The sequence below is a fragment of the Panthera uncia genome, chromosome B1, assembly GCF_023721935.1.
Source record: "Panthera uncia isolate 11264 chromosome B1, Puncia_PCG_1.0, whole genome shotgun sequence".
Classification (NCBI taxonomy): Eukaryota; Metazoa; Chordata; class Mammalia; order Carnivora; family Felidae; genus Panthera; species Panthera uncia.
In genome coordinates, this window is record NC_064811.1 from 119,515,457 (window position 1) to 119,659,635 (window position 144,179).

The 144,179-nt window shown below is 39.6% G+C and overlaps 1 protein-coding gene, 2 non-coding genes and 1 pseudogene across 3 annotated transcripts; 3 read left to right on the forward strand and 1 right to left on the reverse strand.

Moving 5' to 3' along the window:
• Positions 1-6,060: 6,060 nt before the first annotated feature.
• FREM3 (FRAS1 related extracellular matrix 3) lies at positions 6,061-97,253 on the reverse strand. Its single transcript, XM_049632216.1, has 8 exons — positions 92,072-97,253; positions 89,907-89,996; positions 39,457-39,603; positions 35,819-36,049; positions 32,732-32,857; positions 21,079-21,330; positions 9,727-9,876; positions 6,061-6,564 (listed from the first exon to the last, which is right to left on the reverse strand). The coding sequence occupies exons 1-8, from the start codon at positions 97,251-97,253 to the stop codon at positions 6,323-6,325; spliced, it is 6,420 nt and encodes a 2,139-aa protein (XP_049488173.1). The 3' UTR covers positions 6,061-6,322.
• On the forward strand, positions 47,744-47,849 carry LOC125924111 (U6 spliceosomal RNA). The gene has a single exon (XR_007458293.1). It is a non-coding gene; the product is annotated as a U6 spliceosomal RNA (small nuclear RNA).
• On the forward strand, positions 57,192-57,311 carry LOC125924163 (small nucleolar RNA SNORA15). Its single transcript, XR_007458329.1, has one exon. It is a non-coding gene; the product is annotated as a small nucleolar RNA SNORA15 (small nucleolar RNA).
• Positions 66,935-71,138, forward strand: LOC125923530 (60S ribosomal protein L37a-like; annotated as a pseudogene).
• Positions 97,254-144,179: the final 46,926 nt, after the last annotated feature.

Below are 144,179 nucleotides of genomic sequence, written 5' to 3' on the forward strand. Positions count from 1 at the left end.
TCCATGTATATTTTAATTTCTTCTCTAATTGCCTGGTTGACCCACTCATTCGTTAGTAGGGTGTTCTTTAACCTCCATGCTTTTGGAGGTTTTCCAGACTTTTTCCTGTGGTTGATTTCAAGCTTCATAGCATTGTGGTCTGAAAGTATGCATGGTATAATTTCAATTCTTGTAAACTTATGAAGGGCTGTTTTGTGACCCAGTATATGATCTATCTTGGAGAATGTTCCATGTGCACTCGAGAAGAAAGTATATTCTGTTGCTTTGGGATGCAGAGTTCTAAATATATCTGTCAAGTCCATCTGATCCAATGTATCATTCAGGGCCCTTGTTTCTTTATTGACTGTGTGTCTAGATGATCTATCCATTTCTGTAAGTGGGGTGTTAAAGTCCCCTGCAATGACCACATTCTTATCAATAAGGTTGCTTATGTTTATGAGTAATTGTTTTATATATCTGGGGGCTCGGGTATTTGGCGCATAGACATTTATAATAGTTAGCTCTTCCTGGTGGATAGACCCTGTGATTATTATATAATGCCCTTCTTCATCTCTTGTTACAGCCTTTAATTTAAAGTCTAGTTTGTCTGATATAAGTATGGCTACTCCAGCTTTCTTTTGGCTTCCAGGAGCATGATAAATAGTTCTCCATCCCCTCACTCTCAATCTAAAGGTGTCCTCAGATCTAAAATGAGTCTCTTGTAGACAGCAAATAGATGGGTCTTGTTTTTTTATCCATTCTGATACCCTATGTCTTTTAGTTGGCGCATTTAATCCATTTACATTCAGTGTTATTATAGAAAGATATGGGTTTAGAGTCATTGTGATGTCTGTATGTTTTATGCTTGTAGTGATGTCTCTGGTACTTTGTCTCACAGGATCCCCCTTAGGATCTCTTGTAGGGCTGGTTTCTTGGTGACAAATTCCTTCAGTTTTTGTTTGTTTGGGAAGACCTTTATCTCTCCTTCTATTCTAAATGACAGACTTGCTGGATAAAGGATTCTCGGCTGCATATTTTTTCTGTTTAGCACACTGTAGATATCGTGCCAAGCCTTTCTGGCCTGCCAAGTTTCAAAGGAGAGATCAGTCACGAGTCTTATAGGTCTCCCTTTATAAGTGAGGGCACGTTTATCCCTTGCTGCTTTCAGAATTTTCTCTTTATCCTTGTATTTTGCCAGTTTCACTATGATATGTCGTGCAGAAGATCGATTCAAGTTACGTCTGAAGGGAGTTCTCTGTGCCTCTTGGATTTCAATGCCTTTTTCCTTCCCCAGTTCAGGGAAGTTCTCAGCTATAATTTGTTCAAGTACCCCTTCAGCACCTTTCCCTCTCTCTTCCTCCTCTGGAATACCAATTATGCGTATATTATTTTTTTTTAGTGTATCACTTAGTTCTCTAATTTTCCCCTCATACTCCTGGATTTTTTTATCTCTCTTTCTTTCAGCTTCCTCTTTCTCCATAACTTTATCTTCTAGTTCACCTATTCTCTCCTCTGCCTCTTCAAGCCGAGCCATCGTGGATTCCATTTTGTTTTGCATTTCGTTTAAAGCGTTTTTCAACTCCTCGTGACTGTTCCTTAGTCCCTCGATCTTTGTGGCAAGAGATTCTCTGCTGTCCTGTATACTGTTTTCAAGCCCAGCGATTAATTTTATGACTATTATTCTAAATTCACTTTCTGTTATATTATTTAAATCCTTTTTGATCAGTTCATTAGCTGTTGTTATTTCCTGGAGATTCTTCTGAGGGGAATTATTCCGTTTGGTCATTTTGGAGAGTCCCTTGCGTGGTGAGGACCTGCAGTGCACTTCCCCTGTGCTGTGGTGTATAACTGGAGTTAGTGGGCGGGGCCGCAGTCCGACCCGATGTCTGCCCCCAGCCCACTGCTGGGGCCACAGTCAGACTGGTGTGTGCCTTCTCTTCCCCTCTCCTAGGGGCGGGATTCACTGTGGGGTGGCGTGTCCCGTCTGGGCTACTTGCACACTGCCAGGCTTGTGTTGCTGGGGATCTGGCGTATTAGCTGGGGTGGGTAGGCAAGGTGCACGGGGGGTGGAGGGGCAGGCTTAGCTCGCTTCTCCTTAGGTGATCCACTCCAGGAGGAGCCCTGTGGCAGCGGGAGGGAGTCAGATCCGCTGCCGGAGGTTTGGCTCCGCAGAAGCACAGAGTTGGGTGTTTGTGCGGAGCGAGCAAGTTCCCTGGCAGGAACTGGTTCCCTTTGGGATTTTGGCTGGGGGATGGGCGGGGGAGATGGCGCTGGCGCCTTTGTTCCCCGCCAAGCTGAGCTCTGCCGTCCGGGGGCTCAGCAGCTCTCCCTCCCTTTGTCCTCCAGCCTTCCCGCTTTCCGAGCAGAGCTGTTAACTTATGACCTCCCAGACGCTAAGTCGCGCTTGCTGTCGGAACACAGTCTGTCCGGCCCCTCCGCTTTTGCCAGCCAGACTTGGGGGCTCTGCTTGGCCGGCGAGCCGCCCCTCCGCCCCGGCTCCCTCCCGCCAGTCCGTGGAGCGCGCACCGCCTCGCCGCCCTTCCTACCCTCTTCCGTGGGCCTCTAGTCTGCGCTTGACTCCGGAGACTCCCTTCTGCTAATCCTCTGGCGGTTTTCTGGGTTCTTTAGGCAGGTGTAGGTGGAATCTAAGTGATCGGCAGGACGCGTTGTGAGCCCCGCGTCCTCCTACGCCGCCATCTTCCGGAACCTCCTATACTTTTGTCTTGATTATAATTTTGAATCCAAATTCCTCGTTTAACATTATAAATGTGGGGGGTGGGTGGAAAAGGCAAGCATTTGGGATGATTCCTGACTGCCTATCATGTTTTTAAAATTGATGTTCCACTGTAGAGTCAAAAGAACAAGGCTTCATAAAAAGTCCAACATATTTGTGTTTGCTCTCACCTGAATTCAGTTGACATATCATAGTGTCAAGATTCGCCTCAATACTAAGAATGGAGGAGTCTGAGGCACTGGTCCTTCAAACGACAACATGAACCTCAGGTCAAGAGAGGCTGGTAAATGAGTAAAGAGAAAGGAAGACTGCTGCATATATGCCCCCTGCTCTGAAAATATTCTTTAAAGGATATGAAAGATCACATCATTACTTGCCCTTCATCTGAGCATTATAAATTTGACTTACAGAGGTATACAAATATAAAAGTCTGAAATCAGGATCACTGGGACAAAATCTAGGCGAGGGCAGGTGGCTCTGCTCCCAGAAGCTCTAGAGGAGAAGCCACTTCTTGTCTCTCCCAGCTTTGGTGGCTGCCGGCCTCCCTTGGCTTGTGGCCCCATCACCTAATCTCTTCTCTTCTATGTGTGATCTCCAGCATCTCTCTCTTACAAGGGCATTTGTGATCACAGTTTGGGCCCATCCAGGAGTCTTCCCATCTCAAGACCCTTAATTTAATTTCATGTGCAGGGATCCTTTTTCCATGTAAGGCAAAATTCATGCACTCCAGGGAGGAAGGACCTGAATTCCTTGGAGGCCATTTTCAGCCTATTACATCTGTAAGATTCTGTTTTGTTTCCTTGTCTCTGTCTCATCATATTTAGAGACACCTTTGGTGAAACCCAGTTTTGCAACTCTGTTTACCTTTTTCTTTTATTTTCACTTCTATCATATTTAGTTCTGGGGATACCTCTTTGTATCCAGCTCATTTTTCTAAAGTCAGGGCTAATATTCCCAAGGGACCCCATTTGCTTCTGTCATAAATTGTGATAATGTAACAGAGTGAGGTCATTATAACCTGCTTAATTTTCTTAATGTCATAAGTAGCAACAATGTGCTCTTGAACACATATATTTACCAATGTAACTATTCAGTAGGTTTGGGGGAAAAAATGCTGATAATCTCATTACCCTAAAACAAAGTTATTATCTTTTCCAGACATGTCCTTTTTACTCTCTTTCATATGTTTAAAGATTACAATAGCAACGTGATCACTGATAATCTAGAATTCATATTATTCAATCAAGTAGATATCCCACAATTCATTTAACAATTTCCCTAGCAGGGAACATTTAGGTTGTTTATAATTATTCATTATTATAATAAGGTTAGGAGGTACAACATTGTGGTGCCTCATGGCAAAAAATTTGCAGAATGCTTACCTGGTAGAAAATGGATTGTGGAGTCATCAGTGTTGGGCTGCTCCTCATGGTCCATCATCAACTGGGCTGAAACCTGGTGGGTACAGCAGTGTATGGACTGACAGCTGGTGTCTCCTCTCCTCTGCTCCAGTAAAATGACTGCGCTTGGCTGCTTGTCTTTTTCAGGCAGGGCTCCTGTAAATTGGGCTCCTTAAGCTGGACTCTGGATACTAGAATAAAATATACAACACTTTTCCACGTATAGTTTATGCAATAGCAGCAACATCCTGGATGTGTCTGGTATATCTCCATTAAGTATTAATGAGAAAAATATGTACATACTTTTTATTCCCTAAAAATGTTAGCATGAGGAAAGAATATGTGAGGAATGAAAATGAGTCCAATTTTCCATAGTGTGTCAGTCCATTCTTGGTAGGAAATTGGGCATTTTTCACTCTTTTAGACTGTTAGAGCACCTTCATTCAGCATGTACATTCATTTAGTACAACTAAAGTTGTATAGAATACACCACGTTAAATCCTAGAAGCCTAAAAAAAGTCATTTTGCTTCCAGGCATGTCTTCCTGGGAGGAAATTAGGAATCGAACAGACTGACCTCACAGAAAGCACTGTTGGTAATGTTACCCAACAAAAATGTTGCATGCATAAACACTGCATTCTTCTCGATGGAGTTCCTTCACCAAGGACAGAATGAGAGACAGAAGGGTGGGGGGAAGAGGGAGAGAGAATGGCTGAAAAACACTGGAAGACCGGGATTAATTTCAGGTTCAAACTAGAATCCTCTGTGGCTTTCTGTATAAGGCTGACAATGTGGACTTATCATGGGCACAGAGGTGCTCAATGGGAAGTTTAGGATGGTTGCTTCACTTGGGGACTGTTGGGTGTACCTAAGAGTTACCCTGGCCAATACATAGTTTTTTCATTACTTAAAAAAAAAAAACATTTATGAAGCGTTCATATCTTTTTGACACATTGGAGAAGCCCAATAAATATCTGTTGAATTGAACTGAATTTAAAAGATTTTTGATCCTGGTAACTGGGCAAATTATAAGATGAGGGAGAGTGATTTTCTGTTGATAGATAAGTACTCAGACAGGAATTAGAACTGGAAATCAAGTCCAAATTTCTCATTTTAAGGAGAAGTGAGGTCAAGAGTTACAAGGTAGCTTGGAAAAATCTCCTCTCTGGTTGGAGAAGCTGATATTGTCTAGTAAGGAAGCAAAACCCAGGTTGATGACAGGGACTTCTCTACCTAAATACATAGATCACGTGGCAGCCAAGGGCCTTCTCGTCCCCTTCACTATCTGTGGGGAAGGCTTCTTGAAATGTTTTGTTTTGTTTTGTTTTGTTTTGTTTTTTGGAACGGTTCTTATGTGCAATGTTGGCTTGCAAATAGGTTAAGTCTTGTCTGAAACAGATTTAAAAAGCGTTTGTCAAAGAAATACCTAAAAGATATGACGGGAACGAAGATGTGTTTTTCAAAATAGTTGGGAAACTCGGATTTATGGGGTATTAGCTAAGGCATGTTGTCGGTAATTTATATTGCCAACTTTAAACTTCTTTAAGAACTAATTGGGCAGTTTAGGGATTATGCAACTCTTCAACTTTTCTTTCTTCTCTTTTTTGATACATTGATACATGAAATCATTTTATTGCTTTTTAAAAATCATCTTTTATAAAGGCATTTGCAAAAGAAGGGAGAGGTGATGAAAGGATTTTCCTACCTAAGTGGCTCTGATAAAAGGACTTGTGGAGGAAAATTGAGCAATTCGCAAAAAGGAGATTTCAGCGTATGGGCAAATTTCAGTTAGGGCACTCTTATCACAATAACCTGAAAAACTGAAAGAGGGTGACAGTATGTATGTGGGTGAAAGGTGCTTCACGTTGAGCATCAATTGGCAAAGAGAAGCCGACCCTTTTGTTCTTAACTCTTGATTTAATTGATGACAATGTTTTTCACAAGCTTTAGAAGCAAAGTAAAAGAAAATAGGAAAAGGAAAACAAGAACACAGTCTAATCTTTTGTGGGCTCAGTCCTCTCTCTGTATATGTGCATATCTCTATACCCATACAGTCACATAAGCTATATTTGTGTATATCACCAGCATACATATAACATCAATAACAGTACAATATCATTGATATTCCAGAGTTGCTAAGCTGTTAATACAGTACAGTTTCATTCTGTTGTTAGGAGACATATTTTGGCTGTTAAGTCCTTAAAGTCTTTCAATCAAAGGAACTACAAGTACTCTGCTTACAGTCAGTGATGGTGTCATTGATGAAAATGGTGGTTTTATTTGGTTCTCCAAGCACTGCACCCACTGGCATCTGGAGAACTAATTCAAACCTCTCTGGACCCTCCAAGATAGGTTGTCCCAGGTCATCAAGGATTGTCACTTGGAATATCTGCATATGCACTCCTGGTGCAAAGCCCAGAATTCGGCTGACGCCAACATAATCTATTCCGGCTAGTGGGAAAGGAAAGGTCAAGAGTGAGACTGTAGGATTCACTTTCACAAGTTTTCCTTCAAAGAAAAATTTTCTTCAGGGAATAATCACATTCTCCTATATACACAGCAACTTCAGAATCATATTTTGTGGGCTCAACCCCCAGAAAGAGAAAGTTTCCATATTCTACTGAATGCCATGATAGTCTCTCATCCATGAACATGGGCCATCCTCATCAGTGTTCTCCATGTTGAGACCAGGCACATTACTTTTTAAGTACTTCCACAAAAATCCCACTGATAGACTGAAGGTTCTCTGAAGGCAACTTCAATTTGTAGTGAAGAATTTATCTTTTTAATTTTTATTGTTAAGATAACTATCAGGAATTTAATTTTCATTAGGTTTCACTCATTCACCTTTGCTAGATATTTGGTTAATCTTATCACATTCTGCTCAATTTTACTAAGTCATGGAGTTGGTGCCACTTTCTGCGTTATTAATTATTTTGTAAGTTAGTTCACCTAATCATATAATTTCTTTGCTACTTATTTAAAAAAGTCATCAAATGTAAAGACAGCGGTAAATTATAACCAGTAGAATACAATAGAAGACCCTAGGTAATATAAATATATTAATAAATCGAGGAACAGAATATTTATATTGTCTCAAGGTATCTCTCCATAAAATAATTATTAATTGCAAAGGAAGAAAAATAACTTCACAGTGGGGAGAACTGGAAGATACCACTTAACCAAGTGATCAAAGTTAATACCACCATTAATAGGATAAATGGAAATGGTGTGCCATTTGATTGGCTCCAGTGACAACACAGTGTCATCTCTGCAACTTTCCTGCCAAAGATGCAGAGCCTGAATCTAATTATAAGGAAACATCAGACCTGGTGGATCTTGAATGAGGTGTTTAGATTAAATTGCAGTAATTTTATCAAGTTAATTTCCTGATTTTATGCTTGCATTGTGGTCATAGAGGAAAATATCTTTGTAGGAATGGCATTCTAAGTTTTCAGAGAGATGGTTCCAAATTTATTGACAACCTACTCTCGATGGTTCAGGAAAAAAAACCCTGCTTTTCCTGTACTTGTCACTTTTCTGTGAGTTTGAGATTGTTGCAAAGATATTTTTTTAAAAAGCCATTAAATAATTACATTTAAGAAAGACAAAGCAAGATTATGCTGAAAAATACCAGGGCAGGAGAGCAAGGAAAAGAGACTTTTGGATCTTTTACACTTTGGTTCAGGTCTTGAGTCTATTGCTTACTTGTACCAACTACTGAAACTCTCTGAGTCTCAGTTTCTTTAATTGCAAAATGGGGTAATTATTGCTATTTTACAAGGTTGTTGTGAAGATTAGAGATAATACAGCAAAGATTCTAGCATGGAGTCTGGCAAATAGTAGGCATCTAGTACAAAGAAATTATAATTATTATTTATGTAACAAGTTATAATGATATAGTATAACTATGTATGCATAATTATTATTGTTAATTAACCAAGCTGAGCAGAAGCATTACTTAAAAAAAATTTTTTTTTAACATTTACTTATTTTTGAGAGACAGAGATAGAGCACAAGCAGGGGAGGAGCAGAGAGAAAGGGAGACACAGAATCCGAAGCAGGCTCCTGGCTCTGAGCTGTCAGCACAGAGCCCGACGTGGGGCTCAAACCCATGAACTGTGAGATCATGACCGGAGGCGAAGTTGGGCATTCAACTGACTTAGCCACCCAGGTGCTCCACAGATGCATTATTTCTATTAGTCCATCCCCACCTGAGAGCTAGCAGAAGGGTCATTACTTGTATGCAAAGGGATTTATCTAAATGAATTCTAATTTTATTTTCCCAACCATAAGCAAAATAGCCCAATAAGCCAATTAGTCTATTTATTTTTGTTTCCACAAACACATAGAGAGTGAAAAATGACCTCTGTAAATTAAGAAAAAGAAAGAAGAGAAAAGAAAAAAAAGCAAGAAGAAAAAACCAAAAACCCACTAAAAAACCTTGTAAGGATCATTACTGGTTTCATGTACCATGTGCTATGATATAATCACTGGAGAGTTATAACATGTGAATTCTTCCAAGAGCAAGCACCGTGCTCTAAATCTGTCTTTATTTTCCTTCTTTATATTCCTGTTTATGGGTACATGCTGAAACTGGGTTTACAATAGAGGTCAATATAGATTTTATTCTCTTGATGCCTCATTAGTTAGTGTAGACTTTAATATTGCTGGGTTTTATTTGCAAGATTTGTGCTTTTATCTTAAAATATTCTCATGTGCCTTGGATATCCTGAACTAACTGATTGTCCATGACCCAGGAGACTAAAAGGTCCCAGATGACAAATGAGAAAATGTGGATATCATTGTAGATGGAAATTCCCCTTTCTTTTCCTGTTGAATTATTCTGTGTTTTGGGTTTTTGTTTGTTTGTTTTATTTTTTGGTAAAGCAGCTGACAGGCTTGCCAGAGCAGGTAGTATCCAGAACTGTCTAGCTCCACTGTCAGCCAGGCCTTAATTGTCCATATCAAGAGGGGCAAAGGTGAGTGGGCCATGAAGACACGATGCTTAAGCCAAGGAAAATGCCTGAGTCAGAGTGTAAACCTCCTGTCCTTCTAGGGTCTAACAGTACCTGGGTTTCCCCAGGAGACAGGCCTGATTCAGCCATTAAAGAGGTATTTTGGTCTGAAACACTGTTATGAACAGCTTATAGTATCTACAAATATTCTGAACTTCAGAAAATTAATTTGGGTCCATGACAATCCAATGGGTAATGAATGGATCATAAAGTCTATTTTATAAACAGCAAAAGTCATTACATACACAGACCATCTATGTGCTCAGGTAGGAGAAACTTAAAATCAGGGTCCATTAACAAAGACCAGGCATACTACACTTAACAGACTAGTCTCCACCCTATACATATATCTTGATAATGATATATTTTTTATTTAAAAAAATGTTTATTTTTGAAAGAGAGAGAGAGCATGAGAGGGAGGGGACAGAGAGAGAGGGAGACAGAGAATCCCAAGCTGATAGCACAGAGCCTGATGCGAGGCTAGAACTCATGAACCATGAGATATGACCTGCACCGAAATCAAGAGTCAGATGCTCAACCAAATGAACTACCCAGGTACCCCATGACACATTTTTTTAAAAAATGGTCCTCTCACCTTCTGCTGATGCTGGCTCTGTCTTCCTGGAGTGCACAGTGACAGATGATGCTTGTGAAAGGTCAGGGCCTGTCCTCCAGACACAGATCTCTAAGGAGCCAGCACTTTCATCGACATGATACTCAGCATTCCCAAAGTGCAGGGTAGGCTCTAGGGAGGCACCAAGGGACAAATTAAGAATACTTCAGCCCACCAGGCCAACTATCTCATTAGCCCTGTGACCCTGGATGTTTGTCACAATCATCAGACTTGACAGATCCCACAGACTGGAGAAGGAAAAAACAACATACACACACACACACACACACACACACACCCATGTCAGAATCACATGCCACAAATTTGACTCCAGGAGGTGCAGTGAGATAAGATCAGCTAGAATTCTACTCACTTTTCTGTTTCAAGAGATTTCTGTCATACAAAGAAATTTCTCTGTTGGGGAAAATTGGCCAACTAGCTGTAACTCAAGCAAGTCAGTTAGTGTTTGGGAAAGGATGGTGGGGAATTTACAAGGCTTTTTCTCAGGAGAAAGTGCTCTTTATATTGAGGGACAGTCTAGCCAGGGTTCTGAATTTGAGGACTGCTGCTGTTCCTTTTTTCATAACACTTGTTGACAGAAATCCTAGGGGGTGGCAGGATCCCATGAGCTGAGATGCCAGAAATGCTCCACTGGAGGCAGAGAAGGGGGTCCCTAGATAGAGTAGGTTGAGGAAGCCAAAGTGGAAATCAGACTTTAGGGGGCAGGTAGAAGGGTAGCCTATATTCCTCCTGAAGGGAGGAAAAGTTTGACAATGAGAAAGTTAGGACTTTTATGGGTATACCTATTTATATCTTGTTCTCGGTGTTTTAAAAAGTAACCCATGAACTTAGCTGACTATTTAAAGCTTACACAGGTTTAGCTAGCTGTTATACCAGACAGCTATACTAGCTGTCATGGAAAGGTTTTAAAATGAATGTTTGTGTAGACTGTGAAATCTGGAGGCAAGAAAAAAATGTAAACACCAAGAAGCAGCTTCACCATGGAGGAATGACCCCCGAGAGAGTAAATGGAAAGTTAACATTATAGAGGTGACATCTTTGCAAGCATAATGCAACACGGGAGCATATCTGGATTAAATTTAAAATTTTGGAAGGTGGAAATCAAGCTTAATAAGCATTATTTACTCAGGATGTATTTTAGTAGATTTCTTAATGCTGAGGAAAGTTTTACTCAAAGTTTTAACATGGCATACAAGACCTCTCCTTATCTGACTGGAGTCCATTTTTCTGGAATCACTGGGCACCACAACTGGCCCTGTGCCCTGTTGCACTAAACAGCTCACTGCATACCCAACACACTGTGTGTTTCTGGGCCTTCACTGTTGCTGGTGATTTTTCCTGAGCTGGAACTCTCTTCCCAAATATCCGATTTCACACATTTCTACTCATTCTTTAAGAATGTGATTAAGAGTTACCTGCTCTGGGAACCCATATATAACTTACTCAAGAAATTCGGCATTCTTTACCCCATGCTCCCTAACATTCTGAGTAGCTCTGTGCCTGAGGGGTGGGGCACTCTTGCTATGGGCTCACCGTAGATGGGAGGATTGCGCTCACAGAAGAGGGGGGGGGGCATTCTGTCTTTTCTTCTTGCCTAGACCTTTCAAGCCATCTCCCCATTGCTGCCGATGAATATTTCAGATACTTCCAAGCTTGGGACAGGACAGAGGGAGGAAAGGCAAAAGGAGCAGGGAAGTTCTTTCTTAGTGGCTATCATCATGGTGATCACATGCTCTGGTCTTAGACGATGGAGGAAAACTGATTCTCTTTCTCACAGGCACTTTTGTGTGTTCTCTAGAGAGCCCTCACTCCCGTAGTTGTGTATTTCTCATTTGCTGTTCCCTTGATGAGGATGATGCATCTCTATTCTTGTGGGTCACTTAATCATTTCTCAGTCCATTAGCATTGGCAGTGCTTCTGCTTAGGCTCTTTCACCCCTCTAGATGGCGCCTGCAGACAAGACCTAAGACGAGTTCATTCTGGCTCTCTCCCCTGTGTGCCTGGCTCACATTTGGTCCATGGCAACCTTTCTGCAACTGTTGCCTTGATAAACTCTAGGAATACTGTCTAATCCTGAAGCAGCCCCTCTTTTTTGCTCATCCATCAGAGCACCCAACCAGCTTGACTCCTACGTTGTGATTTTCCAGGTAGAGCCAAACGTCAATTCACTGTGTCCTCCATATTGTACAGGACACACATTACTTCCCAAACGGTCTCCTTAGAACTCTTTTTCTTAAGATGTCTGGGTGGCTCAATCAGTTAAGCATCCAACTTTGGCTCAGGTCATGATCTCACAGTTCGTGAATTTGAGCCCTGCATCAGGCTCTGTACTGACAGCTCAGAGCCTGGAGCCTGCTTCAGATTCGGTGTTTCTCTCTACGCCCCTCCCCTGCTTGCGCTCTCTCTCTGTCTCTCAAAAAGAAATAAATGTTAAAAACATTAAAAAAAGAACTCCTTCTCTTGATTTATGACCTCTGTAAAAAGTTAAAATGTTAAAGCTACCAAGCTAACACGCTATTCTGTGTTTTTATGACAACCTTACACACTTCTCAGGGTCAGGGACTATAGTCCAAGCATACCCTCAGTGACACGGAGGCTGGTGTATTACAAGTACTGAAGAATTTGTCAAAAAAATCATTTTAACTCACTTCTGTTACATTTTGAACTTACTACAAAGGGTTTTTGTTTTTTGTTTTTTGTTTTTGTTTTTTTTTTAGGTTGGGACAAAGTGATCTGATATTTTAGCACAGAACTTATTCTGTATTATGTATAGGGAAGGGCAAGAGGTAAGAAAGAGAAAACATACTTGGGTCATATATGTTGCTATGCAGAAAAAAAAATGTGCCAAGCCTCTAGGAATATAGTCAGATGTAAGATGTAAGAGGAGGATAGTGCCACTTGGAAGAAAAATAATGAAACCCTCCTGAGATGCTCTGTGTATGGTGCATCAGGAGATTTGTTGAAATGGAGAAAAGACTGCCTCTGTGTTGCCCAGCAGTGTCTCTAGTTATCTTTGTCCTAGGTCTGTCTAAAGAACTGAGGTGATGGCAGTAATCCTTAAGGGTAGGCAATTATGAGAGCATGACCCCATCACACTTAACGTTAAATTGATTCCACAGCCATAGATGCGTTTTTATCTCCTTTCAAAGAAAATGATGGTTGTGACCCCAGCACACTTACGTTAAATTGATTCCACAGCCATAGATGTGTTTTGATCTCCTTTCAAAGAGAATGTCCTTTAAACAGAAATAGGGAAAAGGAGTATGACAAATTGGGAAGTGAAGCGCTTACAAGAGATATGACTGGCATGTAATTCAGTGGAATTCAATGTCCAGATTCAGGGAAATTTCATGACAAGATCCAGAAAGGACTTTCAGAGGAAGTGACAGAAGTACTATTGGTAAACATTGAGAAACCCCTCAGAACAGGATAGATGTCAAAAGATGGAAGGTCGGAAAATGTCTTTTCAGTTGCCTCAGCAGAGAAAATAAAATCCAGAAGCAAACTGGTAAGCTTAATCTCTAGAAAAATTCTCGAACAGTTTATTTAAAATGATTTCTGAATTCTTAGGAAAGAAAGAGGTGATGCCTATGAGTCAATATGAGTTCTTTAATATCAGGCCTCACGAAGTCAAATTCAATTTTGTTTTGTTCAGTTAAACACCTACTGAACATCCCCTCTGTGCTCTAAGCACTGTGGTAGCTAATGGGGATATAGAGGAGTAGGTATATTTTGCCCTCAAGGTATTTTTGGTATAAGAGGGCAGCCACACCAGTTTCAATCAGCTGACCCCTGCGTGCTTGGACAAGAGAAGGCACAACCTCAAGGCTCAAAGGAGGAGTCCTGGGAGGAATAAAGCTGTGATGGATCTGAGGATGAAGGAGAATGGACCAATGGGAAAGCTGGGAGGAATGTTCCAAACAGAGTGGCTAATACAGAAAAAGGCACATAAGCCTGAAGAAGCCTAGTGTCTGGGGAGAAATACAAGCCTTTGTTTCCTAGTGATATATGAGATGAGAGTAAAGGGATATTGGGAATGCATTAGAGAGGAAGGTAGAAGCCAGATACTGCAGGGACTTGGATCAATTTGAAGTAAATGAGTCTTTACTTTTTAGACTCTATAGAACGTGGGAACCGATTTTAAGCAGTGGAAAGGTGGTTGGTTTTTGCTGTTGTTTTCTGTACATCTGTCTAACTTCAGTGTGAGCTACAGATTGAAGGAAGAGTTAACGTTACCAAGTAGGAAGCTACTGCAATTACCAGGTGACACATGAGCATGGTTTGAAGTACATACTAGTATTAAGGTTGAAGGGGGAGATGAATGGGGTAAGTGTCCTGAGCAGCACCCAGTGGTTGGATGTAGGCAGCTTCTAGGATGCCCTGGGGGTGTGGGAGTGGAATTGTCAATAACTTAGTTGGGAATATAGGGGGGGAAATAGTCTAGACCAGGAGTAAGAGAGGGCAAGATGATGACGTCTGATGGGATATCCAAGTAGACAGGTCTAGAAAGGTTTAATGTGTGAATCTAGAGTTCAAGAATCAGGGCTCGAGATAAGATTTGAGGGTGTTAGGCACACAAGTTGGAGTCCATCCTGTACAGATGATATAATCATCCAATATGGATGAATAAAGAGAATTGTAGTGGTGGAATCAACCTTTAGGGAAACTGGCAGAGGGGAAAAAGTGCAAAAGAGAAACAAAAAAAAAAAAAAAAAGAAAGAAAGAAAAAGGAAGGACAGACAGACAGATGAATGAAAAAACGGATTGGTGGCAAGAAAGGGGGAACCAGGAGTATCAAGAGCAGAGAGTTTTGAGAAAAATGAGTGGTCACAACGTCAAATGTAGTAAGCATTTCCAGAAAGATATGTGCAAGACAACAGTGGCAATCAGTGCAAAACAAAAAAATACATCTTATGAGACTTTAAGCTGCAAAAAGTGAACTATGGCACCCAAGTTTAAGAACAAAAACAGTGGGGTGTTTGGGTGGCTCAGTTGGTTGAGCATTTGACTCTTGATTTCAACTCAGATCATGACCTCATGGCTTGTGGGTTCAAGCTCCACATTGGGCTCTGTGCTGATGGTGGGGAGTCTGCTTGGGATTCTCTCTCTCACTCTCTCTCTTTCTCTCTCAAAATAAATAAAAAAACTTAAAAAAAAGAACTGAAATAATTTTTTCTATTTATGAAGCCTGTGGCAATTGTATTGTAATATGAACAACTCTATACAGCACAGTGATACTCTTTCTTCTGAATGGTTTCCTAGTTTTACAGCACAGAAAAAGGTCTTTCAGGTTTTAAAACCATTTATGTGTTGAACTTTATCTTGGTCTTGCAACAGTATTAACCACATAAAAAAAAAGTTGGATGTGCTGATTTCACCAAAATGACACCTTGTTTATATGCAATTTCTTTACACAATTTTTCTTTACAATGTTTTCTTAAATCTGTCATCATTCTGTTCAATACCCATTCAATGATAAAGATACTAATCTATGTGGCAATCTTTATAGGCAAATTTTATGCATGTTATACAAATCTTATTGCCTCAGGACAAAACTAACAGCCCTCTATGAAACTGGACATCAATTCTTTCTTTGTAGCAGATTACAAGTTTTCAAATCACATCATAAAAACTGAAAGAAACCTCCTCAGTAGAAAACAGAAACCTGCTATAAGTGTTTAAATATAAAACAGACACAATTTGCTAATTAAAAGTGTCCTCAGGGGGCTCCTGGGTGGCTCAGTCAGTTAAGCGTCTGACTTCCGCTCAGGTCATGATCTCACAGTTCGTGGGTTCAAGCCCCACATCCGGCTCTGTGCTGACAGCTTGGAGCCTAGAACTTGCTTCGGATTCTGTCTCCCTCTCTATCTGACCCTCCCCCACTCACACTCTGTCTCTCTCTCCCTCAAAATAGATAAACATTAAAAAAAAAAAGTGTCCTCAGTTTCCTCCTGCCCCTGGTACAGGGCCAGTGGAAGTTAGGGTCTGAAGCCTATCACGCATTCATTTAGCTAATACTTATTGGCCATACTCTGTGGTATCTGCCCTCATCAGTTGCTGTTTTTTATAAGGGATTCTGTGGCAGTGCAGGGCCAGGATCTTGGATGGTTCAGTTGCCTCTGCTCCTGAATGATTTCTTAGCGTTACTCCATGGTAGTTGCCTTTACAAAGGTATTCCTGTAGGTGACCCATCTGACAAGGGGATATTTGATCTCTGTTTAAGGAAGCAAAACACTTCTCAGAATCTAGCTAAATAGAATAACAACATTTCATCCCTTAAAAGGTACAGCACAGGGAATACAGTCATTGGTATTGTAATAGCGTTGTGTGGTAACAGATGGTGGCTACACTTGTGGTGGGCACATCATAACATAGAGACTTGACCATCACTATGTTTTACCCTTGAAACTAATGTAACATTATGTGCCAACTATACGTCAATTAAAAAAATTATCTAAAACAACCCAAACCAACCAAACAAAAAAACCCATTGCATTCCAATTCTAATTAGAAAAAAAAAAGTTTTCCTTCAACTGGCTTGGCCACATCTTTAGACTGCTGGATAGTTGGCCTAAATGAAAACCTACTTCTGCTACAAGATGATGGACTCGACATGTCTGAACAAAGAAAGCATTATTGGTTCTTAACAAGTGCCCAGACTATGGCAAATTACACACAAAATCCTAACCCTGGAAAATGAGTGTGCACTTTGCTCAATATTTTCCCAAACCATCAATTTTGTAAGACACTTGTTATTCCTGACTGAAACGACAACTATATTACTGCCTGAGATAGACTACACATTAGAGTTTGATAAAAGTTTAGTGCTTAAAAACTGAATTAGAGGAATTGTCATTTAACATCGGTATTCCAAAAGATTATAATCACGTGGTAGGCACACGTGGCTATTTCTCAAGGAGAAGGTAAAATGGTACCATTCAAAGGAACCAGTAGCATCATGAATGGCAAAATCTCTGAATACCTTTAAGTCTAGTGACTAAAGTGGAAGAAGCACCCATAGCAGTCATTCAGGGGCAGTTGTTACCTGAGCGCCACCGCCGGGACCTGAAAGGGGAGGAAGTCACACCTTAGAATTTTACAGAATACCTTTGCTGAAATATCATTAATTCTGACTGTGGAATTGGGATGTTTTAGGGCACTTACTCAGTACAGTCCACCTGGGGCTACAGGGAACGTGACTGTGCAGCCTCAGCAGAGTGGGGCTAGATTAGTATGGTCACATCTGTAGCAAAATTGCTTTATGAAGTTTACTCTGTGTGGGACCTAGAAAAGAGAAAGCAGCCAGAAGAAAGAATGGGCTGTCCATTCCAGCATGTTAAAAGGAAGAGTATTCTGACCATGGACCTTGAGAGTCCAGGACTCCTGACAGTCTTTGCCCAGGCTAGATAGAGGTGGTTCTGTGGCTTGATGGCATTGCTAAGATGCACATCAAACAATTTCCTGCTTATAAGGTCGTTGCCCATGTAGTCTCCTTTAATGAGTGGGTACTGGGGTTTTCTAAGCTTAGCAAAGTGCTCCGTCATCAATAAATGTTAAAGGATCTGAATGCAAGTTTCCTGGATTCAACCATTACTAACAGTGACTTGCTCAGAAAAGTATGTAGTGATTAAGATTGTTTATACCGAACTAAAAATCTTCCATTATTTCTGTACATGACTGTTTCCCCATTCAAAAGATGTCATAATTTTGAGAAGTCTAAGTAGAGATCAAGTCAGATGTGACAGGAAGGCAAGAGAAAGACCTTATTTGACTTTGTGGTCCTGTGCTAAGTGCACAGTAGGTCACTATAAATGTTTCTTGAATGACTTAATTACTTAAGAATCTACTAAAATCATTACAAACAATACTGTAAGTTAACAACTGTATCATATACTGGATTTTGTGTTAATTTTCTTCCTTTTTGTTCTATTTTTTTCCCTTTCTTTTTATATTTAGCATTGGAGAGTGACACCATTTCTCCATTCTAAACATGGTAAGATTTAAAACTACTAAGGTTTTTAGGGGTACCTGGATGGCTCAGTCAGTTGAGTGTCTGACTTCAGCTCAGGTCATGATCTAGCATTTCATGAGTTGTGAGTTCAAGCCCCACATCGGACTCACTGTTGTCAGCACAGAGACCACTTTAGATCTTCTGTCACCCCCTCTATCTGCTCCCCCTCCACTTGTGCTCTCTCAAAAATTAAAAAAAAACATTTTGAAACTACTAAGGTTTTAAAGTAAAAAGTAAGTGGGGATATGTCAGGACTCAAAGAGAAAGTATTTCTCTTTGAGGGATTAGGACATGGACTTATTTGAGGGCCATTATTCAGCCTACCATATTGACCAATAGACTTGAATGTCCACCCCTTTGACAGTTATTCATTTCTTACTGTACACACAAACACTGAGATTTGGGTTAAGAAGCTCGGTCCAAGCTCTTCCATAAGTTGGGTCCAAGAGTAAACTCACTTTTGAGCACACCAACAAAGTCATAGTCCATTCTGAGCTCTGTGAAATTTCTTGCTTAGCTCTGATGTCTGTTGGATCATTTATGCTCATCTCTGGTATTTGTAGTTTTGCAAGACACTCTGGTGTTTTGATAAACTCTTAAAAAGTGTTAGGGAAAGAGGTTGTAAGAAATATACTTCTCACTGGGAAAAAAAAAGAGAATCATTGAAGGTTGGACAATCTTATTCTTTACTTTTGCTTTAGTTTTTCAGGATGATTTTTAAGAAAAATTTCTTCCTAAATGTGTGGGTAAAATTGCAATGTACTTCCTTATCAAAGTGTAACTCATTATATGCTTAGAAAATGTTACAGCATGAAAAACTATATAGTGTACAGATATTATTTTGGGGGATCTCCTAGAACCCAAGTAGAAAAAATAGCATGAGTCAAACAATAGGAATTTATTTATCTGGAGGAAGCCTTGGAGAAACAGAAAACAAAATGGGTAGCCTGAATCAGAAGGCCATTCAAATTCAGTGATTAGCCATTTTACCTGATTTTTTAGGAGCAATATTTTAACACAAATTTTTAAGTTCATGACAACAGTTAAAAAATACTCAAATATTCTATAGGGTATTTCATTTTATAGGTATGAGTAATGATTAACTAAAGCCTTAAGAAGGACTTCAAGAACCGTCAAATTCTAGGGGCGCCTGGGTGGCTCAGTTGGTTAAGCATCCAACTCTTGATTTTGGCTCAGGTCATGCTCTCACGGGTTCATGATATTAAGCCCTGCATCGGACTCTGTGTTGATAGCATGGAGCCTGCTTGAGATTTTCTTTCCCCCTCTCTCTCTGCCCCTCCCCTGTTCATATGCACTCATACTCTCTTTCTCAATACATACATACATACATACATACATACTTTGGGAAAAAAAAAGAAACATCAAATTCTAGAGTTGGAAGGGTCCCTAGAGATAACACATTTAAACCTCCTTACTTTATGGATTGGGAAACTGAGCTCCAGATAGCTTGACCTGACCAACGTCACCTGGAGAGGTGGTAATGCCCAGCCTCAGAATGCCATCTAATCTTGCCTAGATCTGAACACAGCAACTCACAGCCGCTCAAATCCTGACAGAAGCATGTTTGAGAGATGAAGCAGTCTGAGACTGGTAATCAGATAGTCTGATCCTGCTCCTGGCTTTATCAACATTTTCTCTTGAAAGTGCCTCTTGTAGAAAGGGCAATTGAAACCTAGGAAAATAATATTGGGCTTGATACTTTGTATCACATCTGGGGCATGGGGTTGGTGTTGAGGAGTGAGGAGACCCCTTCTTCTCTGGCCAAATTTCAGCTGGGATACCCTGGAACTAGAGCCAAATTTTTTGTCACATAGGGTAGGAAGAAAAGTCTGGATGCCTAGACATGGGAGCTCCATGGTACCCTTGTACCATTTGAAGAATCATGTACTTATTGTTATGAGCAAGCCCCCTTATGCTGCTAAGATGAGGGTCACTGTGGGCAGTCCAGGTTGGAGAATCAGATACTTAACTTTGGTCCTCTTCTTGGCTTCTTTCTAAGTCTTGGGTCACATCCTTAGGCTGTTTTTTTTTAATAAATTCATACACAAATATTTTATCTTCCTGAATTATTTTTTTGTTCTTGGGGTTGGTGATATCTATGTATTTGACAAGCCTCTCACAGTCTTTGGAGAAAGGAACATCAAATAGATTTATCTCTCAACTGTTGAAGGACAATGTAATAATAAGGCAGTTATTGCCAAGAGTTAATAAAAATAAAAGGGAGCCTACAAGATGGGAGAAGATATTTGCAAACAACATAGCTGATAAAAGATTAGTATCCAAAATCTGTAAAGAACTTATCAAACTCAATACCTGAAAAACAAACATCCAATTAAGAAATAGGCAGAAAACATGAATAGACATTTTCCAAAGAAGACATCTAGATGGCTAACAGACACATGTAAAGACACTCAACATCACTCATCATCAGGGAAATACAAATCAAAACTATGATGAGCTATCACCTCACATCTGTCAGAATGGCTAAAATTAACACCACAAGAAAAAACAGGTATGGGCAAGGATGAGAAGAAAGGGGAACCCTCTTGCTATTGTTGGTGGGAATGCAAACTGGAGCAGCCACTCTGGAGAACAGTATGGAGGTTCCTCAAAAAACTAAAAATATAAATACTCTATGATCCAGCAATTGCATCTTTGGGTATTCATCCAAAGGATACAAAAGTACAGATTTGAAGGGGTACATACATCCCAATGTTCATAGCAGCACTATCAACAATAGCCAAACTATGGAGAGAGCCCAAATGTTCATCAACTGATGAATGGATAAAGAAGATGTGGTACACACACACACACACACACACACACACATACACATGCACAATGGAATATTACTAAGCCATCAAAAAGAATGAAATCTTGCCATTTGCAATGACATAGATCTATTTATGCTAAGTGAAATAAGTCAGTCAGAGAAAGAACACAAAATATTTCACTCATGTGGAACTTAAGAGACAAAACAAATGAACATATGGGAAAGGGGGTGGAGAGAAGAGAGGGAAACAAACCACAAGAGACTCAATGATAGAGAACAAACAGGGTTGACAGAGAGGGGTGGGTGGAAGATGGGCTAGCTGGGTGATGGGTATTAAAAAGGGCACTATTGTGATGAGCATTGGGTATGTGACATGATGAACCACTGAATTCTACTCTCGAACCCAATACTGCACTATATGTTAATTAGCTAAAGTTGAAAAAAAAAAAAAGAATCATGCAGGTTACCTAGGGAAAAAAAAAGAGTTGAAAGCAGGAAATGGACTTACCATCATTAGGATCAGCCAGGATAACCACCTTTGTCGTGGGGAACTGGGCTCCCAGTCGCCCTCCCACTGGCAGGCTCAGTGAAACTCTGAAGGATTCCTCCTCTTCATAGAGGGAGTCATCGATGATCAAGACCCGGCAGCTTTTCTCAGCCTCATCCTTGTCAAAGTGGAGGATGCTGGCGCCATCTTCTGGACGGGAGACGTAGTCAGAGAAAGATAATGCAGTTGAAGGAATGGAGCCTGAGGCAGAACCTGTAGGAATATGAGATGGAACAGAGAAGGTGAGAAGAAATGGAATTCCAAGTAGGAAACCTGTTCCCCACCGGTTCTTCAAACTATTTTTAGGCAACGGCATGGAGCACAATGCTATCTGAATTATAAATCACACTTACCTCTGACAGTCATAGTTATTAATATTGTACTTAGAAGGCTTTCAGAACAGTTATTTCACAGTTAGTGGTCTTTAAATAGGGTACATACTGAATAAGTTCTGTTAAATTAGGGGCTAAATAAACTGAAGGATCACAAAATACTAGGCTTGGTTTAGCTTAATTCGTTCATGTTACAGATGGGAACACTGAAATGCAGAGAAATTAGGATCAGAGAGCCCATGCCATGGTCGTGGTACAGATGTCTTCCTGTCTCTCCCCTTCCCATAGCCACAGAGCTACAGAGTACTGTCTACGTAATCTGACTCCCTTGCATGGCACCAAAATGCAGCCACAAAATTACTAGTTATTTTAGAGGAAGTACAGGATTGATTGGAAGATTTCAGTTTAGATGCACTGTGTTTCAAATTTTATTGTAATGATTTACATACATTAACATTCACAAATTTAAACGTACCATTTGATGAGTTTTGACAAATGTATACAGTCATGTAGCCATTACCACAAGCATAATACAGAACATTTTTATCCACCCATAAAAGATGACATATACCTGTGGCAATCCTTCTCCTTCCCTGTCTCCCAGCCCTAGAAACCACTAATCTGTTTTCTGTCACTACAGATTTACTTGCCTTTATGAGAATTTCATATAAATGAAATATACAGTTCTTACTCTTTTGTGTCTGATTTCTCTCATTTAGCACAATGTTTTTGAGATTCATCAGGTTTTTGTTTTTCCTTTCTATTACTGAATAGTATTCTATTCAGTATGACTATGCCACAATTTATTTTTCTACTCACCACTTGATAATTTGGGTTGTTTTCCATTTTTAGCTCTTCTGAATAATGTTGCTATAAATATTCTAGTACAGATCTTTGAATGGATACATAATTTTATTTCTCTTGAGGACATACTTAGGAGTAGGATTTCTGGGAATTAGTGCAATTTTTTATTGTGGTAAAATAAAAATAACCTAAAATTTACCATCTTAACCATTTTTAAGTGCACATATCAATAGTGTTGTTTATTCACATTATTGTGAAATATTTAGAATTTTTTCATCTTACAAAACTGACACTCTATACCCATTAAATAGCAACTCCCCACTTTCCCCTCCCCTCTCAGTCTCCAGCAACCACCATGAATTTTCAACTCTAAGTACTTCATGTAAGTGGAATTACACAGTATTTATCTCTTTTTTGTGACTGTCTTATTTCCTCTAGCACAATGTCTTCAAGGTTTTATCCATGGTGTAGCATGTGATAGGATTTTCTTCTTCTTCTTTTTAATGTTTATTTATTTTTGAGAGAGATACACACACACAGTGCAAGTGGGAAAGGAGCAGAGAGAGGGGAGACACGGGATCCGAAGCATGCTCCAGGCTCTGAGCTGTCAGCACAGAGCCCAACACGGGGCTCAAACCCACGAATTGCAAGATCATGACCTGAGCCAAAGTCGGATGCTTAACTGACTGAGCCACCCAGGTGCCCCAATTTTCTTCTTTTTTAAGGCTGGGTAATACTCCATTGTACATATAAATCACATTTTGTTTATCCATCCATTTGTCCATGAATACTTGGATTGCTTCACCTTGGCTACTGTGAATAATGTTGCTATGAACAAGGGTGTGCAAATATCTTTTCAGTTCCTTCCAACTTCTTTGGATATATCCCCAGAAATGGAATTGCTGGACCATATAGCAGTTCTATTTCTAATTCTTTGAGGAACCTCTCTACTTCCATAGCCGTTGTACCATTTTATAATCCCCACCAAGAGTTCAAGTCAGTATATTTTTCTGCAGTATTAAAAAAAATATCAACACAACAGGTTTAGAGCTAAAAGAGTAAAAAGTAGTTACAGTAATTTAAATGACTTAGGCAGACCAGATTTAGGTAGAATAAAGACTGTAACATTACTCAATATATTAAATAAGCACTTTTTGAAAAGAATAAATATTTCTCACCACACTTCTCCTTAATAAGAAGCAATGGGGATATGACAGTGAGCTTCTGAACTGGACATTCTAGTTTTGCAGGTGTCTTTCTTATTTGTGGCTATGGTATATGCATATATACAGGCTAACACCAATGTCCACTGCCTTCTTGCCAATGTGCATTGATATAAATATAAGTTGATATCGATGAATGTGTGTTTCATGTATACACACAGCTTGTCAGAAAGTGAAGAAGCTTCCTAAATTGACTTCATAGGTTTTGCTCGGAAGGGCACTAACTCACAAAATGTTTCAGGATGATTTTTCAATAGCACAAGTTTTAGAATTATCAGGTAGTAGCAAATTTACTGTTTTTTTTTAATTCTGGGAGCCTAAAAATAAAGAGCTGGAGGGATTGATGGAAATAAAACATGTTTACAAAGGCAGAGGGCAGTAACTTCTAGGTGTGGATAGCTATCCTGGGGGATTGTCATTTGCTGGGGAAGCCAGCCAAGCTCCAGTTCCAGCCTGTGGTTTGAAATTTATTCCTTCATGATGTTCCCTCCCACTTCAGTCCTGTGAACTCCATGCTTAGAAGAGCTCTGTGAGCCAAGTCAGGAAGGAGAGGCTGGTTCCCCGAGTGTCAGAGACAGGGCTATCAAGAAGTGTTAGAGAGAGGCCCTCCCCAACTAAATAGAGAGGTAAGTGCCTACAACACAGAAAGTTCACAGGAACGCAATGAGACACTCTGTTGATTAGGGAGACTTTTTAGCCTTCAGGTTATACACAAAAAATGGGGAAAAGCAATAAACTCTTTCAATAATCAGATTAAAAAACAACCTTTGAGATGCTTTTTTAAGAGCCCAAAGTTTAAAAGGGATTATACATTGGAGAATACACTTTTTAAAAATTTTCCCTAGTCGTCTGGCATGCAGACTGTTGATATGACAGCTGAAGTGAGAAAACATCCTTATCAGAAACTGCACATTTAGCTCCTCAGGATAAATACCAAAAGCAGATATACACTGGACTTGCATAGTAAGTATCTAATGCTATCTTTATTAAATAGCAGCTGTCTTTATGAAATCTCTTTCTCAATATATTTTGTCTAGTGAATAGTCAAATAAGGATTTATCATAGTTCATAAAACAAAAGTGATTGGGATTTTTCCCCTTTCTGTTCAATTTTTCAGCTGGCTGATCCACTTGGTGAAATAGACATTCGTGTAATTAGGTAGCTTTCTGGGTTCAATGAAAGATTAAAATATAATTGCTATTGAAAATCATTTGGCTGTGAAACTCGACTCAAACCAAAAGTAAAACAATATATTTTAGCATGTTTTTTTTAAATTAAAAAAAAATTTAATGTTTATTTATTTTTGAGACAGAGAAAGACAGAGCATGAACGGGGGAGGGTCAGAGAGAGAGGGAGACAGAGAATGGGAAGCAGGCTCCAGGCTCTGAGCCATCAGCCCAGAGCCCGACTCAGGGGGCTCGAACTAACGGACCGTGAGATCGTGACCTGAGCTGAAGTCAGATGCTTAACCGACTGAGCCACCCAGGTGCCCCGTTTTTTTTAAATTTTAAAACAACAAGCATTGATAGAGAAAGGTAGTCTAATTTATATCTCATTTAATAAAAAAAATTCAGTTTATTTAAGTGGTCCATTCTTCCTAGGATTCTGGAAATTTAACTTTGGAAAACCAATGATCAGTTATGTGTAACAGGCAAGGAGAGAGAATACTGGTATTTATTTTAGTTAAAAAAAATTAAAGCTCTGTTTTATTGATAGTAAGTTAAGATCCCCAGGAATTAAGAGAGAAAATTCTGTTCTGAGAACATCAAATATAACCTGAGTTATAAGATCGGGTTCCTTGGCAATAGTCTGTACATATCTCTTTTTTAATAATAAAGCATGTCCAAGGAGCATGAATGTGGTTCCAGGTTGTTTTCAAAAAGATGCTTTAGCAACCGAGCCTCAACTCTTGTTAGGCCACTTGACCAGTGGTTGTTCTATAGCATTCTTGCAAGGAACATTAGAGAAGGCTCTCCTATAATATGTCTGTTGTTCAGACATCACTAGGAGTGGGAGAATCTATGAAGTTATTTAAAAAAAAATTGTTTCTTTACAGAGACTATATGGCTTAGTTTCTGCAGCTACATAGTACATTTGCTTTATAAAAATCATAGATGGTACTTAAAGTCAGAGAAAGTTCTATGAAGAAACTACACTACAGGTTAATTGAATCACTATATTACAGTATTTGATAACTTTCTGAGGTGGCTAGGGCACTTTATCAATGAGAAAATTGAGGTAGAGAACTCCCTGATTGACTCTCCATAAGTAAAATATTCATCTCCTGATGGGGCATCTTTTACTTCCCCACATTATCTTTAGTTATTATAGTATTTAATTGTAAATTCTTTTAAACATACAAATTTCATTTAACATAGATTTTTTTTAATAGGGCAGCAAGACAGAAAGTCACTCTTCTTTAGAAAAGCAGCATTTAACTCCTGGTTGAAGCAGGTTATTGTCAGAAGCCCCAGGCACAGTTCATTTCATGCCCAGGAGGGTCCATGATTGGGGGAGGTGCAGGAGCAAGTGGAATGAAAGGAAGGCTGGGAAAGGCTGGGCTGGAGCAGCACCAGAAGCTCTGTCTAGAAGAGTCTAGAAGAGTTACCAGTAGTTTGGCTGACTACTGGGGTGTACCGGGGTGCTCTCCCACTACAAATCATCTAGAGGAAATAGTATTCTAACTTTTCTATGCTCATAGGAATAAGGAAAATCTCCAGGGCCAGAATAAAACAAAAGCAAGATCTTAAAGCCCCCAAACCCCAAATGCCATAAAGCTAGAGAAGGGAATCCCACTCGGAAGCTGGTGTCATCCTGACAGCGAGTGCAGCCTCACACTTCAGGGGACACTGGGCCCCGGGCCGAGGCTCCATCAGAGAGCAGAATCTGAAACTGTACAATTAAGTCTGGGGATGCAGGGGAGCAGGAGTGTTTCTGGGTCAGCGCTGCTCTTACATCCTGGAAGAAGTAACACAGATCCTCCTTGGAGGAAAGCATCCTCAAGTAAAGCCCTCAGATCTTTCACAGATTCAGCCAAACAAATGTGAGATCTTGAACGCATAGAAAAGACAGATCACTGCAAAGATGACTTTAGACCATGGGCAGGCTTTTTAACAACAGCACAAGGAGCTGGAAGATGATGAAGTGTCAAAATGCCGGAAGAAAATAACCGTCAACCTAGAATTGCAAGATGGAAGTTGAAATAAAAACATGTTCTGATAAACGAAAAACTGAAGGAGTTTACCCCCAGCAAGTCTACAGTTAAGGAACTTCTGAATGATCCAAAGGACCCCCCCCCCCCAAAATGCAAGGTATAACTTCTATAAACTACAAACATACTTATACTCAAAGAAACAGAAGTAAAAAAAAATTTTTTTTTAACGTTTATTCACTTTTTGAGAGACAGAGACAGGGTGTGAGCAGGGCAGGGGCAGAGAGAAAGGGAGACACAGAATCTGAAGCAGGCTCCAGGCTCTGAGCTGTCAGCACAGAGCCCAGTGAGGGGCTTGAACTCACGAACTGTGAGATCATGACCTGAACCAAAGTCGGATGCTTACCCGACTGAGCCACCCAGGTGCCCCCAGAATATTTTTTTTAAAGAAAAAAAAGAGAAGGTCTTTTGTTTGAATGTACTTGGAACCTGCTCAGAATAATTTGCTTTCTGCCTCCTAACATGACCCAGAGAAACAAGCCAATCAGAGAAGTGGGGCTGGGCCGTGGCTTGTGGCTTACCACATAGTCCCTTACAACTGGAGAAAGTTGATCATTTAAAAACCTCAACATATTTGACTTGGGGCTGACCAAAACCACAGGATGGTTCAGTACCAGTCCTGGGATGTTGGTTTTAGGTTCTGTGGTTTGCTCTTCATTTGCCTTTTTTTTTTCTCCCAGTAAGAGCAGTTTCCTAACAAGGATGTAACTAATGAGAAGAAAAAGATGGATATCATCTATCTTGACAATAAAACAGGGCCAAGAACTAATTTGCACACATCCTTTCCCAAGTATCTTTGAGCTTAAGACATTTCTCTAGGGAGTAATAGTTCTCACTCATTGAGAGAGTTTATTCCTTCAGCTCTTCTTCTTCTCCCAAATAAATTTTTTAAATATTTACTTATTTAGTGCAAGCAGGGGAGAGGGGCAGAGGGACAGGGAGAGAGAATACTAAGCAGGCTTCATGCTCAGGTTGGAGTCTCATGTGGGGCTTGATCCCACAACCCTGGGATCATGACCTAAGCTAAAATCAAGAGTAGGATGCTCAACCGACTGAGCCACCCAGGCACCCCAAGAATTTCTTTAAAGTACGATGCCCCCATATCATTGTGTGAGAATACTGATGATGCACAAATCGGGCAGGTAGCAAGTTCAGGCAATGCCATGGCAGACTGAAACTTTAATGGTGGGAACTTGACATCCCCATCAAAGTACAACATAAAAATAGCCACTCATTTCATCTACTCATTTCATCTACATCTGTAAGTGTAATACAGTTCTAATATTTGTGAATTCCTACTAATGTACAAAGCATGAGTTTGCTTTCCATTCCACTGTTTATAGAGCTTATGTATATTTTATTCATGAAAATAAGAATGGGTAAGGATTTATTTTAATGAGACTTCTATAAGGTTTAAAAGACCAAACTAAACTTTCATCCCCTGAGACTTTTAAGTATCTGTGGGGATTAGATGAAGATAAATACCACGATGCCACTCAAATGCACATACAGATTTATAAGTTCTTGTTCCACAAGGATGTGCAAGAGTCAGGATGTGATCATGAACACCGGGGCTTTGTTCTCCAAGGGGAAAACCCTGGCCTTTTTATTCTTTAAAAAAATTTTTTAATATGAAATTTATTGTCATATTGGTTTCCATACAACACCCAGTGCTCATCTCAACAGGTGCCCTCCTCAATGCCCATCACCCACTTTCCCCTCCCTCCCAACCCCCATCAACCCTCAGTTTATTCTCAGTTTTTAAGAGTCTCTTATGGTTTGCCTCATTCCCTCTCTGTAACTTTTTTTCCCCCTTCTCCTCCCCCACGGTCTTCTGTTAAGTTTCTCAGGATCCACATAAAAGTGAAGACATATGGTATCTGTCTTTCTCTGTATGACTTATTTCACTTAGCATAACACTGTCAAGTTCCATCCACGTTGCTACAAAAGGCCATATTTCATTCTTTCTCATTGCCACGTAGTATTCCATTGTACATATAAACCACAATTTCTTTATCCATTCATCAGTTGATGGACATTTAGGCTCTTTCCATAATTTGGCTATTGTTGAGAGTGCTGCTATAAACATTGGGGTACAAGTGCCCAAATGCATCAGCACTCCTGTATCCCTTGGATAAATTCCTAGCAGTGCTATTGCTGGGTCATAGGATCTATTTTTAATTTTTTGAGGAACTTCCACACTGTTTTCCAGAGTGGTTGCACCAGTTTGCATTCCCACTAACAGTGCAAGAAGGTTCCCGTTTCTCCATGTCCTCTCCAGCATCTGTAGTCTCCTGATTTGTTCATTTTAGCCACTCTGACTGGTGTGAGGTGATATCTCAGTGTGGTTTTGATTTGCACTTCCCTGATGAGGAGTGACAAGCATCTTTTCAAGTGCCTGTTGGCCATCTGGATGTCTTCTTTAGAGAAGTGTCTATTCATGTCTTCTGCCCATTTCTTCACTGGATTATTTGTTTTTCGGGTGTGGAGTTTCACAATTGTACAAAGAATCATGAAATACCTAGGAATAAACCTAACCAAAGATGTAAAAGATCTGTATGCTGAAAACTATAGAAAGCTTATGAAGGAAATTGAAGATGATACAAAAAAATGGAAAAACATTCTGTGCTCATGGATTGGAAGAATAAATATTGTTAAAATGTCAATACTACACAAAGCAATCTGCACATTCAGTGCAATCCCAATCAAAATTGCACCAGCATTCTTCTTGAAGCTAGAACAAGCAATCCTAAAATTTGTATGGAGCCACAAAAGACCCTGAATAGCCAAAGTAATATCGAAGAAGAAGACCAAAGTGGGAGGCATCATAATCACAGACTTTAGCCTCTACTACAAAGCTGTAATCATCAAGACAGCATGGTATTGGCACAAAAACAGACACATAGACCAATTGAATAGAATAGAGACTCTATTCTATATAATAGAGAATTGGACCCACAAACGTATGGCCAACTAATCTTTGACAAAGCAGGAAAGAATATCCAATGGAAAAAAGACAGTCTCTTTAACCAATAGTGCTGGGAGAACTGGACAACAACATGCAGAAGAATGAAACTAGACCACTTTCTTACACCATTCACAAAAATAAACTCAAAATGGAAGAAAATATTTTTTTTTTTTACTGAAAGCATGAGAATTGTCTTTTGTGTGGGTCAAGATTCAGGTGCAGAGCAGTCTGAGTTGTGTGCCAGCTAGGTAGAAAGTTTTCTGGGACTCCCAGTCTTGAACCTAGAGACCTTATTGGAAGTTGGGTCCCATTGAAGAGTTCTATGGGAAGCTAGATCTGGGTGTAGCTTCTCCCATGTTGGGGGGAGGCATCCCCTTATTTTAGTTGGCTCACTGCCAAATCTTCTGAACTTCTTAGTTTGCTCTGCTTGTCTTTCTACAATGTAGCTCGTTCCAGAAGTAGAGGGATAGGCAGACATTGGCAGTCTCTTCCAACTTAGCAATTGCAACTGATCTTCCAAGTTGGGCTTTTTACCACCTCATTCCTCTTATTTACATCTGGGAAACTCTAGAATCATTGTCTTCCAGACAGTATGGGTGTGGACAGAGAATATGCCACTGGTATCAGAAGCCAATCTGGAAGCGTGGAGCAGAGAATGAGTGCACTTTCTCCATCAGCTTCTTGGCCCACCTACAGCCACTCCCCTGTATGCCCAGGTCCTCATTCATTGTAAGACTTCAACCAGAGCCCTGTGTGGACTTGGGAGAGAAAGAGAAGCATAGCCTTCCAGGGATCACCTGGCAAGGACCTCAAAGGCTGTCTCACCTTATTATTTCTTCTTGTTGCTTTTCACTTCCCACATGGGGGAACAGCAGGTTAAAACTTAAGAGATTCTGAAGTTACATGTAGCTGGCAGTGCAGCTGATCCCTTCAAGAGGGCAGTCTTAGTTACAGAATAGGCGACAGGGCAGTTCATCTCTAGACATACAGCCGAACACAAACATGAAGATCGTGAAGATGTACTACAGGGGCTTGTCCTTGTAGTTGGCTTTGAAAATCTCAAAATGAATTATCTGCTTACTGCCAAATTCCTTGTCCTTGGGGCAGAGGAGAACTTATTCTCATTCCTCTCCTCAACCTTGGCACTACTAATATTTTGGGTATATAATTCTTAATTGTGGGGGCTGTGCTGTGCATTGTTGGATGTTTAGCAAGTGTGAGCACAGATGTGGACAGATTGGATATATGAACAGAGAGTGGTCAGACCATATATAAAAATAGGAATCTGACCCACCATCTCTCTGCAGCAACCAGTCGATGAAGTGAAACCACTACCACTGTAACAATTGGCTTCAAATGGTCAGGAGTTAGTAACTGCCAGCTTCTCTAATTTTTGCCCGGGCTTCCGATTTAGGACCAACCAGAGAAAGCCAAATATACTTCCTTAATCTAATATGCAGACCCCCAGCCTCCTTATGCCAACAGCCTCTAATCAAGGAATAGCTTCCTTTTTTTCCACAATAAAGCATTTCAATCCTCTGCCTGCCTTTGAGTCTCTGCCAAATGCAAGTGATGGTGGCTGATCCCCTTGCTATGGTGAGCTCTGAATAAATTAGCCTGTGACATAATAAGTAATATATATTTGGTTTCTGTCCTTGTTTCCTGGTACGCAAGCTCCTTAAACCTTTAGAATCTTTGAAGTGATGTGTCTTTTTGCATGCTAAAGAGATGACTAGAGGTGAGGGCTCCTAGATAGCCTTGGGATGGAGACTGGTTGACAGGGAAACCAACCAGTGATTAGAGGGTTGGGATTTTCAGCCTTACTCCCTAACCTCCAGGGAGGGGAGAGGAGTTGGAAGAAAATTTAATCACCAATGCCCAATGATTTAATCAATCATGGCTATGTAATGAAGCCTCCACAAAAACCCTAAACAAAGGAGTTAGAGAGCTTCTGGGTTGCCGAACATGTCTAGGTGCTGGGAAGGTGACCCACCCAGAGAGGACAAGGAAGCTCTGCGCCCCTTCCCACATACTTTGCCTGTGCATTTCTTCCATCTGCTGTTCCTGAGTTGTATCCTTTACAACATGTAATCTAGTAAGTAAATGGTTTCTTGAGTTCTGTGAGCTATTCTAGAAAATTCTCAAACACAAACAGGGGTGGTGGGAACTTCTAATTGATACCCAGTAATTCAGAAACACAGGTAACAACCTTAACAGCCTAAACTTGACATAGGTGTCTGAAATGGAGGCAGTCTTCCGGGATGGAGCTCTTACCCTTTGGGGTCTGTGTCATCTCCAGGTAGATGGCATCAGAATTGAATTTTAGGGTACTCAGCTGGTGTGCATAGAAACTGGAGAATTGTTTGGTGTGGGAAAAACCTGCACACATCTGGTGTCAGAGGTGAACTACTAGTGTGAACATAGAAAAATGTAGTTTATTTTTACAGCTTATTCTTCTCATTTGCGTGGTCTTCTTATAGGTCCATCCTTTTTGCCTATTACATAGTTCTAATGAGTGAGAAAATATGACTTTGAGGGATTGGACAGAGGACAATTCAATTTTGACTGTATAGAAGTGGAGAGGTCAGAAAGAATGGGATGTTATTTTGAGGTGTGAGGACACCCGGGCCCATAATTAGGGAGTATTTTTAATTGTTGGGGGTGAGGAGAGAGAAGAGATTGAATAGACATATGGACTATTTTGCGTTGTTTCTTCAATGCAATGCTAGCTATTAAAATTAAGAATCCCTTATTTATATTTTCCACCAGCATATTTAAACTATTCCCACATAAAATATCTCATTTGACCCTCAAAAAACTTCATGAGGTAGTCACAACATTCGCTTTCATCCCAATTTTGAGTAAAATTTTATCCTTGTTTGATGAGACCAGCTCCAGAGGAGTTAGGGCACCTGCATGTGGTTACAAAGTTGTCAAGCAGCAGGACACAGAGCAGGGGCTGGTCCAGGCTTCCCAGTCCTCCCGAAGCACTTGACTTACCACTCAGCTACTCCCCACATCCCCACAATCCTAAGAATCTTATTCCTGGGTATCTGTACCCCACAAAGCCTCATACCTTCATGTGTAGAGCAAATGACCATCAGTTCTTGGCTAGAATCTCCAGACCGCCTTACAGGAATCAAAAGTTCTCCAACATGCTCCTCTATTTTGTATTCTGCCTCTGGAATATAAACTGTTGATTCTAGAAAAGATGGTAGAACACTCTTTAGCAAGACTGCAGTTGGATTGGTGATACTGGTGATATTGTAACCTGAGTAGAAATATACATAGTCTTTGCCCCCTATATTTCTCCAACACAAATGACTACATGAAATAGAGTGGGAATAGGAAATGTTTATTATTAAGTGGAGCTGGAGAGGCAGCGCAATTGGGTTTAGGAGGCTTTTGAAAGGTTAAAAAAGGAAAGCTAGCACTAAAATGGAAAGGAAAATCTTGCAGAAATTGTGTCTTGGTTTTTTTTTTTTTTTTGAGGTCAAATTTTAGGTCTTTTATATAGAGATCACACATTTCTGCCCTTACTTTATTTTTATTGCTTATTTTTTTAAAAGCTTTTAATGGTCAGGTAATCTAATTCATTAATGCAGAAAAATTTTTTCCCTGCTTTATTCAACAAAAATTTTATTCAACACTTATTGGACAGATATTGTGTGGAAGAACCTGGCCAGTTAATATTTTGAGAAAAATAAGTTGCTGGTCCTACCCTTAATTTTTTTTTAATCAGGCTTTTTATTTTAATTATAGTTAATATGCTCATATCCTTATTTTTAAAAATAATATTCTCACTTAAATTTACTGAGCTGTGTCCAGTGTGTGCACCTGCATGCAGGCACATGTGTGTGTATTTATGCATGTATACACCTTACCAGAATATTCACTGAAATATGAATATTGGTCATCTCTTGTTGATGGAATTGTGTGTACTATTTTTCTTTGGGCTTTTCAATGTTTTCCAGGGCTTTTCATTAAGCATGCACACTGTTTAATTAAATATGTGTGTTTGTTTAAAATTTTTAAAAATATTTATTTTTGAGAGACAGAGAAAGACAGAGTGTGAGTGGGTGAGGGGCAGAGAGACAGGGAGACACAGAATCTAAAGCAGAGTCCAGGCTCTGAACTGTCAGCACAGAGCCCAACGTGGGGCTTGAACTCACGAGCTATGAGATCATGACCTGAGCCAAAGTTGGCTGTCCAACCAACTGAGCCACCCAGGCACCACTTTATGTGTGTTTGTTGTAAAAATATAAAAATTTAAAGTGGGTTGTTCCTACTCACAGCGTCAAGTGGACAACTGAAGTAACTATCTGGATCAAACCATATTTAACTTCTTCAGTTCTTTCCTTCATAACATATATACGCATAGAATCTTCCTCTTGAAAGCAAGAAGGGAAAATATTGTACACTATACTTTCTTCTTTTGGAACTATTACTAAGTGAAAACCCAGAATTCAATGTTGAATTGTGTAGTTAATTATGGGTTAATTTTTTTCTTCTTTATTTTGCTGCCTAAATTAGTTTCAACAGTTACTACCTCCAAGTAAATATTGGTCCTGAGTTACAGAGGAAGAAGACAAGTGATAATTTTCTTTCTTCCATTTTACCCTCCAATGGTAGTCTACTGTCTTCACATACCTTGATTCAAAAACCTGGCATAATGGAAGAAGTTACAAGTAAGCTAAAGTTATTGATGTCATGTGAAAAAACTTGGAAAAATACATTAATGTTGGGTTATTCAGATATGTTCTCTATTTTCACACTTTGAAAAGGCTACTCCTTTCTATCCATGCCAAATCTCATTTATTCTTCAAGACTCAGCTCAAACCCTCCCTCCTCCAGGAGGTTTAACCGCTTAGGACTATGATGTTCTCTCTACTTTCTCACCTCAGAACTCTTACTGCTTTAGCCATGTATCTTAACATTTGGCTTTCATAGTTGATTCATGTGTCTAAGTGTTGTTATCAATAAAACTGATAAGATTGGGTATTGGGGCAATGTTTTCTATTTTTTCACTGGGTGATAGGGCAATGTTTTCTACTTTTGTCTGCCAAAATGCAAAGCGTATAGAATAATATTTCCCAAATTGTGTTTTAAGAAAACTATAACCAAGAGATTTTAAAGGATTTTCCGTAAGGACAATAAATTTTTTAAAAAGTCCATGGTCTAGTTTGGGAAAACCGGTTAAACAAAGTTAAACAGGTTTCTTTACAGGTGAGTGTTTTAGAAACATTAATATGCTAGCATGAATTATGATGCTTCAAAGGAAGGAAGATATTTGAAACAGTTTCTAGATTTCTTTGGTCCATAGAAATCTTTCTGACCCTGTTGTAGAAATTCTATTATACTACTGTTCTCTGTTATGCATTTTGGGACATACTAATACAGAGGACTCTCCATGCATTCTTGTGAATTTAACTCAGACTTATGCCCTGGTAGTAAGTCATGCAATTCTAGGTGACACCTGAATTCTTTCAACTACTGTGATAATCAATGTGTCTAATTAAAATTCAGAGATGAATTTTAAAACCTCCCTTTAAGGAGTATTCTTCTTTTACAAAAAGGGGCAGGAAGTAGCACAATTATTAGTTAAAACTTTTCTTCCCCTTTCTCTTGGGAGATATTTGTTGTATGAACGAACAAATAAATGAATAAAATGAATCTGTGAATTCAAGAATATGATACACAACTATAACAGAACTTTTTGGAACACAGACTAAAACCAAGTTGACTGCTCCCAGAAGCCACATCTAGGGCAAGGGATATCTAAAGTGCCCCTCTGATCTGGTGGGGAGCTCCCAGAAAATTGTGAGAAGATAGTGGGCCTGGAATGACCCCTGAGAATTAGCCATCTGGGGGCAAGGCTGTGCCCTACTGAGTGTGTAGAAAGTTAACTACAAGGTCTTGTGCATATTCTAAACGGATGCTGGTAAAGTCATGTCTATTTCAATAATTTCTATTTCTATTTCTTTAAAAATACCTTAAGAGGCAAAGGAAAAATTACTGCCTTTAAGTGATCTACTTAGCTTTAAATCCTAAATGGTATGAACACATTCAGTGGCTTATGGAGTCCGAGGGAGGAGGTATAATGCCTGCAATGGACACAGGAGCATGTACTGGTTGATAAATCATATCAAGAGAAACCACGTACCATCTCCAGGGTCTACAATTTCAACAGTTGCCATTTCCGGAAACTCCAGTGCAGCCATGATAGGGTTCAACAGAATGATCTGGAAGGTCTCCGAAGCCTCATATTTATTGTCAGACATAATTCTCACTCTCCACTTGGCTGTAGTCTGTCCAGGACTGAATTGGACATGTTTCTGGGACTTTCCTTTAAAATCTTTATCTTTCTTTGCAGTTTCATCTTTGGTTACAATGCCTAAATAGGAATTGGGAGACCATTAATGTAAAGCCAAGTGACTGAAGAAATATTCTTCTTTCAAAGAAGATTCTTTTGTTGTTGAAAAACAGATAACATGGAAATTACTTCTTTTAATGTCCCCAAGAGACATTTATAAACTATACTTATTGGCTAAGAGTATTTGTAAGTAGAAGTACAGGGAAGTGAGAGGAAAGCAGGGAAGGAGGAGTGACAAAAAGAGAGAACAGTCTTCAACTTATTTATTTTACAAATATTTATTGAGGGCATCTGATGTGCCAAACTCTACCAGGTGCTTATCAGAGATGAGTACAAAACTGTCTTAGCTTCCAGAGAGTTCAGAGTCTAAAAAAGAAGCCACTAGAATGTGTGTGCACCATATGGAGGTGGAGATCTTCGGCCGTTTTGTTCACTGATGCACTGCTGGTGATTACAACAGTGCCTGGCATGTAATAAGTATTCCATGAATATTTATTGAGTGAATATTTTGTATCTAATAATTTTAATAATTTTCATTAATTAAATTAATTTTTTTTCTCATGCAGATCTTTACTCCTCATGGCTTGATTCCTTATGTATCTAGCGATTTATGATTGTAAGAGAATTGTGAGTAATTTTCCAGACACATAGGGTGCTGTTGGTGAAAATGGAGAGAAGGGGATAGATCTGAGGTCTGTGAGGAAATAGGAAATCAGAGACTCACTGAAGAAACTGAACACCAGCAACACAGTGTTAAAGTACTCAATGTGAGGTACGAGGGTAAAAGGTGCTACTCTATCCAGGCTGAATAGAGCCTCCCCACACCACAAAATGTTCAAGCAGTATTCTAGATTGTTTGGTTTGATTCCAACATCCCAAAGAAAGCCTAATGCAGCAAGAATACCTACACCTCATCACTTTAGTTCTCATTATAAGGTGAAGACTCTGTAGTTGTTCTAGTGTATGAAATTGAATATTATGACTTGACACCAGCTATTGTGGAAAGCTTTACATAAAATGAGCTGAATAACTCCTTTTGCCCTTTCCTCTGACTCATTCTCAGAGAATCTGGTATCTTTTCAAAGACACCCACATCTATAGAGTGTGAAAATAATTTCCAAGGTAAGAGAGCTTGTGTTGACTTTTAAAAACTGTTGAAGAAAGCTTGCATCAATACTAGTTTGGTAACCAAGAATGAATGCTCAATATTTAGGAAGAGCCTCCTCTGGCCACATGTTGGAATTGGAGAAAATAAGAAGAGGGAGTGTCTGTTGTCCTTAGCCACAGCTTAAGCAGAGGTAGGGGGTACTGCTGTATAAATTGAATAGGAACATGACTACTTAATATTTGGTGAGCACTCTGTGTGACGTGCTAAGAATGCAATGCTGAGGTACAGCCACCACTACCCTTTAAGAGGTTTAGAAGACGGGGTGGCCTGGGTGGCTCAGTCGGTTGAGCATCTGCTCTTGATTTTGGCTCAGGTCATGATCTCATAGTTTGTGAGTTTGAGCCCCACATCGGGATCTGCATTGACAGTGCAGAGCCTGCTTGGGATTCTTTCTCTCTCTTCCTTTCTCTGACCTTCCCCTCCTCTCAAAAATAAATAAATTATAAAAAAAAAGAGGTTTACAAGGGAAGATAAACAAGTGATTTCAATTCTGTTTGATTTTGAGTGCCATGATATAATAATGATATTTAACATTTATTAAGTATTTAATGTGTGCCAGGGACTATGTTAGATTGAATTACACACATCATATTTAATCTACGAATCTTGAGATGGATATTTTACAGATAAAGACATTGAAGGTCATTAAAGCATCACAAAAAACAATACGTATCAGAGCAGGAATTCAAACCCCACAGTTGGTTTGTTTTGTTTTGCTTTGTCTTGTTTTCTTCTAGCTCCTTCACTTTGACTGCCAGCCCCAGCATGGGTGAAGGGATTAGATGGACTTCTTGCAGCACTAAGGTTCCCTACTTTGGTGTTGATGTGGTTTTAAGTAGTGTTTTGTAGGACAGAAGAGTTGACTGTATGTAGTTTACTTAACAATACATGGGTGACTACCATATGCCCCATGCTGTTTTCAGAATTACCCAGGATGTAGTACCTGCCCTAGTGGAGTTGGAAATCTACTGAGGAAGACAGACAGTGGACAGATGGACATATGAGGCATGCCAGGGATGGTCCATGTAGAATAAAGCAGGACATGGGGATAGCACCTGTGTAGGGGCTGGTTCAGATAGGGAGGCTGGGGACATCTCTCTGAAGAGTTTACTCTATAACCATCCAAATGGTTCTGGGCAGATAGATGAGTTTTTTCCTTAGGCAGGATATGAAAATACTTCTTGACATACTAACCCCAATCTTGTGCCTATGAGAAATCCCTGAGATAAAGAATTATAAAGACAGAACCCTAAAAGAAAAAGGAGGCATATTTCACCTGAAGTTCCTGCAGTAAGTTCTACTGTGTGTTGAGAAAGTAACCCGCAGCATAGACTAAGGCTGAGGACCACCCAGAAATCAGAGTGTTCTTATGCTGACCTCTTTTCCTAGGGGAACAGTCTGATCCCAGAGCCTCAGGCCTGGAGAGGAGACTAGGGAAAAGCTTGTCTTTTCTTAATTGCCTGTTCTCAGCCGTCTCCTTCCTGGCTTCTCTCCAAATAGTTTTGATATGTTGGCAGGTCTCTCGATTCCAAATGTCTGGGAAACTCAGGAAGCTCATTTGTAAAATGAAGATAACACACTCCTATCTGTCTTGTCAATAGTTAGCGAAAAATAAAGACAAAATGATCTCTGAAAGTTTTGGCAGCTACAGATATTATAAAAATCTAATGCATTATTACAAAAATTATTGTTAATAATTAATGATGATAATGACATGTATTATGTAGTCATTATATATCTGTTTACCCCAAGTTGTAGAACATAGAAAAATTTGATGCTGTACATGTTTTGGAGGAATTTATAATCTAATAGCAGGGTGAAAACAATTATATATAATCAAAAGAATACAACAAAACATAATAATTACCATGTACTCACAAATAATTGTTCAAAAGAAATAGCTGGAACTAAGCATAATCATGTATTATATGCTTAAAAACAACTTGAAAAGAAACTGAGTGACTTGGGGATTGTGATATGTAGCTATGAAATTTTCCTGGCATCTTCTGGGTTGGAAAGAGAAATAATGTAACCTTCCAGGAAAGTCCCAACAGGAGGAGGAGGATGAAAAGTTGGAGTGTATATTTAAGCCCATAACTCACATTGAGTAAAAACTATGGCACCATTCCATACATTTTCTTTAGAAGTTTCCCCAAACCGGTTGCTGATTCTCTTCCAATCTGTTCTCTCATAATTGTTTCCAAGCTTAGATGTCATGTTTCTGTTACCTATTACCATCAACCAATCCAAATTTACTCACTGATAAAGGATGTTTCTTCAAGATACCCTCTGCGCGTGAGGGTCACTTCTAAGAACGTGGAGTCTTCATCCACAATGTAGTATTCTTTCTCCAGAGAAATCCAAGCCCAGTTCAGATGGAAAGGTTGATGTGTTAGCTTATTTCCTCCTGCAATTGATAAGGGTAAAGGAGAAGTTGGATGACAGTGAGAGAATTAGATAGAAAAATCATCTAATGCAGGGTTTGCATTTTGCTTCTAAAGCCAAGGGTTTCAAAATACATGCTCCTTTTTTATAGAGAAAGAAGTGCTTCGCTTTTCTAGAGAATGTCATGAGCCCTATGTGAGGCCCTGTTCCCCCTGCTTAATGCAGGATTATTAACCTGAGTCTATTCCTAAAAGGTCTTACACATTAGGGTTCCAAAGAACCAAAGCTTGGTAGTTTTAAATTTCACTCATATTCAACACTCCCATCTTTTGCTCACTGTTTCCTTTGTTTGCTTCCTTTCTCCCCTCATTTTCTTTCTCTGCCTTCTGATATACTCTTTTGTATTGTTTATATATCCATTTGCTCTCACAATAGGCTACAATTTCCCCGAACATAGTGCCCACATTATATTTCCTTATTTTATTACTGTGAGGATCTGGTATGATGTCTTGAACTCAGATTCTTTTTTTCTTCTTATTTTTTCTTAATGTTTATTTATTTTTGAGAGAAAGAGAGAGAGAGACTGAGAGAGACAGACCATGAGCAGGGGAGGGGCAGAGAGAGAGGGAGACACAGAATCTGAAGTAGGTTCCAGGCTCTGAGCTGTCAACACAGAGCCCAATGAGGGGCTCAAACTCACAAACTGCGAGACCATGACCTGAGCTGACGTCGGATGCTTAACAGAATGAGCCACCCAGGCACCTGAACTCAGATTCTTACTGTTTAAAAACTGTCCAAGTGGACTGTAAGAGACAAGGATATAGGGGGTCTATCTTATTTCCTCTTGTCCATACTGGGTCACAGGCTTCTTTGATGATGATTAACCTGGCTCCATATTGAGCCTGTGCAATGTGTGTGGATTGGAAGAAAGAGCAGGTTTCCCTCCACTGGAGAGCCATTGTTACAAATAATCACTTGTAAAAGGATGTTGAAATAGGACTCTCTAGGCCTCAGTTGAAACTGAGGCACCAATATAATAGATATGAGCTAACAAAGTGAGTATAGGCAGACTACCACCTACAAAGTTTACAACAGAAAGCTTTACTAACCAGTTCCACAACTACTAAACCCCTAAATCAGATCGAGCATATCATAAAAAGGCAACATGTAGAACAAGAATGGAGGATTTGTAAAGAGAGTACTTTAGAAAAAGCTGATGGGCATCTCTACCACCACCCAAGTAGGGTGTGGGCAAGGAGTAGAGCTACATTCTTCACCTCCAGCCCAGGGAGAGTGGGCTTCAATGAACCTGTTAGAGAGCTGACATGTCCTTCATGTGACTGATGCATTACCAAAAAAGTTCATGTGGCTTTGGCAGGGTAGGGAGAGTGGAGAGGCCTGCTTTTGGGAAGTAATTAAGTACCATGAAGACTGGGACAAGGAGAGCATGCGTGTGGGCCGGAGGTGGGTCATCTGCCCAACAGAACCTGTCGAGGAGGCAATGCAATCCCAGTGGGAAGCTGGAAGCTGACCACCAGATCCCTGTCAACTGCAGAAACGGTGAAAGATGAGGAACTGCATGTTCCATAGTCAGGACTCTTTAAGGGACTCATGAAAACACCAACTGAAGAAAGAGTCGCTGTTAAATAGTTGCCATCCAGGGGCCCCAACATCGGATGCAACAATACTTGCCACACCAGACTATGCTCTGTCCCCCATCTCCCCTCTCTCTGGGGCTAGCCGAAGGATCAAAGCTTTGCTAGGAAGCCAGGAGAACATGAACATGGGAAGAGCAGAAGATGGCCTCTGCCCTCCCCCCTTGTCCCAGCTCTGGCTAATAGCTGCAGAGAAGGCATAACACAGAACAAGTTCTGATTTAATTATTGCTTCGGGCTGTGAATTCTAATGACCAGACTGACACTGTGTTTTTGATTTAATATGGCTGTAAGATGTTTTTATCTGAGAGTGATTAGAAAAGTTGTGTGACTGCCAAGTATCCATTGTAGGAGGAAGGGAAGAACCTTTCCTCCCAGCACCACCACTGAAAAAAAATGTTAAAAGAACATACAGCTAAAATCATAATTTGATTACATCACAAGTTGTGCTCATTTGGTGCACCAGGAACGCACTGATATATAAATGCAAGGTAAATGCACCTGCTGAATTTCATGTTTATGATCCATCTATCTTCTCTTTAAAGAACATTATTGATATTACTGTGGATATTTTAATAAGTACAGAAAAGTGTAAGACAAATATACCAGAAATCCTTTTATGTTATTTAAAGATATGATACTGGTCTTGTTTCTAGTTTGAAACCACTTAAATTCATCAAGTATGTAGTTTTGTTTTGATTTTGAAATCATGAGTCAAAATAATACTTTAAGTTTACTCTTTTTTGAAGTTCTGTCATATAAGCTTTAGTTTGTTCTGATAACCATACTACAGAGTAGGACAAATATTAGTCTCATTGTATATCTAGGCAAGTAGTTTCAGGACAATAAAGTAACTGGGCCAGGTCTGTGCAGGGTAGTGGCAAGGTCTTGTCTGGACTGCAGACTTCTAGTCCTGTGCTCTGGTTTTGACTCTGAGTGCCACTCCTATGATTAATACTCCTGGATCAATGCAACTCAAATGCTTCAAAAGGGAAATGGGCAAGGAGCACCTGGGTGGCTCAGTCAGTTGAGCGTCCAACTTCAGCTCAGGTCATAATCTCACAGTTGGTGAGTTTGAGCCCCATGTTGGGCTCTCTGCTGTTAGCACAGAGCCCACTTCAGATCCTCTGTCTCCCTCTCTCTCTGCCCTTTCCCCACTTGTTCTCTATCAAAAATAATAAATAAACATTTTTTAAAAAATGGAAATGGGCAAAATCTATTGCAAACAAGATTCTCCGAATCAAAATATCCATGATGAAAAAGGATCAACAAGTAGAGACAAAAATATTTTCACATCCCAAATGTATATGATATGGATTTCTCAAAAAACGGGGTCTGAAAATCTTTAGACTCTAGCAGCTACCCTAAGTTTCTGCCCCCTAGATCCACATGGCTTCTTGTTAAGACTTCTCTCTGGGTGTTTGCTTCATTCTGTATTCTCTGAATACCAGCTAGCTTTCTCCACTTGTCCATGCATGTATCCTGCGTGTCCCCCATGTATCCTGATTTGCTTATCTTTATTTCACATGACCAGCAGAGATAGATTAGCCTCATGGCATTTCAATGGTCAAGCTTGGGTGTGGGTAGCTGTGGTGTTATTAGGTGTGGCCTGGCTGCAGTGTGAGGTTGAGGAGGAAGGCAGTTCTTAGTGAAAAGCGCTCGAAGATTTAGATATCTAAATGGTATTTGTGTCCTAACATCAGGATGCAAAAACTAGGTGAAAATAGTAGAGGGCCCTTTTACATTCTTGTCACCAATAGTTTTTCTGTACTCAGATTCTTAAAATAAAATGTACAGATAATCCCAAGAAGCAGCCACATGGCACAGAAACAGCAGGGATTTTGGATATCGTGTCAAGTGACCACTCTGCTACTAATTAGCTATATGGACTCAGAAAAGTTACCAAGTACCATTGAATTATAGATTCCTTGCCTGTTAAATGAGCATGATAACAATAACAATGACAGGAATAATATCTTCCTCAGAGCTGTAAGGATTACCCGGGATAGTAAAGGTAAAAATGACGACGAATGATGCCTGGCACACAGTAGGCACTCAAAGAAAGTGGTCACATTAAGGTTATACTGACTTCGATGCACATAATTTAATGGAGAAGCAGGAGAAAATAAGTACAAATCAGTACTTTTAAATGTATAAATCAGTTAGGTACAGAAGACCATTTGTTTGCTCATTTATACATCCTATAAATAATTACTTTAAATTCTAACCAATCAGCAAACACAGTGCTAAGATTTGTGCTAAGTGTTGTGGATCAAAAGACATGCAAGTGATAAAGTTAATTTGTATATCAGGACCCACAAAATGGACCAGAGGCCCAGTCCATGTCACAAAATCTAAACCTAAGTCAGCCTGTGCTTACTGGAAACTCCTGTCAAGGAAACTCAACATACAAGCCTCCAACTCAACTTTGGCTACTCAAATACTTCAAAAGGGAAATGTGAGCCTTATAAGGAAATCCCCAGCCTCCCAGCCAACCATGCACTGTTTCCGGGTTGCCTCTTCTAATGCTCTATGAGACTTGCCCTTGCACCCAAATCCTGTGGGAAGTGTTCCATTGCTTGTGAGGCACTGCCTCCCCCAGTCCATGAATGGCCTTCTCTTGAATAAAGGATATCAAACTGGTTGCCCAATTGTATTATTTTTGTCACTTGACACAAGGTATAATTTCTTCAGAGAGGATGTGGACAGATTTCATGAGACAGTAAGGGCCTAAGCATTGGGCGGTGATAGTGGAGAAGAAATGGACAGTTTAGAGAGAATAAAGGAGAATTGACAGGTTTGGGGGATGAGAAGCCAGAACACGTGAGGAAGGCTGTCAGAGAGGGACTCTGAGCTTAAATCGGGCAGCTGGAGGAATTGTGTAATATGAGCAGACATAGAGAAGTTAGGAGGGGAAGACAACTTGGGAGTTTAATTTCAGATTTGGCTTTGAAGGGATGATAAGAAGTCCAAAGGAAAAGTTCATCAGTTATTTTGGATACTTGGAGATTTGGGAAAAAGTTTCAGGAACGGACAAAGGCAAGAAATGTATATTTGGGTGTACTGTAATACAGGGAGTCTCTGAGAGGGAGTTTTAAAGTCCAGTTTTTCAAAATAACAATAAAGAGCTAAATATATATTATAAAATTTTTATAATTAAAAAAATTTTTTTTACATTTATTTTTACATTTTTGAGAGACAGAGACAGAGACAGAACACAAGTGGGGGAGGGGCAGAGAGACGAGACGCAGAATCCAAAGCAGGCTCCAGGATCGAGCTGTCAGCACAGAGCCCGATGCAGGGCTCGAACTCACAAACTGTGAGATCGTGACCTGAGCCGAAGTCAACCGACTGAGCCACCCAAGCGCCCCAGTTTTTTAAAAAAATTTTTAATGGTTATTTATTTTTGAGATTTTGAGAGAGAGAGAGAGAGAGAGAGAGAGAGAGATGTGTAGAGTACGAGCGGGGGAGAGACAGACAGACACAGAATCCAAAGCAGGCTCCAGGCTCCGAGCTGTCAGCACATAGCCTGACGCAAGGCTGGAACCCAAGGACTGAGAGATCATAGCTTGAGCCGAAGTCGGATGCTTAACTGACTGAGCCACCCAGGCTCCCCCCAGGCACCCCAATTTTTGTAATTTTTTTGTTTATTTATTTGAGAGAGACAGAGAGAGTCCAAGATGGGGAGGGACAGAGAGAGGAGAGAGAGAATCCCAAGCAAGCTCTGAAGAGTCAGGGTGGAGCCCGATGTGGAGCTAGAACTCATGAAACTGTGAGATCATAACCTAAGCCGAAATCAAGAGTCAGATGCTTAACTGACTGAGCCACCCAGATGCTCCTATATTATACAATTTTTGTACTTTGTCAGACACTGCCTCTTAGACACTGTCTTTAGAGTAGTATGATCCTGGCTGAGCACCTGACATCAGACATCCTGGGCCCTGAAGAAGCTGATTCAGGCATTGCCCTTTTCTACTCTCAGACCGGTTGGTCCCTGGACTTTGAAACAGGAGCCAAGCCAGAAGCAATGTGGAGGAAAGGACTTGGTCTCTACCAGTCACCTTGACTTGCATGTGTGGCTCTGACTTAGTCTCTCCTATTGGTTGGCTATGCACCATCGCTTGCTGGGGAAAGGGTTGGGAGTGGGGGGTAGAAGGGATTGGAATATAAGAAAGAGGAAGTGGTTGGAATGGCCAGGGAGCCCCTGCTAAGATGGAGGTCCCACCTGTGAGGGTCAGTTACAGGGCCCTTAGCTTTGGAAGTCAGGGCATTCTGAGGAGGAGAGGAGGTGTGGGATGTGACTATGATCCTTTCCAGTGGGGGCCAGAGAGGATGGTTGCCTAGGCCTTAGCTGTGCCCTCCCAGGCTTCAGTTGGTAGCACTCTTCACAGGTGCAGCTTCTTCCCCTGGACCCAGAAGCAGGCAGGCAGCCAGCTGATGCATTAACAATTACATCCCAAATAATGAGAGGTGGTTTAATGTATAATGAATAAGAATGCAGACGTTGGATTGCATGAAAGTCCAATTTATGAAAGACTTTGCATAGATGATGTTATGTATTTCAATAAGGAAGTAACTGTAAAAAAAAAAAAAAGAAGAAGATCAAGAACTAAACGTTGGGGACAGTTGCCTTTGGGAGCCAGTGAAGGAAAATAAGTAACAAAATGGAAAATAAGAAGCCTTTGAGTTAGTTTCATCCCACTGTGTAAGTCTGATATAAAACTACCATCCAGAAGTAAAAAAAAAAAAAAAAGGAGAGTTTCAAGCATAACCATAATCTTCTTATCAAAGGATGATACTTTGTTATTTGCTATATCAAATGATAACAGCTACATATCTAGTTATACTCTAGGGCAGCATTTTTCAACCTCAATACTATTGACATTTAGGCTGGATAATTCTTTGTTGTGAGGGGCTGTCCTTTGGATTGTAGGATGTTTAGCAGTATCCTTGACCTCTTCCTACTAGAAACCGACAGCAGTCTCTCACCTACCCCTATCCTCCAATTGTAACAATAAAAAAAAAAAAAGTCTCTAGACATTGCCAAATGTCCCCTAGGGAGAAAAATAATCTTTCATTGAGAACCACTGGTGCAGATGAAATTAAAGGATGTTACTGCATCTCTGATAAAAAATGTTCCTATTGGGGCACCTGGGTGGCTCAGTCAGTTGAGTGTCCGACTTCAGCTCAGGTCATGATCTTGCAGTTCTTGAGTTCGAGCCCCGCATCAGGCTCTGTGATAACAAACAGCTCAGAGCCTGGAGCCTGCTTCAGATTCTGTATCTCTCTCTCTCTCCCCCTCCCCTGCTCATGCTCTGCTTCTCTCTGTCTCTCAAAAATAAATAAATGTTAAAAAAATTTTTTTAAATGTTCCTATATTTCATACTCCTATTTTGGGAGAATGATAAATGAAACATTTTGGATTTGAATTTGACATTGATAATCAAACATTCCCTGTTGACTTCAGAAGGTAGCCTGAATCTAAGTTAATCTGAGGAAAATCAGAAGGATACAATATCAAGGACATTAAAACTATTATTCCTGTGGACAAATCAGAGTTTAAAGTTGGGGACAAGAGCGATATTCATGGAATCTGATTAACCATCACACTTTTTTCCTGGGCAGCTATTGAAATGGAAGCATCAGGTCTGGGAAGACCAGAGGCAGCCCTCCCACACGTGATCTCTGTGCCATAGGCAGGTGCCTCCATCCCTGCTCCCCCATCTGTAAGACTGTGGTAGACAGGGGCACAGGAGGCACTGGATGGGAGAGACCATGTAGGTGGGGAAGTGTGGGCACGTCATTTTTATGGTTTGAGCTATTATTATTAAGTTCCTTTTCCCCCCTTCATGAGTCAGGAGAATGAATTATTAAGAAAAGAACTATGTAGAACAAAATTAATGCTCTAATGTTCTAAACAGAACATATAAGCTCATAATGGGGGATGTAGGATGAGGGTAAACAGGACCAACATGTCCCAAGTGCCTGATACATGTGGAGCTCTGGGCTAGGAAGTGTGCAATCTGCCAATGTGAAAGAAGAAAAATAAGAGACAAACAAGATGGAAGAGATAGGAGTCAGGGAATAGGAACTGACAGGACCAGTCTGGACGAGGAAAAGATCTGAGTGCACAGTGAGGTGAAGAGAAGTAGAAAAGTGAATTTTGGAATGGCAATGGCTTAGAAAGCAATTGGAAGTAATAATGGAGAAAAAAACTGCAGAATTTCAAGCTTCTTGAATTGAAAGGCATAATGCATTTACATTTTCATAATTATCTCCCATTGAGTTTTTTTTTAAAAGGAAATATATCCTAAGTGTTTTACCCAAATACTATATTCAGGAAGATCTAATTTTGATGTAACATAGGTACCAATTTTGGTTTCTGATATAATCTCTTCTTTTCAAATGAAATGATTGGAAAACACCTTAAAATGAAAAATAGATTATGTATTGCTAAAGACAATTTTGAAAATACATCTAAAATAAATGCTGACTCTCATGCTTGCTTTGGCAGCACATATACTAAATATACTAAATTTGGAACAATACAGAGAACATTAGCATGGCCCTGTGTGAGGATGACATAGAAATTCATGAAGCATTCCATGTTGAGAAAAAAATAAAAACAAAAAACAAATAAATGCTGACTCTCAAATGAGTCAAATCAAGTACTAAATGATAAGGTAGCAGTCATTGTCAAATGTTAATGGCTTATGGCCTTGAGCCTGAAAAAAGATTTAATTGAATAGGATATTTGATCTCAAATGTTTAATAATTACCCAATGAAAATCTAATATCATACTCATGTTTTTTAATACTCCATGACATTTTCAAATAGCTTCATTGTCATAAGCATTTAACTTCTACAGCCACCAACTTTAAAATGTATCTGACTTCCATAAGCACCACCTCATCATAATACCTATCACTATCAATTTTCACGTAGTGTCAGTTAATACCATTTTTCTTTGGAAAATGCTTCACAGTGCCTCATTGTGATGAAATGTGTTTGAGGCTTGATGCGTATAGCTAAGTTGCATGTCTACAGAATAGAACTATAATAAATATAATGTATTCTTCCCCAGTAGAGGTATAATTTCAGGGAAAAGAAAGTAACTTGAGATGGAAGAATTAACAAAATTAGGTAAGAGAAAAAGTCAAATTGCATGTCAGACCAACTTCCATTTTCTTTCCCTAGCTGTCTCCAGTGTTCCTGGAGTTGTGAGTAGCAATTTAAAACCATGTTCTTTGTTGGGTGAGATATGCCACATCCCCTTCCTGCACAAGGATATTATTCCACCCTCTTTTCTTTTGCATAATTCACTTCTATTCAGTAATTCCATGGGCCTGCCTGATTCTTCCTTCAATGATTCAGGGTGTGACCACCCATGACCCAAAGCAGGGGAGGAGAGGTGGCCCTCCTTTTGGAGTCCCCAACACACAGGTGCATGTCCATCCTCTTCTTGAGGAACAACAGGTTGTTTTGTGCAAATCAGGTTTTTCAGAAAAGGAGGGGAAAACTAAAAAGCAAACAGATGAGCTATCTATAGTCATTTCTCTCATTGTGTTCTTCTAAGCTACAGCAATGTTACTTCCCAGACCGTGTTTCTATATTCACTTATGCAGTCTTTAGAAATGTGTGGGCAGGTGATAGAGGAAGAGATCTTTGTGTTCACCGCCAGGTGGGAGGGGCTACAGGGGCGGCAGGTGTAATGCAGTGTGACAGAGGTGTTTGGTATTCTTTTTGAAGATGTCCCCAAACTGTCTTGATGATATATTTGGCTCTCCATTTTGAAGAATAAAAACCCAACATGTTATTGCTATGTATGACAATACAAGTTATCTGTGCCCTTTCTCGTCTTCTTAAAATAGAGTTCTTCAATATTACTGCAGTGGAAGCAGGGGGAAAAAGTAAAGACCAGAAGCTTTTCTTCGATTGTTTTGCATGCCTCAATAGGGGCACCACATCCTGCCCTTGACACAAAACAAAACTACCCGAAGTACTCTCAAAGCAAGACTTTAGAATATTAAAAAAAGGATGAGACTGTATTAGCAGAAGTTTCCAACTAGAAGGAAAGAAAAAATACACCAATTGCATGATCACATGCAATGGCCATTTCTCTTTGGGAGTTGGGGCTCCACATGGCATAACTGAAAGGGAGAAAACATTGTGCCTTCTTCCTTCTCAAGACTCTACAGGATTCAAGGAGGATGTTGAAGCAAACTCTTCCTTCCAGAGAATGTAAATGTAATGTAATGTAATGTAATGTAATGTAATGTAATGTAATATAATGTAATATTATGCAATGCAATGCAGACCAATGCAATACATACAGCAAATTCCTCTTTGGAGATCAGAACAATCATTCTCATTTTTGGATACCATCTAGATAGAGCCAGAGAAAGCAAGAGGGTCTTTCTCAGAACCTCATTGTTCTTTCTCTCCAAAGAGGGATGGAATTAAAACCTTTCTGATCAGTAGGAAGGTGGCGGCATAGGAGGACGCTGGGCTCACCGCGCGTCCTGCTGATCACTTAGATTTCACCTACACTTGCCTAAATAACCCAGAAAACCGCCAGAGGATTAGCAGAACGGAGTCTCCGGAGTCAAGCGCAGACGAGAGGCCCACGGAAGAGGGTAGGAAGGACGGCGAGGCGGTGCGCGCTGCATGGACTGGCGGGAGGGAGCCGGGGCGGAGGGGTGGCCTGCCGGCCAAGCAGAGCACCTGAGTCTGGCTTGCAAAAGCTGAGGGGCCAGACAGAGTGTGTTGTGACAGCAAGCGGGACTTAGCATCTGGGAGGTTGTAAGTTAACAGCTCTGCTCGAAGAGCGGGAAGGCTGGAGGACAACAGGAGGGAGAGTTGCTGAGCCCCGGGACGGGATGACAGAGCTCAGTTTGGCGGGGAACAAAGGCACTCACCAGCGCCATCTCCCTCACCCATCCCCCAGCCAAAATCCCAAAGGGAACCGGTTCCTGCCAGGGAACTTGCTCGCTCTGCCTAAACAACCAACGCTGTGCTTCTGCAGAGCCAAACCTCTGGCAGAGGGTCTGACTCCCTTCCACTGCCACAGGGCCCCTCCTGAAGTGGATCACCTAAGGAGAAGCAAGCTAAGCCTGCCCCTCCTGCCCCCGTGCACCTTGCCTACCCACCCCAGCTAATACGCCAGATCCCCAGCACCACAAGCCTGGCAGTGTGCAGTAGCCCAGATGGGCCACGCCACCCCACAGTGAATCCCGCCCCTAGGAGAGGGGAAGAGAAGGCACACACCAGTCTGACTGCAGCCCCAGCGGTGGGCTGGGGGCAGACATCAGGTCTGACTGCGGCCCTGCCCACCAACTCCAGTTATACACCACAGCACAGGGGAAGTGCCCTGCAGGTCTGCACCACTCCAGGGACTATCTAAAATGACCAAACGGAAGAATTCCCCTCAGAAGAATCTCCAGGAAATAACAACAGCTAATGAACTGATCAAAAAGGATTTAAATGATATAACAGAAAATGAATTTAGAATAATAGTCATAAAATTAATCGCTGGGCTTGAAAACAGTATAGAAGACAGCAGAGAATCTCTTGCTACAGAGATCAAGGGACTAAGGAACAGTCAGGAGGAGCTGAAAACCGCTTTAAATGAGATGCAAAATAAAACGGAAACGTCCACGGCTCGGATTGAAGAGGCAGAGGAGAGAATAGGTGAACTAGAAGATAAAATTATGGAAAAAGAGGAAGCTGAGAAAAAGAGAGATAAAAAAATCCAGGAGTATGAGGGGAAAATTAGAGAACTAAGTGATACACTAAAAAGAAATAATATACGCATAATTGGTATCCCAGAGGAGGAAGAGAGAGGGAAAGGTGCTGAAGGTGTACTTGAAGAAATAATAGCTGAGAACTTCCCTGAACTGGGGAAGGAAAAAGGCATTGAAATCCAAGAGGCACAGAGATCTCCCTTCAGATGTAACTTGAATCGATCTTCTGCACGACATATCATAGTGAAACTGACAAAATACAAGGATAAAGAGAAAATTCTGAAAGCAGCAAGGGATAAACGTGCCCTAACTTATAAAGGGAGACCTATAAGACTCGTGACTGATCTCTCTTTTGAAACTTGGCAGGCCAGAAAGGAATGGCAGGAGATCTTCAGTGTGCTAAACAGAAAAAATATGCAGCCGAGAATCCTTTATCCAGCAAGTCTGTCATTTAGAATAGAAGGAGAGATAAAGGTCTTCCCAAACAAAAACTGAAAGAATTCGTCACCACTAAACCAGCCCTACAAGAGATCCTAAGGGGGATCCTGTGAGACAAAGTACCAGAGACATCGCTACAAGCATAAAACATACAGACATCACAATGACTCTAAACCCGTATCTTTCTATAATAACACTGAATGTAAATGGACTAAATGCACCAACAAAAAGACATAGGGTATCAGAATGGATAAAAAAACAAGACCCATCTATTTGCTGTCTACAAGAGACTCATTTTAGACCTGAGGACACCTTTAGATTGAGAGTGAGGGGATGGAGAACTATTTATCATGCTACTGGAAGCCAAAAGAAAGCTGGAGTAGCCATACTCATATCAGACAAACTAGACTTTAAATTAAAGGCTGTAACAAGAGATGAAGAAGGGCATTATATAATAATTACAGGGTCTATCCATCAGGAAGAGCTAACAGTTATAAATGTCTATGCACCGAATACCGGAGCCCCCAAATATGTAAAACAATTACTCATAAACATAAGCAACCTTATTGATAAAAATGTGGTCATTGCAGGGGACTTTAACACCCCACTTACAGAAATGGATAGATCATCTAGACACACAGTCAATAAAGAAACAAGGGCCCTGAATGATACATTGGATCAGATGGACTTGACAGATATATTTAGAACTCTGCATCCCAAAGCAACAGAATATACTTTCTTCTCGAGTGCACATGGAACATTCTCCAAGATAGATCATATACTGGGTCACAAAACAGCCCTTCATAAGTATACAAGAATTGAAATCATACCATGCATACTTTCAGACCACAATGCCATGAAGCTTGAAATCAACCACAGGAAAAAGTCTGGAAAACCTCCAAAAGCATGGAGGTTAAAGAACACCCTACTAAAGAATGAGTGGGTCAACCAGGCAATTAGAGAAGAAATTAAAAAATATATGGAAACAAACGAAAATGAAAATACAACCATCCAAACGCTTTGGGACGCAGAGAAGGCAGTCCTGAGAGGAAAATACATTGCAATCCAGGTCTATCTCAAGAAACAAGAAAAATCCCAAATACAAAATCTAACAGCACACCTAAAGGAAATAGAAGTAGAACAGCAAAGGCAGCCTAAACCCAGCAGAAGAAGAGAAATAATAAAGATCAGAGCAGAAATAAACAATATAGAATCTAAAAAAACTGTGGAGCAGATTAACGAAACCAAGAGTTGGTTTTTTGAAAAATAAACAAAATTGACAAACCTCTAGCCAGGCTTCTCAAAAAGAAAAGGGAGATGACCCAAATAGATAAAATCATGAATGAAAATGGAATTATTACGACCAATCCCTCAGAGATACAAACAATTATCAGGGAATACTATGAAAAATTATATGCCAACAAATTGGACAATCTGGAAGAAATGGACAAATTCCTAAACACCCACACTCTTCCAAAACTCAATAAATCAGGAGGAAATAGAAAGCTTGAACAGACCCATAACGAGCGAAGAAATTGAATCGGTTATCAAAAATCTCCCAACAAATAAGAGTCCAGGACCAGATGGCTTCCCAGGGGAGTTCTACCAGACGTTTAAAGCAGAGATAATACCTATCCTTCTCAAGCTATTCCAAAAAATAGAAAGGGAAGGAAAACTTCCAGACTCATTCTATGAAGCCAGTATTACTTTGATTCCTAAAGCAGACAGAGACCCAGTAAAAAAAGAGAACTACAGGCCAATATCCCTGATGAATATGGATGCAAAAATTCTCAATAAGATACTAGCAAATCAAATTCAACAGCATATAAAAGGAATTATTCACCATGATCAAGTGGTATTCATTCCTGGGATGCAGGGCTGGTTCAACATTCACAAATCAATCAACGTGATACATCACATTAATAAAAGAAAAGATAAGAACCATATGATCCTGTCAATCGACGCAGAAAAGGCTTTTGACAAAATTCAGCACCTTTCTTAATAAAAACCCTGGAGAAAGTCGGGATAGAAGGAACATACTTAAACATCATAAAAGCCATTTATGAAAAGCCCACAGCTAACATCATCCTCAATGGGGAAAAACTGAGACCTTTTTCCCTGAGATCAGGAACATGACAGGGATGCCCACTCTCACCGCTGTTGTTTAACATAGTGTTGGAAGTTCTAGCATCGGCAATCAGACAACAAAAGGAAATCAAAGGCATCAAAATTGGCAAAGATGAAGTCAAGCTTTCACTTTTTGCAGATGACATGATACTATATATGGAAAATCCGATAGACTCCACCAAAAGTCTGCTAGAACTGATACATGAATTCAGCAAAGTTGCAGGATACAAAATCAATGTACAGAAATCAGTTGCATTCTTATACACTAACAATGAAGCAACAGAAAGACAAATAAAGAAACTGATCCCATTCACAATTGCACCAAGAAGCATAAAATACATAGGAATAAATCTAACCAAAGATGTAAAAGATCTGTATGCTGAAAACTATAGAAAGCTTATGAAGGTAATTGAAGAAGATATAGAGAAATGGAAAGACATTCCCTGCTCATGGATTGGAAGAATAAATATTGTCAAAATGTCAATACTACCCAAAGCTATCTACACAGTCAATGCAATCCCAATCAAAATTGCACCAGCATTCTTCTCGAAGCTAGAACAAGCAATCCTAAAATTCATATGGAACCACAAAAGGCCCCGAATAACCAAAGTAATTTCGAAGAAGAAGAAGACCAAAGCAGGAGGTATCACAATCCCAGACTTTAGCCTCTACTACAAAGCTGTCATCATCAAGACAGCATGGTATTGGCACAAAAACAGACACATAGACCAATGGAATAGAATAGAAACCCCAGAACTAGACCCACAAACATATGGCCAACTCATCTTTGACAAAGCAGGAAAGAACATCCAATGGAAAAAAGACAGTCTCTTTAACAAATGGTGCTGGGAGAACTGGACAGCAACATGCAGAAGGTTGAAACTAGACCACTTTCTCACACCATTCACAAAAATAAACTCAAAATGGATAAAGGACCTGAATGTGAGACAGGAAACCATCAAAACCCTAGAGGAGAAAGCAGGAAAAGACCTCTCTGACCTCAGCCGTAGCAATCCCTTACTCAACACATCCCCAAATGCAAGGGAATTAAAAGCAAAAATGAATTACTGGGACTTTATGAAGATAAAAAGCTTCTGCACAGCAAAGGAAACAACCAACAAAACTAAAAGGCAACCAACGGAATGGGAAAAGATATTTGCAAATGACATATTGGACAAAGGGCTAGTATCCAAAATCTATAAAGAGCTCACCAAACTCCACACCCGAAAAACAAATAACCCAGTGAAGAAATGGGCAGAAAACATGAATAGACACTTCTCTAAAGAAGACATCCGGATGGCCAACAGGCACATGAAAAGATGCTCAACGTCGCTCCTCATCAGGGAAATACAAATCAAAACCACACTCAGATATCACCTCACGCCAGTCAGAGTGGCCAAAATGAACAAATCAGGAGACTATAGATGCTGGAGAGGATGTGGAGAAACGGGAACCCTCTTGCACTGTTGGTGGGAATGCAAACTGGTGCAGCCGCTCTGGAAAACAGTGTGGTGGTTCCTCAGAAAATTAAAAATAGACCTACCCTATGACCCAGCAATAGCACTGCTAGGAATTTATCCAAGGGATACAGGAGTACTGATGCATAGGGGCACTTGTACCCCAATGTTTATAGCAGCACTCTCAACAATAGCCAAACTATGGAAAGAGCCTAAATGTCCATCAACTGATGAATGGATAAAGAAATTGTGGTTTATATACACAATGGAGTACTACAGGGCAATGAGAAAGAACGAAATATGGCCCTTTGTAGCAACGTGGATGGAACTGGAGAGTGTTATGCTAAGTGAAATAAGCCATACAGAGAAAGACAGATACCATATGTTTTCACTCTTATGGGGATCCTGAGAAACTTAACAGAAACCCATGGGGGAGGGGAAGGAAAAAAAAAAGAGGTTAAAGTGGGAGAGAGCCAAAGCATAAGAGACTCTTAAAAACTGAGAATAAACTGAGGGTTGATGGGGGGTGGGAGGGAGGGGAGGGTGGGTGATGGGTATTGAGGAGGGCACCTTTTGGGATGAGCACTGGGTGTTGTATGGAAACCAATTTGGCAATAAATTTCATATATTGAAAAAAAAAATAAAACCTTTCTGAGTTCCTTCCAGGTTTATCATTCCCTAATTCTTTCTGTCCCCCTTGGTAGGTGGCATGGTCACAGCAATAAAGAAAACATATTAACTTATTATGTCCCAGTTTGGAAAAATAGTATTACTCAGCATAAGTTGGTGCAACTTGATAAATCAAATGCAAACTTTAAGCTCTCAGGAGGTTTATCCACATGTGAGGAGGATGAGTTCTTGGGAAGGCACACCAACTATCTGGGTACAGAGGTGCACTGGCACATCCAGAGGTGTGATCTTAACCCCACTGGTATATTACAACTGAGTCCTTTCATATCTGAGATCTCATGTGAAAATCCAATGCTTACCACCACCTTGAATACAGGGACGGGCATACATGACATTTGACAAGTGAAGTGCCTATATATAGTTCAGTAATTGTGCCTCACTCAAGGTCACATAGCTAGTCAATAAATCTAAAAGTATGCAAAGCCCTCCATGGTCTGGATTCTTTCCACCATGGCTCCCCACCTCCCGTCATCTCCTACCTCTCTTGCTGCCTTTGGAGCCTATGAGTTGGCTTATTCTAAGTTATGTGCAGTTTGTGAAGCTAACGGTGAAGCTAAAAATTCTTAGTCATCCTTCAAGGCCCAGTTTGAACATTGCTCCTTGGAAAAACTTCCCTGGGTGATGGCTCATCTCTGTCACTCATGAACATATCTCCTTGCTAGTACTTGAGTGAATTGTCTCTACGTCTGGTTCTCTTTCCATATCAGTAGCTTATTTTCATTATGGAGTTCCTAGCCCTTGGCAAAGATCCTAGAAATTACAGGGCTCAATAAATACTTGTTGAATGACTGACTGCCTCCTGGAGAAAAACTGACCTAAACATAGATTTAAAGAATAGAATGAGCACTGCCAATAATTTGACCTAGGTGCAGTTTGTAAATATATTACCTTGCTTCATAAAAATGTAGATAATGGTTTTTAAAAAATGTAGTGATATCATAGCATGGACCTGTGGTTTTATTCTAGTTAGAAAGAGAGTCAGAACCTGCAATCCAGGTTGTTATCCTCTTAGCTTAGAACTACTTCTGCAAAATACTGTGTGCACAGGCTGTGAACTGATCTTTAAACTTGAGGGTCTAGTTCTAGAGACATCTTTAAAAAAAATAATAAAAATACTCTTTCACAGAGGCACTTGGGTGGCTTATCTATCGGTTGAGCATCCGATTTTGGCTCAGGTCATGATCTTGTGGTCTGTGAGTTTGAGCCCTTCAACGGGCTCTGTGCTGACAGCTTAGAGCCTGGATCCTGCTTTAGATTCTGTGTTTCTCTCTCTTTCTGCCCCACCCTGCTCGTGTTCTGTTTCACTTACTCTCAAAAATAAATAATAAAACATTAAAAAATTAAAAAAATATTCTTTTACATTTCCATAGTATATATTATTTAACTCCCCCCCCCCCCCCCCCATAGTCCAGTGTTCTGCTCATGTTCTAGAAACTGATCACATAACACTGGACATATAGGTTTGTGCTTGATTGGCATTAGAAATGAGATAGTATAAGGCATGGCTGAATACTTTGTTCTTTATCTCAGTAATTGATGCAGCCAGACACCATGCAAAAGTAACGTCTTCTCTTTGAAATGTCTGTAATAACTGATAATGGATAAAGAAGATGTGATATATACCTATACATATACATATATACATATACATATACATGTACATATACATATACATATACATATACATATACATACACACACACACACACACACACACAATGGAATACTACTGGGCAATGGGAAAGAATGAAATCTTGCCATTTGTAATAACATGGATGGAACTGGAGGGTATTATGCTGAGTGAAGTCAGAGAAAGACAGATACCATGTTTTCACTCATATGTGGAATCTGAGAAACTTAACAGAAGACCATGGGGGAAGGGAAGGAGAAAAAAATAGTTTCAAACAGAGAGGGAAGTAAACCATAAGAGACTATTAAATACAGAGAACAAACTGAGGGCTGATGGGGGGGAAGGTGGGGAGGAGGGGAAAATGGGTGATGGACATTGAGAAGAACAATTGTTGGGATGAGCACTGGGTGTTGTATGTAAGTGATGTATCGTGGGAATCTACTCCTGAAGCCAAGAGCACACTGTATACACTGTATGTTAGCTAACTTGATGATAAATTATATTTAAATAAATCAACATTTTATGAATTAATGAAAACATAAACATAAATAAATAAATAAATAAATAAATAAACAAAAAATAAAATAGCTGTGATGGTATGCTAAGCTTTTTTTTAATAGCACTTTTTTTTTTTTAAAGTGGACAGAAATAAATGAACTAATGCTAGGAGCTTGCAAGGACTTCCAAGTACTAGTTAAATTGGGCCACTTTGCTCTTTGACATGTTGCTTACATTGCTTTCAAGTGCAATACTAACATTGTGGTGGTTATACTGAATTCTCAAGAAATGGATGGCTTTTATATATGTGTTTTCATTTTCTTAAGAATGATTCCACAGTTTTATTTGCTTTGTAGCTTAGCATTTCTCTCCTTCCCCACAACCCAACAGAAAAAAAAAAGAAATGAGATAGTATAATAAAAATTGTTATGTATATGTAATGAAAGTAATATTTCCTGAAAAGCCATAATACACTCTATACCTTAGGAAGATGTGATTCCAACCAAACCAAGTCCCTACAGTTTTTTATAGGTGTTCAACACAGGACACATCCCCCAGGGTGGCTACTCTAGTGTCAGCTAAAAGCAGCTCTGAAATAGTGGGTTTGAAAACCAGAATCACTTATTCTCCTACAAAGAAAGAGACAAATGTCACATCCCCATCTCAGCTTATGCCTGCAGTCAGCCCAAAGGAGATAGAAGAGTGTTTCAAGAGCAATTTGATTTGGAAGTGTTGGGAAAGGAGGAGTCAGTGAAAAAAGGGTCAAAAGGAAGCTCTGCAGAGACATAAAAATAACGTTCTATTCATCACAGCCCAGAATGTAGAGCCAAGTATATTCATATATCCTTGTAAGTGGGTTTGGCCAAACCTTGGAACCATCTAACTAAGCTCTAAATGAATGGGGAATGACATCTGGTAGAGTTCTTCTTAAGGTCTGACAAGACAATAATTAGGGAGGAAAGGTTGGAAGGTAAAGTAAACCGCAGCCTAGCTCTGTGTCATCTCCATTGTTAGTCCAGGCCTTACAAAAATGGGCAAGCCAGAGAGCCAACAGATGTCATTAGCCTAATTCTTGGCAAGTACTTATCAGGCAAAGAATATACGCTGAGCTTTTTTTTTTCCCAGGGGAAGCATTCAATTTGTCAGCAATTCCTCTCTGCCAGACCACAAATCAACAATTGCTAGATAAATGAAAAGCTTCCACTCAACTTACAAACTCTTGGGTAAAGTATTTATTTTCTAGAAATAAAAGTGCCTTTTTTTTTTTATAGCACAAGCTATAAATGGTCCCAGTAGGTTCCACTAAAGCAATCAAATGCCAAATACATAAATCTTATAGACCTTTATGGAAAATGGCAGTGGCTCTGTTACACATCATATTGAATGAGGCTATAGATTCACAGAATAAAAAATGGCAGAATAGGTCATAGCTAATAGGTCAGTGACAGACTAAACCCATTGCTGTAGTAATGGTAAGGGAAATTCAGTGTAACAATCACTTGAGATATACTTTATGAAGACAAAATTTGTTTTGAAGACTTTGGATTATATGCTTTCTGAATTATGCTGTTGCATAATTTGACATTGGCTCCTATTATATATAATGGTCAGGAGATACTCAACTGTGAAAAGAAATGTTGTGGGTGAGGTTTAACACACACAGATGTGTGTGTGTGTGTGCGTGCGTGTGTGTGTGTGTGTGTGTGTGTGTTTGCTTTGTCAAAGCCTTTCTCTGTTTCCTTCATCCTGTCTTTCCTGTATATCTGCCTCTCCTGGATTTCCACTTCATCTTTGTGTTTACATGAACTCTTTCCAGCTTCTAGAAGACTAGTTAGTATTTGTATACACTATATTTAAAAAATTTAAAACGTAAGGAATGGTGATTCCATAAGCAGCATCTAAAAAGAGGCTTCTCAGTTTATTCTTTGCCTGGACTATATCAAAGGGAATCCAATCTAGTAGCTCCCTTGAAGTTTACAAAACAATTTCAAGGTAATGCTTTACCCCCATGTCTTTCACCGAACATGCTGAAACATAAAAATGGGTACAAACTCTGAGGTCATTTTCGGTCTTCAGGTCTATGATTCTAAGTGGGCATAATAATGATACTGATAATAGTTTTTACAATTTCACTCTTTTTAAAATAATAAGATGAAAACTCAATCTTTAAGGCATATAATTTCTTTTAAAAAGTGTTCCTTGGGGTTTATAAGGAAAGGAAATATTTTCCAACTCAGAGCATATGAATTTTATGGCACCAACCATAGAACAAAAATATGATGGCCCCTTAAGCCAAGGTCCTTTGCCCAGCATGATTTTCCACAGTTATATTAGACTACATGGACTTTTGGTTTTCCTAGGCAGGCCCAGGCAGAAGTCATGAATCAAGGATCAAAATATGCTATTTCTATCAAGATTATCCTTTCCAAAATTATTTCCATAATTTTCCAGATTCTGGATTTCTTTCTATATATTAATACTGGCTGACACAACAGACTGGGAATAAGTATCACTAGGGAACAGAGGAGAAACACTTCTTAAGACACATGTGGCTGCTTTTCTCATGCAGCACGTGCACGAGATTCCAGTGGTGCTGAAGGCGGATCTGTAGTCTGCTTCAAGAGGAGAGCAACCCAACATGTACCTTAATGTTTATAGCAGCACTATCAACAATAGCCAAAGTATGGAAAGAGCCCAAATGTCCATTGACTGATGAATGGATAAAGAAGATGTGGTATATCTGCCTATATCTATATCTATCTATATCTATCTATGGTTTTATACACACACACACACACACGCACACACACACACACACACACACACACACACTGGAATATTATTCAGCCATCAATAAGAATGAAATCTTGATATTTGCAACAATGTGGATGCAACTAGAGTGTATTATGCTAAATGAAATATGGCAGTCAGAGAAAGACAAATGTCATATGATTTCACTCATACCTGGAATTTAAGAAAGAAAACAGATGAACATAGGGGAAGGGAAGGAAAAATAAGATAAAAACAGAGAGGGAGGCAAACCATAAAAGACTCTTAAAGATAGAAAATAAACTGAGGTTGCTGGAGGGGTGGTAGGTGGGGGGATGGGCTAATGGGTGATGAGGATTGAGGAGGGCATTTGTTGGGATGAGTACTGGGTGTCATATATAAGTGATGATTCAGTGGGTTCTACTCCTGAAGCCAATAGTATACTGAAGCCAATAGTAAGCTAATTAACTTGAATTTATTTGTTTATTTTTAAAATGTTTATTTATTTATTTTTGAGAGAGAGAGAACACAAGCAGGGGAGGGACAGAGAGAGAAGGAGACAGAATCTGAAGCAAGCTCCAGGCTTTGGGCTGTCAGCACAGAGCCCGATGTGGGCTTAAACTCACCAACTGTGAGATCATGACCTGAGCCGAAGTCAGACTCTTAATTGACTGAGCCACCCAGGTGTCCCATTGAATACTTATTGAAATAAATAAGTAAGTAAGTAAGTAAATAAGTAAATCAATCAATCAATAAATAAAGTTTTTGGCAAAACTGTTACTGTGATGTAAGTTAATTTTACGTGTCAACAAAAAAGATGATGCCCAGTATTTTTGACAAACACTAGTCTAGACATTGCTGTGAAGGTATTCTTTCGCTGTGATCAATGTTTACAATCAGTTGAATTTAAGTAAAACGGAATGTGGGTGTGGCTTTCATCCAATCAGTTGAAGGTCTTAAGAGCAATGACAGGTTTCCCCGAGAAGAAGCAATTCTAACTCAGACTGCAACATAAAAACCTGCCTCAGTTGCCCACTTGCTGGCCTACCCTGCAGATTTCAAATTTGCCAGCTCTACAACTGTGTGAACCAATACTCTGTTTCTGTCTGTCTCTCTCATACACACACTTCCTATACCTCTTCTACACCTACTGTTCTGTGTTTCTGGAGAACAGTGACTAATACAGTCACCATAATACCTGCCCCCTTCCCCTTTTTTCCTCTGATACATTAAGCTTTTCTGAAACTATTCTAGATGCAAGCATCTCCCAACATGTCCTTTTAATCATATTTAGATGTTTGGACCCTGTCTTCCTGTTTTGTTTACTTGTTTTAATTCAGTCAGATGCATTTAGCACACAGCTATTGCAACATGAATTCTCTGGGAAGAATTTTTCCCTTTCCCCAGTGACAGAGACGAACGATTTTGATCTACCTAATTTGCCCAAAGAGCTTTTATGAAGCTTTAAACTCAGATCCTTCAAAAAAGACAATATTAGATGGAAAAGAAAAATCTATGTTTATAAAACTGACCAAACCTGTACAACTGCTTGGAAATGCTAGGAAAGTTTAGAGATATAACACAAAGGTTTAAAAGTGTTTTCATATAAAATATACCTAATATCCATTCAAAAATCCTCTGGGGAAAAACTTGAGTTGTAGAAGGGATGCATTTGCACTCATTACTTAAAGTGTTAGGATATATCCTGATATATTTTCTGGAGCTAAGGATTATGATTTTTTTTTTAAACCTAAATTCTGTGGCTTACAAATCTTAGTTTTACAAAATAGAGTTAATTTCACATTTTAATTAGGATAGTAAAACAAGAGAATGCCATTGATGGAAAAAAAAATGTATCAGAACAAGTTTCTATGACTGTTACATTTCCCTGAACGTTCTAAATGCATTTGATTGCAGTTGTAGATTCTGCCTCATCGGTGTGAAAATATTAGCTATATCTGAGCTTCAGAGCAACTCCTCATTGTAACTAAGTTTTCTTTAGTTATACTCATGTTCCATATCCCCTGCTGGATGTGATGCTCTTCCTCTGCTCATCCTGTTCATCAGGCAACCTCTGATCGCACTGTAGCCTTTGGAAAATCTCTGGATTCCTCCTGATACCATACATGGGTATACAGACTCTTGGTTTATTTTTCCTTTGTGGAAGTTAAATTAATGCCAACCCAGGGAAAGAGAAATGTTGACTGGGAGTGTTAACAAGACCCTTCACAAGATTTAAATTCTTGTTACCTTGAGGCATCAATAAATACCCACTGAACATACTTTTTTTCTATTCTTTATCCATACTTCCCATACTTCCCCCTTCCTGCCCAGTTTGAGAAAAGTTTAAGGTATGCACCATGATGGTTTGATTTATATAGATTATGAAATGATTAAAATAGGTTCAGCTAATGTCTACTTTCTTATATAGGTACAATAAAAAGAAAGAAGAAAAGAAAAAAGGAAAAAAAATTCTTGTGATGAGAACTGTTAGGATCGATCTATTCTCATGGGAACTTTCCTGTATATTGTACAACAGTGTTAACTGTGGTCATCATGTACATTACATCCCTAGTGCTTATTTATCTTGTAACTAGAAGCTAGTACTTTTTGACCACCTTCTTCCAATTCTCCCTTTCCCAACAATCCACCTCTGGTAAGTCTAATCTCTTTTTTTCTTTTTTTAGATTCCACATTTAAGTGAGATTGTACAGTATTTGTCTTCCTCTGTCTGGCTTATTTCAGTTAGCAAAATGCCTTCAAGGTCCATCCATGTTCTTGCAAATGGTAGGATTTCCCTGTTTTATGGCTAAATAATATTACATTGTGTATATATACCACAACTTCTTTATTCACTTGTCCATTGATGGACACTAAGGTTGTCTCCATGTCTTGGCTATTGTAAATAATGGTGCTGTCAATGTGGGGATGCACAGATCTTTTTGTTAATGTTTTTGTTTCCTTTGAATATTTCCAGAAGTGGAATTGCTGTATCATATGTTATTTTTAGGAGTTTTGAGGAACCTCCATACTGTTTTCCTTAGTGACTGACATCCCACCAGTAGTGCACAAGAGTTCCCTTTTGCCACATCCACGCCAGCATTTGTTATCTCTGGTGTTTTTGATGATGGACATTCTAACGGGCATGAGGTAATGTCACTGTGGTTTTGATTTGCATTTCCCTAATGACTAGTGATGTTGAGCATCTTTTCATGTGCCTGTTGACCTTTCATATATCTTCTTTGGAAAAATGTCCATACAGATCCTTTGCCCACTCTTTCTATCTTTCTTTCCTTCTTCCTTGCTTTCTATTGAGTTGTATGAGTTCTTTATATATTTTGGATATTAACTCCTTACCAAATCTATGGTTTGCAAATTCCCCCCCCCTCCATTTCATAGGTTATCTTTTTCACTTTCTTGGTAGTTTCTTTTGATTTTGTGGCTTGCGCTTTAGATGTCATATCTGAAAAATCATTACCAGTACTCATGTTAAGAACTTTGTCCCTATGTTTTCTTCCAGAGTTTCATGGTTTCAGGGATTACATTTAAGCCTATAATCCATTTTTTTTAAGTTTATTTATTTATTTTGAGAGAGAGAGAGAAAGAGAGAGTGCACACACATGTATGCACAAAAGCAGGGAAGGGGCAGAGGGAGGGAGAGAGAGAATCCCAAGCAGGCTCTGCACTGTCAGTGTGGAGCCAGTCATGGGGTTCCATTTCACGACTGTGAGATCATGACCAGAGCCCAAATCAAGAGATGCACACTTGACTGCTTAACTGACTAAACCCCTGTGATCCATTTTGAGTTAACTTTTATAAGTGGTTTAAGGTATGGGTCCAGTAATGGGTCTCATGGTGTTGAGATTGAGCTCCACAATGGGCTCCATGCTGGGCTTTGAACCTAGTTAAGATTCTCTCTCTCTCTCTCTCTCTCTCTCTCTCTCTGCCCCCCCTTGTCCCTCTCTTGCTCATACATGCTCATTCTCTCTCTCAAAATAAAAATAAAAATCGAAAGCTGTATACAAATCTTTCTCTCACCTATTTGTCATTGCATATGAAACTATATATGTAATACATTGTTAATACATGATTGTTAATACATGAGCCTCCGTGTACCTGCTTTGATAGTATAGATAACAGAATTGCTCCAGTTTGTTTAATGGCAAATCAAGATTCTGTTTTCACACTGGTTAGCATCTTTTGTTGCTTCTTGGTGTAAGTTCTAGGACCCAGTTCATGGGACTTGCATAAAACTGAGAAGAAAACCGGTTGTTGAAATTGAACAAACCAATCTATGACATCTACTTTCATGGCTTGGGCTTGGTAAAACAGGAAGCTAGTTGGGGGGTATTCTATATACATGAGTTATGCTCTTTCTCTCCTTGTTCCTAAGTATTGCTCTTGTCATGTCAATTGTTAACAAAATCATAAACATTGCACCATCACTATTCCAACCATCTGATGATTCTGTAACAAAAGGAGTCTGAAGGGACTCTGATAAAGACAGTGATATTTTATAAAATTAGCCCCCCTCATCAAAATTGTGGTGTAGACCTGAAAATCTGATAATTTGCCTATCCTTCTGTAATCACTGTGTTTTGTCTAGATAGATGAAAATCAATAGGAGGGACTATAAATGAACTTTGTACCTGCGACAGCTCTTGCCTAGGAGATATCAAAAGTGGATGTTGTATCTCCCACAGTTGGTTCTAAACAGCCTTAGCTGAAACTGCTATGAATTTAAAGCACCCACCAGCTAAAGATAAACAATGATTGGTATGTTAGATCCTCACCAGACCCAAATGAAGAGTCTTCTGTGACCAATGAAAAATGTGACTTGTTTTAAGCAGTTATATCAGTACTACGGAGTCATTTCACCCTCTCTTGTATGTAAGCTTTGGTCCTTAATTACCACAAACACAGTGAACTTCCCCTTTCTGGGATACATGGGTCCCTGACTTCTCCTCTTTAGTGAACCACCCTGAATTTCCTCACTGATGTGTATTTCCTTGCCTGACAAGTCAGTAAACTCAGTGCTCCCTTATTTGACCACTGCAGTGGTCTCGGTATTTCTTTTAAAAACATTCATATTCTCTATATTACTCACTATTTAAATAGGAGATAACCCTATCTAGTTTGTGTGTGTGTGTGTGTGTGTGTGTGTGTGTGTGTTTCCAGAAGCACAGATAGCAATATAACTCCACAGTGTTAAACAAAAAACAACAGAATTCTTAAATGGTTTTTAAAACATGTCCCACTCCCACCCCCCTGTTTAAAATGTTGCTAGTTTTCCTCTAATTGTTACAGACTCTGGAAACAAAGAGTTAATGTTCATCATTAGACAGTTTTTCTATCATCCACTAAATTTCTTCAAGCATTTGGCTTGCTGTACATAAACCAAGTGAGATAGAATCTTTTGATTTCCTGTGAATTCAATAGGAGCTCATAGGATGGGTGAAAACACATTACAAAAGATCAACATCCCAATTCTCAAAAACCAAATACTTCAGATAAGATGGCTCAGAGTTGCTCTTGGTAAGCGCCCTGGTGCCCATAATAGGGATGTGCACATTCAGAGGCACAGCACAGGATGCTGGGATCTGGAGAGCCCTAGAATTCATTTAGTAACAGAGAGTAACTGCTTTCATTTCAGTGGGTACTGATTAGTAAAGTGGCCAACTAAATGTTATATATCTATTTCTTTTATTAACGACTTCATTGGACCTTAGAAAGACCCGGGTTCTGTATTAATTAGAATTGTGAGAACCCAATAAGGACATCAGAAAGTCATTTGACCTGTGAGAAAGAAAGAAAGAACACTCTAAAATCAAGTCTATTTCTCTCTATACCTCTAAGAAGATAAAGGAGGAGAGGAAGGGACAGACCTACAGGGCAAGAGAATCAGTTAAGCACTTAATGGAATTGTGGACTTTAAGTCACACATTATTATTATTATATTTTCATTTCAATGGACCAGTTGTTAGCACTACATTTATTTTAGTCTCTGAATGACTAACAGTTTAAGTTTTTTTCTATCTTTTGTATTTTTGCGTTAGTCCCCAGCTGCGTATAGCATCTCACCATTTTGTGCTTCATATTAAACCAGTGCAAAGTGCCAGTTTCCTCCCTGTTTATTTGGTTTTCCTGGTGTGCTCTAAAGACGTGATTTTAAAAAGAACTAAACTATTCATTCAAATGGACTTTTTCCTGCCTTCAGAAGAAAAGAATAATACATAAAGAGTTTTAAAAGCCATAACAAACAATAGAAAACAGAGCTGGCAAAAGTAATGGAATGTAGAAATAAATCCCATTCAGTTTCTGGACTCAGACTTAGTCTGTGATGACATGGCTAAATGCACCAAGAAGGTTGGAATCATCAGTAAACATGGAACTCATTATGGTGCCTCCCTCAGGAAAATGGTGAAGAGAATTGAAATTAGTCAGCACACCAAGTACACTTGCTCCTTCTTAGGCTAAACCAAGATGAAAAGACAAGCTGCGGGGATCTGGCACTGTGATTCCTGCATGAAAACAGCAGCAGGTAGTACCCAGACCTACATCACTACTTCTGCCATCACAGTAACATCTGCCATCAGAAGACTGAAGGACTTGAAAGGCCAGGAGCAGCTCCACCATTTGAAACATTGTTACTCTATAATAAATGAGTTAGTTCATGTAACAGACAAAAAGAAAAAGAAAAAAAGAAGGAAAGAAAGTAAGAAGGAAGAAAAGAAAGAAAAGGAAAAGAAAGGAAAGAAAAAAGAAAGACATCACATTCAGTCCCTTTGGGTGTTGTGAGTTGGATGGATTGAGGTAAAGACCATGCATGTTTGCTATGATGCTGACACCAATTCCAATGTGTAATTTTTCCAATACCACCAGGCAATTCTCTGACACCAGCTGGGTATCCTACAATTCAAGTCATTTCTGACACTATCTACCCCAAGAGAGCATCAGATCCCACAGGGTAAGGGCCCTGTCCCACAAGACTGCCCTCACTTTAGATGACAATTGCAAGTCTAGATTGTCACCTGTGCTTCTGACCAACTGGCTATAGATGGGAGGTTCCAATGACTCCCTCTTGGGTTCAACTAATTTGCTAGAGTGGCTCACAGAACTCAGAGAAACATTTTACTTACTAGATTGCCGGCTTATTATAAAAGGGTATGACTCAGAAACAGCCAGGGTAGGGGATGCAGAGCTTCCTTGCCTTCTCTGAGGGTGCCACTCTCCCAGTACCTCTACATGTTCACCAACCTGGAAGCTCCCCTAATTAATAGGCCCTTTGGGTTTTTATGGAGGCTTTATTACATAGACATGATTGATTCGGTTTTTGGTCACTGATGATTGATTCAGCCCCTTTTCCCTCCCTACAGGTTGTGGAGGGTTGAAAGGGTGGAAATGAAATTTCTAACCATCTAAACACAAGGTTGGCTCCTCAGTTAATCAGCCCCTATCCTTAGGTGCTTTCTAGAGTCGCCTCATTAACATAACAAATGATGCCTTGACTATTCTCTTTACAGGAATTCAAGGGGGGTTAGAAGCTTGGTTCCAAAATGGGGAGAAGATCAAATATATACTTTTTTTTCTTAAACGTTTATTTATTTATTTATTTATTTATCTTATTTCCTTTTTTATTTTTTAAAATTTACATCCAAATTAGTTAGCATATAGTGCAACAATGATTTCAGAAGTAGATTCCTTAGTGTAATGTTTATTTATTTTGAAAGAGAGAGAAAGAGAGGCAGAGAGAGAGAGGAAAGAGAGACTCCTGAGCAGGCTCTGTGCTGTCAGCACAAAGCCCAGCATGGGGCTTCATCTCATGAACCATGAGATTAGACCTGAGCCAAATTCAAGAGTCAGACACTTTACTGACTGAGTCACCCAGTCGTCCCATGTATTCCTTTTTTTTTTAAGTTTATTTATTTTTGAGAGAGAGAGCACATGCACACAAGTGGGGGAGGGGCAGAGAGAGAGGGAAGGAGACAAAGAATATGAAGCAGACTCCAGGCTCTAAGTTGTCAGCACAGAGCCCAACACAGGGCTCGAACCCATGAACCATCAGATCATGACCTGAGCAGAGGTTGGACACTTAACTGACTGAGCCACCCAGGTGCCTCACTCCTATGTATTCTTAGTACAAATCACAATATCATACCTGCCTGCTTGTTCTTAATGACATGAAGAGCTTGGAGAAAAAAGCTGCATAATTGATCCTAGCATCCAGCAAATCTGAAGGTTACCTCTATTCTTTTATATTCTGGGCATACATTATAAGACATAGTAAAACTGAAACACAAGTGGCTCTGACATAATTATTAGAGAGTGGTTCCTGTATTAGTATTTTACTGTCATGTAAAAATTGCCACAAACTTAGAAGCTGAATAAAGCACACACACATTATCCTACAGCTTCAATGGACCAGGAATACAGACATGGCTTAGCTGAGTCCCTGGCTCAGGGTCATAAGACAGCAACCACAGTGTTAGCTGGACTGCATCCTTATCCAAAGCCTTGAGTAGGAAGGATCTGCTTCCAAGCTCATTCAGATTATTGACAGAATTCATTTTCCTGTTGTTGTGTGACTAACAGTCCCAGTTTCTCACTGGCTATTGGCTGGATGCTGCCCTCAGCTTCTAGAGGTCCCTTGAAGTTTCCTGCTGATGAGGGACCATAAGGCAGGCTGAGGGCAAAGTACAAATTAGCACACCACCCCCCCTCCCCCAGGTGGTATATATATGATGTTCCTTGGATACTCCTGGCTACCCCAAAACAGGAAGAGACAAAAAAAAGGTTAAATTAATAAGAGTCACCACCAGTTTACAAGAAAAAAGACATCCCATCAATAGTCTAAAGTCCAGGAATTCCCTAACGTCCTAGTGTTAATGCTTTGCTAGAGGGAAAAACAACCTTAGCTTGACAATAGCTAGGCCTCCAGTAATCTGTGAATCTTTAGCACATGAAAATCACTTTGGAAACTTCCCTTTTGACTTTACCTCCCACAGTCCCATAGTATACAAGGAGCCACTCTTCACAACCCCAGTGCAGCTCTTTCTGCCCACTGGTCCTGTCTCCATGCTTTAATAAAATCACCTTTTTGCACCAAAGACATCTTCAAGAATTCTTTCTTGGTTGTCAGCTCTTAACCCCATGAACCCCACCAACACCCCAATACCCCATGACTGCCATGTGGATCTTTCAACATGTAGTTTGCAACATGGCTGTTTTCTTCTTCAAGGCCGGCAGAGAATCTTTCTAGTATGTGCTAGCAAGACAGATACTGATTTAAATTCAGACTTAGAACAACACATTAAAGAATCTTTTGTTTACAAATTAACATTAGTAACTTTGAGTGAAATGAATAAGCAATAACATGACTGTTGGTAAGAATAAAAAGAAGAGATAAATTGGAGTGAATGCAATTATTTCCAATCTTCTAGCTGTACTTGTTTTCCATTAAATGCAGCTTATATGTTTTGCCATATGATTTATAACCAGCTTCTTCCAGAGCAACTATGAGTAAAGCAATGACATCCACTAATCTGGAGTGACCCCGTTTTCCTTGGCATTTGGAACTACTGCCTGAAGGAAGAGAAGACTCAACTTTCCTGAACTTGTCATACAACAATTCTTGAAACAGGATTTCCAAACTGCATTATGCTATACTACTTTGCAGTGAGCTGTGCAGAGTATGCTCGGCTTAGTAATGACACAGGTCAGAGTTAAAGAGATATGTAAGTGAAGGAATCGGAGAAGCGCAGAGGAAATGGCTGGTACGAATAGACATAGGAGAGCTGTTCCTATTATTTCTATGTCGGGTGGTCCAAGCAGGGAACTGAGTTCTGATGGCACAGGCTGTAGCTAGTACGATAGGAAAAGATAGGATAAAATAGGCAGACAGGGAAAGCATAGGACCTGAGGTCCCTGGGTGGGAAAAACACATCTTTTGGAACAATGCTGGGAGTGTCTGACAACAGCAAACCGTCTCATGCCTAAGATTTCTCTTAAGAATGTGATAGACACCACCTACTCCCCCGCAAATTTCCCTCAGGAATTTGACAAAAGACCTAACCAAAAATAAGTAGTAGACCATAAAAACGTGTCACCCACAAGGAACGTAAGGCCATAGACCATCCCTCATACCATAGAAATGAGCCAATCAGGAATGAACAACGCAGCACCTAGAGCTATCAAGCCAATGAGGGTAGAACCTGAGAAGGAATGAGGGGGAAGGGAAGGGACAGCTGATCAGAACCTTATAAAACAAGGACGCTTGCCTATAGTCCTGGGGCATTCACTTTTGAATGTTCCCTCTCTGTAAAGAGAGCTTTCATACTATTCTTCCTCTCTGATCTTCTATTCTAATAGACTTTTGCCTGCTGCTCATTTTGTGTCCACCTCTTCATTCTTCAAACAGGCAAGACAACGATTTCCGGGTGTTGTGGTAAAAAAATCCTGCGACACTAAGACCAAAAGACTCTGCAGAAACCTCTGTCAGAGACCCCTTCCAAATATCCGTTATACCATACACCAGCAGGTTCCTATTTAGGGCTCTTTTTCCTAACAAGTGAGTTCACAGGAGAGAAAAATTGGAGCTGCAAAGGAAAATCAATTTAAAGCTTGAAAGGTGAAATTGTGTAGAAAAAAATCACCCTTTCATGCTTAATTAATCAGGGAAAATGTGTCTGCCAGCATGAAGCCATTTTATCAGAAAACAGGCCAGGTGAAACAGTTAAGGAAATGGCATTACCAATCCCAACACTGTCACACATGAGAAAACAAGAGAAGAGAAGCATTGCAGGCAGACAAAACTATATTCAGTGGTTCATAAAACTGGAGTGTTTTACATCTAGAGAGTACTTTTTCATGAATATCTCCTCAGTGCTCTAAAATTAACATTTGGGATGATTTCTAATTACTGTAATTGTTTTGGTCAACTCAACTTTTAAAATAAAAGGCAAAGGTTTAACTTCTGTGAAATGCTTTACAGGTCTAATTTTGAAGGTTGTGGCAGGTAGTTCTAGATCTTTCATTTTGAGCAGAGATAAGAGAACTCTCTGGCCTCTGAGAAGTTTTAAATTAAAGGAACTATAAATTTGTTACTCTCATTACTTCTCAAACTTACTTAAACACAGGATTTTATTTTTTCTTTTAATGCAACATCTTTTAACAACTAGTTCCATGGCACTCCACTCAGGAAATACCAGTTAAATTATTTTCAAGTCATATCACAGCCATGTGAAAAAAAAAAAATTCCATCCATCAGTGCTTCTTAAACCTCACACCAAAATAATCCTAAGGACATATGAAAGTGAATTTGTCCTGAGGAGGGGCAAGAACCAGGGACCTGGGGCATATAGCTATAGGCTATCAGCCGTGAAGTCTTAGAGATGTCTTAAAAATTCCCCGTGAAGCTTCATAATAGAAAAGCTTGTGTTAATAGGAAAGTAAAACTCTGCTCAAGGGATTTGTGCCAAATTTACTGAGTCTTCTCACTGCCCTCCTCCCCCCATGGACACAAACCCTGTATTAATGACTGGTATTACTTGCAGTAAGCATTATTGAAGTCATGAAGTCTCTAAAGAAAACAGACTACAATCTTAGGTTACTGAGCCTCTCTGAAACGTACTTACTGCACTACAGATTTCTCACCCCGTTGTGATGATAAACTTGCAAACAACTGACTTGTGCACACTTAAAAAATGCCTAGCCCTAAAATGTGTTTTCAAAAGAAATTCAATCGATTTTCTATTAGTTGACATTCATTATTAGTCTTCCAACTGTAATAAAGGGTTCCCCATGGCATCAGTGAGAACACATATTAAGCTCTGGGTTATTAAAACTTAGGGGAAGGCTTCCAATCCTAGGTATACACCCAAGAGAAATGAAAACATACATCCCCACAAACACTGACTTGTGGCTGCTCCTAGCAACATTATTCATAATATCCAAAAAGTGGAAACAAGCCGAATGCCCATCAGCTGACGAAAGATAAATAAAAAATGGTATATCCACACAATAGAATATTATTCATCCATAAAAGGAATGATGTATTTCTATATGCTACAATGTGAATGAACTTTGAAAACACTATGCTAAGTGAGAGAAACCAGACAACAGGCCACACATTCCATGATTCCATTTATATGAAAAGTGCACGATAGGCAAATCTATAGAGACAGGAAGTTGGTTAGGGGTTGGCAAGGCCTAGGGCAGGCTAGGGGAAAATGACAGGCTAGGGGAAATGACTAGAGTGACTGCCAACAGGTACGGGTTTCTTTCTGGGGGAACGAAATGTTAGCAAGCTAGACTGTGGTGATGGTTGCACAATCCTGGAAATGTATTAATACCTTTGAATTGTGTACTTTATTTTTTTAAGTTCATTTTATTTATTTTGAGAGTGAGAGAGAGAGAGAGAATGGGGGAGGGCAGAGAGAGTGGGAGACAGAAAATCCCTAGCAGGCCCTGCACTGTCAGCATAAAGCCCGACCTGGGGCTCAAACCCACAAACCAACCACAGGATCATGACCTGAGCTGAAATCAAGAGTCAGACGCTTAACGAATGAGCCATCCAGGTGCCCCACCATTAAACTGTGTACTTTAAATGGGTGAATTGTATGATACACGAATTATATCTCAATAAAGGTATTAAGATATTATATTTACATTTCATGTATTTTTATGTACTTAAATTTCATGTAAATAAATAGATTTTGCAACAAAACAAAATAAAACTAAGGGGCAGGGGAAGCCCCAGGAGTGGTTGCTTATGTTCAGCAATGCACAGCATAAAATAATCTAGCAGGGAATTGTTTAGGACTTTACAGATTTTCTGCTGTTTGCAATTAAAGGCACAAGGGAAAATCAAACTTCATATATTCAATCCATAAAATGAAATCCAATAGGAGATACTAGAATTACTTCATACCCTTCTTGACTCTTCATTGCACCAAATGAATCACATTTTACCATCCCTTAGTCATATTCAATTATACTGTTTCTGCAACACATTCACATTGATCAAGTAACATATTAATCACATATGTACTTATTTGTGTAATAATAGTTTCTCAGAAAGCTTGAGCCTTCTTTCCTCCATAAAGTAGGCTAATGGTGACTGAAAATTCTTGAACTGCTGTCCACAAGAATAATCCCCTTAGGCCTACTAAGATCATGCTGGATATCCAATAGATTTCAAAACAACAGTTAACAACATTCTTATAATTTTAGGGCCAGAAGGGCCCTTGGAGATGATGAGTTCGGCAACTTTATGTTTCAGAGGAGGACCAGTCCTCCATTGTGGAGCTAGCAGACATTCAGGTCTCCTGATTCCCTGGCTTATATTTTCCCACTAAGCCTATCTCTAAATTGTAATTCAGGATAGCAATGATGACACTGAATAAGGTTTTAGTCAGTTACTGAAATACTCACATCTCAATCACAGTACTCTTCAGTTATATAGTTTCTAAAGGGCTTTCACAAGCATAAGTTATTAGAGCCTCATCACATCCTGTGAACCAGACAGAAATCAGCATCTCCATTTTAGACAGAGGTTCAAAAAGTCCTAAGATTTGCCCAAAGCCATAGGGCTGGTAAGTACTGGCTCTGGAATGAGAACTTGACACTCAACATTTTCCAAGCAGAACTCCTTATTCCTTGCCAACATGTCCCCCAGGTTCCCACGTTAAAAACCTGGGCGTCACTTTGTTTTGTTTTGTTTTGTTTTGTTTTGTTTTGTTTTGTTTTAGGTGACATAAACAAATTTCATTTAACACTTCATGAAGTGAACATTTTCCTTTTGGAGAACTGCAAAATGGGTGGGAGGCAAGAAGATTTTATAGGATAAAGAATAAAGACCAAGGAAGAAACAAATAGAGAAATCTGATTGGCTGGGGTCACCCAGTCACCCTTGATTGGGGTGAGAAGGCCCAGAGTTGGCTTGGCATTTGGAGATTGGATGACTGGGTATACTGCAGTTCTGGTCAAGTGGAGCTTTTACAGGGACACGAAAGTTATCTAAGTTTGGTTCCCTGATGTGACACCCTAGGCAGAAACAGTTCCATCTTGGGCCTAGGAATTTATTTCAACAGTCCCCCTTTTTGATTATCCTCTTGCCCAATCAAAACATCAGTCTTAGCATGAGTCTCAGTTACCAATGCCTCTTCGAGTCTCTATGCCTTGTACAAAAGGCAATATCAGGCTTGTATTTTTCGAGCTGGTTATATTTTTCTGTTCTCTTCTGTTGTTCCAGTAGGACACAGACCATCAGTCACTGGCGAATGGCTGTTCACTTGCATTTAAAACTTTGGGAGAACACAGTATATTAGGGAGACAATAATAATGTTAGAAAGAAGACACTAGGCATCACTCTTGAGTTCCTCTCTCTGCTCCCTCAAAGTCAAGAACTGTCAATTCTAGCTCCTACAAATTAAAAAAAAATCTATCCACTTCTCTCCACACTCATTGCTACCACTTAAGCTTATATCAACATTATTTCTCACTTATCTTACTGCAATCTCCCCCTTTCTACTTTTGCCTCTGCCTGTGATCTAGTCTCTATAATGCAAAGTTATGTGCACATAGCTCCCGGTAATCACATCACCGCTCTGTCTGAACTTTACTGTTTCTTCTTCACTTTCAGCATAAAGTCCACTGACACATTGAGAACATCTTTCCTAGTCTGGAGCCTGCTCACTGCTTCAGCTCCTGCCACAGCCTCTGTTCTCTGACCCATGCAGTTAGAGTGAGCTCACGGCAGTCCCCAAATTTCCTCTGCTCTTTCTTCTGTTTTGCCTTTCCACTCTTCTTTTCCTTTTTCCCTCACCTGTCTACATCTTGGGAAGCCTCGTTTCAGTTCTGGATAAGATGCCTTTCACATTTGCTCTCATAACAATCTAAACTGACTCTCAATATAGCATTTACCCTGACTTTTAACTTATCCCCCATGAGACTGTAAGTTGCTTCACAGCTGGGACTATGCCTTTTTTCCTGTTATATATCATGAGCCTGGCATATAGCAGGTACCCAATAAATATTTGCTAATTAAATAAGAGATACTTAAGTCAGAACAGAACTATGCCATTTCTTAAATTTGAGGCAAGTTCTTCCTATGTGTTTCTTTTCATAGTTGATGACAATCATATTCTAAATCTTAAACACTTGGACTGAGTAAGTGGCTACAATATATTTCTCATTGAAAAACACAGAGGTTAAGTGAACCTCTACATAAATGACACATTAATGATAATAGATACTGTTTAATGGTTATGTGGCTTCTGTTTGAAGTGACAAGAGTTTTGAAAATATATAGCGATGATGGTTGCACAAGACTGTGAATGAATGCATTTCATGATGTTTGAAATCGACTATAGTTCTATGGGAGGGATGCAAATTGTTGAAGCATTCATATTTTTTCTTCTCTGTTTTTGGAACTCCACTGTAACTGATTGATAAATCACCCACATTTCAGGAACGATCTGGCCTTTCAAAGTATACTCATCCAACCAGCCCTTATGCTCTAGAATACTGAAAGCCGAAACTTGTACTTACCCATTGAAGTGCATATTATGTTTTCTTAACATGTTTGTTAGTAAAGATGCCTATTATGTTATCAACCAAGAAAATTTGATTCTGAAAGCATTTTTAAAGTTCAGTCCTTAGTCTAGCTCAGCTGAACTGAATTTCCAAGGTAATGCAAAATCACTATTTTTATAATGATAGACAATTTTAGTTCTAGACATCAAACACTTGCCAGGATTTCACAGATTTAAATCAGTTTGCTTAACAAAAGAGAAGCCAGTGTGCAGAGGTTCCTGACATATTGTGTGTGTGTTATGGAAGCCCTTTGACAGCCTGGGGACCGTTCCTCAGACAATGTTTCTGAATGTACACAAGAAAATGGTTATAATTATGTAAAACACAATTACATTAAAACACAGTTATCAGAACAGTAAACATTTGTTCTGAAGCTGCTATGGAAAACAGTTGGGTGGTTACCAAAAAAGCTAAGCATAGAATTAGCCCATGAGACCTATCAATTCCATTCTTAGATATATATATATATATACCTAAAGGAATGAAAAGCAGGGACTAGAATAGACCCTCCTATGCTAGTGTCCATTATGGCATTATTCACAACAGCCAAAAGGTGGATATGACCCAAGTATCTGTCAACCGGTGAATGGATAAGCAAAATGTAGTATATGCACACAATGGAATATTATTCAGCGATAAAAATGAAGTACTGAGGGACGCTTGGGTGGCTCAGTTGGTTAGGCATCTGACTCTTGATTTCAGTTCAGGTCACCATCTCACAGTTTGTGAGTTCAAGCCCTGCATCAGGCTGTCTGCTATCAGCACAGAGCCCACTTCAGATCCTCTGTTTCTCTCTCTCTTTTTGCCCCTCCCCGCCTCTCTCTCTCTCTCTCAGATAAACATTTTTTTTAAAAAATGAAGTACTGGTACATCTGATACTGATACATGAATGAACCTTTAAGACATCATGTTCAGTGAAATAAGCTAGACACAAAAGGACAAATATTGTATGATTCCACTTATGTGAAATATACAGAAAGACTAATTTATAGACTAATTTTATTAAGACTAATTTATTTATAGACTAATTTATAGACTAATTTCTAATCCACAGAAAGTGGATTAGAAATTACAAGGGCTGGGGGAGCGGGGTTGGGGAATTACTGTGTAATGCTTGGAGCATTTCTGTTTGGGGTATATACAAAATTTTGAAAATAGTGGTGATGGTTGTATGACACTGTGAATGCAATTAGTGCCACTGAATTATATGTGTAAACTGGCTAAAACAGCAAATTTTATGCTACACATATGACTACAATTAAAAAAAAATTAATAATGTAGTATACCCAAACCCACTGAACTGTACACTTTAAATGGATGAATATGAATTATTATGGTACGTGAATTATCTCATAAGACTATTAAAAAAATTTCCAATAGTAATTATCACCAAAATTTCAAAGTAGTGAGGAATATAAAGGATACTTTGACATCTCTACAATTCCCATAATTTGATATTAAAATATCTGTTATTCCTATTGGTTGGTTACAAAGCCATAAGTTTTGCTGGTGGTATTATCATTTGTTATCTACGTGTATAATTGGGAGGAAAGCTGTATTTTAGGTGGAGGTTAGTAATTATAAAGATATTCTTTTTACTTTTTTTCATTCAAGTTCCTTGACCGTCTGAATTTTATCTACAGATCTCTTGGGTTAAGATCTACAGATTTATTTTACTGAAAATAAACTACACAGGAGAAAAACTGGATTTGCCTTTAATGTCTTTAATTCATCTACGCACACAATTTTGGCCACTGAGACTCTGAAGCTAGGCAGCATTTATTAATTTAACAGAGCATGTAAGATCAAACTGCCTTTTTAAAAAAGGAAATGGGAAATCCATTACAGGTCTTCCCCCAAATAATCATTTAACTCCAGCAGCTCTGTGCAGTCACTTAAAAAGACCAGAAAGTCACTGTCTCAAGAAACCCATTTTCTTTTCTCCCAATGCTGTGCCAATTGATGCATATTCCATTTTTCTTTCATCACAGGAAGCAGAGACCACAGCCATTTTCAGGCTATCATAATCATTTCAGCTGAGAAACTCAGTTGGCTCTCCAGAGCGAAGATGCTTCCAGCTGTAACACGGCCAACTTTACCAAAGGGCCTGTCCTGAGCATGGCTTAGTGCCCGCCTTGATGATTAAAGACGGGACGTCTAGCTTCTTGAAGCTCTTCGTGTGAAGGAAACCTTTTACATGGCTGAGCTCAAAGGGATTCCATTTCTCTCCCTTCAGCAGGATTTTATTTTCTAGTGGATGTTTCTAATGTTCTTCGCTCTTTTTGCATGAACATCATCACACCTCATTCTGTTTCAGAGAATTTTTACTTCCAAAATAACAACTTGCATACCTTCCTCAGCACATTTGTTCGATGTAACTAAGGCCAGGTATTAAGAAAGTTGCTTATTATAAGATGGAGGGATTGCTTTAATGATAGTATTTTATTTTTGTCAAACACTTTGTCAAACACTTTTTAATATATACACCAAAGTATGTTCTGTTTTCTGAACACTATCTTAGAGAATGGAAAAGAATGCATTAAGTAGGATTAAGAAATGTGAATAAAGTCATAGGTGAAGTATATTGCAGGGCTGGAAAAAAACCAAGAACCAGAGAAGAAGAGGAATATGACGAGCCTCCAGAACTAATTCTCTAAGTTGTGCAGAAGCAATTAAAAGCTAACGAGAAGGAAAGTGAGGACAGAAGGTGAAAGGAGAGGTAGAAAGAAGAAGAAAGTAAAAGCCAAAAAGCGGAATACTGAAGACGTCACTTAACGATGATTTGGAAGCTCCAAGGCTCCCTCTGCTTATATCTGCAGAAGGGTACATTCCCATGTTCACTTTCTTAAACTCTTGTCACAAAAGAGTAGCAAAAGCCAAACATTCTACTTCCACACTCTATTTCTTTTTTTTTTTTTAATGTTTATTTATTTACCTTTGAGAGAGAGAGAGAGAGCATAAGCAGGGGAGGGGCAGAGAGAGAGGGAGACACAGAATCTAAAGCAGGCTCCAGGCTCTGAGCTGTCGGCACAGAGCCCAACGCAGGGCTCGAACCCACAAACCGCAAGATCATGACCTGAGCCGAAGTTGGAAGCCCAATAGACTGAGCCACCCAGGTGCCCCCAGGCTCTATTTCTAATAACACACCTAATGAACAAAACACTGTGATCCTTGATCATTTTATCAGTTAACCCCATACCCTAACGTTAGCTTGAGATTTCAAGAGGCTGACATTACATTGCTACTGACTTCCTGGCTTTATGCTACGGCTAGGACACAGCCTCTGGAAACCTGACCAGGTTAACACGAGGGATGTTTAGCATACTTAACTACATGGTATCCTGCTAATGAGGCCAGGGTTTGATATTCATTCTGCGCCTCTTACATAGGTTTTGTTTCTCTGACAGCTTCTCATATATTTAGGCTGAAAGGGCACAGATGGATATATGCATATTCATTCCCACTTTTTGCAAATTACTTTAGAAAAGTCTGAATCATTATCGTACATGGAGCCAAGCCAGTGTGTCTGTGGCCTGATAGTGAATGATGAGCAAAATGCCCAGCAGCCCAACTTATTTGAAGCTCAGTCAGAATGCAATCTGTAGATAATTTTTCTATTAAAAATATTGTCTTCAGTGACTCCAGTCATTCAAAACTGCAGATGAGTCATCTGACCTAAGCTGAAACAGTGACTTCTGATTTGTAAAAGTGGCAATGGCATCATTTGCTCATTTGTGCTTCTCGTCTTCCTCTCTCTGAAGGACTTGCCTTTATGCATGTGCAGTATATAAACATCAGCTTCCAAGTATTTGCCTACAATTTCTGCTTTAAATTAAATGTCTTCTGCATTCCAGAGCAACATGTAATTTCTGAACAAAGAGCAGATTGATACATTTAAGGATAATATTAATACTGACTTAATTTCATAAGAACTAGGATTTTGTGATTGTCTTATCCTTCCACATGTTCAAGTGCTAATAACATTAATACTAATAGTCATTTTACCCAATGTCACCAAGAGTTAGCTTTTTTCCTGTAAAATGGGGGGATAATACCTATCTCATGATGATACTGTGGAGATTAAATGAGAGGTAAGGAATTCAAATGTCGAGCACAATACCCGGGACAAGATAGACGTTCAATAAATGTTGAACCTGAATTTGAAACCAAACTACTTTACTTCATTATCAAGAAGATGGATACATGTTAACTAGCCATTCCAAGTAAGTCAAAATGTTTTTCTCAGTTTAGAGAGCTCTATGTGTCCATATATACCTCATAAACTAATATATATATGTGTATATACACATATGTGTATTTGTTTATTTATAATTATCTATTTAGTAGGCACATGTGTTATGTCCATGGAATTTAATGCTGAAGTTGTCAAGTTTTATTTTACTTTTTAATGTTTATTTATTCATTTTGAGAGAGAAAGAGAGACAGAGAGAGAGAGAGCTCATGCACATGAGTGGGGCAGGGGCGGAGAGAGAGGGAGAGAGAAGCCCAAGGAGGCTCCTTGCTGTCAGCACAGAGCCTAATGTAGGGCTTGAACCATGACCCTGGAGATCAAGACCTGAGCTGAAATCAAGAGCTGGACACTTAATCAACTGAGCCACCCAGGCACCCCTGTCAAGTTTTATTTTAAATTCATCCCTGAAGTGATTATTTTAAGAGTCTGTTTACATAACACAAGACAAAAACAGCTTTGCCTTTTTTTAAGCAATAAACTCTCTTTTCAAGCAATAAAATGTTTCTTAAATTGATGTATGTGGTAATGAGGATATTTAGCAACTGGAAAATGAAAAGCAAGTGATGCACAATAATGTGATCTAAAGGAGACACTCCCTGAATATAGTAAGTATTGACTTACTAGTAGAGAATGCTAAAAGAGCACCATTCATAAGATTTCTTAGCTTTCAAAAATGTTTTCTCCTTTCATTAATCATCCTTGTGAAGAGTGATTATTTTCTCATACCAGAGTTTTCCTAGGTTACTGCATGCTCAGCCTGGCTTTCAACTTTTATACATGGAATTGCATGGCTTAAAAAAGTAGATTACAGTAAAAAAATAAGCCTGTGTTTTATTTTATGGGGAGAAAACGATGAACAAAATGCTTTCATGCTCAAAGATAAAGTGACCAAAGCAATTTTTCTTTGAGATTATTTGCTGTCGATCATAAACTCTAAAATACATTTATTTTTTAATTTCAAAAATCTCTTTCCAAATTATCCATAATTATGATCGATATTATTTTTTAAATCACAACTATGACTAAGCATACAGTCTCTACAAATCATAAAATGAATTTGAGATTTGGTAGCTTTTTCATGAGTTTGTATTTATACTTTTGCTCAACCAATATGATTGGAGCACCTATTATATGCTAGGTATTGTCAGGAAGTCATTTCAATTCTAACACAGATTATGGTCAGGATTATATGATTCGATTGAACACATCAATTTAATCAGCCAGACTATCTCCTCTTCTTCTTTACCTGGTACACACAGCCCAAACTACAATCCTAAACAACTCCCTTTTTACATAAAGATTAAAAAGCAGACAATAAGTAAATAAAATTTAAGTTATCTGCTATCTCCCAGACCTCTAGGACTTCAAAATTAATGGAAGACATAATTACAGCAAGAGGTATGTGTGTGTGCTAACTCTTTTGGACTATTTGAATATATTTTGTTTGTACACATATTATTTTTAGTTTAAAACAATATGGCTGAAAACATTAGCACTAGCAGAATAAAATGGAGAACTGAGAAAATCATCTGGAAATCATCTCACTTTCACCTCAACATCTGAAGAACTTTTATCTCAAATCCCCACTTAATTTTCTATGTGGAAACCAAGTAAATAATTCTATTTGTTATTATTAAGTATATTTTAAAAAAAGTTGCTATGTTTATCAAGCATGGACTAGTTGGTGTCACACAAAATAGGATCTGGGAATTATCTAGAATTATGAGGTTTAAAAGTATTCCCACACTGTGAATAAGGTGTAGTAGCCCAGCACCCGGCACTGACACACAATATTTTATAAAATGCTGTGACTTAGACTCCACTCTGCGTGTGACATGTAAATGGATGAGGTTGCCCTGTCTCTCTCGTTGTCACTGCATAGTGGTCCTCATGACCCCACTGACCAGTGAGCTAGAGATTAGCAAAACTTGTTTTGACCTCTACTCAGAAGAGCGGTCCATCCTGGGCAGTTCACTGCACCTGCAGACTTCAGACTTCATTCTAAATTGGAGACTCAATCTTTGCAAGTTCAGCCATGACAGACCTTAAAAATACCAAAACTAGATACTTCTCCAAAGTCAGCCCTAGCAGAGCCAAGGAAGCAATAACTGACTGGGTATAAAACTTCAGGGATTTCTGGGAGCACTTCCCAGAAGCAAAGGCTTTCCTTTTTTTTTTTTTCTTTGCTGACAATTAAAAAAAAATTATTTTTTTAATGTTTATTTATTTTTGACAGAGAGAGAGACAGAGCATGTGCGGGGAAGTGGCAGAGAGAGACACAGAATCGGAAACAGGCTCCAGGCTCTGAGCTGTCAGCCCAGAGCCCGACGTGGGGCTCAAACTCACAGACCACAAGATCAAGACCTGACCTGAAGTTGGACGCTCAACCGACTGAGCCACCCAGGCGCCCCTGCTGACACTTTTTAACTTCTAAGGATTAATAGTTAATTTTGGAATAAACTGCTTTCACATTTTCTGTCTGAACTACATGTCTGTCTTGGTACTGTTGTGAGGAAAAGTTTTGCATGTCTGAAGCAACTATGAATTTAGGGAAAAGGTAGAATGTTTTAGACATGTTTTAGACATGCAAATATCCAGGTTAAATCAGCATCTTTCATTGCTAAGAAAACGTATGCATTCACAAATGTAGGTCAAGAGTAAGTTCATAGTAGCACTGAAAATGAGAGAGCAAAAAATACTTTGGGTTACATAACCAGTTAATTAGGCTACAATACAGTCAAAAGTAAAATATTACATAGCTGTCTAAAACAAATAAAGCAGATAAGGTTGATCTGTTTTTACTAGTTCAATATATGTCTGGATATAATATAGACATACATTAAACACAGGAAGGCAAGGCTCAGAGCCAAGCATAAAAAATAAATAATCTCCTTTGTGTAAATTAAAAAGGATATACATATATTTTCTGCTATGTGATTTTCTTTTTGTAAGGAAACAGAAAGAACAATTCCTCCTTTGGGGAAAGGGATCAGGTATCAAGGTACAGTTTATTATTCTTTAACCATGTACATGCATTTATTTTTTAAAAAAATGTTTACAGCAAGTTATCTGGTGGAGGAATTATTGGCCGTTTAAACATTTTAGACTATGTTAAAAATACCCATACAGTCAGGTATTTTTATGCAGAATTGAAGAATTAAAGCTGTCAGCAGGAAGTATAATTAGCAATGCTAAAAACAAGGCTTGAATAGGGTGCCATTAAGCTAGTTTTCAATATTGTTCCTTACCATTCTCCCATTCACTGAATGCTCTTCCTAAAAATGACTCCATACTGAGTGTTGTGGAAAGATGTTGCCATTTCTAAAAGAATTAATTTGTAGCAAAATATCACTGCAGGACAGTTAAGCTACGGGTGTGGCCTCCAAACTGAGAGGAAATATGGCTGAGTCGACTGTCTACACAGCGTGTAAGGTGATCTAAACAGAGTACCTCTTCTCTCTTTCTATAAAGAATCAGTGGCTTCGGTATAAAAGTGAAAAAATCAAATCAAATCACAAGTGACACAAAGGGAAGGTTACCTAGCATATTTCACAAAGGAAAGGGGATGACAAAGTTTTGCTTAGCACAGTATCATCACATCCAACCCTCTAGCTATTTCCTACACTTTGTGGCTCTGAACTAATTCTTTCACAGATTGGTACTAAACATGGGACACTGGTGGTGAGCCTTTCCTGTCCCTCTAGCCGTCTGCTCTATAGCCTTTGGACCTGCCTTGCTTATTATGGCTTGTCCAAGAGCTAACAGTTCATTTCTGGTCACGGTAGGAAGGAATAAAAGATATAAGCAGGTAGGATTCATGAAGGAAAGAGTCAGTGACAAGTGTAAACTGTTGATTCCTTCCCGCCTGAAAAGAATCCACCCTGATTCTCCTTTGTTTGGATTTTTGAATCCATTACATTATTAAGGGAGACATTTTTGAATTATTTATAAGCCAGAGTAACACGGTTAGCCATTTAAATCAATATTATTGAACGAAGTTGGTTGTGATGTATCAAGTGTTCTTTTTTCTTAAATGGAAATTGCTTTTTTTTTTCCCTGATAATAGTGGCCACTGTAAGGCATTTACACAAGAAAATGTAAAGAAAAGTCAAAAGAAATAAAAACAACTTAAAATCCATCACTGCCATTACAAGCCATTTTTAACATCTTGCTCCATATACTTTAGACTTTTTGTTATGCATATACATATGGATGTATACGTGAAAATGTAATCATCCTTTACAACTTTACATACTGTTTTCTACTTGATTTTCTTTATTTAAGAGGACATTATGAACCTCTTTCCATATTAAATACAGGTTTATTATGACATCATCCTGAAGGCTGGCAAAATATTTTATAGTTTTACTGCAGTTATGCTTCTGCCATATTATAGTCATAGAAATACATGGAACATTTTGTCTCTTCTCTATATTGTCTCTTGGTTTCTCCTGAATTTGAATTCTGTAGCTGCTCATTTTTATCTATCCCTTCTGCATTCTGTAACTCTTTGCTTTTTACCCTCCACTCTCTTCTTATTACTGTTTTTATTTAAAATGAAATTAGAATTGTTTGGGAGATAAGAGTAATTAGACTCCAGGAAAGGGCTTCTTTGAGTGAAAATACTGGGCCATGGATTTTGATTGGACTACTCAGAGACATTTTCTGTCTTGCTCTTGAATTCACAGATGTGTTCTAGGGAGTTTAAAGTTCTAAATAAACAAGCATGATATTACCTTAAAAACAGGGGCAGACTCACTGGACTTATGGTTAGTTCTTTCACTGGTCCTAAAAAAATCATTGTTCACTACTTTATTTTCATAACTTGAGGAAGACAGTTCACCTAAACAGAAAACTGGTATTCATACGGACCATGAGGCAAGTATCAGGTCAAATGTAAATATCAAAATGCATAGTGTTAATCAAACTGGTTTTAGACGCTGAATAATTTAAGAGAAAATAAAGCAATTTGTTTCTGGTCTTAAGGACATATCTACAGTACATCGCCAAACTAAAAATTGTCTGACACCCATATAATCATTCAGTGTGGCTTATTAGAAAGAATGGACTTGATGTTTCTGATGGTTCCTTTGGTTGCATCATTTTAATCCTTCAAATCCATTCTTCATTGTAAAATTTGAGATGATAACTTATATCTTACAGGTTATAGTAAGGATCAATTGAAATAACATCTGTAAAACACTTTGGAGAAATGTTAAGTGCTATATATATTAAGTTAATAGTATTATATGGTAAGTGGAACAGATCTGTTCAGTGTTACGTATAGTAGAGATATGCAACATTTCAAGACAAATCTATAAGTATAATGACTTAAGGAGGAATACAAATGCACTTGACAGTATGCTTAACTGGTACAGTTCAGAGCTTTATAAATCTAAAATTTATTCTCTATTTCACCAGTGACTTTCATGAGAACCTTGAACATAATGAAGTTTACCACCAATGTTATAAAAAAGACTGAGATCTTAAACAGCAATGGCCTTAGTCTTGGTTACTGAAAATTGATGAGGCAGCAACTGATGCAACATACAAACCAGGTACATTGACAAAAATTTCCATGTGAATTCCCAGTTCAGCTCTGTATACAAGTATAGGTATGCTCATAACTATTTGAGAGGAAAGAAGAAACGTATCCTATTACGTTTGTGGCATGTGCGACTTCATTTAACTACAGCAGAACAAAAAGAAAAAGGCACAATTGATACAGGAAACAGGATGCGGATAGGCAAGCTATTCCTTTGTGCAGAGGCTGAGCAAGCACGGGCAAAACCTGTACAGTGGATTTGAGTTACTTCCTCTTCTTCCTTTGTCTCCTTAGCAGACTTCTAACAAATATGGAATCAGTTTATGAGTGGGCAGAGAAAAGGATGAGAAACCAAGAGTTCCAGGCAATACCCCAATAAGATAACTCACCATAATAGTTTAAAGTTGACCTTTTTAAGTAATTAACTGATTTAACTATAGAGTTTCAGGAATAAATTGTTAAACTTCTTTTTATCTAAAAGAAGGGAAATAAAAATTTGGTATCTCGGCTAAAAGTTCTAAAGGTAATAACATCTACTGTGTGTTTGCTTTGTGCCAGGCACTCTTCAATGCCTTGTGTGGGTTGTTTCTTTAGTACTTGTAGTACTTAGAATGATGACCCTGTGAAGACGTCCGCTTCTTAATTCCCAGAACTCATACGTATGTTTTATTACAGGGCAAGAGGGACTCTGCAGATGTGATTAAAGATTCTGCGATGGGGAGAGTATCCTGGATTATCCAGGTAAGCCCAATGTAGTCACAAGCGTTCTTGTAGTGAAAGAGGGAGGGAGGAGAGTTGGTGCCTTAGTAAAGCAACATGAGAAGGACTTGGACACTTATGGCTTTTAATATGGAATGGGACATTTTCTAAAGCTGGAAAGGCAAGGACATGGGTTCTCCCCTAGGGTGTTCATAAAGAAAGGCAGTCTTGTCTAAACCTTGATTTTAGCACAGTAAGAGCCATTTTGGACTTCTGACGGACAGACTTGCAAGTATGTGTTGTTCTAAGCCACTAAATTTGTGGTAATTCACTATAGCAGCAATAGGAAACCAATAAAATCCTCATAATAATCCTATGAGATACACACTATGATTGTCTCCAATTCACAGATGAGCAAATGAAAGCACAGTTCCTCAAAGATACACAACCACTAAACGGTGGGACTGGGGTTTGAGTGCAGGGAGCCTGGTTTCAGAGCCTATGAACTGAAAGCCTTCCTGCTGTCAAGCTTTGGGGTTTTAATAAATTGCAGCTCTAGAGTCATACTGACAATGCTTTCACCTTTAAGACCCTGAGCTCACCTGAGGATGTGCCTAATGCACAGTCCTAGAGGTAGGGCACAGTCTTCTTTTAATGCCTCCAAAGTCGGTACCACCACCACCACCAACAACAACAACAAATTCTATTTCAGCCCATTGGTAAGAAAATGTATCCCTAGAAGTGTGCCCAATTCCAAAAGCTTAAATAACTGGAAGTGCTATACACTGTCAAGCTATATGCTGTCTCATTCTATTTGGGAAATATTTTAAAAATTGGAATATTTTTAAAGAAAAGATGAAGCTGGCTATTGTAGAGAAATAAATTTATACAATTTAAAAATACCTGGTACAAAAATGTTTAAGTGGGTCCTTTAGCGATTGTAAACGATTCCAAGAATTCTAAAAATGGCAACATGGATCTCAGCTCTGTGTATGGCACTCAGAACACAATAAAAAAAAATCCAGGGAACAAATAAATGCATAAATATTTTTTAAAAGGTCACTTATTCATTTTGAGAGGGAGAGAGAAAGAAAGCATGTGCAAAAGAGGTAAGGAGTAGGGGAGGAGGAGGGGCAGAAAGAAGAGAGAAAGAATCTCAAGCAGGCTCTGTGTCGTTCTCAGCACACAGAGCCCTATGCGGGGCTCAATCTCATGAACCGTGAGATCGTGACCTGCACTGAAATCAGGAGTTGGACACTTATTCGACTGAACCACCCAGGTGCCCCAAATAAATGCATAAATATTTAATCATCATATGGACATACATATGTGTTTTAAGATCCAACTATGAGTAAATGTATCTGCAAATGTTTTAGAGTCTTGATTATTCTTATCACTTTAATTTGCTAGGGGCTCCTTTGTTAGGTGAAGAAGTGCTATCTTTGCCTTATTCTCTGACTTCTGTTCATGATTTTATCTTCCTGAACAGAGGTGGTATAGCAATAGTGGTTAAGAACCTTGGCTTTGAAACCTGCAACACCTGAGTTTGATTCTAGTTCACCTTCTTATTACCTGTATGGCACGAGTCCAGTTAGTCAACCTTGGTGCCTTCATTTTCAAATGGGCATCGTAACATTTACCTCTTATTTTATAGTAAAAACCCAAAGTCATAATGTATATAAGCATTGTCTGGCCCATAGAAAGTACATATTCAAAATGGTCGCAATATAAAATTCACATTTATCAACACAGACTGACTCTGTTTCTGATGTTGCCCAGAAAGCATAGTGTCCAAGTCAGATATATATCTTTTTAGAATATCATCCCACTCAAAATCAGAAGAATAGTCACTATAAATCATTTGGGTCTCAAATGCGCTTTACATTAGTGAATCAGTTTAGAAGACTTAAATTCATCTTCATCTTTTCAGGGACTTTCATCCTTGGGAACCTGGGGAATGAAGGAAAGCTCTGTTTTTAAACTTCATGTGAAGGGTTCCTCGGTGGCTCAGTTGATTGAGCATCTGTCTTCTGCTCAGGTTATGATCTCACAGTTTGTGAGTTCCAGCCCCATATCAGGCTTCCTGCTGTCAGGGCAGAGCCTGCTTTGGATCCTCTGTCCTCCTCCTCTCTGGCCTCCCCCCATTTGTTCACACACACACTCTGTCTCTCTCTCCCTCCAAATTAAATAAACATTTAAACTTTAAGTGAGAAGATTGAGAGGAGGGGCTAGTGGTTTCCACTATAGTTAGTCTCATTAGAAGTGGAGAAGGTAACTCATTATTGATGAGCATCTACTTTGTGCCAAAGGCTTACACATATTATCTCACTTAATCCTCTTGGCAGCCCTCTGGAAGTTGTATGAAGACTGCCATTTTACAGATGAGTGAAATGAACCACAGAGAGGACAAGGTAACTTCTTCAAGGTCACATGGGGTCCATTGGGATTCAAGCTCAGTATACCATATGGCCTTCATGTAGGTCTGCTTTCCAAACAGTCTTGAATGGTTACACAAGACTGAGGAAGAAAATGCATGTTACTTACTGGGAATGAGTAATGATTTATACTGAGAGAAGTTATTGAGTGGCAAGCAGCACACGGACATAATTTTTGCAATTATCTTGTTATACTGCAAAATAATTTTTCACTGACAACATAGTCAGCATATTCCTAGCTGTGTAAAGAGAGTGCCTGTTGTTAGCTAGTTGCTTCCCATTGGGCTACTTTTAAGACAGAGTAAACCAATATAGGTGCAGCACACAGGCGATTTTTTAAGCAAATTTTCCTCTATGCCAGTCAATGTATTTTTCACTGCATCCAGGAAGATTACACTTCTGAGAAGGAGCCACTAAGATTCAGCTCTGGAGCTGAAAATCCTAACAAAATCTAAGGGTGGGTTTTCTAATGTGTTCCAGAATGATAGAAGCCACCAGTCAAATTCTCAGAACCTCCTGAAGAAAAGATTTACCTGCTTATGGGATGTCACACGTAATCTAGGTCAGGTAAAATACTTCATATCTCATTGAAATTCCTCATTGCTTTGCCTTCCAAAAAACATTTGTCAAGAACCATTTGACATGGGATCACAAATAAAGCAAAAAGAATTCATTTGTTTGTATTATGACATATACTGATTGTGATTACTATGCAAATGATTTAGTTTTTTTCAATTTCATATTGCTTTTAAATAACCAAGACTCCCTTTTAAGGTTTCAATACTGACTTACCATTGTCTTCAACAGAGAAGTAGAAGAGGTCCTTTGTTGCTTTGCTGCCTTCATTCAACACATAGCAGATCCTGCTCTCATCAATGTCAGCTGATGAAAGAGCAAGTTTCACTCATCATAATGGCACAATAGAAAATGAGGATGTTAAGAACGTCAACATTTTGGGGCGCCTGAGTGGCTCAGTTGGTTAAGTGAACGACTCTTGATTTCGGGCTCAGGTCATGACTTCACGGTTTGTGAGATCCAGCCCTGTGACGGGCTCTGCACTGGCAGAGCACCGTCTGCCTGGGATTCTCTCTCTCTCACTCTGTTCCTCCCCTGCTTGCTTTCTCTCTGTCTGTCTGTCTGTCTCTCTCTCTCTCTCAAAAATGAATAAGTAAACTTAAAAAAAAAAGTCAATATTTTAAGGCATGAAAATACTACAATGAAGAAATTTTAAAATGATGAAATGAACACAAATCTAACTTTTTAAAAACGATTAAGTGAACATGAATCTAAATTGTTCTTAATGTTATACCAGCAAAAATAGAACTTAGTTTAAAATTTTGTTACTGGGCTATGTGTATGAACTTTAGGATAATACCCCCCAAAAAGGACATTCTCGATGTGCATGTTTCACAACATCTGGGCCCTCTATGGAGAGGTGAGTCCATGTGGTTTTAGGTCTTCTGCAAAAGCATGGAGCTTGGTCTGATGGCAGTTATTCATTAACTATTTGTCAAAATGAATTTAAACAAGAACAATGGCTGCATTCTAAGGAAAAAGAAAATGAGAATCAAATCATGACTTTTTATTATTACCTATTCTCTTGGATTTTTAAGAATTTGTCCCTTGGGTCTATTATTGTGTTTTTGTATTGGTAATTATTAGTATTTTAAAGACAATTTGCATTTTGGGGGTATTTATTTATAAAGATAATTCTTATGGGGTGCCTGGGCGGCTCACTCGGTTAAGCGACTGACTCTTGGTTTTGGCTCAGGTCATGATCTCACAGTTCCTGAGTTCGAGCCCCCTAATCAGGCTCCGTTTTGGTAGTGTGGAGCCTGCTTGGGATTCTCTATCTCTCTTCTCTCTCTTGTAAAACCATATATGATTTCATTGGCATTAGAGACAATTCTGAAAATGTAACTAAACTATTTTTTACTTTCATTTTAAAGTTTTATTTATTTGAGAGGAAGGGAAGGGCAGAGGGAGAGGGAGAGAAAGAGAGAGAGAGGGAGAAAATGAGCAGTTAAGGGACAGAGAGGAAAAATCCCAAGCAGGCTTCACCCTCAGCACGAGCCCAACACAGGGCTCAATCCCACGGCTGTGAGATCACAACCTGAGCCCATATCAAGAATCAGATGCTTGGCTGAGCCACCCAGGTACTCTGATAATTAAATTATTTTTTAAACAGCCTTCATAAGTTTTACTCTAAGACTGCATTTAGGTTTAAATGTATCATATGTAGAAAATTCCTTTAATCTCTTCACATCTCATGCACACAGAGCTGCACGATAAAGTGTTAAGACAATGTAAAGGGCTACCAAAGCGACCAGGTGTCACATTGCCTGGGAAAACAGAGGAACCTGCCTCAAGTTCACCATTAGTAGTAACAACAAATATATTTAGAAAGAAAAAATCCTTCAAACATATCCTTCCGCATTTAGGAAAATTTAGTTCTATGCCTTTTTTTTTTTTAGATGCAGAAATTACTTGAAAATTATTTGAACACAATAAAATGTGCAGTGTAATATTTGTCTCTAAAATCTAAATATAAAATATCATCTTCAGAAAACTAAACTTACTAATGAACTATGAAAACAATTCCTAGGTATGCTTCTTTACTTAAAATTTGAAATTCAATGGATATTTTCAAAATTAATGTAATCATATCTTATGATGATATTTTTCAGAGGCTGTCCACCTGCATTCTGTAATTTTAAGGCATAACTAAAAGCCTTACTAGCTGTCCAAGGGTTCCTGTTAAATGGGCATCCTGAGGAAATAGCTGAAGAAAGACTACTTGCCTTTTTTTGTTATCTGAATAATCTTGCATTCCATTGTATTTCATCAGAATCAGAATTTTTCTGCAAATGCAGAGCTTGGGACAATTTTAAACAGACTTGGGAGATCTAATCTGCTCAAGGAGAGGGACAGAGGCATCGGGGACATTGTTTACTAACCTTGTGTAAACACTCGCGTACTCTTGTTCCCAAGGCCAGTGTTGATAATGAAGCCATGCTCTGGTCCTCTGGTCACTTTATACTTCAGGAGCCCATGGACACTGTTCTGATCCTCTGTCCTCAGAGACCTGCTGGTAATCAAGAAGCTCATGTGTCCAGTGTGAAGGCGCTTCAAGGCCGATGCACCTCTGTTAATGGCAATCTGGGGGAGTCTGTTATCTAGGGAACTTATGTGGATCCTCATTACCTGAGGTTTGTGTGTCTCTAGGACAGTGTCTGGGAAGACATAGAAGTCAGCATGAGTGCCATCTGTCACAGTCAAAGAGAAACAGTCTTCAGTCGCCTCACTGCCGTCATGCCAGTAGCTAATCAGGTTGTCATTCAGGTCTCGCTTGGTGAAGGTGGTCACAGGATGGTGGCCATTATACAAAATCCTGCCATGGATGGGGAGCTGGGTGATAGTAAAGAGGAGAAGATCATCTGGAGTATCCTTATCTTCCGCTGTTAACTCAAAGGGAGTGATCTGTTTGCTTTCCCCTTCTTGCAGCATTAGTTTGTGGATGGTCAAGATAGGTTTCTTATCATCCACATCTATGATGTAGATCCTGAAGGTTCGGAACACAGGGTTGTGTCCATCAGTCACTTGAAACTCAAAGCTGTCCATCTTTATCTCATCATTTGAAGTGTGGACATAGTATATTTTGTTGCTAGCCAACTGTAGCTGAGTGAAAGAGGCAATGGGCTTCCCAGAGTGGTCAGAGCTCTCCAAGTGCCCCAGGCTAGGAGCCCGTGTGACTCTGAAGTGAAGCTGTTCATTAGGGCTGTTGATGTCGCTGGTGCTAAGCAGATTGGTGGTAAGGGTCACTCTGCCACCTTCTGTCAGGGTAATCCCTTTGCTAACCACCTCAGGTGAGACTCTGTCTAAACTGCCAACAGTGATGTAGAAGGAGCGGTCTATCAAAGGGTTAATCCCATCAGTCACATCAAATTTGACAATGTCAAGCACTCCTTCTTGGCCTGTGTGAGTGTAACAGATGAGGCCTCTGTTAATCTCATCCTGGGTAAAGTTCATCCCAAGGGTGAGGTTGTTCCTCACCTCCCCTCTGGGTTTTCTCAGTCGCTGTAGAAGCCCTTGTTGAGGCCCTGAACGGAGGACAAAACTGAGGCTCTTCTCATCGGAGTCAAGATCTGTGGCTTTGAGGACCCAATTTGTAATGAGCTTAGTGTGTCTGGTCTCTACTTCCAGCCCATCATTAATGGTCAGCTGAGGGGTTTCATCATCCACTAGGATCACCACAATGGGTACCTTCCTGTGGGTAACGTGCTTGCCGTCACTCAGCCAGACCTCAAAACTGTCCTCTGTGGTCTCCGAGTCATCATGCTCATACACAATGGTGGAGGCCTCCTGGATCTCCTGTAAGGTAAAACTGTGGATGGGCTGGCTGCCTGTGGCCAGCTGCTGTACGATTTGTCCATGCTGAGGGAGGGCTGTGAGCTGAAAGCGAAGCTCATTCTGTGGCAAGTCAGCATCTGCTCCATTGAGCAGTGGGGTGTCTATGACCAGGCTCATCCCCTCTAATACCACAAACTCACCAGCAAAAAGTTCAGGCTGCTCGTCATTGGTGGGTAAAATGATTACGGGGAAGACAACATTTGGGGAGAAGTTGATGCCATCAGAACAATAAAAGGTGAATTGATCTTTTTGTGGCTCTACCCCCTTGTGAATACTCTGTACATAATTGATATGCCTCACTTGGACATCACTGATGGAGAAAGCACTGATGGGGCTACCAGCCCGTGATTCTTTTGAGCCAGGAGCTGGTGCAATGTTTTCCAGGTAGCCAGAGGCTGGCTGACTAGTCACTGTGCATAGGATTTCATCTTGGGGTGTGTCCACATCTTCAATACTGAGATGTTGTAAGGTCAAGGGACTCTTCCCACCTTCATCAACAATATAAGACTCTGCCACTGAGACTTCGGGTGCCACATTGTCCACAGGCAGCACAACCACTTGCACCTGCACTCTTTCCACTATGCTGTTCCCCACCAACCACTGATAAGAACCCTTGGAGAGGGTGAGGCTGAAGGCATCATGTTGTTTCTGGAAACCAACTTCACCCCCAGTGTGGACATAGACTACTGCCCCACTGATGAGGTCCTCTTGGGTGAATCGTTCTGCAGGTAAACCATGCACGAGAATAGTACCCAATTTTGGGCTATCTTCCAAAATGAAAGACAACATCAAGTCATCTGTGCCCTTCTTTTTGCCATGTATGATGCCCATGGTGATCTCAGCGGCTCTGTTCTCTAGTACATCAATGGAAACATCTAATAACGGACCACCTGTAATAGAGATCCTGGGAGTTTTGTCAGCTGTAGTGGGATGCACAGAAATCTGGATGGTGATGGGTATGTGGTGAACCCCGTCACTTACCTCCAGATGGAAGGTGTCATTGGTAGTCTGGTCTCTGCTGTGCTGGTAAGAGACACTCCCATTAATTACATCAGCTTGTGTGAAAAGCTCTCCTGGGGTCATATGTTTGTTTAAGTAGTACAAGTGTCCATGTTGGGGACCCCAGACTAATATGAAGACAATCTGGTCAACATCTGTGTCAGGATCTATGACACCCAGTTCATTCCTGCTGAGGATAAAACTTTGTCCCTCTAAGACAGTAAAGCCTCTGTTGGTGACTTTGGGAGGCTGATTGTCCACAGGCTTTAGGAATAACGTGAATGTGCCAGGCACACTATTGCCTGCAGCATCCTCCACTCGGTAGGTGAACTGCACAACCCGTCGTGTGACACCCAGCATCTTCTGTGGGGGCTGATAGGCAACTTGGTGCAGATTTACCTGGGCCTGGGTGAAGCGCATGATGGGCATGTCTGGCGAATCAGTGAGGACAATTTCTCCAGCCAGGACTTGGTGGTTGTCATCTGTGTCAGTTGGGGGTGTCAGCAGGGTGTACCACAGGTTCTGGTCATCTGAGTCCTCATCAGTATATTGGAGGAATTTCTTCTGGAAGTGAGTGAGTTGGTATTGTTGCACAGTCATTTCTAGAGTAGTTCCTGGAAATAGTTCCGGACTCTTCAGATCCACTGGTTGGACCCTGACAGTGAAGAAGTGTTGGTTGGATAGATTGGGTGGCTCATGGTCATCCTGTACACGGAAAGTCAGCCGGGCCACTACAGGTTGAGTGCTATGGGGTCCAAGATAGCGGTAGAAGAGTTTCCCTCCCATTATGTCTTGCTGAAGCCATTCAGTCACCACCTTCTCATAAAGTCCTTCTCTTTCCACATACGACCAGTCCTCATCTTCAGGGGACAGAGGTGGTTCAGTCTGCCGCAGCAGCATCTCCCCCTGGTACTGACTGGAGTAGGAGGAACCAGGGGCTGGATCCTGCCCTCCCTCTTCCTTTTTCCCTTCCAGAGGCTGGTCCTCCAGCACAAAGTGGATGGTTGAGTCCTCAGAGTCAATATCAGTAGCACTCAGGACAAAGGGGGAAATCTGGACCACATGTCCTTCTGTAACAGAGAGCCCGGTGTTGGCCTTGACCTTTGGTGGTTCATCATCGACAGGTATGATGGTGACGGGGAAGAGGAATTCCACCTGGTGGTGTCCATCCTCCATCCGGAAGATGATGTTGTCACTGTAGGTGTTGCTGCCATCATGCTGGTAAACCACTCGCCCTGCTGCCAGGTCCACCGGTGTGAAATGCTTGCACCCAGCAGGTGCCCCAAGCACCATCAGCTGCCCATGTCTTAAGCCCCTAACTGCAGTTATTGTCACTTCTTCCAGGTTATTGTTATCACTGATCTGAAGGCTGTGGGTGCTGGACAGGGGCTTGGACTGACCTTCAAATAGCAGCAGTCCCCGGTTATATCTTGCCACTGGGGCCAGAGTGTTCGCGGGCTTCATTATCACCATGAAGGCAAAGGGGTCTGAGGTGGCACCATCTCCGTCCACCACCTCCAGCTCCAACTGGAAGAGCTGCTCTGAATCCAATTTCTTTGTAGGGGGCTGATAGGCAATTTTCAGTTCCCGAAGCTCCCGCTGGGTGAAGAAGGAGACTGGAAGGCCCAGGGGGTCGTCAGTGCTGACCACGTACCCCTCGTGCCCTCGTGTGGTTGTGGGGGCATTGAGAATGTTGAAGACCAGGTCATCAGGGTCAGACTCCGTGTCTTCCGCAGCCAGTGCGTCAGGGGTCAGGGCTGTCAGCAAGAATTGATTGACCTCCATCATCATCAGGGCCACAAAACTGGGCCGAGGTGCGGTGTTCTCTACTCCGTCGCGGATGTTCACCAGCAGCTGGAAATGCTCACGGAGCAGCACCTCGGCTGACCCCGCGCCTCTGTCTTCTGGCCCTAGCAGCTCCGCCATAAAGGGCACATAGTCCCGACTGGGCGACAGGGTGGTGGCGGTATGCTGGTAGCGCACCCCAGCTCTGACAAAAGCCTCACAGTCTACGCCCTTGCCCCTGGGGAGAGGGGCCCCCATGGCGTCCACCAAACGCCCATACTTGGGCAGTGGGCCGCCCTGGGGAGGAAGAAGGGTGAGCCGGCACCTGCTGGGGGCAGAGCCTGCGGACACCAGGGACGCAAAGTCCAGTACTCTCTTGTCGATGGCGTGGCTCCAGCCCCGCAGCTTCTCCACCGCCAAAGGCCTGTTGCGCATCACTAGCTCCGGCTGGGGAAACACCACGTCCACAGCCAGCGTGAAGGGCAGTACTAGCGTATAAGTCGGGGCGTCGTAGCGCAGCTGCAGCCGCACCCGAGCGCGCCCGGGGCTTCGGGAGCCGAAGTGGGTGTACTGGACCTGGCGGGGTCCGAAGGCGCAGGGGAAGCGGCCGGGGGAGAGGGCGCCGTGGCTCAGCGGCAGGGCTTCCAGCACCGTCACCTCGCACCAGTCCCCCGGCTGCACTCGAATCACCAGGTCCCGGAGCGGGTCGAGCCAAAGCGAGCGGCCCACAGGAACCCGGAGTCCGGGGTTGGCGATCAGGACGCTAGGGCCGTCGGGGCTACTGAGGCCCGGTGCGACCCAGGTGGGCCAGTAGAGCGCAGGGTGGGGTTCAGTCCCAGGCGAGGGCACCTGTCCATGTAGCACGGGGCAGCTCAGGAGCACGTAGGCGAGCGCCGCGACAAGCTGCCGGGGCGTCCCAGCGGGGCGCCGAGAAGTCCCAGCCATGGGACCTGGGCGCTGGAATGTCCCGGAGACTGCCCAGTCCGAAGAGGGCCGGCTCAGCTGCAGGTGCAGGCTGGGGAGGGAGTGGCTGTTGTCCAGTCGGGAGCCGAGGCGCGGACTCAGCAAGAGCCGGTGGCCGTGCTTCGGCTGTGGCAGGTAAAAGCCGCGGGGAGAAGGGGCTCTGCCCACCTTCTGCCCTGCTTGAGTCCCAAGTCTCTCCTCGGCTGGTTCCCGGGACCGCTGGATTTGTCCCAACGCCCCGACACCTAAGGCGAGGGTGCCGGAGTTCGCCCCTCCTCTCCTTTGTGCCTTTAACCTGGCTACCTTACTGACCTTCGTGCCCGGAGGGGTAGTCGGCCACCGCGCAGCCCCGGCTGCCTGCTTCAAACCAGCTGGTCGGGATGTTCTCCCCGGACGCCTCAAAGAGATTGTCCTTTAGGACTGGGAGAGTGACAGCGACTGTACCGGGTCAGTTCTGCGCGTGGAAGACACAGCGCTCCCGTGGTCCGTTCACCCAGGCAACCGTGTTTCTGATGGGGGGGAGCGCCACCATACCTCTTCCTTACCGCTGACAGGCGTGCATTTTCTAGCCGAAATTGAGTCTCACTTCGGACATTAAAGAAGCTAGTGGGAGCTATTTTGCAAACAGGATTTTCTAGCTGCCTGTCTGATGAAGCTGCTTATTCCAGATCTTGTAATTCGGTGCTTCCAAAATAACCCTGGCATTTTTCTTCTGCTCACTTCTTGAGGAAAAATATGCGCATCCAGGCAGGCGAACTCGAATAGCTTTTAAAATTGGTTTCTAGTCAGTGGGTCTCACATACCACAACGGGGGGCGCAGGTTGGCTGCCTTCGTTTTTTTTTTAGAATGTGGTTTCCGAATCTGATCAACAGTGACTCCCTCTGAGTTTATTAGACATGCTGTTTCCTAAGTACTTTCTTTGTAGAAAAATATATAGTAGCCAGAGGTGAGAATGTCAAGAGAAACAGCAGAATACCCCAGGCCCTTGGATCGATTTCTGTGAATTAATCTATTTAACACTTGGAATGCCATCAGGCTCTTTCTTCCTGGCTTTTAGTTAAGGATGCCTGCCTTCCGTGGGTGTAGTGTTAGTTACTTAGCTTCCCATCCTTGTTTTTAAAAAAATATTAGAGGTGTCCTTTTAGCACAAGGAAGACTGATCTTTTCCTGTAAATAAAATGGCAATGTGCTTTCTTATGCAATTAATGTAAATGTGAGACTTGTTGATGTCCATGAAAATAGAGGCATCCAAAACTGTAGTGGTAAAAATGACTTCAAGGGGAATTTAAACATGTAGAATGTTATCCTCAGATTTTGTTTTACTGTGTTGCAGATGTCGGTTGGATTCATTTCAGCAGCAGCAGCAGCACTGACTCCCAGAGTAGAAATAATCTGCTGTTGCCTTGAAAGAGTTAATTTTCTAAATATTTTAATCAGCCAGTGAAATGCCAGGGGTCTACATAATCCACTAAGGTAGAATGCTAGTATACCCCATTAGTATAGATTTGTTCACATAACAGAATATTAAGAGATAGTAAATTTAAAACAAAATGTTTAGCCTAATTATGCTAGTCCAGTGTGCCCAGAAATTAAAAAAAAAAAAAAATTTGAATTGAAACAGGTAAAATTCCATTGTAAATGCAAGAGGAATTATAGTTCATACAGCTACTGCCTTGTACAAAGGATGGTTTTTCTATCATTGAACTTTTTTTGCATATATTAAACTTTACCAAATGAATGTTCCTGTGTGAGTGTAATTTTGGTTCCTGTCCAAGCACCACTCACTCTGGGCAACTATCTGGTCCACGTGCTATTTTCATCATAGGCAGAGATGGGTGTAGGCAGCTGAGATGATGGAAGGCTAAACTACCAAGTTTTTATTTTTGTCCTCGAACCCTCCAGCTAACATTCTCTCTGTTCTGTTTTTTTTCCTACCAAACCTCTTGAAAGTGGGGTTTGGGTTTTTGTTTTTCCTGCTGTCTAAATTACTTATCCTCCCACTCCCTCCCTCCTAGAACACTACTGTCTGGCTTCCATGTTAGAAACATCAACAAAATTCTACCTGAGGTCATTGGCAAACTCCATGTGGCCAAATCTCATGGCTATTTTTCACATTGTCCATTAGCCACATCCTTCTGGCTTTCCTCCTTCCTCTCAGTTCATGTCCATCTTCTTCAGGAACACTTTTTCCTATGCTCCCCAAGCCACTTTAAATCAGTTTGTAATTATGCATTTGTGGATAACTTGATGAAGCAACGTGAGAGTAGGGAGGATGCAATGTTGACCCTGATAGCCAGTGCTTATGCCAAGGACTGGCACACAGCAGGTACATAATAGCTATTTGTTGATTGAATGAATAAAAGATTAAGAAGTAGTAATCGATGTACTATGAAGTCCAGGTATCAGGCAAAACAAACAAACAAAAATAGTGCAAGGATAGGATAACTTTTTTGTAACTGCACCCAAGTCCATCTGCCCGATGCACAGCAAAGACAATTACTTAGAACATGCAAAGACAATTACTAGAACATGGCGCATGCAGCAAGGAAAGGCTTTATTCAGGAGGCTGCCAAAGGAGGAGATGAACAGACAGGAGGGCAAGCCTCCAATCCACCTCCCTGAAGGAGGAGGGTCGTGAGATTTAAAGGCAAATGAAAAGGGCCTGGGTAAAAGCTGCAGCTGTGCTTATTAGTCCTGTTAACCCTTAGGTTACCAGTCTTTTGATCCTTTCTCATTCTTGGGGAAATTGGGACAATGACCATTCTAGCCACTTCCTGCTAAAATGGGGCAAAGATCAGGATGAGAGGAATGGGAGCTTTCTGCGCTCTTTTAGCAATCTTTAGGTCTATGCTGAAACTCACTCAACATTTTACATTACCTGGATTTTTATATTTTTATAGTAGTTCTTGTACTATAGTTTATCTAGAGCCTTCAGGGAGATTTGTTTTAACCAAGTAGCTTGTTGTACTTATCCATATATTTCTTTGAACTAGCTTTCCTAAATAGTTGCAAGTCCTTCAGAGGCTTCCTGGTCCAACCGAGGTTCTTTTTGATGTTCTCCTTGCTGACAGGATATAAGGAACCTGTGGATTCTTCTAATTTGAGTGTCATGAATCCATAGCTTAATTCCTTTTAGTTTCACTGAGGGATGGGTGGTCAACAGCACCTTGCAAGGTTTTGTACAAGGAAGTTGGAGTCGGTGCTCTGGGTGTTTGGTCCTCCAGCTTCAGTAACACTAAGTCGAGGATTCGGGTGCTGTAAGGGCACATCTGTGGAGTGCTTCAACCTGCTGGAAGCAAAGTATGCACTGAACATACCTGATAGAGTTCCTGACAGGACAGGACTCATACTTTTTTAAAAATGTTTATTTATTTATTTTGAGAAAGAAAGCATGAGCAGGGGAGGGAAAGAGATAGAGAATCCCAATCAGGCTCTGCCCTGGCCACAGGGCTCAATCTCATGAACCATGAGATCGTGACCTGAGCCAAAGACAAGAGCCAGATGCTTAACCGACTAAGCCATCCAGGTGCCCCAGGAACTTTTAAAAAAAATTAATGTTTATTTTTGAGAGATAAAGAGAGAGAGAAAGAGAGAGCAGAGGAGGGGTAGAGAGGGAGGGAGACACAGAATCCGAAGCAGGCTCCAGGCTCTGAGCTGTCAGCATAGAGCCTGATGTGGGGCTCAAACCCACCGACCGTGAGATCATGACCTAAGCCAAAGTTGGACGCTCAACCAACTGAGCCACCAAGGCACCCCTGGTGCCCCAGGAACTCTTAAGTCATGAAAAAAGTGTAGAGTCCTCCATATGACATTTCTCAGGGGCTTAAACCAAGCCTACTTCTAAGGAGCTGCTCTAACCCAAAGCAAGGCACCTGTCAAGGCTTTTTCCCAAGTTGGTTTCTTGGCATATCCTAGCTAAAGTTCATTTATTCTGTTTTTCCAGTTTATTTGGGTCTCCGGGAAGGAGTTTAATTTCTGTTAATTCCCAAGGCTTTGGACACTGCTTGTATGACGTTTGCCACAAATGCAGCTCTACGGTCGCTCTGAGTTATTAGCAGCAATTCAAACCTAGGAATGATTTTGCTTACAAGTGTTTTGACAATTTCTGAGGACTTCTCTGAACAGCATGGAAAAGCTTCAACCCAGTCTGTAAAGTTGTCTACAAATAGAAAATATAAAAAATTACCTGTTGTTTTGGTATCATGGTGAAATCTACCTGCCAATCTTCTCCAAGTTTGGTGTCTCTAAATTGCATACCTTTTAACACTGGGACGGGCCCAGTCTTAAGATTGTTTTTTAGTCCAGCTGTCACATTTTTAATAGTTCTCTAAATATTGGGATCTGCAATATACTTCTGGATCCACTGAAGAGTAGCATCTCACCCATAATAGGTGCTTGGGTGAATATAGTTAATTATTTCTCCCATAAGATGTTCTGAAATAAGGATTCATTATATTTCCAGCTGGCTTTAATGTCAGCATGGTGTTTAAATCCCCATTCCTTAGCTTTTTTTTTTTTTTTTTTTTTTTGTCCTCCAAGGAATATTGGGGCTGATACTTTAGTTAAATCTATGTCTAGCACTAAAGTCTATAATTATAGAGGGTTTTGGACCTTAGTATAGGCCGCCAGCCTGGTAGCTTGATCTGCCCAGTTGTTCCCTTGGGCAATCAGTCTAATTTCTGGTGTCCTCAGCAGTGGACAATAGCTGATGGGTCACCATTGCAATCAGCTCTTAATGGTTTTGGATCCATACAACTGTTCTTGTCCATAAACATCTCAAACTCTGGATTTTCCAATAGCAAATCCATCAGATCAGGATGTCTGGAATAAACTTGCTCAATTATCTGTATGTCTCTGGTGATCTTTGAGTGGTTTATGAAGCAACAGGCATAAAGACAGTCTAAACATGGGGCATCACGGCAGTTTTTCTCGAAGTTTACCTCAAGTTGTCTAGCTTCAGTTTGCTTCCGTAAAAAGAACAGTTTTATTTCTCAGTGATTGCGTGTCAAGAGAATGGGAGAAAATAGGAAATATTAGTTTGGAGAGTCATAGCCAGATATTTGAGGAAACCAGAATTCAGAACCCAGCTCAGTTATAGGCAAACAACAAACACTCAAAAGACAGTTAATCAGAACTAGAATCTAACTAGTAACAAAGGTGTGCTGCTGAAATAGAATTTCTCTAAAATCACCCCCATTTCCAAAGATAATTAAATTAGCGCTAATTTGTTTCTAAAATAAGTCCAGTTATGACAAACTTGGCCTAATTATTTACCCTAAGTGCAGCAAAACAGTGATTTGCCATATAGGTTTTTGTTTGTTTGCTTGTTTTTTACATCTGCTTTCCTGGAAACTTTCATATTGAATTTCATATCTGATTTTCAGATTGAACTTTTGATTGCCTCTCAAGGCTAAGAAGCCAAGCCAAATACTTGCCATCAGATTTCACCTGCAATTCCTACAGGTTTGGCTGAATTCCTCTCTTCTCAAGTTCCCCCAAGTGTCCTGAGCTTCTTGCACATGCCAGGAAGTGACCTTCTTTACTCACCTGGGAAGGCTGCTGGAACCCTGTAAGCAAGGTATCAGGCTGATTTTTCAGAGACTACATTGGCTCCATGAAGTCAACCTTAATTCCTTAAAGCAGTCTGGTCATAGCTGAGTCTATGCATATCTCCCTAAATTAGGACATTTCAGTCAAAGCCTTGGCAATATAACCAATGTTTTTTCCATTGTGTTCTGACATCAGGAGAGCAGATTTTTATTAAACTTATGCAAATAAATACATTGCCATGAAAATAGAAGTGTCTGAATTCTGGAGGGATCAGGTAGGGAGATAAAGATAAATGTAAATATTTGTTTACAAAGGAATATCTTACAAAATTTCTACAAATCATGGGTAGCCTTAAATCTGGAATAGCAAACTTTAGAGAACCAGCAATGTTTTTAACAAGAGTCTGTCTGCAGTTTTCCCATTAGTTCCAGATTTAGTTTTAGGACCTTAAAGATATCAGAGACCTGTATTTGTTATTACAATGCAATTGACAAGAAAATTCTGTGACACACAACACTTTAATAATTAGAATTGCAAGTGATGGCATTACACCAGGACATATCAACACCTTAGGAATTTTATACAAATTCTGAACAGTTCTAGCATTCAACCATGTAACATAACCTAAGGAGATTTATCATCACTTATTTGATAATGCTTCCCATGTGATTTGACATAACAAACAAGCCTAATTAGTCAAAAAGATTTAATTTAGAAGCTTAATTTTGGGAAGTGTTTCTGAAATATCAAGGTTTTAAAGCGCATGCCTAAATAAAATTAGAGATCATTGTAAAATTATACAGCGAAGGTGGCAATAAGATTCTAAGGTAAATGCAGAGGGTTACATAGTTGTAACTTTTAATATTGAGAAGATGCAGCATTAAGTAATCAAATACCTAATAAAGACAAAACATAGAAGCTTCATTTTTCTAGACAGTTTAAAGATAAAAAACCTTTATTTATAATTTAGACCAATAATCTAAGAAAAATCTCATTTTAACAGAGACATACCAAATTCTAATCTTTTACTGGTATACTTACAATATTAAGACTCATTCTTTCCAGGAAGATGAATTTTAAAAAATGATTCAATCTCTCCCTTTTTTCTTTTTTTAAAAAAAAAATTTTTTTTTAATGTTTATTTATTTTTGAGACAGAGAGAGATAGAGCATGAATGGGGGAGGGTCAGAGAGTGGGAGACACAGACTCTGAAACAGGCTCCAGGCTTTGAGCTGTTAGCACAGAGCCCAACGCCGGGCTGGAACTCACAGACCGCGAGATCATGACCTAAGCCGAAGTCGGATGCTTAACCGACTGAGCCACCCAGGCGCCCCTCTCCCTTTTTTCTTACCTGTTATTTCCCATGTTGATGTTGAGACCAGGAAGTCCAGGGAACCGTGTGGATCCGAGTTCCTGTGGCGGGTGCTGGGATGTGCTGACCAGAATCCCCATCAGAAATGTCGGATTCTGGGCTGTAGGGACACCACCGATGGTCCCCAACTCTCTGATGCCACTGGGGGGTTGCCCTGACTGAAGACAGCTGCCTTGCCAAGGGCATGCCTTCTCCCCAGGTGCTCACATCCAATGACTGTTCAACAAGAGGGTATAAAAGTCCGACCCTTTTGTCCCAATTTAGGAGGATTCTGAAGGGCAATCCAACATTTGGAACTCCTCAGAGAGTCAGCTAAGGTTTCTGTTGATGTGCTACCACTCAACTCCTGCCTAACCTTGCTCTTACCCTCCCCTTCTCCTTGCCAGGTGCTGATCACTCCCTAACACACTTGTTTACACACTAATCTCCATAGTCTTCATCCTGATCGTGCACAAAATTCCTTTCCAAAGATTCCCTTCTCACAAACCTTCTGCAATGTTCCTTTTACATTCATTCAGATTTTGTCTTAAGTTTTCCCTCTTTAAATAACCAGTCTTGCTTTCCTTGCATACAGAGTTGTTTCCCTTATTTTAAGTAGTCTTAATTACATTTATTAAAATTGTTTACATCTGTGTGTTCTTATATTGCCCATAAAACTTTCTAAGGCATTTGACAAAGTTCTCAGGTCTTTTTTTTTTCCTGACAAATGGAATGGAAACTTATGAACTTATTTGACTTATTTGACTTTCAATAAACATGAGTGAAATAAGAGTTTTACATTTAATGCTGATAATTCTAAAAACATGTCCATTTTAATTAAACCAACAACCCTAAGTGAGTTTTACTACTGAGTATTTTCCAAGATTGCATGAATTTGAAATACATTTGAGTTAGTTTCTATCTTTCTGAGTTTTAGAATGTCCAAATTCTTATAAGCGCTTGCCTTTAAACCAACTAAATAGGGCTCTTTTACAAATTTATTTTAGCAACACCTTTGAAGGTAGAAAAATTATCTCACAACATACCACATACATGAACACATACAAATGCAAAGATGCAAACAAAATTTTAGAGGCCCAATTTACAAGTTTTTCTCTTTTACAAAATAAGTTTGATTGAAAGATAGTATTATAATTCATGGAACCATTACTTGGTCACCTTTCTGAATATTGTGGCCAAGCAATGCTTAAAAGAAAAAAAAAGATTGCTCAGTTTTGGAGAATACGGCCCAACGGCTGCATCTGGGAATCAAATTGTCATTTCCCATTTTCCAATTAGAACATGGTCAGTTGTATGGAAACCTACCCAAAGCTGCAGCAGCAAACAAACCAAATGAAGCCTAGGGTACCTCTGCAAGTGTTGGTTCCTCCCCAGAAGTTAGTGCTTCACCAACTGAACCAGATGGCTTTCTACTTCCTGCCTAAGGGTCGGAGCATCACTGACTGAACCAAATGGCTTCCTTATCAGCTTCTTAAGCTAGAAAAGACGGTGACGAGAACCCACACTGCCTATATGGAGACAACCGAATGGGAGGAGGAAATCTAAGAGAGGGAGAGCCCGGCCAGAGAGGAGGAAGAAATATGCTCAGGTGCTATTCCCCACGAAGTACTCACCATGAGCTGTGTCTGTCTGTGCAAACCAAACCCCAAAACCCTTTTCTTGCAGCAAGAGTTAAATTGAGTGCCAAGGTTAGCGGCACCCAGGTGGGGGGGTTGCCTAGGGAAGGTCCCTAGGAAAGAATGCCCAGGCAGGTGCTCGGAGTCCTCACTGGACTCCCAGTACACGCTGGGGGCCCACGAACCACAGGCAAAAAGCTCCTGGCTAGCTTGCCAAATTCATGTGCTTGACAGGCAGCAAAGATGATCACTGAGACATCAAGGGGGCAGCAAGGAAAGGGCTTATTTGAAAGGCACCCAAATGGAGACGATGCAAAGACAAGCCTCCAATCCACCTTCCAGAAGGAGGAGACTCGGAAATTTAAGGGCAAATGAAAAAGGTCTGGGTAAAAAGTTGCAGCTGTGCTTATTGGTTCCATTAACCCTTTTGTTACCAGCTTTGCTTGCTCCCATCCTCAGACTTTGTTCATTCCTTAGAGGCTGGTGACAGCTCTGCTTAGAGAATGCAAATTTGACATCTAGCTAAATATTTATTTTGTGAAAGCTTCCCCCGCCCACCCAACACAGAGCAATTTCACTTATCCATATTGCATGCTTTTTATCTCTCATCATCCCAAATGTATTGTTTAAACTGAGCCGCATTTTACCTTCTAAATTAATTCAACTTTCACTAAAAGTGCGTCCTGCAGGGAAAGACTCCTCATATGTCCCTGTCACTCCAGGGAACTTTCTGTCAAGTCCCACTCCATAAATAATGGTCTCTGCTCTGGAGTACATAAATGACATTTAATAGGTCATAGAAAGGAGACAATGTGTCCAAATATCCTGCCTATGCTTTGGCAGGGAGGCAGTCCATTTTCAGAAAAGTCACATCTAGCTTTCAGGGGAAATGACTGAGAACAAGTAGGTCAAGTTCCTGCCCCATGAACTGAGAAGTTCCACAACACTCTCTCTGCTCCCTGTGTCAGGGCTAAGCTATTCAATTGGTCTTCACTGCAGCTGTTTTTTTTGTTTTTTGTTTTTTTTCTCTACCAGCTGGAGAATAAAAGGGCCTAAATTCTAAATATCACAAGATGAATGCCTTGAATCAGATTGCTTGCAAATGTTTAACGTTATAAACTGCAGCAAAACCTAGCTGGAGGCTTTACTCTAATTGGCCTTGGGGCCGGCAATGGTCTCTTAGACATTGAAGAACATGTTCTAGGAAGGCTATAGGTCAAGAAAACAAATAAGCCTCCCCCTCAAAAAAAAAGAAAGAAAAAAGAAAATGGCATCCATTGGCCATGTAGGTCATTTGCCATCTGTCAGGACAGCAACTTTAAGAGAGTTAAGTCAGTTAAGAACATAGCCCATCAGTGGCCAAGTCAGCTTTGTCCCACAGAGTTAGCGGGGCGTCTGTATTTCTTATTGGTCCCTCCATCCTGAAGAAGGCAGTGGTTGCCGCTGCATCTCAATGATTGTATCCAGGACCATATCTTCTTTGGCGTGGATCTGGACAGGGATCTCCGTGCCCGGGGATGGGCACCACTGTTCTCTGTGCCTCCACACACTACAGGGTGTTGTCAAAGGCAAGCTTCACCCAATGGGGCAAAGAGATCATCATGCGCTTATATGTAACCATGCAGCTTGTATCAAAGATGTGGCACTGCATTCATTACCTTCTAAAATTTTCCCAACAATGACTTCTAGCTATCCTATTAATGTAAAGTGCACGCTTATTGTCAGAGCCTTTGGGAACCAGGGAGTGTGGGGTGGGAGAGGGAGGAGAGGAATCAGAATGGTTTGTCTGCTCTTCTGAGATTTCAACTGACATCTGGAAAAGAGCAGGTGGTCCTATAGCTCTCATGCCAGAAAGAGCCATCCTTCCGGCTGTTGGGTACATGACCCCTGACTTCCAGGGTTCCCGTTCAGGCTGTCGCTGTTCAGAGAAGATGATGGGTGGCAAGGAGTCAAGGGCAGGGGAGCCTGTGGGAGGTAGATGAAGAGCTCTCTTCTTTGCACCAGTACAAAGAGTTGATTCAAATGGCCTCATTCCTGGTTGAAAACAAGACCCTGGAAGAACAAAAGACAATATTCAGGGGTGATTTATGACATGTTAAGTGATCATGTTACTTTATTTTTTATTTTAAAAAAATTTTTAATGTTTACTTATTTTTGAGAGAGAGAGAGAGAGAGAGACAGAGAGAGAGAGAGAGACAGAGACAGAGGGTGAGTGGGGGAGGGTCAGAGAGAGAGGGAGACACAGAATCCAAAGCAGGCTCCAGGCTCTGAGCTGTCAGCACAGAGACCAACATGGGGCTCAAACCCACAGACTGTGAGATCATGACCTGAGCTGAAGTCAGATGCTTAACTGACTGAGCCACACAGGCTCCCCTGACCATGTTCCTTTAAACTATTCAACACATAAAAGAAGTAACTATTTTTTATTTCAAAGGAATGCATGAAGAACACATATAAAAAAAGGATCAAAGTTAAAAGATTGAATGCTTTCTAATGTACTTGGTATTCTTTATTCATTTGTAGTGTACATAGGTACAATGTTTATTTAGCAGAGATTTGCTTTAGAGAAGTTTCAAATTTTAGAAGCAAGAGCTCTCATGAGTGATATTATTTAATTGGCAGTGTTTTTTTGGAGAAATCTCAGTTGAATCTGACGTCAGAATGACTTAAGGATGCTATTTTGTTCATTATTTGAGTTTTTCCTTAATCTAATTTGAATGAGTTAAGTAAGAGGAAGTCTGACTTTTAGACATAGTTCTATTTATTTGTATACAAGCTTTATCTCATGGGGAATTATGCATTTTTAATAAATCAACTTTTCATTCTCTTAAGAATTGATTTGTTGAATAGTACAATCATGGTCTCAGCTCTGAAATGTAAAGCTCAGCCAAATTCTGAAAAGGACTTGGTAGCATATTTATCCATTATATATAATTACTATTACTTTTAACTATTTTTTCTTTGGCATATGCTGTCAGAGTGTTCTATTTTGACTTTTTTCCTTTAAATCAATTACACAAATGCAGAATATGCATAGTAAATACATGACTTTAAGATATAATTCTATGTTTATTAATTACGTTTTATAAGGAAATTAAAGCTTTATCAATATCTTACTGCAAAGTATAATTTATAGCGTTGAATAAATGTTCAAATATCACATAAACTTTATGATTTAAAGATCAGCATATTTTCTGTGTTAATTCATTAGTATTAAATTGTGTTGTGTTAGTTTGCTAGGGCTGCTATCACAAAGTACCACGCACTGTGTGGCTTAAACAACAGAAATTTATGGTCTCACCACTCTGAAGGCTACAAATCTGAAAGCAAGGTTCAGCAGGCTTAGTTCCTTCCTAGGGCTTCTAAGGGGAAGCTCTGTTCCAGGCCTCTCTCCTTGGCTTGTAGATGGCCATCTCCTCCCTCTGTGTCTTCATATTTTTGAGAGACAGGGAGAGACAGAGCACAAGCAGGGGAGGGGCAGAGAGAGAGGGAGACACAGAATCCGAGGCACGCTCCAAGCTCTGAGCTGTCAACACAGAGCCCAACATGGGGCTTGAACCCACGAACTGTGAGATCATGATCTGAGCCAAAGTCGGACGCTCAACAAACTGAGCCAGTGAGGCACCCCCAAATTTCCCTTTTCTCAGGAAACCAATTATATTGGATTAGGGCCCGCTCTAATGGCCTCATTTAAATTTTATTATCTTTGTAAAGATGCTATCTCCAAATAAGATCACACTGTGAGGTAATGAGGGTCAAGACTGAAATGTATGGATCTTGGGGAGACATGGTTTAAACCATGGCACTCTTGCTTTGTCCTCCCCCGGATTCCTACCATTTTCACATACAAAGCACATTCACCCCATCCCAACATCTCCAAATGTCTTAACGAATTCCAGCATCAACTCTAAGTCCAAAATATCCAAATACCATTTAAATCAGTTATGGTTGATTCTTGGGATATGATTCATCCTGGGGCAAAAGTCCTCTCCATCTGCAAACCTATGAAACCAGTAACCCAAAGTTACTGGTGGGGCAGGCGTAGGATACACATTTCCACTCCAAAAGGGGTAAGATCAGAAAGGAAGAGGGACACCTGGGTGGCTCAGTTAGTTCAGTGGCTGAATCTTGATTTTGGCTCAGAATCCCAGTATGGAGCCTACTTAAGATTCTCTCTCTCTCTCTCTCTCTCTCTCTCTCTCTCTCCCTCTCTCCCACCCCTCCCCCCCACTCTGTCCCTCTTCTGTACCTGCATTCTTTCTCATTCTCTCTAAAATTAAAAAAAAAAAAAAAAAAAGAAGAAGAAGAAGGAAGAGTCATGGGTCCCAAGCAAGTCTGACACTGGCAAGGCTAATGCCATTAGATTTTAAGTCTTGAGAATAACCCTCTTTGGCTGGATGCTCTGACCACTCTGTCCTTCAGAACCACCTGTGTAGCAGCCCCACCTCAGCCAAGGGTGGGTATGTAACAATATTATGAACTAGTTGTAACCTGTAAAGATTGCTAACTTGGTAGGAAAACATTTACCATGCAAGCTGAAGGGAGAAAGTCTAATTTGAATTCTACCTCATTAGTAAGGGACTGATTATTCATACTTAGAGTTAATGCACTGCTCCATGTAAACTCATGTGTGGGTGGTTAGGTAGGAAATCAATTCTGGAGCCTCTTATGAAGAAGAGCAAATCACTTTAGTACTAGTTTTTTCCCCCCAGAAATAATGACAATAAAGAATACCAACAATATATCATGTAGCCACACTTATTCCTACCATGATTTCTTTAGAGCCAATTTTTTGCAAACCAACTGACAAATGAGAAATCCTTGGGCTATAAATGTGTGTATTTCCATCAGTTTGGACTACAAACTCCTGCAACTTTCCCATTTAAAGTGATCCGAAAATGAAGACAGAGAAGATGTCATGTAAATGTTGCTTCACTAATTGACCTGATGATTTTGAAATATCATTCAGAATAATCGCAAGGAAGCTTTAATTATGATGTTTAATATTTTTAAAGTGGTGAATTTATTTAATTTTGACTTTCAAGGGCATTTTCAATATATTCAGTAAACTTGAACAAGTTTTATTAAACTATGAGGGATGCCAAAGGAAATTGACCTATCATTTACTGAAGGCTAATTTATAATGGGCATACAAAAGTATTTTAAAAGAAGATTCTGAAAGTAGCAGGATGATCCAACGAGACTATATTTGCGTGTGTCCTAGCATGAGAGAAACACACTGGACCTGCTGAAAGCAGCCTGTAGACCAGCAGATATGGCTTCCTGAGATCACATCAAGTAGCACAAGCTGTCATTCTCCCCCTCCTGATTATAGGATAGGTGTGGGCACCTTGGCGTCACTGGACAAATTTTGCTTAGGAGAGAAAAACTAACTTCTGAATCATTAATGCCAAATGTCATTATTATTTTGGAGGGTCAACAATGTTAACATGTGTGATCATATTGTGCTTGGACAGTGTAAAAGAGCTCTGATCTCAAATACTTAACGATTAGACAGATAACATGAATCAATCAAGACATAAAAAGAAAATAGAGGAGAAAGACGATGTCTTGGTCTCTGCTGGGAGAACAAAGCGCATGCTTCACACTCAAGCATGGTTGTCATCTATAAAGGACACAATGTTGTTGCACAAAGTCTCTTTTGTTTGCTAAGAAATTAGAAATTTTTGGAAGATGTCCATCTTTTCGGCACTATGGGAATATTTAGCAATACAGGGTGTATAGCGTAGCATGGGCCAGGGAGAGAGGACCTTCACATACATTTAGTTTCATTTTAGATTGGGATCATAAGAAATGACCATGGGTATAGAGCTGTGTCCTTTGACCCCATAGTAGAGATAAAGCTGTATGTCACGAAAGCTTCCTGGGCAGACAGCAACTGACCTTAGGGGGCTGTAATGCAGCAGGGAGGTTGAAGCCAAGAGTGGGTTTCATAGTGGCCATACACTGACCTGGTCTTAAATTTCGTATGCAGGCCATCTTTTGGAGCAATATCTTCCCATTTTGGCAAGAGGCAATATCTGCCTCTTATTCTATTCTGGAGGATTTATGGCAGAGGGGGAGTAATTAGGATGTCTTAGAGAGAGGAAAAGACAGAGGAAAGGGAAGTAGTGGTGGATAAATGTAGGGGAAGACACAACAGAAGGGGAGAGAAGGTTCACAGGGAGAGAAAGAATGAGGCGATGGGACAACCTCTCAGAGTGAGATTTAAAAGAGATGACCCAGAAAGTAACTGGCATGGAGGCATCCAGGCATCCCAGCATCTGTGGTTTCCTTGCTCATGCCTTCCCTTTGGGGGCAAGAATTGTTTTCATTTATTTGTGCCTCCAGGACCCAACACATAGTAGGTGTCCAGTAAGATGTTTTCATTGAATTACTCCAAAGTTTATGTCCAGTTGCCGTATTTCACATAATTACATGGTCTGTTATGTATAGATCTCTTTAGATTTGGCCTTCATACCTACATAATTTTCAGGGGAATACATAGTCTGTATTTTGAAGATTGTGTCTATTTTCCTTTACAGGTCTTCTTGAAACAAAAATCTTATAAACAGATGCAAATATGCAGCATATGAAGCTTATTAAGAGCTTCATATATACAATTCATATATATACAATTACATATATTTGAGCATGTAGACCCATTGTAATATGGGGATTGACATTTATGGTTTTAAGTTTAAAAAGTTATATTTTTGGGGGCACCTAGGTGGCTCAGTCGGTTAAGTTCCAACTTCTGCTCAGGTCATGATCTCACGGTTTGTGAGTTCGAGCCCTGCGTCGGGCTCTGTGCTGACCGCTCAGAGCCTGGAGCCTGCTTTGGATTCTGTGTCTCCCCTCTCTCTGCCCCTCCCCAGCTCGTGCTCTGTCTCTCTGTCTCTCTAAAAAGTAAATAAACATTAAAAAGAAAATTTTTAAGTTGTATTTTTGGGCTATGAGGGAAACATTTTTTAAGTAGTCCAAATCAATATAGCATTTGGAAAAGTCTAGATTGCTTTAGTGTCAGTTGTAAAATGTAAAATTTTAATAATACAAAACAGCTGCAGTAGGAGAGTGCACATGCCAGCTGCTCTCTTTGCTTCTGTTACTGTGTTGAATGATTTTATTTTTAGTAATGTAACATGTTTATTATTCATTTAAAGTGATTGTAAAAGCAAATTTTGAATGGATGCCTTAAGCATACATATAAATCCTCTACGAGTTTTCTTACTGCATGCATTATCTTGAGTAATATTTTTATTGGTTTATTTGTTATCGAGACATTTATGGTGTTCAGTACCATTACTTTTACTTCTATGCCTTACAATGTCAGACGCTCTAAATTAAAGATGTGGTGGGTAATTACACAGTTATTTGAATTTGTGAGCTAAGTTTGCAAACTGCCGTCTTTATGAGGAAGAATTGGATAACATTTTCAGACTTGGCAGAAATAGAGAATGTCCTTTTGTATAAAAAGGCCCACAGAAGCACTGATTAAAAAAATGATGAACAAGTGAGAGAATAAGTCCAACTAAATAATCTGTTTGGGACTGAATTTTTTTTTTCCTGGTCTTAAAATAGCTAGTGAGTACTACTCATTAGTGAACAGTTCACCCACTTCTGTGTACCTGTGATACAGTCCACGTCATGCCAGATGTATTTCACGTTTGGTGTCATTACAGGTTCTTGGGATCTGAGGTCTGAGGAACCATTGTCAGGGGGTTGTCTTTTGTCCCCTTGGCTATACAGTGTGGGCTAGATGGTGCTCCAATGGACTGGGCCTTTTTGGTGCTATGGTTTCAGGCTGAGTGCAATCAGTCCTTTTTTTTTTCTTTGCTCTTGTAATTACTTCCCAGAGTTACAGAAGTTTGGCGTTAGGAACTTAGGAAAGAAGACAGTCATCCTGAGGAAAGGAATGACTCATGTTATTGTAGAGACGCCAGCAGGACCTGACCTAAAAACAATTTTGTGGGTCAGTAATAGATTAGGTGTGGTAACGGGGACTGGGATAACGGTGATATTCCAATTCAACGCAGTTATCGAATTTCATTCTACAGACATATCTTGGAGATAGTGCAGGTTTAGTTCCGAACCACTGCATTAAAGCAAATATCTCAATAAAGCGAGTCAAATGAAATTTTCTGATTTCCCAGTACATATAAAAGTTATGTTTACACTGCACTGTAGTCTATTAAGTGTGCAATAGCATTAAGTCTCAAACATGTACATACCTTATTTTAAAAATGCTTTATTGCTAAAAAAAAAAATGCCAGCTATCAGCTGAGCTTTCAGTGAGTTGTAATCTTTGTGCGGATGGAGGGTGTTGCCTCAGTGTTGATGGCTGCTGACTGATCAGGTGGTTGCTGAAGGCTGGTGTGCCTGTGGCAGTTTCTTAAATTAAGACAACAATGAAGTCTGCCACATGGATTGACACTTCCTTTCACAAATGATTTCTCTGTAGCATGTGATGATATTGTAGAGCATTTTACCCATGGTAGAATTTTCAAAATTGGAGTCAGTCCTCTCAGACCCTGCCTCTGCTTTATCAACCAAGTCTATGGAACATTCTAACTCCTGTGTTGTCATTTTAACAATCTTCACCACATCTTCACCAGGAGCAGTTTCAAGAAACCACTTTCGTGTTCGCCCAACTCCTCATCCGTTAACATTTTATCATGAGATCACAGCAACTCAAAATAATAATAATGAAAAATTTGAAATACTGTGAGAATTAGCAAAATGTGACAGAGACACGAAATGAGCAAATGCTGTTGGAAAAATGGTGCTGACAGACTTGCATGTCGCAGGGTTGCCACAGACCCTCAGTTTGTCAAAAACGCAAGTATCTCCAAAGCACAGTAAGGTGAGGTTTGCTTATAGTCATTTTTAATATCAGAATGGTCTCACCACTGATTTTCCCATTTTAGTTAACAATGTCACCTTTCTTCTAGCTGCTTAGGTTCAAAAGTGTAATCAGTGGGACTCCTGGGTAGCTCAGTTGGTTAAGCCTCTGACTCTTGATTTCAGTTTGGGTCACGATCTCGTGATTGTGAGATCGGACCCCGCCGTCAGGCTCTGTGATGAATGGATCCTGCTTGGGATTCTTTCTTCTCTCTCTCTCTCTCTCAAAATAAATAAACTTTTTTTTTTTTAAGTGTAATCATTAAAAGCCTTCCTTCTTTTCTCTTCTGTATTCATTCTTTCTGCAAAAATCCAGATTTCCAAATACCGGCCTGCTAAGAGTCAGCCACTGTGGTAAATACAATGCAATCTCTGTCCTCCAGGCGATGTAGAGTCTAGTCAGAGCCTTGGTTAGTTAAGACTTAATTGTTTTCATATCTTCACTTTCCTTTTCCACTGCAACTACCCTCCTCCAGACTTGTTACTTTATGCCTGGACAATTTCCCAAGTCTCTAATCATCTTGCACCCTACCGCTTGATCATGCTTCTCCCTTCCCTCAAAGCTTTGTGTGGTTGCCTTTCTTGGACAGAGTTCAAATTATATAGTCTGTCAGGTAATGACTCCCCAAAAGGCTACAGCCTGCCTTTTTTTTTTTTTTCAATTTTAGAGAGAGAGAGGGAGACAGAGAGACAGAGGGGGAGAGGGACAGAGAGATAGAGCAGGTTCCATACCCAGCACAGAGCCCGATGTGGGCTGAATCTCACCACACTCGGATCATGACCTGAGCCGAAATCAAGAGTCAGATCCTTAACCAACTGAGTCACCTAGGCACCAGCCCCCCAACCCCCTTTTAAACTACAGAGTAGTTTGTGGTATCTACTTTTGCCTGGAATGCCCTTCTTCCATTTTTCTGTGAGTCCAGTTTCAATCACCTATCAGGCACCAGCTGAACCCCCTCTACAACATCCTGAATCCCTGGGATGGAAGCGATTTCTCCCCTTCTGAACCACTTGACTACTTACTGTTCACAAGACTCTCATGGTACTCATTATTCACTTCTCTGTAAGGTTGGTTATCTGTTCCTGTTTGTTCTTCATTATTAACTTCTATTTAGACTGTGTCTTTATATCCCCTAGAGTTCATAACATTGTGGTTTTAGCCAGCAGAAGTCACTCAGTAAATATCTATGGATTGATTGCCTCAAATAAAGGTGAATTAACTCATTTGTTTGTTCTTTCATTCATAAAGCTCAGACACAGGAATATAATTATCTAAGACCAATTCTTCAGCACTGTAAACTTCTCTCATACCCCTCTTATACAACCCAATTAATTCTTGTTGATAAAGTCATTTGGTTATCACCCTTATTGTTTTTTCAAAGATTCAGAGCAAACTTTGGTGGCACACACATAGAGTAATACCTTGTTTTTCAAATACTTGACTCTAATTTCAAGTCATTATATATATGTATGTGTTTATATATATCGCTGCCTCCATATGTACCTCTGTATATGTATATACACATGTGTATGTCATAGATATCATATGCATGTATACATACATATTATATACATAGAATAGTGCTTGCATATGCACACAGACACTGTTGAAACTATGTTATAAAAACAACAGGTACATTGAATTCTGTACCTTAATACATTGGAGACAACTCTATAATTTGTGCTGCCAGCTTAACTCATTTTTATGCAGTTATTGGAAAAAATGCTTTTTCTGTTATTTTTATTTAATTGAAATTTTCTTGAAATTACAAGAGGAGCTATTAAAAAATTGTTACTATTTACAACTGTGTATACATTTGAATCAGATTTCCTATATACTGTGCAATCAAAGCAGAAGAAAGAAACAAACTGGATCTTAGGCTGATGAAACATGCTAAAATTTACATGGTAGGAGAAGTCGTTGCCAACAGTAAAGTTTGGAGCTTCTGGTAATAACAGGGGAGTCCAAATGTGAGGTACTGGGAAGAGGAGTGAGCCTGTTTGGGAGAAGGTCTGGACTCTGCTTATTAGTTATGTTCCCTTAGGCAAGTGCCACAACCCAAGTCAGGTCACCTTCTGGGTCTCTGTTCCCCTGGCTGCAATATGTAGCTAGTAAAACCTGCCTTCCCACAATGAGGTCTGAAGAAAGTAATGTACAGAAAGCTCTTTGTAATATGTGAAATCCTCTGTAATGTAAATGATGACCAGAGCTGGAGCCTGGTTTTCTGTATCCCTTCCTAGAAGTGCTTCTCCAGGCCCTTCCCTTGTTCCCTGTCACACACTGACCTCTGTCCTCTGGCTGTTGGGAATTTCTCTGTCACTCTTGGTGATCTTGACTTCCCTTAACAAACTGACTTCTCTCTACAGCCTTCCCTCCAACCTCAACCCCTCCCCTAACGGATAACATCTGTGGTATGTTTTTAACGTGGATTTTTGGCATGAGATGGGTTATATTCCTGAAATGAGATGTTTGGTAAAGGGCTATTAAATTAGATGCTGCCCTCACCATATGTCTTCCTCACTCCTTCATAGACAACAAAAGTTCCAGTTTACAGATTTATGTATGAATGTTGAATATAAGGAAAACTTATTTATCTCTGTGTCATCGATGTCTGGGGCTGAAATTTTACCCAGCTCCAGAAAGTCTGTTGGCAATGCTCTATCCTTTCTAATTTTTAAATTCAGAAACACTTTTTTAAAAAGCAATTCAAAATTCCAGAGCTATAGGAGTTCAGTTCATCCAAAGGTAATAATAGTGGATAGTAATTAAAAGGTAATATGCTCTTTGCCTCAGTTTCTATGTTTGAAAAAACAGAAATTAGTTAAAATTTTCATTGTATGTTGAGAGACATGTGCTTTCTGCTTAAAAAGAACAAAATTAATTTTCCAGAATCTGAAGCTAGTAAGGTAAATTATATATTGTCTGCTGAAGAAGAAATTTTATCATAATTATCTCCCCAGTCTCCTATGGCAAAATAATCTAAATCCTCAGGAACATGTAGAAAGCACCTTTGATCTTTCTACAAGAGGACATGGGACCATCAAGTAATATTAAAATACATGTAGTTGGGAGCAGATCTTTTATGTGGTATTTGAGTATGTGTTACATTTGAGGGTAATGTGATTTTTTTTTAAGTTTATTTATTTTTGAGAGAGAGAGACAGAGCATGAACGGGGGAGGGGCAGAGAGAGAGGGAGACACAGAATCAGAAGCAGGCTCCAGGCTCTGAGCCATCAGCCCAGAGCCGGACACGGGGCTCGAACTCACGGACCGCGAGATCGTGACCTGAGCTGAAGTTGGACGCTTAACCGACTGAGCCACCCAGGTGCCCCGAGGAAAATGTGATTTTCAACGAATTTGTGAAGGATTATTTCATGCGATGTATGTTTATTGAAGAAAATGGAATAGTTTCACTAGGATTATACCAGTGAATTTGGCAATAAACAAAATTTACTATAGAAAAAAAAACTACCTTTCACTATTGTATGCAGCTTTGCTTGCATATTAGTGCAACTGGTGGAAAGGGGTTTTAAGGTTTCTTTTCTTTTTTTTTTAATTTTTTAAATGTTTTTTTATTTATTTTTGAGACAGAGAGAGACAGAGCATGAACGGGGGAGGGTCAGAGAGAGAGGGAGACACAGAATCTAAAACAGGCTCCAGGCTCTGAGCTGTCAGCACAGAGCCCGACACGGGGCTCGAACTCACGGACCGTGAGATCATGACCTGAGCTGAAGTCGGACGCTCAACCGACTGAGCCACCCAGGCGCCCCGGGGTTTTAAGGTTTCATATATATTTTTTTTATTAAATAAATTATCCTACAAAGGTTTCATATCTTAAAACATTTTTCCTTGGCTTTAATACTCTATATTTTGCCCCAAACACACAATTTTCTTTTTCTGTCCAACCATGTTTGACATCCTTGTATTACTTACCTTGAAAATGCCACAAAGATATTATCATCTCTGTATTTTACAATCCAGGAGGTCCCCTGTTTCTTGTTCTCTTTTAAAACATTTTACAACACTGGGTAATGATTTGATTAATGATTTTCAGGTCTTGTTTAATCTTTACTTTCTCTCTACAGCTGTAAGCTTTCTGAGGGCAGCAACCTGCTGTGCTTTGTGCACACGGCACTTGGGCTGTCTAGTACTGTGTCTAGCACATGGTGAGTGTGAAACCGAATTGCATTCACTGACTGCAAATGGTGGATAAAACTCTGCTTCTAATACTTCACTGATATAACCAGTGAATAAATCCCACTTTTTAAAGATATGACAAGTATGCATTTTAAATAGGCTTATTCACCATGAGATGAAAAATGATTGAGAATGTAGAATGTCACATTGATGCTTCAATTATTACAAGATGAGGATATTAAGTAAACAGCAAATCAGAACACCACTCAATATTTTAGGAACTCTGTGATTCTTGGTCTAAACCCCTGGGCATCCACTTAAGATAATTAAGGTACAGTAATAAGTAGAATCAGAATCTCAAAAAGTCTCAAGTTCAAAGAGAGGTAACTTGTGGAAGGAAAGCTAGCTTACCTGACAGATTCAATCTGATCAACGACCATTTTTGTTTCTTCAGCTTTATTGAGATACAACTGACAAAACTCTAGTATATTTAGGGTACAAAGTGATGATTTGATACATGTATATAATTTGAAAATTTGCCCACCACTGAATTAATTAACATATCCATCACTTCACATATTTACCTTATTATTATTATTATTATTGGGAATATTTAAGTTCTCTCTACAAATTTCAATTCTGCAATACAGAATTATCAACCACAGTCACCATGTTTCACATTAGGTTCTCAGATCTTTTCATCTTATAACTGAAAGTTTGTACCCTTTCACCAGCCTCTCCCTATTCCACACCCACCTCCTAAGCCCCTGGCAATCACCATTCTCTATTTATTTTGTTTTTAATGTTTACTTGTTTATTTTGAGGAGAGAGAGAGAGAGAGAGAGAGAGAGAGAGAGTGGGGGGGAGGGGCAGGGAGAGAGGGAGAGAGAGAATCCCAAGCAGGCTCCACAGAGCACAGAGTCTGATGAAGGGCTCTATCCCACGAACCACGAGATCATGACATGAGCTAAAATCAAGAGTCCGACACTCAAATGACTGAGCCACCAGGCATCCCATCATTCTCTATTTCTATGAGTTCAACTTTTTTCTTTCTGTTTTTTAGATTCTACACGTAAGTGATACCATGCAGCATTTATTTGTCTTTTCCTGTCTGGCTTATTTCACTTAGCGTCATGTCCTCCAGGTCCTTCCATGCTGCTGCAAATGGCAGGGTTTCCTTTCCTTTTTTTTTTTTAAGCCGCATAATATTTCCTTGTGTATACATACCACATTTTCTTCACTTACTCATTTAGCAACAGACAGGTAAGTTGTTTCCATATCTTGGCTGTTGTAAATAATGCTATAATGAACATTGGAGTGCGGCTATCTCTTGGAGATAATAATTTCATTTGGATATATACCCAGAATCAGGATTGCTGGAACAAACTCTGTTTCCTAATAGCAGTTTTTTGTTTTTTGGTTTTTGTTTTCCTGTGCCGCAGAATCTCAGTACTAAAATTGAATTGAGTATAAGATGATTCTCCTTTGGATTTCATCACAAAGTTTAAAGGGGTTCTAAGATATGAGCAACAATTATAGGAAGAGTTTGTGTGGTATCTTGGTAGTTTGTAGAGTTAATGGGTCATTTAAAGTGAGATTTTTTTTTTTTATGGGGGAAAGGGCAAGTGCCATATTTTAGGAGCAGACGTATTATTTTTTTATTTTGCTTGATTTCCTTTTCTTTCCTCTCTTTGCATGTAAGTGGGTGGGGTTCTCTGTGTAGACTGCCCAGGATTTCATTCTTCAACTACTGCAGGACCTGAGGGACAGTTTTAGAATCACTTAGCCTCCTTGGAATCCTTCTGGGACCATTCCATTCTGAAGGTTTCTCCTCAGAGATTCTGGTTGTTTCCTTATCTTGAGCAATCAAATCTAAGTCTAAACTTTTCCTTCCTCTATAAATGCCTTTTATTTACTTTTTATTATGAAAAATTGCAAACATGTAAAAAGTAGAGAGAATACGATAATGAACAGCCATGTCTACTGCACTTGGATATAACAATTATGATGTTCTGCCATATTTCCTTCATCATCCTTTTTTGCCGAAATATTTCAAAGAAAACCATATACATCACCACACTCTACCTCTGAATATCACAGTCTGCATTTCCAAAAACAAGGACTCCTTCTTACCCAATCTGCTATCATCACATCAAATACCACCCAACACCACAATACAAATTATTTATCTGCAGTCCTTATTTGTGTTTTTCTAATGTTTCAAAAATATCCTTTACAACTGTTTTCTTAAGAAACCAATCAAGAACTACTCCCTGCATTTGTTTGCTATGTATCTTAAGTTTCTTAGAAACCCTGGTCTAGCACCTGAATATCTATGTTGGGAAAGGAAAAACTGAGAAGGTAGAGTTTGCAGCCTTAGCAAGTCTCCTAAGTCAAAGTCAGACCCTGATGGACAAGAGATGGGACTTCGAGACTTGAGACAAAAACATCATGGTGGATGTGCTGGAGAACAGTAATCCCCAGGCAAAAGTGCAGAGAACACATCTGGAAATGGATATCGAGGGGGCTGGACTGGGGTGTGGAGGCAGAAGATAAGTCTGAGTAAGGTTAAATTTATTGATATGCATCATTCTTCAATGATTTAGGATATAATGCTCTGGCAAGGGCTCCTGGAACCATTCTTATACTGCTAGGATGGCTCTTAAGTTTGGAAAAAGCAAGAACACACACTAAATGAGGTGGAGAGGTCACAGTTGCCTTGGCAGAGTGTTGAGGAAGGGCTCAAAAAGTGCAGAGAAATAAGGATAGAGTAAAACCTTAATAATGGTTTGTGGGCATAATTTGTTCTGGAAACATGCTTGTAATCCAAAGCACTTGTACATCAAAGTGAATTTCCCCTTAAGAAATAATGGAAACTCAGATGATTCGTTCCACAACCCAAAAATACTCATATAAAAATTATTTCAATACTGTAATATAATACATAATAATAAAGAAAATACAAAATATAAAGAAAAATAAACACATTAACCTAACTTACCTTGGAAAACCTTCATGATTGGTGTGAGGGAGACAAGAGAGAAGGGTTATTGTGTAGGACGACTTTCACTATCACTAACAGAATCACTGCTATCTATTGCCTCAATGGAATCTTTTTCTTTTCGTTCAATTTTAACAAGGAACCTATCTAAAGACACTTGCTCTTACCTCCTTTTGAGGATTTCATGGAAATGTGACATTGCTTTGTCATTAGATTCATCACTCACACTGCTACAGCCTTATTTGGGTGGTGCTCTTCTATTAAATTTTGCACTGTTTCCCACAGTTTACACATCTCCCTAATCTCATTTGAAGTAAGGGATTCCTCTGCCTTCTCCTCCTCCCCCTCTGCAGACAAGATGCTGATGTAGACTTCTTACAAAATCTTGTAATTTCGGCCACTTGCATACCTTATTCATACTTCTCAATGATTTCCTTCCTAACTGATTCCACTGTAACTTTCTCCTTCTTCTTATCACCTTTCTTTCAACCTTTTTCTGTATGGGGGCCATTGTATATGCTCACTCAGATGTTGACTGTAGTACAGTATTAATAAACTCTTGTCATATACTGTATTTAATGTAATTGGCAATAAGGCAGCAGAGGAAAGGGTCTATATCCGCAGGCAGCCTGACCTAGAATGAAGCAAAGCATTCTTAAGCTTACTCATGTATGGAAAAAGCAAAGGACTGTCCATAGGTGTTTTGAAGTAAAAAAAAAAATACACTAGTGCCAGTTGTGGACACCTTCCAACGTTCTGAAAAATCACTAATTTCTGCCAAGCACCGCAGCCTGAGACCAAGCATCTGAGCTTGGGAGCTGACCACCCACAATCCCACAGAGAAAGAGAGAGAGAGGGAACCATCAGCTCAGTTGTGATCATGTGACATTCGGCATCATATACTACTCATATTGCAAGACATCGCTTGTTTATCAAGTTAAAATTTATTAAAGATGTTTTCTCATCTTGCAGAACAACTCATGGAACAAGTTACTTGCAATCTAAGGTTTTATTGTATCTGAATGGATTTATTCTATAAGACCCCATCTGAGGATCTCCAGATTATTACGTCCTTTAGGACACTCTAGTGTTCTCTGGACACTCCCTTCACCAATGTATTAAGAAATCTGCTGGTATTATTTAGGTGACTAGCATCATCTATAAACCCAATAATGTCCTTGTACTAATGGCTGTTAGAGGATTTTTTTTATTATGAAATGTGACTTGCTAGTGTAATGGAAATGATAGAATTTGAGACCAGATAATCAGAGTTAAAATGGAGTTAAGTAAGTACATTAAGTAATGGGCTGTCAGAATGGCAGCCGGGGGTTCTGGCCTATAGAAACACATGACTAACAGATTACTATATTCATAAAGACTTCTGAAGAGGGATTGTATAATCAAAAGATATCAGAATGGATGAACATAAGTCAGATGTTAGACATGCAAGTGGGTTTTCATAAATGAGCCACTTCTTAGACACAAAGTTCATGGAATAAATGGCTGCGTCCTCTTGAAGAAGCACACTGGAAAAGCACAACCAATGTACATAATAGAAATTTTCTGTCTTTCCCCAAAGAGATCAATGGCCACTTATCCAGTAACTGGGCACTGACAGCACACTAGGTGTTTTGAGGGCAGTTGGATACAGGATTTGAGCTGACACTGATAGCAAGGGACCCAAGCTACCTATCGTGAGTAGAGGTATGGTGAGTTCAGGTGATAAATTCATTCCTGGCATGGGATGGATGCTCTATTCTCATTTTGATTCATTGGTTTATGAAATAAAAACTATATTATAAGAAAAGACTGAGTGGAAGCTCCTGACCCTTTCCCCCATACCTCTGAAACTGCCAAGTTAAGACAATAAACCACCAAATGATAAAAGTGTGAGTGGCCCCACTCACCATCATTCATTGTAAGCCCTTAGGGGACTTTTTGATTCTGGTTCCAATAGCTTTAGGTTCTATGGGTGGAGAGGTCTGCTTCCTAGAGAGGGGACTCAGTAAGAATCTTATAAAAGCTAAAACTACAGAGGTTGCCTGGTTATTTGGTTGCTACTAGATCAGTAGGCAATTGATTCAGTTTGTCAGGAGGAGGTATAATTGCTGTTACACAATGGGGATAGAGAGAAGTGTGTTTGGAATTTGTGGGATCCACGGGGCATCTCTTGGTACTCTTATGCCTAAATTTAATTGTGAATGGGTGAATTATTCAACCACCACCTTCATGGTCACCAGCAGCTCACCAGGAATGAAGGCCAGGACAAAGATCACCCCATCAGGTGAGCAATGTAGACAACAGAAGGGTTAAGCAAGGGTGAGAAAATATAAAGTGGGTGGTATGATTAGTTTCAGCCTCCACACCAGTTGTAGCAGTGGAGATTGTAGTTTGTACCAGTGATCCTTGTCTTGTAATTTTTCTCACTAGACATTGTAACCAAGCACCATTCTGGAGCACACAACAGTATGGACTGAAATATGGGTGCATGTGTGCAGTTCACGAGTGGACCATAGTAGACAGAGTTGATGCTCTACTCCAATCAGATGCATTTGATTGTCATTGTACCATTTCCGTGAACATCCCAACTTTGATGTACTTTTTTTTTTTTTTTTTTTTTGGCCCTGGAAGACTGACCTTGAGACACGTAGTCCATTTATCTCCACATCCTTCAGAGACCCAGAACTGCCCAGAAACATGTCTCCCCTACCTCTAACTGGCAGTTCTTCATGAATGACTGATGAGCACAAGAGTAAGAAATCTCAACTTTCTTGCCTGAGAGCTCCAAGACATAACTCACACTCTAGAGCAGGGTTTCTCAAGCTTGACATTATTTACACTTTGGATGTGATAGTTCCTTGTCACGGGGGCTGCCCTATATATTGAAGAATGGTTAGTTATATCCCTGCCTTCTACCCCCTAGATGCTGGTAGCAACCCATAATTGTGACCATCAAGAAAATATCTCCAGACATTGCCAGATATCCCCTGGGGTAAAAAATCACCCCCTGTTAAGAACCACTGCTTTAGAGGTTTCTGTAGGATGGGCTGCACCTACTTTCTGTAGGGCTTGCCTGACATTGCATTCTTGGTTGGCTTTCTCCCATCCCTTGCTTCCAAATCCCTTAGAGCTTTCCCTAGAAATGTGTCCTTAATGAGTCACCTGCACAAAGATCCTCATCTTAGGAACTACTTCCAAAGCACTCAACCTAAGACAGCATCCATATTTAAACAGTCCAGGTGGTTTAAAGTACTAAATGTAAATGGCAAAAACATAAAGCTTTTTAAAAAGTTATAAAAATATATTTTTGTGACCTTGCTGTAGGTCAGGTTTTCTCAGACAAGATACAAAAATCACTACCCACAAAGGAAAGGACTGATTCTAGTGATGTAAAATCAAGAACTTCTTCACATATAAGAAATCTCCATAACAAGAGAGAAAAGATAAGCCATGGAATGATGAAGATACACACAACACATATCGCCAACAAGAACCAGTATCCAGAATATATAAGGAATGCTCTCATAAGTTGACAAGAAAGACAGACATCCAAATAGAAAAGTGGGCAAAGGACTTGAGTAAGCCTCTTATGAGAACCTAACTCCAAATAAGCAATAATAATATAAAAAGGTGTTCAGTCTCAATAGTAATAAGGAAATTGAAATTACACATGTATTTTGATATATTAAGCATCTACTGGATTAACAATTAAAAAGTCTGACAACATTAAATATTGATGAGGTGTAGAGCAATAGGAATTTTTAAACGTTGCAGGTGGGAGCATAAGTTGGCAAAACTGCTTTGGAAAATCATTTGGGATAACCTGCTAAAATTCACATGTCCTGAAACCCTTCAATTCTCTTCCTACTTATGTGTACTGGAGAAATTTGTGCACGTATGAATCAGGATGCTTATACAAATATGTGCATTGCAGTACTGTTATAACACCCCAAACTGGAAATGACCCAATGCTCATCGACACTCAAGTGGATAAAATGTGGTGTGCTCATACAATATTACATTAGACATCATCGAAAATTAAAGAACTATAGCTATTTGCAAAAATATGGTTGTATATTACAAACATAAGGAAAGAGCAAACGAACATCAGTTGAAAAAGAATACATTCAAGATGACTCCATTTAAATATAGTTTAAAATAGACAAAACCAAACTATACTGTTTACGGAAAATACAGAGATGGCAAAACTACAGAAAAGCCAGAAATGATTTTCACAAAAGTAAATGTGATCATCTCCTGAAGAAAGAAAGGCGTATTGGATCAAAGGGCTTCTAGGATGCTGCAAACTTTTTTTTTTTTTTTTGACATAGTGGTTAATTTCATAATTATTTCAAAAATTTTAATCTTTATGCACATTTTTTCTCTCAGTAAAGGAATTCAGAGAAAATCTAATACTCTTCTCTTTGATCACTGTTTTAATTTGTTCGGGCTGCTCTAACAAATTACCACAGCCTGGGTGGCTTATAAACAACACACATTTATTTCTCACAGTTCTGGAGGCAAAAAGTGGGCGATCAAAGAACCAGCAAGTTCTATGTCTAGTGAGAGCCCACTTCCTGCTTCTTGCATGCCGCCTTCTCCGGGGTCCCCAGTTGGTGAGAGGAGTGAGCTAACTCTCTGCGGTCTCTTTCATGAGGGCACTAACCTCACTCAGGAGGGATCTCTTCTCATGACCTAATCACCTCTGAAAGACCTCATCTCCTAATATCATCACCTTAGGGGCAAGGATTTCAACATTCAAACTTTAGGGGACACACTCAGACCATAGCAACCACAGTGTTTTATAACTCCCCGTTATCTCATCTCCTTCCCTAGGGTCTGATTTCAATGTCACCTTAGACCTTTGACTCCTTTAATTTTTTTCAAAGCCACCAACCTTTGCCTGACTAGTCCCTTCCCCTGCGGAGACCCCTTGACATTTCACACTCATCATTCATGTTGTGTTAGCACTTTTAGCTTCTTTAGTCCCTTGCCTTCTTACCACATTTGCTCAGGAAACTGCCAATGTTGGCAGTTTTGATCATCTGCCTTCTCACAGGCTCTGGACTCTGGGGTGATACAGGGATCATCAAACATTAAAACAGATTTACAACTTGAGTCACTTATGTTATTTAGTCTTGGTTAGACTGCCAATCTGCTTGGAAATCATTTTTAAGGTCCCAGTTAGCTTTTTATTCGATTCTCTCAAGTGGCTGTGCTATAATTTTATCAGTTAACTAAATTTCTTATCATGTTTTTGCTAAGTTTTATACCCTTGTGATACATGTTTCATTGGTACATGTATCATGTTACCATGTAACATGTTTGATACATGTTTGCACCTGAAAATCCTATAGACACCTCAAACTCAGTATAGCCGCATTGAAGACATCATATCCCTTCTTCTCCTTGGAAGAACCCTGAGCTTTGGAATTCTCCTCTTTTATGGAAAGCCAGCTCTTTGTCTCTGTCATCTCATGGCATGGCATTCTTTCTGTGTCTCTGTCATCATATGATGTTTTCTATTTCCAAAGGATAGCAGTCATATTGGATTAGGGCCCACCTTAATGACCTCAACCTGATTACATCTGCAAAGACTATTTCTCCATAAGGTGATTCATATGGGCGTATACCTGTATATAGGGGGTTAGAACATTAATATATTTGGGGGGAAGAGTTCAAGCTAGCACACCCCCATAAGTTCCTTTTCACAATATTAATCACCCTATATGGTAAGTATTCCATGTTCGCCTTCCCAGATAGACCATTCTTTCCTTTTTCATCGGATCCTCATTGTTTGAGATAATAGAGCACGTGTTCAAAGGACTATTATCTGAGAAGCAACACTGTAGGCTGAAGACTAGAGAAGCAGGTCAACAAAGAAATTGAAGCTGGAAAGTTTTAAGTTAAAATAAACAGCAGGATCCAATCACAAGCTGGGGCTAGACACAGAGTGGGCAAAGATATGGGGGAGACTTTGGGGAGAAGGTCAACTCAGTAACAAATTTTATAAAAGTAGAATTCTAATTTGCTGCCTCTCTTTTGCATAAGGTCTGCCAGCCTCTTGGGCCGGGGACAGAGCCCTAAATTTTTGGACTTTTTCTCCAGAGCTGCTGAAATGCTTTTCCATATCCTTATACTTACTTCTCTTAGTTTATAGAGTGTGATTATGACCACACAACCTGGCTTCCCCAACACAAATTTTATGATCCACAGGAAAGAGAACAAAATACAGAGAACATACACAATATTTATGGATATATCATTGTGCTTCTCTAGCTCTTGTTTATTACTTTTCCCTGGAAAGACACATTTGTATGTATAATTCATTGGCTGACTGTCCATGCCCTTGTCTTCCTACTTCCCAGCTCCCATATAGTTTAGCTTTCGATTCACTATCACTATAAACAAATCACAATCAAAGTTTCCTAGAACATGACATGAAAATCTTTCAACCTAGTAATTTAGAAAACATTTTTTTTAAAGGCACTGGTAGAAGTTAATGCTATTGATGAGAGTAAAACCAGCGAAAATATTTTGTGTGCTTCTTTTATGCATAATTTCTCTTATTTTCATATTGGAATCAATCAAAATAAGAGTCATGGTGAGAGTTCAGCTATTAATTGGTTGTACTGGACTCATCTTTTCATGATTTACTATGGGATACAGGGATTTGGGGATATAGTTACTGAAGGCAGAGATGGGAATTATGATTTGAGAAAAAAGTTTGAGATGTACTGGTTTAGTTCATTCAGATCTGCTGGCCTCATATTCTCTGACAAAATTCTGATACGCGCATGCGTGCATGTGAACATATATACAAATTAAAATTACTGATGGGGCGCCTATGAGGCTCAGTCAGTTGAGCGTCAGACTCTTGATTTCAACTCGGGTTATGATCTCATGGTTCATGAGATCAGCCCCACCGACAGTGTGGAGTCTGCTTGGGATTCTCTTTCTCCCACCTCCCCCTGCTGCTCCTTCCCTGCTCATGTGCACACACGCTCTCTTTCTCTCCTCTCTCTCTCAAAAAAATTAAAAAAAGAATAAAATTACTTATAATTTATTTAAAAGTGCTACAAGGGTGAGTTTAGAGAAGTGGTTCTTGAGCAGAGACAATCTTTCTCCAGTGGGACGTTTGGCAATGTGTGGAGACATTTTTGGTTGTCATATGGGTGGGGAGGAGAGGGGAAGGGAGGGATGCTTACTGTCATCTGGTGGAAAGGCCCAGATGCTGCTAAACATTCTACAGTGCACAGGACAGCTCCTACAACAGAGGGTTGCTGAGCTCAAAATGTCAGTAGTCCTGAGGGTGAGAAGCCCTAGTTTAGAGGATAAACATTTAGTGGACATAAAAAAGTTTTCTATTTCTCAAAATTCCCTTTTTCCTTTTCTTTTTTTAAAAAGAATTTCAATGTCTATTTTTGAGAGAGAGTGAGAGAGAGAGAGCATGAGTGGAGGAGGGGCACAGAGAGAGGGAGACATAGAATCAGAAGCAGCTCCAGGCTCTGAGCCATCAGCACAGAGCCCAACGCAGGGCTCAAACTCAACGAACCATGAGATCATGATCTGAGCAGAAGTCAGATGCTCAACTGACCCACTAAGCCACCCAGGCTCCCCTCTGTTTTTTCTTTCTAATTCTGCCACACTCTATAATCCTATTACTAAAATCCTTAAATATTAATTATCAAAATGGAAAAATAAAATGGGAGAGAATGGGAGTTGTTCTGCTTCAGGCTAAATCATCTGGTTGGAAATTAGGTGGAAAATGCAACCTTTTCAAAAATGATTCTTTCAACCACTAGGGAGCCCTAGCATCCTCACTGAATCAACATGATGGTGACAGCACCTGCCCATTTCCAGCGAGAGAGGTATTGTATCTGTAAGCTTTTGTTGAAAACATGAGACTATTCCTGGGTGTTATCATTTAGGAAGAAGTCTATTTCTAGTATTTATTCTGAAACAAACAAAAAAATATCTACAATGATGGAAAAAGTGGTCTATATATTTTTTTCAAAAGCTCAAAAGAAAATAACTTCCTCAAAATGAAGCCATGTGGTTGGTTCCCTGACAGCCAGGATGTAATTATGGTAATGTGACATCTCTGGCATTTATGGAACAGAAGTATTGGCAGTATTTACACCCGACTTTTAAGACAATACAAATCTGAGAGGAGGGTGATTATTTTTAGAGTTTTCAAATTAATGTTTATATTTAGATTTTGGATAAAGCCCATAATGAATACTTCTTCTGTAATGATAGACTCTATTATGCAAAAGTAAGACCGAGAACATGACTCATAATGCCATTGAAAGAATGGATATTATCAGTGTTTAAGAGTGACAGTCCTAAACCCTGACATGGCTCACTCCTTCACTTTATTCACCCCCCCGTCTTAGCAGAGGCCATTGCTGTCCACTGCGCCTAAAAAAGCAGTTTGCAGTCCTGCTCTATTACTTTCCTTTCTCTACTTTCTTGTTATGTAACGTTTATCATTACCTGAAAAAAAATGTATATTTATTTGCTTATTCATTTATTATCTTCCCCCACTGTTTCATTCTCCCGTATGATACAAGCTACACGCATGGCAGAGATTTTGATTTTCAAAGTTGTATTTAACAAGCACTTATATAGGATCTACTATTTGCCAGGTTTTGTTCTAAGGATTCTGTAAAGATGAACTCATTCATTTAAACTTTTAACAGTTCTAAGACATCAATTCTATTTCTATCTCCACTTTTTAGATGAGAGATCTAAGGTATAGAGAACTTAATGAACTTGTCCAAAGTTAGAGAGGGAGTTAATGGCAGAGCTAGCATTACAATCAGAACTGCTCATTCTAGAGTCTGTCTAAACTCTGATGCTTACTAGTAGGTGTGCAACCCCTAGACTCAGATGAAGCCTCAATCAATTCTTGTTGGTTGAATGAACTGGTACTGAAAACACATATGAAAATAATCAAGTAGCATTTAACCAAGTTATTTAGACCAAGAATTTAACTTCTAAACACCCAACTATGTAAATCACAATTAGACTATTCAACATCAAGGCATAAATCTAATTATGCATTTTGTGTATAAAGGGCAGTAGGTTTTTAAATTTGTCATCAGTTAGAAAGTATTTAAATCTGTGGAAATAGTATCAATTCAATGAATTAAGAAATATTAACCTACTTCCACATCAACATTTATTAATTCAACAAATAGTTATTGACTGCTTATTCAGTGGTTCTAGGTGTTTGAGATACATTAGTGAGTAAGGAGAAAGTGAAAACAGTGCCAAGTAAAGCACAGATCCTGCTCACATATTATACTTACAGTAAACACTGTTTTATTATTTTTAATGTTAAAATTGGGGTCATTTGTTTTTAAATACTAATTAACAGTCATATCCTCACATCATGGATGGTAGAGTTCAACAGTAAGTTTGGGAACACGTAATAATTGAGTCTAGCTCTTATTGGAAGGAAAAACAGTATGGATAAAAATCAAACACATTCTATGAAAAGTTTTTTGTGTTGTAACTCTTAAGATCTTATTGATCTGCATTGACGCATCCCCGTAAAAGGTACAACTTAACCTAGAGGGATGAGTTCTGTGACTGTCTGGTGACCACTGAACCACAGGGACCCATAAAAAGACCTCTTGTTCTGCCTGGGGGTGTGAGGAAAGGTTTTCAAGCGTAAGTAGAAATTTGCCTGGAGAGGAGGGAAGAGGAAGCTCACTTTGAGAAGATAGTTTATGAAAAGGCACATACAAATGTCATAAATTAGTTAATTCAAGCAAACATGTTTCGTGACTATTAAAAATTTTTGGGGGGCGCCTGGATGGCTCAGTCAGTTGAGCATCTGACTTCGGCTCAGGTCATGATCCCATGGTTTGTGGGGTCAATCCCTGCGTCAGGCTCTGTGCTGACAGCTCAGAGGCTGGAGAAAATTGGAAACAGACAGAAAATAGAAAATTGGAACAAAGACAAAAATAGTAAGAACCTTAATCATAAGACAGTATTGCTGAGTTGGGCTTCAAAATTAACTGAGAGTTTCAAGGTTAACCAAAAGAAAAACTGACACATAATTGATGATTCTTATGTATAAAGAATGATGCACAGCAGCTCCTCAGAAGAAGTAGAGCTCTTCCTGGATGGAAAAGCCAAAGGAAATTTCCCATGGGGGGGTACCATGAGGGATGTAGTGGACAGTCTCCATAGCAGTATTTTACAGCAACGGTATCAACATTAATGGAACCCTGTGAGGGGCTTAGTGACTTGCTCCAAGCATGAAACAGGACGTCCGTTGATACAATGTGGTCTACAGATTGAATTTAAAGTACATACAGGAAACAAAAGAAGCAAAGGGGGAAAAAGTAAGCGAGAGAGAGAGAGAGAGAGAGAGAGAGAGAGTCAGTCCAATCAAGAAACAGACTTAAGTATAGAGAACAAACTGATGGTTACCAGAGGGGAGGTGGGTGGGGGATGGGTGAAATAGGTGATGGGGATTATGGGGGGCATTTGCTGCGACGAGCACCTTGTATGGAAGTGCTGAATCACTATACTGTACACCTGAAACTAATATTACTCTGTATGTTAACTAACTGGAATTAAAATAAAAACTAAAAATAAATATAAAAAAATAATAAAAGATGTTTCCAAGAAAAAAAAAGTACACACCGGAGTGAACAGATTATGTTGTCTTTAAATGATCTGCAGAAAATGTTATTTTCTCTCTGCCAGCACTTTGATAGACTTTTTCTATCATTGAGGTACTATTTTCCATAGCTTCCATAGCTTTTTATGAGAATCATGAATTATTTCAAATACAAAAAAATAGAGAAATATTAGCATGTATCTATGAATTTACCCCTCAGAATTAAAAGCTTCCATAGCTTTTTATGAGAATCATGAATTATTTCAAATACAAAAAAATAGAGAAATATTAGCATGTATCTATGAATTTACCCCTCAGAATTAACAATGATAAAATCTGCCTTAGATTTAAAAAAACTTATACATAAACTGGAGGGCCTCTCTACTTTTGTACTCAGATCTTCTCCTGCTCACTCTGTAAGGAGGTAACACCATCCTGAAGCTGGTACACATTTTTTTTTTTTTAATTTTTTTTTTTCAACTTTTTTTTTTTTTTTTTTTTTTTTTTGGGACAGAGAGAGACAGAGCATGAACAGGGGAGGGGCAGAGAGAGAGGGAGACACAGAATCGGAAACAGGCTCCAGGCTCCGAGCCATCAGCCCAGAGCCTGACGCCGGGCTCGAACTCACGGACCGTGAGATCGTGACCTGGCTGAAGTTGGACGCTTAACCGAGTGTGCCACCCAGGCGCCCCTGGTACACATTTTTGAGACGTTTACCACGTATGCGTGTACTTATGAATATTGGCATTATTTTGTGTTCTCCACATGTACTTATGTGATGTGACTCTGTACTAAGTATTTTTTCTTATGTTTTAAAAATTAATTTCACTTACTTTTAAATAGGTTCTATATATATATGGTACAAAATAAAGAGAGCACAAAAGGATATTCTATGCAAACTCTATTTTTAAAATGTCAGTATCCAATTTATACACTCTCCTTTTCCAGAGGCTGAAATCCATGATGTACAAATTTCAGTGTAGTTTAAGTTTCTCCCATTAGGGGTGAAACGAAAGATCTTTTCATATACTTAATGTTCATTTGTAATTCTATTTCTGAGGATGGTTTTTTCATGTATTATGACAATTTTTTCTATTGGATGTTAGCCATTTTCCTTTGATGAGTAGAAGCTCTTAGAATGGCTGTATATGAATTTGTTTTCTAAGCTTGTTTTCCATGTTTGTTATCTTTTTTACTGTTCTGTCTTTTTTTTTCCCTAAGCAGAAAATGATTGATTTTTATGCCCTTGAATTGAATATATTTTTTAAATGGCTTCTGGGGGTTTGTGGCATACCCTTCCCATTCTGAGGTTTAAAAAATTCTCCCATTTGTTCCTCGTGTTTTATCATTCCATATTTTATTAACTTACATCTTTCATCAGTCTGGCATTTATTTGGGTAATGTATGTGAAATAGAAATCCAAGTTAATATATTTTTTTTCTAGATGGCAACTCAGTTATCCAAACACCGTTTGTTGAATAGCCCACTGATTTAGGAGGCCACTTTTAGCACATCCTAAACTTCCTTATACATTTGGATCTACAGCTGAAACTTGAGGTCTCTTCCTCTGTCAGAGCCTGCATTGCCATTTTATGTTACTGCACTGTTTCCATCATAGCACCATTATTGTGGATACGTATCATAGGGTTACAATGCATTTCAATATTTGATTGTCCTTGTTTGTTTTTATATGAAGAGCATAAATACCTTGCTCACTTTCCAAAGGAATCATGATCCTATTTCTTATTGAGACTGTGTTTAATTCTTAATTAGGGAGCCTTCATATTATTACATGATGGTAAACTCTATGACACAAGAACATGATTTGACTTGTATTAATTCTTCTTTCCACTTGTTTCCTTTTCCTTTTTTTTTTTTTTAGTCTTTCACATTATGAAGTTTTCTTCATATAGGTTTTGTATTTCCTTGTTAGTTATTTTCTTAAGTATTTTTGTTGTTGTTGTTGTGCTGTTGTTATTGAATATGGGGCATTTTAATCTATTTTATAACTTATAACTGGTGGCTCTTTATTACATGTAGGATGTTGAGTTTCATATATTAATGTTTTCCTACATCATTGTACCAAATTGTCTTATTATTTGGAATAATTTTCTTAGGGGAATCTCTGGAATTTTCTAGGTGTACAATTAAATTAGCTACAAAACCAATGTTTTTATCTGTTTTCTCTCCAATTTTTATGCTGATTTCATCCTTTTCTTATGTATTGCGCTGTCATACACTATTGGTGACAGTGAGGATCTTTGTGTTGTTCCTAACTGGATAGTTTTCTACCTTCTCCACTGAACATGTTTAGGAAGTTTACATTTGTTCCAATTTTAAAATCTGTGTGTGTATGTATATATATATATATATATATATATATATATTTAACAAGAATGGATATTGAATTTATCAAGTCCTTTTCAGCATCTATTGGAATGATATTATGATTTTTCTCTTTCAGTCAATTATTATGAGTTACAAATTTTTCTTATAGTGAATCTTCATCCCTAAATTCCTGATGGAATATATTTGCTAGTATTTTATTTAGCAGTTTGCTTCAATAGTCATAGGTGAGTGTAGTCTATAGTTTTCTTATGTGATCATGATGGTTTTTAGTACCATTTTTATTGTAGTTTTATAAAAATAATCTAAAACACATCTTTTTTTCATGCTCTGGAACAGTTCAAGAACATTGGGATTTTAATTTTTATTTATTTTTATTTTTTTATTAATTTTTTTTTTAACGTTTATTTATTTTTGAGACAGAGAGAGACAGAGCATGAACAGGGGAGGGGCAGAGAGAGAGGGAGACACAGAATCCGAAACAGGCTCCAGGCTCTGAGCGGTCAGCACAGAGCCTGATGCGGGGCTTGGAACTTCACGGACCGTGAGATCATGACCTGAGCCGAAGTCGGACACTTAACTGACCGAGCCACCCAGGCGCCCCGGGATTTTAATTTTTAAACATCTGGTAAAATGTCACTCTGAAATTATTTAATCATACTGCTTTATTTGGGGGGGAAGTTTGTTTTTTGATACTTTTCTCTATTTCTAATGGCAATCTGTTTGTTTAAATTTTTCATCTTTCTAGAATTATTCTTGGTAATTCATATTTTCCCAGAAAATAGTCATGCATGTAGGTTTTCAAATTTATTTTCTTAGAATTGAGAAAAAAATCTTTCAATAGTTTTGTAATTTTGTTGATATCTGTGGTTTTATATATCTTTGTCTTTTTAAATTTGTGCTTTTATGTGCCCCCTTTTCTTCATTAGGTCATCTAATAGTTTACCTGTTTTATTAGCGCCCTTACCGAGAAATCAGTGCTCAGATATAATTATTAGCACCACCTTTTTCTATGTTTCCTGTTGTTGACTTTCTACTTTCTGTTCTTTTAAGTTAATTTTACTCTTTTTCTAAAATTCTGGGTTTAATGCTTAATTTGTTTATTTTTTATTCTTTGTTGATTATTAATGTAAGTATTTAAGGATATGGATTTTTTTTCAGTCCTACTTTATCTGTGGCAAAGATCATAATAGCTAACATTTAATAAGTGCTAACCATGTCTTAGGGACTGTTCTAAAATTTTGCAGCAGCACTAGGAGGTAGTTATGATTGTAATTACCATCATTTATCAATGAAGAAACTTAGTCTCTGAGGAAACAATGATAACAACAAGAGTGAAACAGAACTTTCTTTTTCTTTAAAAAATTTTTTTTTTAATGTTTTTATTTATTTTTGAGACAGAGAGAGACAGAGCATGAATGGGGGAGGGGCAGAGAGAGAGGGAGACACAGAATCGGAAGCAGGCTCCAGGCTCTGAGCCATCAGCCCAGAGCCTGACGCGGGGCTCGAACTCATGGACTGCGAGATCGTGACCTGAGCTGAAGTCAGACACTTAACCGACTGAGCCACCCAGGCGCCCCATAAGAGCTTTCTTTTTCAAGGTCAGACAGCCACCTACAGTCTCCATGAATACGTAAAACAAGACATATGCTGACACTGTCAGTTCTTCCACTCTCTGCCTCGGATTAGGCCAAATTAAATTTTTACACACCAAACAATTTTTACACACTAACATATCTGTCTCTGCTGGCTTGTGAAAAGGAGAATTTGGTTTTCCTTAATACCAGGAGTTGCTTACTAGGCAAGGCAAAGTTAGGAGGCAGAAAGATGGCAAAAGCGAGGAAGGGTTGTATACACATTCTGCTTGTGCCTCATCATTGAGAGATGTGTTCCTAGGGCCAGGAGGAGGGTCAGATAGAATACTGAGCTTCCTTACTGTGCCTCAGGTAACTGGACTTTTCCTGTATCATCCTATATTCATCCAAGGCCACTGAGCTTCCCCCACCCAGGATTCTTCACATAGTTTCTAAAAAAGTCAATAATCAGTACTTGGGCAAGTAGTGAAGAAGCCACAGTATACTGGATTCAGTGTTAGTAATCACGGAGAGGGAAAGGACACACATTTTTGTAGGTTTATATGTATATTACTAATAGGGCTCTTTTTATTTTATTTTATTTTTTTAATTTTTTTTAATGTTTATTTATTTATTTTTGAGACAGAGAGAGACAGAGCATGAACGGGGGAGGGTCAGAGAGAGGGAGACACAGAATCTGAAACAGGCTCCAGGCTCTGAGCTGTCAGCACAGAGCCCGACGCAGGGCTCGAACTCACGGACCATGAGATCATGACCTGAGCCGAAGTTGGCCGCTTAACCGACTGAGCCACCCAGGCGCACCAATAGGGCTCTTTTTATATCAACATAATTACACCGTCTAGATGACCTATGCACATCTCCATTGTCATAGGAAATATGAATTCACCTACACTGGCAGCAGCTGATTGAAACATATATGGAAATCTAGTTCAAAGTAAGCCAATAAAGTTCTCTTTCCTAGGGATTGGAATACAAGGACTTTAGTTAATTTCTGTTGGATTTTAATTAGAGAAACTATTTCCAGCTAGGCCTGGGACAATCATATGTACACTAAACTGGAGAAAGCAAAGGGAAGGGATAGACAGAGACAGACAGAGAGAGACAGAGACAGACAGAGAGAGAGGGAGGGAGGTAGAAGGAGGAGGGAGAAATTTAGCATATATGGAGGGTCAGTAGAAACTGAGTGCTCTGTGACCCCAGAAGAGAGGGAGCAAATGACCTCATTTACTGACATTCAGTCCCTGGTTCCAGTTCTTTGTGAGACTTGTTTGTATCTCCTACCACTGAGTTTCGTGAGACATTCTTATATTTTTTCCTTTTGCTTAAACATAATTCATTGAGTTCTGTTGATGGTTACCAAGCAATCTCTAACTAAGAAAGTAAGTTTTTTTCAATGTTTATTTCTTTTTGAGAGACAGAGAGACACAGAGTATGAGTAGGGAAGGGGCAGAGAGAGAGAGAGACACAGAATTCAAAGCAGGCTCCAGGCTCTGAGCTGTCGGCACAGAGCCCAGTGTGGGGCTCAAACCCACGAACCATGAGATCATGACCCAGGCCAAAGTCGGACGCCCAACTGACCGAGCCACTCAGGCGCCCCAACACCAAAAATTTGAAAGTAGAGGAATACAGTGCAATGTAAAATTGTATGTGTATGAGTGTGTGTGTGTGTGTGTGTGTGTGTGTGTGTGATATTTAAATCTGTCCTATATCCCATGGTACATTTGAAATATATTTATTCATGATTAGAATTGAAAGAGGTAATAATGTTTGCTAAATTTAAGTGGTGAATATTTATAATCATAAACTATAGGGATGAAAGAACTGATGATAATCAGGTCATCTTATTTGGCCCACCTATTTCTTGGGAGACTATGCTACTCTTATGTAGCAAGACACTTAGATATGCAATATTATGAAATATTAAAAATTTTTAATTTAATACAGAATTTAGGTTTGGTATTTTCTTTTCTTTTGAAAGTTTTCAACAATTATTTCTCAAGTGTTGGAATCTTCACCTAGTTGAAAAGTTGGAACTTCTAAGACAATTCTGTGAGTAGGCTCTATTCAATAAATATTTACTGAATTCTTCTTTTGATCAAAGCACAGAGTCCTGAGCCCATTTGGGTTTAATAAGGTAGGTCACAAGAAGTTTTTTCTAGATAAAAAGCTCAGAAAGAAACAAAGCCAGGGAGAGCAAGCATGAATTTCCTGTTTATGAGGGGAAAATTCTACTTGGATTCAGTGAGACTCTATTTGGGTTGAGACAATCTTTTCACCTCCTGTCCAGCCAATGGGGTGAACCTCTGGCCCTGAAATCTAAGGTTCTCAGGAGAACTAAGACTTTCACGAACTCTAGAGAACTGCAATTTGCAGGATAAGGAAATGAAAACAGTGATTCAGAAAAATCCAAAGGGTAGCTATGGTTTCCTTTAACCAGAAATCGGCAGGAAATGTACATCATTTAAACAGAGCCAAAATGCAGAGTACAAAATACAATACATCAACCAGTAGAATAGAAGAACCATGTTAGTCATGTATGGTTATGATAGATGTACACATGCTACTTAGCATTCTATGGAAAATTGTGGAGTGCAATTTATTGAGATCTTTAATGTAGAATAACTTACCTATAGGATAGGATTCTATTTCCTGTTTCAGTGGTCATCATGTAGGTAAATGAGGATTAGGAATAGAGATCAGAAGGCCAATTTTTGAAGTGTACTTTCAAAACTCTAAAGAAAAAAAATATTTATTGTATATATTTCTGAGAGGTGGCATCTGATTATGTCTCTAAGCAATTGCAGTCTGAACCACCTACCTTATCTCACCTCATCTCTGTCAATTTTCCTTAACTGTTCATTGTATCTCAAAACTCAAGCTGAGTTAATAATGTGTAATTATTCATATGTGAATATGATGTGAATTTTTATATAATAATAATAATAGTAAAGGTTGTTATAATAGACCAGAGAGAAATTACCAGCTCATACGGTGGTTTTTGGCCATTTCAGTGGTGTAAGAATAATAACAATTTCTATTTATTCAGCTTTAGACTTTTAAAAGTCCAATTACATTTTTTATAGAATAATGGAGGTAAGTGGAGTTAAATGCTCTTTACTGCTCAGATTATATGCAATTGACACGGATAAATTTAATACAAGGCCAAACTAGTAAGAAGAGAGAATGCAAGTTGGTAGGAAAAAAAGGAAAAACTCAAATAATACTTCAAAGTAATAGTTGGAGGAACGGGATTTGGGAAAAGTCCAAATGTTAGCAGTAGCAGGACTTTTATTTATAACTAGTACTGATCTGTTAACTCTGGGTTTACCAGGGAGCAATGAGTTAAGTACAGAAATTAGATTATGCATTTAGAAACTTCTGCAGCAATTTAACATTGCCATGATACTTTTATTCTATTTTTATGCATAGATAAATAGGTACAGCATAGGAAGTACAGTCAATGATATTGTAATAGTGTTGTATGGTGACATCTATAACCACATTTGTGGCGAACATAGCATAACAGAAAGACCTGTCTAAAGCACTATGTTGTACACCTGAAACTAATGTAACGTTGTGTCAACTATACTTTAGTAAAAAATTTGAGTGTATCTCTGTATGTGTGTATTCTGATAGTTCTGTATTGCTATTCGGATATAAGCTCTTCAACCTAAAAGTTTTGCTGACTTTTGTAAATTATCTTTGTATCTTGTGCTGTGCTAAATTCTCTTATTAATTTTAGTTATTTCTTATATTCCCTATAATTTTTTTATGTAAGCAATTAAGTAACCTGAAAATAGACGGGTTTACACCTTCCTCCCTTCCTCCCTCCCTGCCTCCCTCTCTCCTTCCCTCCTTCCTTCCTTCCTACCTTCCTTCCTTCCTTCTTCCTTCTTCTGTGCTTCCTCCCTCCCTCCCCCTCCCTCTCTCTCTCCTTCTCTTCCCCCACTCTTTCTTTCTTTCTTTCTTTCTTTCTTTCTTTCTTATTTTCATGAATTTTTGTCTTCTTCTTGCCTTATTGGAAGAATTAGGACAATGTTAAGTGGAGGTAGAAGAAAATGGGCATTCTTGCCCTGTTTCTATCTCAGGAAGAAATTATTGAATATCTCACTATTAAGTATGATGTTAGCTATTGGTTTTCTATAGATAATCTTTTCCAAACTAAGGAAAATGTTTTATTCTAAGTTTGCTGAAAGGTTTCTTTTTTTAAAAAAATACTTTTTAAAAAATGTTTATTTATTTTTGAGAGAGAGAGACAGAGACAGAGACAGAGCATAAGTGAGGAAGGGGCAGAGAGACAGGGAGACACAGTATCTGAAACAGGCTCCAGGCTCCAAGCTGTCAGCAAGAGCTTGATGTGGCGCTAGAGCTCACAGACCATAAGATCATGACCTGAGCCGAAGTCAGATGCTTAACCAACTGAGCCACCCAGGCTCCCGTTTCTTGAACTGAAAAGTTTCTTTTCTTTTCTTTCTTTCTTTCTTTCTTTTTTTTTTTTTTTTTTGGTCATAAATTTGTCAAGTGCATTTTTTTAACCTATTGAAATGTTCATGTGTTTTTTTCTTTTTAAAATTTGTTAATATGTTAATTTTTTTAATGTTTATTTATTTCTGAGAGAGAGAGTCAGAGTGTGAGCAGCAGAGGGGCAGAGAGAGAGGGGGACATAGAATCTGAAGCAGGCTCCAGGCTCCAAGCCATCAGCACAGAGCCCACGGGGCTCAAACTCACCAACTGTGAGATCATGACCTGAGCCAAAGTTGGATGCTCAACCGACTGAGCCACCCAGGAGCTCCCAAAAATTTGTTAATCTGTTAAATTATCTTGTTTTTATTTTACAGTTAGAATCCACCTTGACTGTTACAACCAATTTTTATTTCCAGAATAGAATCTTTTTTTTTTTTTAATGTTTTATTTAAGACAGAGAGAGACAGAGCATGAGTGAGAATGGGGCAGAGAGAGAGGGAGACACAGAATCTGAAGCAGGCTCCAGGCTCTGAGCTGTCAGCAGAGAGCCCAACGCAGGGCTCGAAGTCACGAACTGTGAGATCATGACCCGAGCCGAAGTCGGACGCTCAACCAACTGAGCCACCCAGGCGCCCAGGGAATAGAATCTTTTAAAGAAGATGTATACCTTCCTTAAATCATTGGTGAAAGGCCTTATTAAACAGAAGTAAAGCAAAACATCACAGGACAAATTTTACGTAAGTTAATAGCAGTACATAGAATAGAAATTAAATTTTGAACACATAAATATACAACAAAAATAGGAAGTATATTGTCAAACAGAGTAACAAATTCTTAGACTTTCTGAGGCATATCAAAATGCCTACATCAAAAGTTGCATTCACTTGAGAGGCATTACTGTATTTTCAGTGCTGAGACTATTCATAGCACCTATGGTATACACAATGCAGATTATACTACCATAGTTCACATTTGATACACACGGTTTAAGCTTTATGCCACAATTTCCCAATCCAAGATATAGTTAATACAATGACAATTATTTAGTTTATCTTTTTCTCTTAAACCTACATAAAGAAATTATCATTTAGGCACATGGTATAATGTTATGTCTTCTTCCTTATACTAATGATATATTTTAAATTAAAAAATATTTTTTAAATGTTTATTTATTTACTTTCCAGAGAGAGAGCACAAGCAGGAGAGGGACAGAGGGGGAGAGAGAGAGAGAGGAAGACACAAATCTGAAGAAGGCTCCAGGCTCTGAGCTGTCAGCACAGATCCTAATGCGGGGCTTGGACTCATGAACCATGAGTTCATGACCTAAGCCAAAGTCAGAAGCTTAACTGAGCCACCCAGGGCCCCCAAACTTCAAATACTTCATTTCATGGAAACTGACCTAGATGTACAAAGGCTCCTAAATCCAGCAGAGTAAAAACGTTTCCCCCTTTGCAGATTCCAACCATTTATGGTTATTTCAGTCCAGATGAGTGCAGGGAATGATTTCAGATTATTGAACAACAACAAAAAATTCACTGTCACTATCTACATGAAAATAGCAGCACACTACAAGCACAACAATGGCAGTAAGCACGGTTGTCTCTTCCCCCTTTTATGGGATCTTTTCCAGGTCTCGGAAAGTAGCTTATTTAGATACAATAGGTTTCAACTTGTCTTTGAAAGTTCCTTTTGAAATGTAACTAACAGGACCACCCACAACTCTAATCAGTCACCTTTTTCTTACTCCTCACTAATCAGTTCCTATATAAGATGTCATATTTTTAATTTTAAAAAAGACTTTATTTTTTAGATTAGTTTTATGTTCATAGCAAAATTGAGAGGAAAGGACAGGGATTTCTCTGTATCCCCTGCTCTCCCACCTACATAGCCCCCTTCATGATCAACATTCTCTACCAGAGTGGCATATTTATTACAATTGATGAGCCTACACTGACACACCACTACCACCCAAAAACCATAGTTTAGTGGGAGAGAGCCAAAGCATAAGAGACTCTTAAAAACTGAGAATAAACTGAGGGCTGATGGGGGGTGGGAGGGAGGGGAGGGTGGGTGATGGGTATTGAAGAGGGCATCTTTTGGGATGAGCACTGGGTGTTGTATGGAAACCAATTTGACAATAAATTTCAAATATTTAAACAAACAAACAAAAAACCCCATAGTTTATATTAGTTATTAACTTAAAACATCTTATCAGTGTTTTATTAAAGTGATTGATGATATTCATCACACCAGTAATAGGTAAGATGTAAACAAAACATGCCTACATTTAGGAACTACTATTATAGATAAATATTTTAGAGAGCATTTTTTCATAACTAGAAAACCATAGGATTTATACTGAACACAGCATGAATGTCCCTAACACAAAAGAGTATTTTCCATGTCCATTATCTCCTTTTCCTATCCACATGGTACACATCTTTTATCCCTTTCATATTATGACCCAGAAAAGAATTTTTTTAGTGTAAAAATACCTGTTCAGAAAGATCTAATTTATTTTATAATATATGCTATCATTTTCAGTTTTCAAGTATTCAAGTAGTGCTAATCGAAGTAATTATTTTTTAGTAACACATTTATAGACTGAGCTTCAAAGAAAGGGAAAAAATAATTTAAAATAATGGATATACTTTTCTGTCCAAAGGTTTAAAACCCAAGGCATAACACTGTAATGACAGAGGTGGAATGTAATCGGAAATAAAAAGAGAAAAAATGGTTCAATATAACTAATGTCTTCTTTAAAAAAAAAACTTACAAAACAAACAAAACATATTGACTTAATGTGTCCCCAAAGGACATGCTAAAATCTAATGGGTTAAAGAAGAAAAATCAGAGCAAATCCATTGTGAAATAAAGATAAAGCTGCTTTACTACATACTTGTAAATCTTTTTTCCTCTGTGCATAATAATTACCAGCACTTGCCTTCTTTTCTCTAAAGTAACACAAATTGATGCCAATAACAAAACTCTTCTCCTAGTGTAAAAACATTGTTAACTTTCTCTGTCAACTGAATGACTGATTAATATTAAAAACTTAAGCCTATATCACTTTGGACTGCAGTAAAAATGCTCATTAAAAGAAATTTAAGGCAGGAAATCAAACTATTAGATAATATTTTTATTTGTATTACCAAGTAAGGAATTCTCAAAATCATACTGAAGTCTGTGGCTAGTCTAAAATAAATATCTGTATAATTTTAAAAGTTGAGGTTTCTAACCTTTCAGACAATGTTCTTTTCTTTAAATCTGGAAGGTTTATTA

What these genes read in the sequence shown, in the direction of transcription:
- FREM3 (XM_049632216.1), bottom strand. Translation starts at nt 97,253, where the DNA reads ATGGCTGGGACTTCTCGGCGCCCCGCTGGGACGCCCCGGCAGCTTGTC. An exon ending in TGAAGAAACATCCTTTATCA is followed by an intron (nt 36,050 to 39,456) that starts GTGAGTAAATTT and finishes ATTCCTATTTAG; the next exon opens with GCATTGTAACCAAAGATGAA. An exon ending in AGAGCCAGCATCAGCAGAAG is followed by an intron (nt 6,565 to 9,726) that starts GTGAGAGGACCA and finishes CTTTCCCACTAG; the next exon opens with CCGGAATAGATTATGTTGGC.